Genomic DNA, 141,522 nt, shown 5'->3' on the forward strand with positions numbered 1-141,522 from the left:
ACTTTCTTTTGATTTAAAATGTCGTGATACTGGAGCATCAAAATCTATTTTGCCTTATTTCGCTGATGACACGCATCTAACTGTTGCTGCAAAAACCGGGGAAATGCTTATACAGAATCTTCAGACTGGCATGTTAAACATTGAGAAATTGATGAGGGTTAACAGACTTCAGCTATACCATGCAAGATCCCATTTCGTAATGTATGGGAGAAGTAGCAACTACTACCCTTGGATTGAAAAAATACAGTTAGGTGAAAATATTCTGCCTCGGGAAGTTTCGACAAAGTATCTAGGGGTGATTGTTGATGAGTGCCTGAACTTCAAAGAACACATTTAATCTGTTAGTGGCAAAGTCGCTAGAAATGTTGGGATGATGAGGAAACTGAAGTACTTTTTTCCGAAAGACATTATGAGATTGCTTTATTTTTCTTTTGTTCACCCATACCTTCTATATGGTTGTCTTGTGTGGTCAAGCACGTTTTTAATGCACCTTCGTCCCCTTAGAAGTTTACAAAATAATGCCCTACGTGTTTTAACTGGAGATAATCATAATATGTCTGTTAGACATAGATATAATCAAGTAAATATATTGCAGATGGCTGGATTATTCCGTTTTTATAATGCTCTTTTTATGTTTAAATATACTCACGCGTTATTACCTGAGTGTTTTAGGGAAATGTTTACAAGTGGTGTTAATTTTCATAATTACTCGACTAGAACATCAACACTAGTTCGGCGACCTCAGGTTATTACACAGCGATCTGTTTTTTCCATAAGACATGTTGGCCCTCGGGTATGGGAACCATTAACGCAGGTAATTTCAACAATTGATGAGCTAAATGAATTTCGCAGTAAATTAAAAGGACAGTGTTTGTCTACATATGAGTTTTAATCCTTGCTGGGCGAATTTTCTCTCAAGTGATTGTGACACTTTTTTTGGGAGGGTGACGAGGAGGTAGAATAGAATGAATGATTTTTAGTTTTGTGTCTTCGGTATCCAATTAGGTCGTGAAATTATTAGAAATTAATTTATTTCGTTTATTTTTATTTATTTATTTTCTTATTACTATTTTTTGTACTTTTTTTTGGGGGGGGGGGTATCAGTATGGGGGGTCAGAAAGTTGGATTTAGAGTTTTTTAAAAGTGTATGTTTACACATACAAGTTCAATAAAATTCGGGTTATGTTGTTCATGTGTTGTATTTTTTTTAATAAAACCTTTTTCTCTCTCAAAAATGGGGGCCCTATCTTTTACTCAACACTGGGTTATGTTGAGGTTGCATAAACTTTTCTGAAAGATGTCAAAACAACAAGAGCTACCCTTCTTTCCAAGTAATTGATCTTGAAGAATTCCCTGACTTCAAAAGGCAGCAATAGCACATAAAATGTTGCTTCTGACTAAGTTAGGCTGGTATCGCCAAGCCTTCTCGTTATAGTTTAGATGAAATCGATTCCGATGATCTCCTTCTCCTATGAAAATCAGATCAGATATCGATTTCCAATAAAATATGGCTAGGACTCTTGCTCTTACTTTCCACCAAGCTTCATTTAGATCTGATAACCCTTTCCGGTAAAAGAACTGACGACAAGAGTTCATGGGTTGCGTCGAGCATATAGGGAGATCTCAAAAAGGTACAACTAGGGCACTGGCTCGCACTTTTTTTTTACAGAGTTGGACTGAGATCCGACCAACTTTTCTGGTAGATATTCTAAAGACGTATTTAGGATCCTTCTCCCCCACCCCCACGGATGGTTATGTTCAGACACCCCAAAAGTCCAAATGGGACACTTTCTCTTACTTCCCAAAAAGTTTTATTTATATCTGGCAGCCCTTTTTCGTAATTATTCCAAGAACAAGAATATAAAACTCCTCCCACCTTAAAGAGGTTGGATTTTGTTTTAACCCTAATATATACAACGAGGAAACTTACTTTCTATCATGTTTGGTCGAGATCTTGCAGCCTCTTCTGTTATATGTCCTGGTTACTAGACCTGAACCGTCTTTGTTTCAACCCATCCCCCCCAAAAAAAAATTTAACGTCGGGCTCTCATCCCAAACGGCATATCCAGGACACTATGTCTTATTTCCCAACAAGCTTTACCAAAATTAATAAAAACTTTGCAAGCTTCCGTTTCACCATCCCCATGTTAGTTTCGAACTTCTATCTTTTGCCGTTATCGAGCTACCGACCGCTGATAAAAAAAAGTAGACCTATTAGAAAAAGTTCATCAATATTTACTTTCGCTAAATTGGCGTGTCTTTGAATACTAAAGGATGGGGAATGAACCTTTGATGGGGTTTTAACTCTTGTAATTCCTTCAAACTGCATTTGCATGAATGGACAAGGTTTTAGAATCTGAACAGCGTAAAAACTAGACCGGAAAACTTCGTTATAATAGCTGACAAATTTCAAATACTTCCGCGTTATAGGCTAATAAAAATAGATGACATTTAAATAACAAAATAAAAGTCCTTGTTAGCCTTCTTGAGAAAATGAAGTCATTCAAAATAGAAAAAAAATCGAGAAATTTGAAGGTCAGGCTTGAAAGGTTAGATATTCGCTCACCACCCGTCAAAGCAATCTAGCATGGCGAAAACCCGACACTAAACCGTAGAATAAACTGGTTAAACCCGTCCATAAAATTTTAATAGAATTAGCATAAAAATGATCTTTAGTCCAAATATTCATGCTTAAGCGTGAAAGCAGATCATAACACTAAACCCATTATTTTTTTTTTTTTTACGCTGTTTAATAATTATTTTTCAGTGTGATTGGGAAGAGGAGGGGGTCGAATGGTTCAGAGAAAAAATTGTCCCAGTTTATCCCCTCTCCCCTTGCATGCAGTTTTGAACAATGTCTTTAATGGAATGTACAAACAATGTAAAAATATTATGTATATATATATATATATACATATATATATATATATATATATATATATATATATATATATATATATATATATATATATATATATATATATATATATATATATAATATATATATATATATATATATATATATATATATATATATATATATATATATATATATATATATATATATATTAGTTCAACATTCCCCTAAGCCTGCCCTTGAAGTTTCTACTTAATGCTCTAATCCTTTCCTAAGATGTTGCTTCTGTGCCCTTTTTAAAACGTGCATGCGTGTAATTTGTTTTGATTCAGTTAAAACTCCCCCTAAACATTCTCTGGAAGTTTCATTAAATACCATTAGCCTGACTAAATACAATAATCGTGGTAGTAGCAACAAGTAAATTACTTTGATGCAAGAGATCAAATTCACTATAGTTTTTTTACGACTTTTTGAAGTTTTCTTACACTTCTTCAAACTAGGAGAAAAGTCGAAATTGTTGAAAGGAAAACAGAAATTCGTTTCTGCAATTCTCACGGAAGTTGTGAATACTTTCAAAGGAAGGTTTACGATAGAAAAGTTATTTTTTCTCTAAATAAGTGAGGGAGTTTCTCTTTTCTGTGCCATAATATGACGCATATTTATTACTCCGTTACTCCTTTTTACAAAAGTTCAAAAATAAAAACATACCATTTAAAACGTTAATCATAACAGTAAAATTATTTTTTGATACCATAATCACTTCACTGATAGAATATGTCTTCCTTAAACAAGTTGAGCTATTCCTTACTCTCCTTGGTACTTTTTCTTCTCTCCAAAACACAACCGTCTTCGTACCTAAAATTTAAACCTGGCAAGCTTTAATAAAAAAACAGTGACCCCACTTATGTGGTTTAAACTTTATTTGGAGGTATTTGGTACCTCTTGAGGAAATAATTTTAGACTTGACAATTGTGATTTCTATGCAGATAGTAGATAATAGAACAGGATAAAACATAGATTAATAGAACAGAAGCGATGACAGACTAAAAGGATAGATTAAATTATAGACAATGTTATAGATTTTAGTTACAATATAAGTCTGACTATTATCAGTCCAAACATCTGCGAAGCATATGCTACGTTGTCTGTTCCGCTAAATCCGATTGTCTTGGATCTATCTTGAGTCTTCGACACAATTACCCATTCCCTTTTTACTATTTTCCCTTTTTTATTCACATTATTAATATTTCAATAATTTTTGCTCTTAAATATACTGGTATTCATTTTTTGACGTTTTGTTTTGTAGAAAAAAACGAATGTAACAATTTACAAAGGTATAATTCTAGTACGGCGTGGGGTCTGGCAAGGACGGGCCCTTCACCTTCCATCATTAATTTTTTTATATCGTCTGCTCTTTCTTTTATCCCATCTGTTTGCATTTTAAATTCGCAAAATTTTCTTATCTCGCTTATGCGGACGATTTACTTTCGATCATTCCGAATAAAAATTGGGTTTCTCTGTTTGTTTCAATTGTAGCATCTACACCTTGCATGATTCAACTTTCTCTATTTCTTTTAAATGAGCTTATCTATTTCTTTAAATTCAACTTTTCTATTTCTTTCTCTATTTCTATTTCTTTGAAATTTCTCTATTTTGTAGTAATATTATGACTCCTCTAGTTGACGGATCTTTTTCTATTCCTATCAGTTTCTTCTTATCGGTGGCTGGAAATAAATGTTAGTAAACACTAAAATCTTTTTGGACTCTCGATATCGATGATTACAAGAAGAAAATTCGATTAAGCTATTCCTAAATCGTTCAAATACAAATAAAATGTCTATTACTAAATTATACTCGGTTTTTGGCTCTTTCTTGACTTTATTCCATTGTTCATCAATTTTGTTATTTCATATGATTTCTGGTTTCCTGTTTTTTGCTGCATTTGCTTCCATGGCACAAAAATAAAGACCCCATATCTGTCGACGGACTCTCGGATATTTGTTTAAAGTTTATAGAATCTGCTGGCAAACTACATGTAGCATCTTAACCCCTGAAAAAGTTAAAAACTTGTAATATAAAATTAGCTTTTCTACAAGTTTGACTTTTTTAGCGTTTTTTTTTTCCAAACTAGACTATTAGTTTAACACATAGTTACAACCTGCAGGAAAATTAAGGGGTACAACAAATTGTATTTCTCAACCCAAAGTGTGAACAAGAAAATTCTGAAGGGCCACATTGGAATAAAATCTTCGTCTTAATCCAACGAAAAGTCTTATAGACGAAAATTTGACTTGTAAGGCCCAAATGGCAATTTATAAGACCAATAAAAAACGTCCTTGGGGATTTTTGAGAGAATGTTTTTCTTATGAGACAGACCTCAGACTTTATGACAGGCATAAGGCAGACCTGTAACAAACAGGAAATACAATCGAAAGTGACCAACTTCAAAGAAATATATATATATATATATATATATATATAAATAGAAGACATTATTTACCTTAAAAAAGGGCATGACCGTTAAAGTTTCGATAAAACATCGAAGTGGCAGTATCCTCATGCTGAAATAATATTAAAACACTTCTAAATTTGTCCAAAAGCTGGAACACTTGAGATCTACGAATGTTTTCCCGAAACATGATCTCCTCCAAAGGATGTGCACCATGAAAATACGGAAGTAACCTAAAAATGATGATACATGCCATTATAACTGTAGACAGGAGAAAGTTCCTAGAATAAATAGTTCTAAAAATGGTCACTAAAGCACCTCCATCTTCCAAAAAGTTGAAAAATGGTGATAAAGACAAACTACCAGCAGGGGCCAGATCCCTGCCCTTATAAGAATTTTCGAAAATTCTGCTCTCTGAGCCTATGCTCGGAGATAGGTCTCTTATTATATATGTGTTCCAAAGCGTCAGCCTAAATACAAAAATGTTTGTGTCTTTTCAGAAGGGAGGAACGTCGAGCACTTTTTTGAGTTCGAGTCTTTCCCTTTATCTACCAACGTGAACAAAAGAGTTGAGCACCTTCACCTATAGGGATACACATGCATACAGTTTTTTGATTTGTTATTAACGTTTTTAACTTGGATGAATTACTCAAGAAGATTTACAAATGGGTGATATCCCATATTTATTGCTCCTCCGCCCACGCACGGCTTCTCTGGAATTTGCCTGCTTATTTATTGCTTTTTTTATATTTAAATATTATCTTTTAGTCGTAAAAGAAGATTTGCTGCTTTTTCAATCTTTACACGAAAATTCTGCAATCAAAATTACACTAGTCATAAGAAGAAATGGTTTTTATGATGTATTCTCAATTATGGTGAATTTTAGTGATTTGTATTATTAGTCACCTTTTGGCATTAATATTTCCACACCGATATGTTTTCATTATGATCCCTCTGAACAAGGCCGTATCCATAGTGAGGGGGGGGGAGCAAGGGGCTTGAGCCTTTGAACCCCCTCCCTCAAAATGTTTTTCCGACTCGTAAAACATAACAAAAATGCATATAAAAAATTTTCGATGCGTTCTTTAAAGTTTTTATTGCGACCCGCCGTCGAAGAAAAATTCTGAATGCGCCCTTGTCTCAGAAATATATTTCTTTTTAGACAAGCCTACAGCCGTAGCTTTTGCCAAAAGGACAAGAGACTTATAACATCTAATGTATTAATTTCACATCTATCCATTCACCAAGCCAAAAATATTATATTGGTAAGACCTTTTCTTTGAGAATGATTTAAACTTCCTGAATAAAAGGAAAAATTTCCATTTTCGCAAATTTTGGTAATCTACAGACTTTTAGATTTAAAAAAAACAAAACAAATCAAATTTCAAAAATCTAATTCAGTAAATGGATAAAGCTAAATTTCAGCTATCAAATCAGCAAAATCGTCATCTTGACTTAAAAAAAAATAACATACCAAAACTTGCATAGGTAACATAAACCTTAAGAGTTTGTGTTATATGGTTCATTTTTCCATTTTTTTATTTAGTTGCTCTTTTCGTGATAAATTTCCTTGGATGTAGATAGAGGTGAAATGTCCATTGATTTTCTTTCTTTTTGTTTTTACTTACTGGAGTTATTCGGCCAATTCCATTTCATAGACTTCATTTCTAAGGTGTATTTGAAAACTTGGGTCTTATCATACCAAAAACATATATACAATAAGTGCACTAACTTCCAATCTTCAAGGATGTCTAAGCCGTTTTTATACATACATAAAATGAAAATACGGAAATATATTCATAATAAAACTTTGATTTAATACCAAGACAATTTTATTGTCTTGATGGAAAGTTTTCCTGTAATTTATATATTTCTTTATTTTCAACTATTTACAAACGGCGGGACAGTGTGTCCAAATAAGTGCTAAAGCAGTTCATAGAGATATACCCCCATATCTTAATTCACATGTCCTTTTGCTATTAAAAAAGCTTGCCCATAGTAAAATTTCAGAGAAAGTTTAGGGTAAATAAAGGTAAATTAGGTAATAAGTCAAAAATAAAATTGAAATTAAATAATCAAGAAATACAATATCCATCTTTAGGAGGCTATTTTCAATTTCTCTCCGAAGGGTATTTTAAACCAGTATGGAAATAATAATGGGACACCTCTCCCCCTATCACCCCCTATTTGTAGGCATGATGTGGGATTGAATAGTAAAATAAAGTGTCTTCATAAAATTAATAAAGAAAGAGAGATCTCTCCCCGCCCCCATATCTTAATTCACACACATTTTTTTTTAAAATAGCCTGCCATGAAAACAAATTTGAGGCTGTAAGAAATTTTTCTGAAAATAATCAGAACAGATTACCCATTTTTCATCTGTATCAACTACTTCAAACACTTTACTGGTGGAACGGAAGCAGAAGCGCCAGAAGCTTAAGAAAACAAACGCTATCCGTAGCCTATTATAAATTGATATGCCTATGCTTACACAGTTTGCCTGCTACTTACTTGGCAAACAATTTTAAATCTTCTGGATCTGAAGCACGAGGAACTTTAAGAATCGCTAACCTTTCTACAGAAGAAAGTGAGCTTGGTAATATATTGTCGGCAATTCCACTTGTAGTCAAACTTGAAGCCACCTCATCACTGTCATCTGCAAAAACAAAGGTAAACACAGTTTTTTAGACTATATTCATGCAGTGCAAGAAACACTCTGAACAGAAAATAGGAAAATGCTATGGGAGTTTCACACCAACTGGAGAAATAGCGAGTTAAGAAAGTCGACCAACAGACCATTTTTGTAAACTATTTGGATTAAATTGCTAGCCAATAATGCACTCCCTGATACCATATAGTGGTTATTTCATTTTGTACCGGTTAGGTCATCTCTACTTATACCCTTGACCCTCTGCTTATAGCCAGAAAATATATTCAGGCATCTGGCACCGTGTGCAAAATCACAGTGAGCTCGAACTCTGAAATACAGTACCTGCCTGAAATACACTAGGTACGTACTTTAACTAAGAATAAATAAGATAACAAACATTTTCAGCAAAATTCATGTGTTAAATTGCTAATCTTGCAATTCAATAGTGTGTTTTCGGACACCAAGTACCGGTTATGCCCTTTTGTGACGGTTAGATCATCCTTACTTATACCCTTGGTCCTCTGCCTTATAGTAAGAACATATATTCAGGCACCTGGCACCGTATGCAAACTCACAGTGAGTTCGAACTCTGAAATACAGGACCTGCCTGAAATACAGTGGGCACGTACTTTTAACTAAGAATATATAAAATTAGCAAACATTTTCTGAAAATGTCATGTGTTAAACTGCTAATCAATAATGTATTCGGACACCAAGTACCGGTTAGGCCCTTTTGTGACGGTTAGATCATCTTTACTTATATCCTTCATCCTATGGTTATAGCTACATCATATATTCAGGCACCTGGCAGCGTGTGCAAAATCACAGTGAGTTCGGACTCTGAAATACAGGACCTGCTCGAAATACAGAAGGTACGTACTTTAACTAAGAATATATAAATTACAAAATATTTTCTGCAAAATTCATGTGTTAAATTGCTAATCTTACAAATCATTAGTGTGGTTTCGGACACCATGTACCGGTTATGCCCTTTCGTGATGGTTAGATCATCGTTACTTATATCCTTGATCCTATGGTTATAGCCAGAACATTATGTTCAGGCACTAAACAGCGTGGAAAATCTCATAGCGGAAAGCAAGACCTGCTCTGAAAATAAAACTTTGAAATGCAAGACCTGCCTAAAGGGCAGATGTGAATTTTAACTGAGAATATATTAGACCAACAAATCTTTTTATACAAATTTTGACTTTTCTGCTAATCGAAGAGATTGTCCAGAACTCAATTACCAGCAATGATCATAAATTATTTGTTATTACTTACAGCCTAAAATAGCAGATAACAACAGATTTAGACCCTAAATGCTTATAATACACAAGAGGGGTTAAAATTATAGTCTGTTTTGCACAAGTGCTAATACAAATTATTAGTTTTTTTTTTTAATTTCGGTTGTCAAGGAATATAAATTATAACAAATAATTAATTTTCCTTAAAGATAATCAAATTCAGGAACATATCCCCAAATGTGTTCCCCCACACGGTGAAATTAAGATTTAACGTCGTTGGTTAACACATCCCTTCCAAAAGCCCAGTTGGTCTAATCAGACAACCAAGGCCTATCATGCCAACCTCTTCTACTAGATCTTACCTGCTGACGATGGGTGGTTTACATAACTGGGATCCATGTCCCCCAGAGACTCTGGGGACTATGGCTTTGCTAAGCCCAAAAGAACACACATAAAACGTTTTGAATAATTTAAACAGACTCATTACACAAAAAGTTTGATTGGGTACGATGTAAGGATACAAAAGTACATTGGAACAAAAAAAGGCACGGGACTGAGACTGCTTGCCCTTTAAAAATGGCACTAAAACTTTCAATTTCCAATGAATGAGCCCCTTTTCAAACTTCTACGAGGAAGTTTTCTATACAAAGTGGCCGTTGAAAACATTGAAGCCACAGGATTCTTTCTCAGGTCGCTTACCTGCTTACTTGTGCTTGTTGTGGGAACAGACATAAACGCCTCACCCAGCACCCAGAAGACCCTGCATGGTTGACTTCCATCTATTGTGACCTTTTACCAGGTCTGCGGGAAACTGGATCAGGGAATTTCAAGGATGAGCAATTTTACTCTTTCATCTATTTTTAGGTTACAAAATAATGAGTACCTTACATATTTTGAAAGTTTAGTAAACTTTAGATCTTTGGTCCATGATTTCAACACTCGGTCTTTTGTTGTGATTGGCACCCCACTGGTAGATTCAGTTCGATCCACGCCGATATGTTTTCCCACTGATGGTCCCCACTGATTGCCACTGGTGCCACTGATTGGCACCCCCCTGATTTGATTAGCACCCCACTGGCAGATTCAATTCGATCCGCGCCGATATGTTTTCCCACTGATGGTCCCCACTGATTGCCACTGGTGCCACTGATTGGCACCACACTGATTTGATTGGCACCCCACTGGTAGATTCAATTCGATCCACGCCGATATGTTTTCCCACTGATGGTCCCCACTGATTGCCACTGGTACCACTGATTGGCACCCCACTGATTTGATTGGCACCCCACTGGTAGATTCAATTCGATCCACGCCGATATGTTCATCCCACTGATGGTCCCCACTGATTGTCACTGGTGCCACTGATTGGCACCCCACTGATTTGATTAGCACCCCACTGGCAGATTCAATTCGATCGAAGTTTCCAGTGCTTCATAAAAGGAAGCTGCAACTATCTTGATCAAAATATTAAAAAATATTGTTATTTTTTCTTCGTTATAGATACCGATTAAAAACTTTCTTTTAGTAAGTACAATTTTCGGTTCTTTATTTGCAACTATTATGGTTGTAGCGATAGCCGCAGCCAGTTGAAGAGCTAACCACAGTCCATAATAGCCAGAAATTCAAAAAAACTTTTCTTTCTACTTCCAAATTCTTCTTTAGAAAACTTCCTAAAGGAGCCTGACAAACCATTGAAATCGTCATACTTGAACACCCTTATCAGGTTTACAGTCTCCAATCTAAAAAAAAAAATTGGAAACATCACATTTTTGCTTGGAAAGCAATATGTGTCCCCTCTTTTTTCACCATCGATGACTGTTTTGAACTACTGGCCGTAAAATAATGGAAGAAGGCACATTAGAACGGAAATAAAATATTTAGTGCATCTTCTAAAGTGCCAAAAAAATCAAAATACCCCTTGGACCCTACTTAGGTCTATTCAGGCCTAAAAATCACGACTTTCTATGATTTTGTTTTAGTCTTATCAATATGAAGTTTTTAGAGCAGTAGGCCTACTTCCTTCTTGCCAGTGTTGCCGCGCTGAACCGTGAAAATCCTAAGCAAAACTATTTTTTTTTAATTTGACAAAGCTTTTCGTCTGTAAAGGTCAAGCATTAGCAAATTGTTGATTCCCTAACACAACTACACCTTTAACGAAAAGCTTTTAGTGCAAATATTGTTTAGTGCTATATATTTTTAGCTTTTTTTTTTACTGATTTTTCATCCATGTTTATTTTTTTAAATTCAGCATTCGCTGCTACTAAAAACTTCACAGCTGGCAGTGTAAGTTTCCTCTTAACTAACGAAAAAGTTTTAAAGATTATGAGCAAGCGTTCGATTCAGCTGATAGAAGAGCTTTAGCGAAGGTTCTGTCTTTGTATTATATACCACAAACGTGCATTAAAGTTATTAGTGAATGTACGAGAATAAGATTGCTAAGGTTAAAATGAAGTTAGTAGCTGGTTTCGTATTAAATCAGGAGTTAAGAAGGGTTGCGTCCTATCCTCATTTCTTCGGACCATTTTTATGGACTTTGTCCTAAAAAGCACAGCAAAGGCAATGTGAGATCACGGAATCAATTGGGAATAGATCGAGCCATCTTCAGAAAGGAAAAAGCGTCGAGCCGGACAAACCAAGACATGGATGAGCACTGTCAAGATCGACTTAGAGCCAACTGAAGGTTTCTTTCGTCATGCCTGATTGACTGGAAATAGACAAACCACAGACCCAAGGTCGGACACAGTGGAATTCAACCTTCAGCACCATCCTCGCACCAGGGAGAACTGCCACTCAGCTTGTGTCCTGATTCCGGTGCAACTAAGTAAGTACTAGTGAGAATGCTATATCGCCACGGCGGGTTTTATAAATTTACTTTACATTTATGTCTTTGAGCAAACAACTCTATTCAATAAAATGTTATTATATTCGCTCTCCTCTAAAATAATGAAAATGTAAGACACGCCCATTAGTTTTTAAACAAACAAACAATCTAAATTTTATAACAAAATAAGACGCGTCGTAAATTGGCAAGATAGATGGCATCGCTCAAATACCCATGGTCAAAAGTATAGCTTCTTTGGGCTCGGGAGATTAATCACGGATATTTGAGTAGTCAAGGAATTTAAAAACGTCTAGAGAGTAGTAAGGATCAAACACTTTAATTAAAAAAAAAGCCGTTCCTGGTTTACAAATAATCTGAAAATACTAGAAAATTTGTAAAGGCGTATCGTAATTATGTTTGGTAGAGGGTTATATTAAACCAACAAACACCTGTGGCCATGTTCTTATCTACGTAGATAACACTGAATACCAGAGTAAATTGCCCCATTAGTGCAATAAGAGGAAAAACACGATTTTGAGAAATAAAGAATTTTTTGACAAGTTTCACGCTGAATTGGTTGATCTAGTTTACTCGTTCCATAGGTTTTGAAGTTCTTTCAATGAACCAAGTTCAGAAGGGACACTCTTAAAAGGGGCTTATGCCAGATTTGCCTCTCACTCAATCGTACTATCTGTCTTGGCTTTTTCTAAAATTAGCCAAGGTTTGATGCCCGCAACTACTTGATTTTAATTCAAAACATAGATTCAGATTCAATCGCGGATAAGCGAATTATTGAAAAACATATTTAATGCTTTTCCAGTTCGTTTGGCCTTTTGTTGTTATGTCCTCGTAAAATCGAACTCATTTTTAATTACCTAATTACGGTTCGGAAGAAAGAAAGTCAATATGTAATTTTTTTATTTCCCCCCTCACTGCACAGACAGGGTAATATACATATTCTATAAGGTAATTAAAGTTAACTTTAACCCGAAAAACTTACTAGAAAATCTATCGCTTTCACTCGGAGTCCGTGAATCCGGTCGCAGTTCTAGTGAGTCGAATTTTCTTCTAGCAGTTAGATGATCTTGGGGTATAATTAGAGCTACATATGTGTGAATCTGCATCAAGATCCGCTGCTTAAGTAACCACAAAATCATCTCCAGCATTTCAGACTAAATTGACAAAAATAAGTGTTATAAAATATGATTAAGGTACATACTCCCTTTAAAACAAGCAATTTTGTGACCAACCCGCAGATCTTGGGGTTTAATTAGAGCTACATAGGTGTGATCTGCATTAAGATCCGCTGCTTCAGTAACCATAAAATCATCTCCAGCATTTCAGACTAAATTGACACAAAATAAGTGTTATAAAATATGATCAAGGTATATACTCCCTCTAAAACAAGCAATTTTGTGACCAGCCCGTAGTTTTTCTGACCAACCCGCAGATCTTGGGGTATAATTAGAGCTACATAGGTGTGTTCTGCATCAAGATCCGCTGCTTCAGTGACCACGAAATCATCTCCAGCATTTCAGACTAAATTGACAAAAATAAGTGTTGTAAAATATGATTAAGATTCGTAATCCCTCTAAAACAAGCAATTTTGTGACCAACCCGCAGTTGTAACTTGCACCAAAAGAACAATATACTTATATCATTGGATTCACTAGTCTCAAATCTGTCCATTCAGCGAACGAGAATTATGATATTACAAACACTTTTTCCTGGGGAAGGACCCAAACTTGCTTAAAAATTAGGAAAATTATCCCTTTGAATTTCCAACCATTATTCAACTTATTTTCAATTTGAAAAATAATATACACCAAATTTTGTAAATGTAATTCGGCAGATGGGTAGAGCTGAATCTCAGCGATGGAATGGCAATAAAAATGCTGTTTTTTATTGTTATATCAAAACCGTAGGAAAGCAGAAAAACAACACACTAAAGATTGCATAGGAAACATAAGCTTTAATTTGTCTGACCATCCAAATCGAATAATTTGGACCATCCGTTATTTAGAAATCAGTTATTTAGACCGTCCATCCAAATAATTGAATGACCATCCAAAATCAATACATGTCCCTAAAAAAAGATGATGAGCAGTTACACCTCAAACTTAATCGTAATAAATTTCCAATTATAGGAAAAAGTTCTATCTTTCACTGAATTTCAATTTTATGGAGCATTTTGAATATTCCTGGGCACATCATTCTTTTTCATTGTACAAATCTTATAATAAATCTTTTCTTGTAAAAAATAACAGCTTTGTCTTACCCCTTGTTCAATTAGTTTCCTGAAACAATGCCCTCTAAGGTCTAAACCGTTTGCATTTATGTATGCATGAATTTGTTAAGGGGGGAGGATACTCGGGTATTTTTTTTTTTGGGAAGGGGGGCCAAATTTTTCAAAACCCTAAAAGCGATGTTGACACTAAAACCTATGGCGATATATTGCAAATTAGACTAAAAGTTAATTTTAGCCAAAGCCCCAACCCCGCAGTATAGACATGTGATTAAAATTTAAATAATACATAGTCTGCACAAATACTGTGGGTGAATATTTGATAATAAATCACAACGCGAAAAGCACCTTTTTTTCTATAATCTTTTTCATTAGTTTTGCTGCTGTTTTATTTTGACGAGATTCTACTCATTTTGTTACTCAGGTTCATAAAGCTTAAAAGAATATTTCAACAACAAGGATATCTGTTATTCTCTGTTATTTTAATACTTATTTTTTTTCAAAATCTATAAGAATGTTTCACACAATTTTGTGACAAAAGCAATTTGTACGATCCTACACCTAAAACTTATCAGAGAGCATTAACACTTGCTTATATACACCCCAGATTTTTAAGCACCCTATTTATAAGCACCCCAGAAACTAAAAGCATTTAATTTTCATTAATATTGTATCTGCCAGTGGAACTTAAGGACACCTTAGACGGTCAATCATTTTGATCAAAATCTTCCGTCAATCAATTGATTAAAGCATGATTGACCGTCTAGGAACCGATTGAGTCATTCAATTTTTCTATCGATCACTGTCATAGCTTGACTCAAGCGTCAAACAGGTTCCTAGATGGTCAATCATACTTTAATCAATTGATTGACAGAAGCTTTTGATCAAAATGATTGACCGTCTAGGGTGTCCTTTAAGGTAAGAAGGTTAATCGTCATTTCATACAATTCAAGAACTTGAAGCCAGAGACTGAACCTAAAACTAGAACCTAAGAGAGCTGCTCATTATCACTTTTATTGAGCTTGAATCATTTTTGTTTTTTGTTTTTTTAAGAATAAAAAATTCCTTCCTTCCTTTGTGTCAGTGTCTTTGAATGTGAATAGAAGTATTTTGATTTTGAACTTTCATTTGATACTAAAAAATAAGAAAAGTAAAAAATCTCAACGATCAACAACATAAAATGAAGAAAGTATAAGTTATTTACTTTATCACACGCTTGACGGTCATTATGCCCATTTGATCAGAGTGGAGCAAGTTAAGAAAATTTGCTGCTATTATTGAGAAATTTGTAATGATATCAACAATTTGTAATGAATCAACCATTTGTAGTGATTGTAACCAACAGCTCAAATCGGGTAATGCTCCAATTCATTTTTTATGCAGTCGCTGTGGTGATTTCTGCCGTGCCATTCCAAAAGGTGGTATGTTACATGCATAAATTTTACAGGAGATTTGAAAAACTCTAAAATGTGTTTCCGATTAAATGACTTCAGCCGGGGAAAAGTAGTTGATGCATAGATTTTTCAAAATATAGAGGGGCGAGGATAAAAACTTGTGTTTTTTTCTTCACTTTTTTCAATAGAAATTCCTAGAATTTTGAAAAATCCCTCCCTTCCAAATGAATCACTGCACTTATGTTTAGAAAAACAAATAAGTTAGGACTTAACGGACTGAATCAATAGGTAGAACTTGACTGGATTTAGGGGATGGACTGCGAATCTAATTCTTAAATAAATAAAAGTTCAAATAAGGATCAAATTCAGTTTTACTACTGATGACGGTCACTGCTTATGTGACTGAAATATCTAGTATTTTTTGTGAAATTTTATCACTGCTTTGGAAAATCACTTTCTATTAAAAGGATTTGATCCCTATTTGAACTTTATTTATTTATCGTCATGGAAAGGCAGTGTGGTCTCCGAAATTATCTAAATACAATTATTATTTGACAAGGTCGAAAGTGATCGGAGGGCAACTATCCCCCCCCCACGCCCTTTTTTCCCAAATGCATACGATTCAAATATTGATATACCCATTTTGTTAAAAATAGTTCAAAAATCATATAACAGAAACTCCGCTGTCGACATAAACCCCATGGCCAGGGGGCAGACGTTCTAATTTATGCCCTGGGGGCATATATGGTTCTTATGAAAAGGATGCTCGTACAAATTTCATAGAGGGCTCATTTGATTGGAAATTGAAAGTTCTAGGTCAGTTTTTTATAGTTAACAGATCGGAGGGCAACTAGCCCCCCCCCACGCTCTTTTCCCCCAAAACCCATCCGCTTTAAATTTCGAGATGTCTATTTTGTTAAAAACAGTTCAAAGATCGGATAATAAATACTCCTGTGTCGCCTCAACCCCCCAGGGCCCGGGGGCAGGCGTTGTAAGTAATGCTCTGGGGGTATATATGGTTCTTATGAAAGAGATACTCCTATAAACTTCGGAGAAGGCTCATTTGATTTGAAATTGAAAGTTCTAGTTAATTTTTTAAGAGTCAAAAGAGATTGGAGTGCAATTATCCCCCTCCACGCCCTATTTTCCTCAAACACATCCGATAAGAACTTTGAGAGAGTAATTTCTTTAAAAATGGTTCAAAGATCATACAACGAAAACTCGGGGGTCGACACAATTCTTCAGGGGCCGGGATAGGTGTTGTAAGTTATGCCCGGGGGGCATATGGAGTCAGCGGGAAGGAGTCAGCGGGTCCCGAGCCAGATATCCCATCTTTAACATGGATAAACTATTACCTTGATGAGTTTTCAGCCCCAAAACATGATCTTAACATTTATGTTCAAGAAAAGCTTTCATCCCTCCTCTCTTCAATTCCAGATACAGATTTTATAGTTACCCAATCACAGGTTGCGTCCGCGGTCCGACGGTTGAAAAAGAAGAAGTCGACTGGCATTGACCGTGTATCCGCCCTTCACCTTAGCCATTGCAGCCCAACTTTCATGGGGTACCTAACTCTTCTCTTTCAGATGATCTTCACTACTGGACTCGTACCATCGGCATTCAGTACTGGATCGCTTAGGCCAGCCCTGAAGAAATGAAACAGTACTTCGGAATGTGCTTCGTTCAGACCGATCACAGCAGTACCAAAGCTTTACAAAATCTTCGAACTTTTGGTCATTGATTAAAACCAGGAAAAATGTTGGACTCCTCTTTCCCAGTTTAGGTTTCAGAGGGGTCTTGGTTGCGGCCACGCCATTTCTTCTTAGGCTTCAGTCTTGATTGACGCTGATGAATCAAAAGAGTCCATTGTTATAGGTCTACATGACGTCTGCCGTGCCTATGACTCACTTTTCCATGACCAACTCATTCTGGATATAGGAAAGAGAGGTGTACAGAAGGTCATCGTACTACCCATTAAAGATATTTAAGACCACCTACAGGCTGAACTCCTACTTCCTGGTCATGGTCGATCCCTCACTGAATATACACCAGACGTGATGCTGTCCTACCGAGGGAATCCTGTGGTCCCAGTAAAAAAAGGGTGCTCGACAAGGATCAGTCACATCTCATTGTGCCTTTAATAACTGTATTATTGAACCACAGTCTACTAATGAGACAACATACATAGCTCGTGGCATAGACGTTACAATGATATCTTACGCCGATGACATTCTGAACACTAGCCGCACAGTTGCAGGTACAGAGACCACCTTCTCCACACTACAATCAAATTACAGTCACATTGGCCTTGAATTTAACCCGCAGAAGTTGGCTATTCTTCTGTTCAACTGGCGCCAAGAAGAGGTCTCGTCTCTGAGGCTGGGAGAACTGTCTGTAGCCCCTGTCTCGAAAATTATTTACCTTGGTTTACCAATTGGAAAAGATCTCAAAACTAACCGCTCCCTTCTTATTGATCATCTCAGTAAACGCCTGGCTTTGCTTACAGTAGAGTAGTCGCATCTAAAATTCGTTTCAAACATTTATTTCTTGCTCGACTTTATAACGCAGTATTTCCTTCCCATTTCCTGTATCTAAGCCTGTTTTGAAGAATTTTTCCCGAGCCAGAGAAAAGAAAGGTCAGATCCGCGTTTTTTTAAGTATGGGAAGTTTTTGTTACGGCTCCCGCCGTGGACAAGAAATTCGCGCCTGGTTAAAAATTTTAAAATTGCGGACCCAACGGTAGCTATAATTGAACAAATTAAACGGTACAACGAGAAAGTATCTTCCCACCCTTGGTACCGTTAGCTAATGCAGTAACTCCCTGTCCATTTAATTTTATTTGCATATCTCTTATCATATTTAGTCTTTTTACCGTCTCGTATCATATTTTGACTTGTTGAATGAGTCCATTGATAATGAATTGAAGTTATCAAGTATTTTGCTGTAGGTTAGGTTAGTTGAATTGAAGTTATCAATCATATTGCTTATGTTTCTTCAGTACTTGGGAGTTTAAAATGTAAAATTTCTGACATAACCGCAGTGTAGTGTAAAATTGAGTTTTTGTTTCTCGTCTTTGTAATTTGTTCGATTATGTGTAATGTGTTGTAATTTATTTTTTGTGTGTGTTTTTTTCTCTTTTAGTGATACTCCGTCTTTTGTACCTTTTTTTGACGGGTAATAAATAAATAAATAAATAAAATAAAATAAATATATAGTTTTTATGGAAGGGATGCTCGTATAAACTTCAGAGAGGACTCATTTGATTGGAAATTGAAAGCTCTAGTTCAGTTATTAATAGTCAAAAGACATCAAAGAGCAACTAGCCCCCCCCCAACATCTTTTTTCCCAAAACCCATCCGATTAAAATTTTGAGATAGCCATTTTTTTTTAAATAGTTCAAAGGTCAAATAACAAAAACTCCGCTGTCAACACAACCCCCCTGGGCCTGGGGGACAGGCATTGTTAGTTATGTCCAGGGGGCGTATATGGTTCTTATGAAAGGGATGCTCGTATAAACTTCAGAGAGGGGTCATTTAATTGGAAACTACAAGTTCTAGTTCTCTTTCTTACAGTCAAAAGAGATCGGTGGGCAACTAGCTCCTCCCCCTCCACGCCTTTTCCCACAAACCCATCCGATAAAAATTTGAGGTGACAATTTTGTTAAAAATAGTTCAAACATCAGATATTAAAACTCGGGGATCGACACAACCTCCCAGAGCCCGGGGATAGGTATTGTAAATTATGCCATGGGGGCATATATGGTTCTTATAGAAAAGATGCTCGTATAAACTTCAGAGAGGGCTCATTTGATTGAAGTTCTAGAATGGAAAGTTCTAGTTCACTTTTAAAGAGTCAAAAGAGATCGAAGGGCAATTAGACCCCCCCCCCTGTGTCCTTTTCCCCCCGACTCATCCGATAAAAATCTTTAGACAGCCATTTTGTTAAAAATAGTTCAAACATCACATAATAAGAACTCCAAGGTTGACACAGACCCATTTTTTTTACTTTGATACTAGATGTGATACTTTGATGAACATTTGATGTTGAAAAAAAAGGCTTGATTTTGAAATAAAGAATTTTATAAACTTGAAACTTTTTGCAATCAACACGAAAAAAAATAATTAAAAAAAAAACTTTACGAAGAAGTTTTCAACTAAAAATAGAGACCAATTTAGAGTTAACACCAGCAGAAATAAAAACCTGTCAAAATTCAAACGCAAAACAAGCAGAAACTAAATAAACAGTAATAGCCAAAAAAACACACAAGTAATAATATAAATGATATGAATTGATACTGATATAAATAACAATATATAATATATAAAATGATATAAGTAATATAAAATGAGCTTCAATTTTAACAGGTATTTCAAACAGCTTTCTCAAACAATGTTTCAACTGTAAGAAAATTTTACTTAAAGTAGTTAATAGTGATTCTCTGTCAATTGGTACAAACAAAACTGTCAACAGAATTGTCAATAAAACTATAGCACAAGCTATCTAAATGGCATGAATTCTATTCCTTTTTTCAGACTTGAACATTAAAAATAAAAAAGCAACAGAACACTATAAAAACAAAAATCGCCTATTAGCATTTTTCAATTTCCTACTAAAAATCCGCCAACAGCTTTCTGAAACAATGTTTCAACTGTAAGAAAATTTTACTTAAAGTAGTTAATAGTTTTTGTCTGTCAATTGGTACAAACAAAACAGTCAACAGAATTTTCCAAACAGTTTATTGCAAGGACGTATGTTGCTTTTTCCACCAGTTTTAAAGAATGATGCATAGCTGTTCGTCTCGGAACATTTGACAAGAGTCACGGTTAACTATCAGAGATCTTTTTTCTCCAAATTCTATTTTTTTCAGTTTTCGGTAAAAACAGAGGCCACAAAGTGAAAAGTTGTTAGCTCTTACCTCCTCTTCTTGTGTTTGGAAAGGAGTTCTTTTTTCCCCAATACTCACTGGAAGTGCATACTCACTTAGTACCTTGATAAAAGAGCACCCAGGAAACTCTTCAGAAAACTTTTCAGCTAATCTACCAGACCTACAATTATATTGATAGAAAACACTTATAAATAGTTAGACAAGCAACGCTGGATGGACATTAAGAAAAGTTTCAAGATCGAAGTTAATTAAAATATTATACGATATTACACTAATGAAAACCTAGTCGCTTCAAAAGTTTACTATTCAAGGCTCCCCTCCCAGCATTTTCTACAAACCCTTATTTTTAGTCCCACAAAGTTCTAAGTAACAGCTTTGCCGTCTATACAACTTCTCCAAAATTTAGTTCTTTAAAACATATTCTAAGGTTGATTTATCACATTCAATCAACAAACCTATATTAACCAAAAGTGAACTCGGAGAACAATGAAAAGGGCTTATTAAGAGTAAAAATTAAAATTTCAGGTAGAATATCAGATCTAGAATTACAATAATAGAAAAAAACTTGCAAGAGCAAAGGCTGGGTGTAATTCAGCAACAACCAGGAATGTTACAATGCCTATACCCTCTGAAATATCTAAAAATACGTATTGGCATACTGATAGTCTTATTCTTTAGTTCCAAGACATAGGGATGCAAATCAACAAGTTCAGTTGAATTAAGAAATTCTGTCGTAAATTCAATTTCCCCTTCCTGCTTATCCTTTAAAAGCACTAAAATAAGACGTTCCTTTTTCAATTGTAATTTTGGGAAATATCTACAGCATAATTATGCAACAGCATAATTATCATGTTATTCTTTGGTTTTAAGTCACATTTTCGTTTGTTATTCAATGTGATTTGCTGCCGTTTCTTGTTCGAAGCCTTTTTCTTCAGCTGTTCAGAGTTATTTGTCATCTTGTGTAATTTTGCATGTGTCATATATAATAAATATTAATTCCTCTTCCTGTTTATCAATCACGGACTCGCATACACACCAAAACTAACACGTTTCTTCATTCAATTATAATTTTGCTTTGTCTTCTAACCGCATATTTCGTTGTGCAACATTTCTGTTTGCAATTCAATATGATTTTTACTGTTTTACAGCAAATATTTACAGATTTTATATAAGGAAAAATACACACAAACACACACACACATACACCCGGGAGATTCCGAGCCCTAACTTGGTCCTGAATATTTTGCTGTACTTACTTTCAGAAAATTGAAAGTATCCGAAGAAATTTAGACCTCCAATTAAACTTACGCTTTATTAAATCTTGGAATCTTTGGTCTTTCTAGTTCTGCTGAGTAAAACTACACTTTCAGCGGTTTTAATTGTTTCCGGTTCTCAGTCAAAGTTTTTATTTTCCTTTTAAATCTAATTTTTGCTAAAGCGAAGTTTCTCATTTAATGATTAAAATATCCTTTTCAAAACTTTAAAGCACAAAGGTTAACCGTGGTTCTAATTTATTAAGATTTGCTTCTACCACAAAAGATTAGCATGTAACAAAAAAAGAAAAGAAAAAAAAGAAAGAAAAAGACTTGAAAAGAAATAAAAGTATTTTTCTTTTTTTGCGTCGTTGTTCTGCTATTTTTATTTCATCACAAAAAATTGATAAATCAATTCTGACTGATAAGTGCTCTATTTCTTTCTCCTTATCCCCATCACTTAATATCCCCATCACTTCTTCCGAAATTCATACCGACAGTCAAGGCTGTACCCAAAATTTTTGTTCGGGGGGGGGGGGGGTACAAAAAACTTAAAAAAAAGCATCGAAAGTTTTTTATAGGCCTATGCATTTTCGGTACGTTTTTACAAGTCTGAAAAAAAAATGGGGGGGGGGCCTAGGGAGGACTACAAATGAATAAACTACGAAAAAAAAACGAAAGCTACTTACGCTGAAGACGGAGTAAAAGGCGCTATAACATAGGCGTTTGCATCGCACAAGGGAAATATTGGGGTTCCAAAAGCCCAATAAACTAGATATCCACAAAGCTGAAACGGAAAATAAAAGTTTATAGATGCTTATCCTAATTCAAATACTTTCCATAATCAACTTGAATTGTTTTCTCTGTTTACTCATAAGGACAAAAACTTAAATCCGGAAAGGGTTAAATTCACTTCAATGTAATCAGGGCTGGACAGCAATTGATGGACTATTTGCATAGAAACATTTGATAAAGCCTGATAAAGCCTGATTTGATAAAGCCTGCTGAAATCAAAAACATTTGAATTGAGGCCTGAATATAGAGTGAATGAATGTACGAATTTTAATACTTAGCAATTGTCATACTCAATCTTATCACCTATCAATTTAAAATTGCTATATACCAATAACCGTACAAGGTGGCGAGAACGAGACTACAGAAAATAAAAAAATACAACGAATGAACGAACATTTAAAATTAAAACATATTAAATTGGTCGCAACTGAATCGAATGGTCGACACAATAATGGCAACAGAATAAAACTTTGAGGACAGAAAGACAACATCTACACAAAATTGACCATTGCTTCGTACATATTAATTCGCACCAAAATGCGATGTTTATATGGGCCCCTGCAAGACAGAACCATCTCAAACGCTCTTCTAATTTTCTGTTTTAAACTATTTACTGAACCGTACAAAGTTAAGGTTAAACACAAATGGCAATCAGTGTTGATGCTGCGGTGGCATCTAGATTACTTACTACTGTAAATGCAACAGGTGCTGACTCTTTCTAACGATCGTTAAAAATAACCACCACGCTGTTCCTGGAGGGGAATTCTATGTTTACGATCATATATTCGTTAAAAAAAATAATTAATTTACTCTGTATGTCCCACACACATCTGATCAGATTCAAAATGTCACCCACATAATTAAAAGAAACAAATAAGCCCCTTGGAAAGTAAAATACGTTTTTAGTGAAATCCGGCTTCTGAGGATGTAAAAATGCTAATATAAAGAGGCCGTGATGATAGAGCGCGTTGGCAAATGCCTTTTTACACTGGCAAGGGACATAATAGACAAGCGAAAGTCGGGTATCTACTACCTTTACTCCAACCTTCAACTTAGAATACATGTGTCTAAAAGTGGCAATAGCTGGTTCATCAAAACCTCTCTTAACGGCAGAAACAAGTGGTTGCCCATGGACGCCCAAATCAAAAGCACTGCAGACGTTGTGGTCGGAAAAAGTTTTGACTTTAGCGCTCGTACATAAAAAATAAGACATTAATCTCTGCACGTGGTTGCGGCTAATTTCATAGGCAGTGCAATCGCACTGCCTAAGTAAAGAACGATGTTGGCATCAAGTATTATTATTATTTTATTTCTCCCATGCCCGGGCACTTCGTATCAAAGGTGTTGTCTCAGAAACTTCGAGAAGGCCTCATTCGATTGAACATTGGAATGGCTGGTGCCCTTTTTAATAGTCGAAAGTGATTGGAAAGCAGCTAACACCCCTTCCATGCCCACTATTTCCCGAAACACATCCAATCATAGAAAGCGTTGTCGTAGAAACTTCAAAAAGGGCTCATCTGATTGGAAATTGAAATGGCTAGTGCCCTTTTTAATAGTCGGAAGTGATTGGAAGGCAACTAACACCCCTTCCACCCCCAACATTTATCCACACACATCCAACCAAAATTTTGAGATAGCCATTTTGTTCAAAGTAGTCGAGAGGTCCAGAAATTATATCTAAGAGGATGATAATCCCCCACAGCTCTCAGGGTAAGGGTTGTAAGTTGTGCCCTGGGGGCATATAAGGCGTTTATAGAGAGTGTTGTCTTAGAAACTCAAAAAGGGATCATTCGATTGGAAATTGAAAGGGCTAGTGCCCTTTTCAAAGTCGAAAGTGATTGGAAGGCTTAACATTTTTATAGTAAAGATCGATGTTGGTACAATGTATTATTTCTTATTTTTGGACCAGGGCGCTTCGTATCGAAGGAGTTGTCATAGGAACTTCGAAAAAGGCTCATTCGATTGAAAATAGAAAGGACTAATGCCCTTTTTAATAGTCGAAAGTCATTGGAGGGCAACTAGTCCTCATCCCACGCCCACCCTCCCAATTGCCCATTATGTTTAAAAACTAAATGTTGCCTAAGATTAAATAAAAATTCACTATGTTAATGCTAATTCCCAATAAGGCATCTCAGCAGTATACCAAGAACGACTGAGGGTATAATGTTCAAACTTTCGGAACTACTTCTGCTCTTAAAATTTAACCAAATCAAAATAGCGTAAGTGTATCCAAGCTATCAAAGAAAATAAACAGATTTTTTTTTGCGAATGGTATCAAGTTTTCGATTTCAGGTGAACTAGAGGAGGTATGAAACTAAATTAAACACTACTATTTGTGTCCAAATTTTTAAAAGGGTGTATGTTGTTAAAAATTGTTGAACATTTTTCTCCAACATCCAAATAGCAGGCCAAACTATAAAGTCTTAAAAAACAAAAAGAGTTAAAGAAGTATTTTCTTTTTCCCTAAAAAGATTGTGTCAATATAAAACGAACAGAAATTAATTTTAAAAAAACTTTTTCCACAAAATAAGTTTTTCAAAGAAAAGTAAAGAACTCCATTAAACAAAAAATGAGCAAAAATCAAATCAAATAATCTACCAAGCGTGAAACTACCACAAATCAGCATCGATAAATAAATGAAACCCAAAACGAGCAGAAATTACAATAAATATCCGAGTCAAACCCAAAACGAGCAAAAATTAACATGAGTAGGACTCAAAACCCCTATGCCTTCCCAAGGCCAGAACATAATTTACACTTTGCTGAAAAAAATACAAATGAATGTGCATTCAGTTTAATAAACATATACTGATATTTAGTAATCAAAATGTTAATATTATTTGATTTATTAAAGTTATAAAAGTAAAAACATTTATATTTTTTCAGTAAACATTTATACTTCAGCCAAATAAAACTGATCAGTAGTGAATTCAGACGGTCTTTACCTTTTTTTGACGACAAGAGTAATTATAACCGTAAAAAAAAAAGAAGAAAGTCACTAGACCAGATGTATGCCACAGTGATTATCTACTTCTTTAAAGCCCTTCTTTTTTAGCTTCAGGATAGCCGAACAAACATCCAAAATACTCAGTATGTGCCCAAGTCCCGGTTTAACATATTTGAAACAAAAATTTGAAACAATCAATTTTTTAGTCTTTTATGAAATTTGTCTTTCATAAATTAACACCTTTTGGATGCTTGCGCCTATCGTTGTCACATGATTTTCTAATGTTACATCATGCTTGCATTTCTATGAGAAGCTAAAGTGGAAGTAAAAAAAAGTTACTTTTTGATAAAATAGGGCACTAAATACAAAGTTTTTGTTCTGCCTTCACAGAAATACTTCAGATGTAAACCAACCATAAAAGTTTGTGTTTTCCTGTCTAAGAAATGAAACAATTATATTATTTATTATATTATTTACGTCGCATGAATTTCTAATGTTACATCATTTTTGCATGTCTATGAGGTGTTGAAGGTAGAAGTAAAAAAAAAAACTGGAAACTTAAAATAAATTTCTGACATATATTCCCAAAATTATACAACAAGAAGTACTGTTACTCTCGCGGACCCTTACAAATAATTGGAAAATCGTACTGCTTTTCATGGTGCAAACGGGGAAATGAACATATAAATAGGGGTTATTGCTCCAAGGGGTTATATACTTTTTATAGGTAGAGGGAACTTTTATACTAGATGCTGGGGCTCTAAAATCTGTTTCTGTCTGTTTGATCTAGGCCATTAATAGATAATGTTATTCAAAAATTTTAAACCCTCATTTATCAGATTGGCCAGGGCCATTCTAGGGTCCACTCCTACACCAGGCTTCTTGGTGTGAAAATAGTCCTTTCGTGTTAGCCCGTTTTGAGAGTTCAGAGTTCATGTTTTGTCCGAATTGAAATTGGGAGATTAAAAGTGAGTTATTTCCTCTAACTGTGTCAGATTATTTTTCTTTTCCGAACCCAGGCAGGGTAGGAAAATAGTTTTCAAGAAGTACCCTCATTAATATATCGACAGGAGGGTTCGTTTACCCTCCAAAGAGATAGCTAGAGAGTTATCGGTGGTGACACATGTCAAGGCACCCTTGACCAATAATTTGGCCCTTGAAAAGGCAGTACACGTTTCACACACACACACTGGTTGCAATACGAGTGCGTGAAGAAATTGTAGAACCATTAAACCGCTTGATTGCGTTACTATACTCTAGCGGCACCGTCGGCGGCACTGGTGTGGCGTTAAAGATCAAAGACTGGTAGCAGATAGGCTATCATATCATAGCACTAGATAATTGGGATCTTAACAGCTTGATAAACAAAAAACTACTATGATGTTTCCAAGACACGAATGAAAAACTGAGGTTGATTTTTCAAAGAAAATGGAACAAATAAACAAAAATAATTCTGGCCTTCCAACTATACAATCAACCGACACCTCATCAAAACCCTTAAAGAATTGTACTACCTCAAAAATAACTACACATGCATCAACGTTTGTAGATCTAATAGATTAAGACCCACAAGTTTCAACCTCACCTTGAATTTTAACAAATCTTTCGCCAGAATCAGTCTGGAGTGTGTCCACTGATGAAGATTGTTGCTTGCGCTGTAAACCCTAACACAGGAAGACGTAAGAACCCAACTAAAATTGAGAGACAGGAAAAACTAGTATTCAAGTTGTGCTTTTAAAGCAACTGAGCATAGCCCGACCTCCACAGTGGAAGTGGGGCTCCTTAAATTAATATCTCCAGGAAATGTATCGGAAAAGTAGATGTCCCCCTATAATCTTAACAACAACTATCTAGAACTAGAAATATTTCTGATAGTTCTGTCTTTGTTATGATTAAGGATCGATCCAATGGCTGGAAAAGGAGAAAGAAAGATCCTAAATTCTTATCATCGGGACACCATGCCGAAGAGACATCGAATCTAAAACTACACTTGATTGGAAAGGAAGAGCCAATGTCTTACTTGGGAATATTGGGTATTCGGGCGCAAACCAACCATTGCGTAGGAGTGAAGCTCCTAACCTCTTGGCATTCACTAAAGGAGCCATTGGACCTCGAACAAACTTAGAAGAAAGTATGGTTAAGTGTCCTAGTTGTGCCCTCTGGAGACCGGTATCCATCCCACTCTTTGTGGAGGAGCGTGGTCTGTCCGTCCTTGTCATGACGATATCTACTAGAAGAGGTTGTCAAACAAGGTCAAACTTGTTGGGAAGTAACTAATGTCTTACTTCTGCTACTTCAGGGTTGGACCCGATCTTACCTCTGTGGGAATGGAAGAAAAGGGCTTAATTTCTGTACATCAGAACATTTATCAGAATAGATTTTGGGATTTAAAAAAAAAAAAAAGATTGGCGAAAAACTAAAGTTACTCCCAACGTTGTTTTTGAGCCAAAATCCGATCTGACCTCAATACGTTGTGAAAGTCTCATAAATTTTTGTCATCAGGGTATTTACAAAAGGTTTTTTTTTAAACCAACCTAATATATATATATATATATATATATATATATATATATATATATATATATATATATATATATATATATATATATATATATATATATATATATTTATATTTATATATAAATATATATATATATATATATATATATATATATATATATATATATATATATATATATATATATATATATATATATATATATATATATATATATATATATATATATATATATATATATATATATATATATATATATATATACATAAACCAGAAAATACAAGTTTTAGGGGTGAAATGTAGTTGCATACAACTCGACTGGGACCCTTAGATTGAAACGGTGGGGTTGACTCATGGGTTGTAATTGCCACAGTAGCGACTACTGTATTTGGAAAGAATTTTGAATGATTAAAAGAATGCTGTATATATTTTTGGTTATCTAATTTCTGTGTTATATGGAAAACATTACCAATTTATTCATTTCAAGTTATTAAGAAATTAAAAGTAGTTAAGGGTTTTCTTTATATGTTAGTTAGCATTTGCGTCAGGTCAATAGAGCTCTTAGAAATAGAGCCTTAGAAATTGTCTCCTAAACAATGTTTTCAAGCTCCTATATCCATTCTTTGTCAATTTAAAGGCTTAGAAGTTTGCATAGACGGACATGCTGTGACCATAGTTGCTGTGACCATTTAAGTCGTCTTGGTACTGAAGTTCTAACTAGCCATCGTACAGGCCCTAAGGTTGCTACATTTCTGAATATTCCTCCTACATAAACATCAAAAGAAATATCGTACCTCAAGAACATGATCTAAGGCAACATCAGCGTCAGCAGCTAGACTCTGTATACTTCTTGTAGGGTTAAGAACCCGTATCAGCCTCTTCAAAGCCGGAGAAGAATCTAAAGGCAGCCTTGAAAGTAATTCGTCCCGCTCAATGAGTAAGAGTATGGTGTGGTATGGCATTAAGTTTCTTATGCACTGGTGTAGATCACTTGGCTAAAACAAAAATAAAGTCAAAAACCAAAAATAATGGCAATAGAAAAAAAGACATTTTTTTCTTCTAGAAAATGAAAATAGAAGCATAACATCTAGATTTCTATCTCTTTCTTCCGCTATACAATTTATCAATCTGAGCTTAACTTCAGCACGGCGAGGTAAAGAGTCTCTTAGACTCTTTGTTTCATGACTCGTTCCATTTTAAGTTAGCTTTAATGACTTCCATTTCCTATTTTCCTCTTTGAAGGAGAGTGTTGAATAAACAGCATAAATTTCTGATAATAAGAATTACATAAGCCAGGCTTCATTAAAGGTAGAAAATTTCGTATTTTGAAAAGTCTAAGCTGTTTTGTCTCACGACTGGAGTATCCAGCTAGAACTTTCAGGAATTTTGTTTTATTTGGGGGAGGGGGAGGAGAGGAGTGAAATAGTTTTATCCTGTCCTGACAAAAATATGCTGCTTTTTTTCGTGCATGTCGTCAAACAGATAGGGTCTTCAGGTAGTCCAGAACTCAGGCTGTATCTTCATGGTTTTGACAGGAATCTTCAGTTTCTTGTAAAATCAATTTTGTCCTTAGGAAGTAAATATAATTGATTATACTGTAATGATATTGCCTGTTTCCATCTTTTTATCATTTATGCTAAATTAAAATATTTCAGCCTACCTATTACATTTCCAACTAAAAAATCACCTATTTCAATCCTTGGAGGGCAATACACAGCAGCTTCATTTTAGAATTTCTGGGGGAGGGATAGAATGCAAGATAACAATTTCAGGGATATGCAGGGATGCATATCCCTGCAGAAATGCAGGGATAACAATTTCCTTCGGATGATAACATGGTGGAAAGAAAATATTTCTCCACAATTACCCCTTTCCAGATTCTACTGTTTGTAATTTCAACCCTTAGGAAACGCCCACAGTACCTTCCTCAAATGATATTTTCGAGGGTGTCCCAACTACCCCCCCCCCCAGACAATACAAACTAATTTTGCACTTACCTTTATCGACAAATGTGGGTAGTGCAAACTATAAGCTTTTTGGGGTAAACAGAAACTGACTAGTACCCAACCATTAAGACGAACATGAATTCTTCCTTCAGTCCGTATGCTAGAAATAATAACTTCAGAAAACAAATAATAGACAATAAAAAACTTCAAACAAATAATAGAAAATTTCAGCAATATTCTTCACAACAACATGACCTAATAGGACCATAATATCAATATAAGAAATTCTTCTAAAAGCTAAGATATTTGGAACACCTCAAGGTGGAAAGAATTCAACTTTGTTCAATTATTATGGAATTACATATGGCCACAGAACGCTTCTGATAAACCTTCGAATGGAAAAAGCACGGTGTATGATTGTAAAAAGGAAACAAAATGCTACCTAATTTAGAAATCAAAGTGTCATTTGTCTTTTAATCTATTTCCGAAAACAAGGAGCGCTCGGCTCTATTCTAAATTTAATCTGTTCCCCGACCGGCCTTTGGAGCGTCACCAAAGTCGTGAAGAATCCTACATGCAAAGCTGAAGTGTGGTCAGGGTTGCGACCGTTGGTGATTTACCACCTAATATGGTGAATTTTTCGATAGAGCAAGATTTTAACTTCAGACCATTTGATAAGGATAAAACACACTATCGGAATCAAAGTGAATCAATTTAGAAATCAAAGTGTCATTTATCTTTTAATCTATTTCCGAAAGCAAGGAGCGCTCGGCTTTATTCTAAATTTAATCTGCTCCCCGACCGGCCTTTGGAGCGTCACCAAAGTCGTGAAGAATCCTGCCTGCAAAGTTGAAGTGTGGTCAGGGTTGCGACCGTTGGTGATTTACCACCAAATATGGTGAATTTTGCGAGAGAGCAAGATTTCAACTTTAGACCATTTGATAAGGATAAAACACACTATCGGAAACGACACAACATTTTAGCTGAATCTAAAAATAAGGCCGATTTTAATAGTTAAATTATATCTTTTTGAACCAGAATTTTTATTTTCAGTTTATGGTTTGTTATGGTAAACGAATATTTTTGTTTTCTACTGAGAAAAGTTATTGGATAAAGTTCTAGACATATCTAAATATTAAGATGTTATTGGACACTCAAGATTTGCATACTAAATGTTGAAATGTCAAAATATATAAAAGATAACATTGTAAATGTTTAAATAAATTCAGCCCTGGAAACGCGAAGGGTTCTATTTGAGAAAGATCCGGTGGGGATTAAGCACTAGTTAGAGATATTTCATAAGCTAAATATTAAGCTGGAGGACATAGCTAAGGACGGTTATGTCTGAGGGCTGGCAAAATTTATAATGAGAATGCGAAAACCCCATGTTAGCCCACTTACCACTCCTCCGAATACTTAATTAGTTTTGACCCATGTTAATTTTAACATCTTGAAAGTTAGATGTAATCTTTGGATAGACTGAAAAACATCAAACAAGCCCAGTTTTTAATTTTACTCATCTCAACAAAAAATTCAAAAAGGCAAACTACAAGAAAAAAAGCCTTACTTCTTCATACTGAATTTCTTCAAACGAAAACATATCTTGAAGTGAACCCTGTTAACTTTGCGAGGTACATGAGCTTTTATATAGTAAAATAAATTCAAATCAACTAAAGAAACATTAAGGAAAAACACATTTCTCACCTATCTAGGAAAAAGTTTAAAGTTGACAAATTTCTAATTTGACCCTAATGTAGTTTTACATCTGCTAAGCTTGAGGAAGGATATCAGACTTCAGATTCATCACTTTTTATTTTTATCTCCTTTGGAATTATCTACTGAGGACGGTGAATGAATTAATGGATAGAATGTGTAGCTGTTGAATTTGAATAATTTTGTTAATATTCTAATTGTAAGAGTCCGTTTCAAGATTTTTGATTGCCAGTTGAAATTTTAAAGGCTGTGATTGTCGACCAGATTTTTTCCACTGTCAACTTCAATGGCTCTTCGACCAATCACATACTTGATGCCAGTGTTCGATCTTCTTAGCCAGTGTTCGATGTTATTTCCAATTTTAGCCTTATTTTGTTCATTCTTTTGGATAACAGCTTACCCAGATCTCTAATGATTCTCCGACATTTTAAGTACCACAGCCCACTCGTAAACTTATGTAATGTCGCAGCATTTGATGAATTTTCACATTACTTCTAGACGACGAAGGACATGAGAACAAAAATGCGCTTTGCCCCATGGACTCATCTTGGGTCCATTCATAACTAAAAACCGTGGTCTTCTAAGATTTTTCCCTCGGTTGCTTAAAATTTATAAGTTTTCAGGGTAGTATTACATTATTGTCAATGTTACCAGGTTGAATCGTAAAAATAAATAAGCAAAACTAATCCGTAAATTTTTAGCATTTTTTTCGTCCGTAAAAACTCAAATATAAACAATCTGTCGATTCTCAGAGAAAGCTACGCCTTCAAAAGAAACCTACACCTTTTTAGACTTTTTGCTGCCAAAAGTTTTTACCTTTTTTTTTTGTGGATTCTTCACCCATATATCTTTCCTTTTTGATTGGTCTAGCAACTAATAAGAACTGCATAGCAGCATATAGTGGGCTTTCCCAATCAAACCTGAATTACCCGTTTTCCCTAATTATTTAAAATAAATATGGTTGCATAGGTTTCCACTTATCAGTTCAAACAATTAGTTTTCTTTTTAACTATCATTTGGAGAAACACAAAAGTCATGTCTTGCTTTTCAATTATAAACTGATTCTTCAAAATTTTTATTATCCTCGAGACTTCAACTTAAACCTCCGCTAAAAAGTTTATATCAAGGTCGTTCGTGACCCTCCTTCGTCTCCTCCCTCTCCTCCCCTCCTTCCTTTGTTCATCTCCTCCTCGCCCCTTGAAAATAACATTAGTTCAGTTGACTAAGAAAAAATAACAGTTTTTTTGTTATTTTGTAATAGGAAGTACAAAAGAAGGAAGTTCAAATAGGGAAGGAAGTTGTAATAGGAAGTTCAAAAGAAGTACAGCACCTACATATGTTTTGAAGAATATTATGTTTGGCAGAAAAGGGCCCAGGGACCCTCTTTATAAAGCCCTTCAATTATTCAGATTGAATTACATCATTTGTGAAATATTTCCTCAACTATAATTGATTTTAGACGCCATTACTAAAAAAATAAGGGATGGATGGACACAGAAAAAAGTCCTTGCCTTGATCCTTCAATCATACAGATTGAAAATCTTTGCTTGATTCTGATTTGATAAGGTGTAACATGTCCAGCTTTCCATTAAAATGTATGTATGAGGCCTCTGTTTTACACGACCACCCTGCAGTCTGGGGATCTCACCCCCGGGCTTTACTTGCCTTGTTACCCTCGAAGGTACATTGTTGGAGCTCTTGACAGTTTTGGTTAAAATAGTTATTTTAAAATTTTGATTTTAGGGTATTTGGACCTGTTTGGTGCCCAAGGACTTATCAGAAATTATCAGAAAGCTTACTCAAGTTCGACTGCGGGACATGAAGTTCTATTTCAATAAGATGTATATCAAACTAAAGAAAAATTTTAAGCTATGAATTGATCGAAAGAGAATCCACTTGAGGCTCCAAAAACGAACTACAAAGATTAGTCCCCCGAAGTTTCCCAGGAAATAAGTTTAGAAATAAGAGAAATTAATCTAAAAAAGAATTTATTGAAACCCATATATGGGTCTTAAAATACCAAAATGACTGAAAAAGGTAATAAACTTAACGCACAAAGTAGCTTACCAAAAATTTACAAATTATTTAAATGAGTAATACATCACTTTAAATTTAAATACACCACAAAAGGAAAAACAAAAGGAAAAAAGGAAATCAAAACAAAAAGCAAAACAAAACAAAGCAAAAAAGGAAATCCACAAAAAAGGAAATCACTCAAACTATTCTTGATAATGAACAGTTAGTTAAAATCAATGCTCACCAAAAAAAACAGAACTCCAGAAAAAAATATCGACAAAATATACAATTATTATTCCAATTTAATTTAAATACATTAAATTTAAATGCAATTTAATTCAAATGTAAATACACCACAAAAGGAAAAAAATTAAAGGAATTACTCAAACTATTCTTGACAATGAACTATTCTTGATGAATAAAATTAGAATTTGTATTACAATTTAAATTACTCCAATGCATTAAATTTAATGAAGCTCCACGAAAGTTACTCATAATTCTTATAATCATACAGGGGGGGGGGGAAGACATTCCAAAAAATAGGATTATTTAGATGAAATTGATAGTATCAAATCCAAAATGGCTTAAAGCCCTAGAGTAAGGGAGGTTTCAAGCATCCAAATAAAAAATAAAAATTTCTCAAGAACAAATACTGGTTTTAATTATCCAGGGGATCGTATCGAACCAGTGGGCGTATGATATTGAAAGACTTATTCGAAAAAAAACTAAAATTAGAGTTCAATTTATGCAATAACATAGTTTGCACTGCAACAAAGTGTCAGTTTCCGTCATTTTATTTCAAATTATATTCTATCATTTCTATATAATATAAATATAAATTAATATAATTAATATAACATAATTAATAAAAATATAATTAATATAATATAAATTGTATTCAAATTATATTCTAAACGATATTCTATCATTTTTGGATGTAACAGGGCAAAAACATAATCGAGTAGAAATTCAGGAATAGACAAGGGTTTCAGTACTGTCAAGCAGCTGTTTATACAGCTTTCCAGCTTCAGAAGTCATACTGCCAAGGCGTGACAATTTTGTCCCTAAATATATCTGGACTCCACTGAAAATGAACAGTTTGACCGTTTAGACCGAAATACTAACGCGTATACAACGTTGCACACTTTTGCCCAGCTGTTGAGTGCCGAGACTGTTGAGGTATTGAGGTCGAGCTTTAGCGTAAAGAGGGGTTGGGGATTGGGGACGAGGGGTTGGGGGACGTGACGAGAGGGGTTGGGGACGGCAGCTCATCCAGGCAAAGTTAAGATGGGAGTTATCCTTACGTTTGGATTATACTAAATATGATATATACGTTAAAGTAAATCCGCCCCCCCCCCAAAAAAAAGAAGAAAAAAGAAAGAAAAGAAATATACTAGTCGAGAAAGCTAAAGCATATTTATTCTCCTTTGCGTCAAATAATCAAGTTTTAGCTGGTTTTTGTTTAATATAAATGTTTTCAGTAAACAATAATTCATGGTTATTTTCAGTTTTATATGTTGCTCTATATCTTGATTTGGAAAAAAATTACTTTATTATGTAATGTGATTTTTTTTAGATCAAATGCATGTTTCCGATATTTTTTTATAAGTCGACGTGAAATCCTGCGACCGAAACGAAAACGGACTCTTTCAGAATTTAAGTTCGTGATTATGAAAATTGATTTACAGGTCTGCATGAAGATAGGTACTTTTTTAAATCCCAAGTTGCTTCCAGAAACTCATTTATTGTATGCTATTCTTACTAGTTTCCTAACTTCTTACACTGAAGATTTTTTTTTTCTATCATATATTTCAATAAATTTTTTTCATAAGAACTTACCAGTCAAATACAGTCTTCAGCTCGCGAGACAACTGACATTCGGAAAGCATTCGCTCAAAAGGAGAGCCTTTTGATTCATCTTCATGGTACTAGAAAAAAATCTTCAAGTTAATATTTGTGGGCTTGGGCTCGATACCAAGAGGTCTGATACTTTGGACCCTCCAAACAAACCATAACACCCAGAATAGCAACTATCACAATAATACTTAACGACGAAACACGTGTTTATCTGAACTTGAAAAATTATGATTCCCCATAAAATCCTTGAGAGATGTGTAGAAACCGGAATTAGTAAGGTTTTCTGATCAAAAATCCGAAAAAAATTACTTTCGAAGAAACGAAGGGTAAAAAATGAAGGAATAAAAAGGAATAAGAAGAATAAGAAGGAATAATATAAATATTTTGGCAAAGAGACAGTGACATAAATTCAGGAAAATTTATTTTTATGGGGGGATTTATTTTTCAATGTCTAGGAGGAGGGATATTTTTTTTTAATTTTTCAATGGAAATACCAAAAAAAGCAATTGTCAATGAATTTTTTTTAAAAAAAGAAGTTTTTTCCAAGATCTAGGAATATTAAAAAATATAGGGGGGGGGGGGCTGAGGCTCCCCTTGCCTTTTATAATGAGAGGTGATGTTTACTAAGTTTCTAATATATTATTACGAATAAGTTTTACAAAAATATCGCCAGTATCTCTGTTAAAAGTGAGACCTTTACAGTGTATTTTTTATTTCAACTGCTTTCCTAAGAGATGGAAAGCTTTCCAGAGGCCCAAAAGCTGGTTCAAAATAATCTTTTTTACTTCCAGGCTTTAGATATTCGTCTTTTGACGGTTTGTGTTCATGTTCCTATTTCCCAACTGTTGATGGGTTAATCCAACGATATGATATGATTTATTAACACTAAAAGCCCTACTGGACCATGGTCTTTATGGTACTATAAAAAAACCTTTCAGTTAATATTTGTGGGCTTGGGCTCGATACCAAGAGGTTTGATACTTTGTACCCTCCAAACATACCATAACACCCAGAATAGCAACTTCAAAAATAATAAATGAAAACACCCTTATTATAAACTAAACAAAAATAAAATAAAAAATAAATCTAAAGAAAATGATCTCTATGCTCCATGCCCAGTCCAATAAACCTTCCCAAATTCTTTATCCCCAAAAATTTCTATCTCTTAATATATTACCCATCCCAATATAAAATTTACCACAGGAATAGTGGAGTCTATATACGTAGCTACCAAGAATAGGATCTGTTTTCTCTTTAGCGGATTTGGAAAAAAGGTTTCAATATTTAATTCGTTTGTGAACGTTTCCGTGCTTGACGATGGAACTTTACGGGGAAAATTTGTGAATGTTATCATATTATTGTGACGTGGAGATGCAATATTATATATTTTATTAGTAAAATTCCGCATTTTACAAAAAGAAATGAAAATTGAGAGTGAGAGAGAGCCAGAGAGGAAGAAAGAGATCAGTGGACTATCTGTGGATTGAAATGTAACGTTGATATTTTTAGTATAGAAGCTGAATTAAACAAAAATAAAAAAACAATTTTCCTGGCATACTGACCCCTAGCAACGATCCAAAAGACTCAATTTAGGACATGTATGCTCAACTAGAACGTATAACTGAAGTAAGTATAACACTAGAAGATTTCAATTGTAATATTTTGAATTGTAGTGGTTTTAATTCAGTTATATTGAATTGCACGATTTCAGGTATATACTTCTGCTGAACACGATACAATCAATGATTAGTGAACATTCTACCCCGTTGATTGGTGATTTTTCCATACGAGTTAGTTAGCAGCAGCCATTACGGTGTTGCTATATATCCAAGCATCAACTTATTTGACTTTAATATGCCGGATTGAATGTTTGAATTCTAGCTTCTGTGATAAAAAAAAAGAATCAAACATCTTAGTTCGGGAAATGTAAAGTGAGAATCTCTGAAAATTTCAAGAAAAACTGATTGTAATTTTTGAAATGAACTTTATGATGAAAGAGATGGTACTTAATGAACATAAATACATGAACCCACCCATTCCTGTTTATAAAGAATGTTGTTCATTAAAGCTCAAGAGACCTTTCAAAGCTAACCGAAAAAAAAACCTTGCATTTCAGAAGGCATCATTCAACTGATAAAAGTGAGAAATGCTACGTGCAAAATATATTGCATTATTAATTAAATATTAATTTAAGTTTTAAATTTATTTAATTTAAAACTTAAGTTCCTAAAATTCATTTGATGCTACGTGCATATCCGATAAATATCTAAAGGAGTTTAAAATGCACAGAAACAAAGTGAACATTGAAGGAATAGATTTTACACTAGAGCTTTCAAAGCAAAGGAAGGGGAAAGCAAATTCCGCCTGCTAATTGACTATGTGAACCAAAAGGGAACCAGAAAAACATTATGTCAAAAAATGCTGATGATTTGTGCTTTTTTTATGAGTTTGAAACAGGAACTGTTGTAAGAAAAGAAGTTGAGGACAACAGTGGTATTTATGCTGTTATAATTTATACATCGAGGGCCGAAGAAAACACTACTAATTTGAATTTGAAAAATGTGGTGAAATCGAATCATCCTGGGTCTCAAACTCTCAAGGGATTAACCTAAAGGCTCTGAATCGCGACATTCCTTATATATCGACATTGAATTATATATCATTCCGACATCGCTTGAAACTGGGAAAATCCGTAAGAACTAAAGCAAGCCAAATTTATACCCTTACATAAAGATAGGAACAAAAGGGACCAATCGAACTAGAGACCTATACCGCTTTCGCCCCTGACTTCCAAGCTGTACAAAAAAGTTGTTCACACGAGGCTGGACGACTACTATCGTAGACTTGGAATAATTCACAAACACTTTGGTTATCGTAAGGGTTATTCTACATCAGATACCATCACGTTAAGGATGTGGTAAATAGGGCACTCAGCTTAGGTCTTCTATCTATGATGATTTCCAATGGCCTGAGGAGCTGTTTTGTAACTGTGCTTTTTGGATGTTCTTCCGTACAGACTTAAGGCCATGGGTATTTAGGGGTATCCAACTATAGTGGATTCAGTCTAGCCTACGATGGAGGAGTCTTCCTAATATAAGCAGTAAAGGTATCTAATTGTTTGTGGGGTTCCCCAAGGCTTGTTCCTTGAACTGTTGCTGTACTTGATGTAAGTTGATACATTACGATTCAAGCTACAATACCTTTTTAAGCTCGGGGACTAAGGAAATAGATCATTGACTAATACATCATCGAGTTTTCAACCAATGAATCTAGACATTACTTTTCCAGAGTTTGCCAATTCGTAAATACTGTTTTTAAATTTATCTTTGATGGTAAGTTTATTTTGCAAGTTTTTGAATGCAAGTATCTTGGTTTTAATTTGAATATGAATTTGAATTTAAGCGGAATTTCTTTGTATGTTGACTGGCTTTATTAGTTATTATTTTTCCTCCTACAATTATTTTCCTTGATTGATTGTTCTTGAGGTAGCTGATTATTATTTACTCTTTTTTCGGCGGGTGGGGGGGTGGGGGGGGGGTAATGGGATAGTTGTGGCAGAAAGTTAGTTTACTAGGAAAACATGGATTTATGATTTGGTCGAGCAAATGATGGAGGGGCTGAGATAGAGAAATAGGTTGTTTCAATGCAGGACATTGGTGTGTCCTTCTAGGAAACTAAATTTTTTCGTGTAATATGGTTGATAGGAACTGAAATTAACGGAATTTGAATTGAATGACCTAAATTGAATCAAATATTAGTAAACTAGCCAAAGAGCTCATCGGATAACAAGCATAAGAATGAAAAAAAAAATATCGTGTATGCTATTTTGTGAAGATTTTAGAAATGTCTTACCCCCCCCCCCCAACAAAAAATTAGCTTAAGCCACCCACCTCCCCAAAATAACTTATCTCACGACTTTGTCATCAAAACCACATAAATAAATTTACCGTCAAAGACTCGAATCAATCTCCCAGCCTCGAAAGAAAACAGGGAAAACGTACCAAAACCTCGAATATAATTCTTAACAATTTTAATTGAACTTACTAAATGTTATTATGAAAAACAGTCACTTGGCTTCAGAATTCAAGTTCCCATTGCATAAAGTCATATGATTGTTTTTAGAGATGAAGATTAGTGATTGGCTGGGAGTTAAAGATTTAAACCAATTATTTAGGTAGATTAGTACTAAGTACGCTAATTCATCCACCGTAATTATTATGACAGCATTATTATATTCCAAGGTTTTGCTTTCTTATACAAGAGTATTGATGCTATAAACTATTCTTTTGCTTTGAAGTTTGGGTAGGACTCAAGTAGCAGCACTCGACCCACAGTAGTAGAGTGGCTAGTTAGGGATAACTGTAGTGCTCACAACCGATTCCTCTGTATATCAATGACTCAAATTCAGTCGGATATTTTGGGTCCAAATCGTAAATGTAACTCCTTGCATCTAGTGCTTAAGGAAATGTTTTTTAACTCAAAATAGTCAAAATGTCTGTTCTGGAGAAATGATTCTGACAGGGTCTTTAATTCTGTTGATGTCAGTTCGTTTAAATCATTATTCTGGAATTGGGCGAGCTAGGCGACTGTAAATTTAATTCAGTTGCACCAGCGTCAACAGAGTCAAAACTGCTAGAACATTTGTTGCTTTTGCGACCGTAAAATTTTATTCAGTTGCAGCAGCGTCGACAAAGTCAAAACTGCTGGAGCATACGTTGCTTTTGCGACCGTAAAATTTAATTCAGTTGCACCAGCGTCGACAAAGTAAAAACTGCTAGAACATCTGTTGCTTTTGCGACCGTAAAATTTTATTCAGTTGCAGCAGCGTTGACAAAGTCAAAACTGCAAGAGCAGATGTTGCTTTTGCGACCGTAAAATTTAATTCAGTTGCACCAGCGTCGACAAAGTCAAAACTGCTAGAACATCTGTTGCTTTTGCGACTGTAAAATTTTATTCAGTTGCACCAGCGTCGACAAAGTCAAAACTGTTAGAACATCTGTTGCTTTTGCGACCGTAAAATTTTATTCTGTTGCAGCAGCGTCGACAAAGTCAAAACTGCTTGAACATCTGTTGCTTTAGCGACCGTAAAATTTGATTCGGTTGCAGCAGCGTCGACAAAGTCAAAACTGCTAGGACATCTGTTGCTTTCGCGACCGTAAAATTTGATTCAGTTGCAGCAGCGTCGACAAAGTCAAAACTGCTAGAACTTCTGTTGCTTTTGTGACCGTAAAATTTAATTCAGTTGCACCAGCGTCGACAAAGTCAAAACTGCTAGAGCATATTTTGCTTTTGCGACCGTAAAATTTAATTCTGTTGCACCAGCGTCGACAAAGTCAAAACTGCTAGAACATCTGTTGCTTTCGCGACCGTAAAATTTGATTCAGTTGCAGCAGCGTCGACAAAGTCAAAACTGCTAGAACATCTGTTGCTTTTGCGACCGTAAAATTTTATTCAGTTGCAGCAGCGTCGACAAAGTCAAAACTGCTAGAACATCTGTTGCTTTTGCGACCGTAAAATTTAATTCAGTTGCACCAGCGTCGACAAAGTCAAAACTGCTAGAACATCTGTTGCTTTCGCGACCGTAAAATTTTATTCAGTTGCAGCAGCGTCGACAAAGTCAAAACTGCTAGAACATCTGTTGCTTTTGTGACCGTAAAATTTTATTCAGTTGCACCAGCGTCGACAAAGTCAAAACTGCTAGAATATCTGTTGCTTTTTCGACTTCCACAATAAGAAACAATTATCAATACAGATAACTTACCGTTTGAGTTCTGAGTTCGCACTGAGTACTTACCGTTTTGGGTGAAAATAAATAAAGCATTCCATCATATCATTAATTTGAAATTGCTTTATATTCTATATAAAGCAATATCGTTGTGTCCTTCTGCATTATATGGGAGCCCCTTTTTTGGTTTACAAGACAGCAATTTCTGATCCACTGGGAATATGAATTGAGTCCATCTTTTTCTACAGGAAACGGCGTTCGCCCAGGTGGCGTATTATCTGTTTCCTTTTTTACGGCTTATTATGATAACGTCAATAATAAACTTGCTGCTATGACCTTGGATACCATGTTGGCTCAGTCTGCATAAGCAATTGCAGTTATGCCGATGATCTAGTTATATTGGCTGCGTGTCCTACTACATCGTGGTTACAGCAGTAGCGACAGTCTTGTAAAGGATGAAACTCGACCAATAGTAATTTTCATTAAAAATCTTGATTAAATAATTTAAATTGAAAGTTTTGATGCTTGCCATGATGTTCTGTATAATTTGTCCAAGACTTGTACATGTTTTCGCCCACGACATTCTTTAATACCCCATGATTCTGCCTGTTTGGCTATGCTGAAATAATCTGGCATTCGTGAAAAAGTTCCGTTACCTAGGGTTAATCTTTAATGAGTATTTGCTTGACAATGCTCCAATTCGCCATTCTTTTAGGTCAGTGTACTTATGATAAAATCTACTGCTCTGCTGGCTTTGTAATTGCTTCGCTGAGGTAAAAAACCTCTTTTTTCATGATTACTGCACCAGTATTTTTGGGTTGTCTTTTGTATTCAGACTATACATGGTTTAAGTGAACTTAAAGTAGCTTGCAATGATATCCAACGTTTCTTGCATAAACTGCCTCGTTATGTTACTGTTATATTACGTTATACCACTGGGATGTGTGCTGATTTTTTGTTTGCCAACTTTTAACTGGATACACGTATCTTTTCACTTTTCGTTGAGCGAGCGTCTATTTTCGTCAGATAATGAGCTAGTTGAGGCATTATCGTCTTTTACGCCTTTTACTGCCAATGTACAGAAAGCTGCTCAAACTCAAAGGTTCCAGATCGGCTATTTCTGCTGCATTTTGCTTGTTCTTAATTTTTTGCATTTTTTTTTGTTTATTGAGCTTTTTGATTTACTTTTTATTATTTGGCTGGAATAAAATTATTGAACTGTATTGAATAAAGAAAATAATCTTCAAAAAGAATCCTACTTGTCTATTTACTTTACCTCATCTTGTATTGAAAGCATCCTTTTAGATTGTTTGGTGAGATAATTGCACCTTTTCTCTTCGTATAATATAGCAATTCCAATTCGCTTAGATAGATCGTGATAACAATCGACTATAGAATGATTTGCTGTAGCCTGTAAAATGAAGTATTATTATTTTGAAGGGTCAAAAATAAATTTCACAAAAGGTGCTAAGTTATGGTCATCTACGGCTATCCTAAATTTTGGGTTCAATGTTAGCATTAAAGTTAAAAAAGTTCTTTTCAAATTAAAATAAAGGGCAACATCACAACTCAAAATGAACACGAGTTATACAGTATAAGGTGGGGTCTGGCCCTCCTCAAAACCTATATTGTATACACTTATGTCTCGCTTGTTCAAAGGCAAACTGCTTCCTGTTAAGCACTACTAAAAATTTAGCTTGGTACTTAATTTCGAGCATTGTCTGATATGTTGAAATTTCAACTAAAGTCATTTAAGTGGGCAAATTACGACGCGTGCGTTTCTTCGTAAAAGTGTATCTAAAAGTTAAAGAACTAACTCCACTAAAAGTTGTATCCCCCTCCTATCTGTTTTGACACAGCATCGAAAAAAAAATTATACACCTCTAGAATTTTCCAATAGATATCCAGTGACCTTTCCAGTTGAGCGTATTTCTACTACATATACAGATAAACTATCAAATCGTTTATGTTAATGAACGGTAAGTAAAGAGCAACCCTTGTAAAAAAAAATCAGACTTCTGATAAAGATGTGTCTTGTCAAAGATGCATGATGCAAAAATAGTGAACTTCTTTGCCTATAAAAGGGAAAGACCTTGGGCTTCGCAAGTGAGATCCATTTTAGTCTAAAGTCCTACCTTGGCCAGTAGTCATTTTAAATGGCTGTGGCTGTGGGCGTTTGGAGTGAAAGGAACGGAGATAGGACTGAAGATAGGTAATGTAGCCAAATTAGTAAAGGGACTTTTAAGGCCAGGAAATTCAGAAATTACAGTGTAAAGACCAGGAAATTAATGATAGATGTAAGGGAGAGCTAATTTTGAAGCACATGGGGAAAAAAGAAAACATTTAGGGAGGATAAGACAAGTGAAACATCCTCACTCATGCGCCATATGTGGAGAAGTGGTGAGGACTTGCCTCACCCTTTGTCCCAAATTACTAGATTTAAGACATTTATTTTCAAGTAAGGAGAGGTCAAGTCAGTGATAGTGTTCAGTAATGGTTTGAATGATTTTGGGACTATTAAAACATTACAAAATATATTAAATTTTGAATGCAACATAGAGGAAATTATTTGTACGGAAAAGGAGAGGAACGAGCGCTAAATGATTGTCGAATGTATCAAAGTTTTTCTTTCTATTTTATTTGATTGAGTTGTTGAATTAGAAATTTGAGTGTTTTCCTTTTTGTGTTAACTTAAGGGACGGTAAAGCCAGCTGTATATACATAGTACCAGGAGACCGAGCTTCTCTCGGTCCCTGGTACCCTGCAAGCGGCAGGCTTGTATATGTGATTCGTGCTTCCACTTGTCTTCTAACCCCAGGTTAATTTGAACTTCTTAACCAGATCTTTACCCGATAATTATTTTTGGTCTAATTACGTTTTTACATACTTCAGTAGCAACCAGTCGTGTTCCATTGCACTTACCCTCTGAAATATATAAATTACACATTAGCACATTTATCGTCTAAAAGCTACTGCGTCATTGGCGCTTTACTGAAAACCAATTTTATGACAATTATTGTCTTTTGTGCCTAATATTGAAAACAAACATTACAATTATAGTAACATTTTGAACTGATGAGCTTTCAGCAATTAATATCATTATACATCAAATATTCAGCTTAATTTATTAGCTCTTTTTAAAGTTGTTAAACACGAATATAGTTTCACTACAAACAAGTGTTTCGATACTGCCTCCTTTCCTAACTGTAAATAAAAACCAAAAGCCTACTGCGTCATTGGCGCTTAACTGAAAACGAAGTATATTACAAATATTTTCTCTTCCAGTTCTTACAGCATTGAAAATAAAAATACAATTACAGTAAAATAAATTATTCAACTGATGGATCTTTCAACAATTAATATCATTATACATTAATTATTCAATTTGATATGTTTTTACTTTCTAAGACTGTTCAAGACACATATAGTTTTCAGTAAAGCGCAAATGACGCAGTAGGTTTTAAACTTTTACAGTGAGAGAAGGAGGTCATACCCAAACTCTTGTTTGTAGTGATTTTTGTTCGTTTCAAGCTTGATTTGACTATTCGATTCAAGATTTCACTCGTTTAAGAATTATCGTGTAGTTCTTTAGTTTTAAGTCAGGGAGCGATTCTGGCGTGAATTCAATTCCTCCCTCCTGTTTATGCTTCACAGAATCATAACTTTTATAAGATTTGCATGCTCCTTGGGGGCGATTGATAATCTCAGAATTAATTTTACATTCTTCTTTCTTGAGCGGCGCAAAAATAACGTGTTCCTTTATTCCATTGTAATTTAGATTACTTTGCGAATACTTCGTATTCGATTGATAATGCACATCATATCTTCTAACCACAGATTTCGTTATGCATCATTTTCGTTTGCGATTCGTTGTGATTATTACTCCCGCTAGTCTTTTAATCACAGATTTGGTAGTGCATAATTTTCTTTTATGATTCGTTGTGATCTCGCTATCGCTAGTCTTCTATCCGCAGGATTCGTTGTGCTTACTTTTCGTTCATCATTACCCATGACTTCATTTCTCCATTGAGCTGTTCAGACAGCTCAGACATTCAGACATCATTTTTGATGGAGCTGTTCAGATGTATTCATCATCTTGAACAATTTTGCGTGACGTCATAAATACCAAAAAATATTAGACAAAAATGACTAATTTTTCCACTTTCGTGACTTATCTATATCATCTTCACAAGCCGAAAAATGTTAGTGTGCCAATTTTCAGAAAAAGGTGTTGAGCTGTTTTCAAGAAAAACATATAAAAGTAAGAGTAAATATTGAAAACAAATTTCCAGAAATTTAGAAGAGCTCGAAAAGCCTCGATAATGGCGGTGGATCAAAATCCAAAGTGCACCATTAGAATCACTATGGAATCAAAGACTTATAAGCTTTATAACTAAAGCACTCTTATTAGATCATTTGTCTACCCCTCAGACTGTTTATTTGCGTGACAAAATTGCACATATCAAGTGAGAAAATTTGGTTTTACTTCGTGTCAGAAGAACTTTTGTCTTGTCTTCTTAAATAAATCATGTCGTCGAGTTCTTCAGTTTCATTGCCCAAGTTAAACAAAAGCCTTTTTGTAAAAACTATTTGTGAGTTTTTAAAAAAGCAAAAAATACATTCAAAACAAAGGTTTTCTTACGTAAGTAAAGAGTGAAGTTGAAACTTGAAAGAAAAAAATTATTGCGTCTCCGATTACAAGATATATCTACAAGACTAGCTAAATAAACTGACTCATTATATTTTCCAATATCTGTAGAACTTTAAATCGGGCACTTCCCTGAAAACTGTTATGCTTTGAGGTTTTCTTTTAGAAAGTCATAATTGGTGGATGAATGTTAAAAGTTATCGATCAAATGTTCAATTAGACCATTTATTTGTTTTCTATTAAGAGAATACTCGTTTTTTTTTTTTTTTTTATATATTTTGTGTCTTCAGTAAATGGCTACTTTCTACAATTATAACTGTATTTCAAAAAATTAAAAAAATAATTATTTTATAATTTTACGGGTTTTTTTATATTACAAGCGTAATTGGCGCCACTATAATTTTTGCTCATTTAAAGTTTACACGTGGCTCTTTACTTCCGTAAAAAAACTCTTTTGTCTAAAATTTAACAGTTAAGACTAGCAGCAGGGACCCTCGTCAGATTTAAGAATATTTTTTTTACAAAGTGTTATGCTAGTATACACAAATATCAGCGGAACTATTCTCACCCTTAGGGCAAAAACTATGCTAAACAAGATCATGCCAGACATATTTTTTTCTGGCCTGCATCCAGTAGGTCTTTCACTCGTAGGCAACAGAATGGGATGTCCAACGAACCTAACCTCGCTCACTTTTAGCTCAAATTTCTTCCCGCACAGCTCCGACTTCACAGCACATATATGAGACAAAACCTAGAAATCAAATAACCGAAATTAAAAAGACTATTTTCCAAAATTATAACCCTTGTGTAGTTAAGACAGTTCCATAATTTCTCAAGACGTCAGGTAATGGGCGTGTACTCATTAAGCAGGATTGGAAAAATATTTTGTCATAGGCGACGCGAGGAAAGTTAAAAAGAAAAGCGAAGAAGATTTTTTTTTATTCTAAACATTCCTATTTTTGTTAATTTTTACATTTTTGGAGGGAAAACATACTAAACGGTCTGGGGAAACGGAATGGGGATTTTCCCCCATTCCTGTCCACTCAAATATTTCTGTCAAATAAACTAGAACATCTCGCTTGCTATTGTTCAAATCAGTAAGAGAAGATTTTAACAATGGATTCCATGAGACGAAGAACAGTTCTTCCCACGCAAACTAAGTAGTTTTGTATTTCTATTTACAATGATATTTTAATATTATTTTTTCAAACTAAAAGAAACAAATAATAATTTGTTTCTTTTTTTTGTAAATTAATTCAAAAAATTTTTTCCACAAAAAAAAAGTAAAGAGCTCCATTAAACCAAAAATGAACAAAAACAGAATCAAATAATCTACCAAGCATACGACAACCACAAACCAGTATAAATAAATAAACAAAACCCAAAACGAACAGAAATTAAAATAAATAATAGAGTCAAACTCAAAACGAGCTCTTTCGACTATTAAAAAGGGCACTAGCCCTTTCAATTTTCAATCGAACGAGCCCTTTGTGAATTTTCTACGACAAAGCTCTCTATAAAAACCTTATATGCCCCCCAGGGAATAACTTACAACCCTTGCCCTGAGGATTGTGTAGAGTTTATTATTTTCAAAGACATAATTTCCGGAATTTTCAACTACGTTGAACAAAATGGCAATCTCAAAATTTTGATTGGATGTGTTTGGGGAAATGGTGGGCGTGAAAGGGGGGTTATTTCCCCTCCAATCACTTTCGACTATTATAAAGGGCACTAGCCCTTTCAATTTTCAATCGAATGAGCCCTTTTAAAGTTTTTACGACAAAGCTTTCTATAAAAGCCTTATACGCCCCAAGGGTATAACTTACAATCCTTACCCTGAGGGTTGTGGGGGGAGTGTCATCCTCAAAGATAAAGTTCCGGACCTTTCAACTACGTTGAAAAAAGCCTATGTCAAAATTTGGATTGCGGGTGTTTGTGGAAATGGTGGGCGTGAGAGAAGGATTAGCTGCCCTCCAATCAATTTCGACTATTATAAAAGGCATTAGCCCTTCTTGAAGTATGCCCCTAGGGCATAACTTACAACCCTTGCCTTGAGGACTGCAGGGGGAGTGTCATCCTCAAAGACACAATTTCCGGGCCTTTCAACAACGTTGAACGAAATGGTTATCTCTAAAAATTTTGATTGGATGTGTTTTGGGAAAAGGCGGGCGTGAGAGAGGGGGTTAGTCGGCCTTCAATCATTTCCGACTATAAAAAATGGCACTAGCCCTTACCATTTCCAATCAAATGAGCCCTTTTTGAAGTTTCTATGACAACGCTTTCTATAAAAAAACTTTATATGCCCCCAGGGCATATAAGTGGGGAGAAGGTCATCTTCAAAGACATAATTTCCAGACCTTTTAACTGCATCGAACAAAAAGGCTATCTCAAAATTTTGATTGGATATATTTGGGGAAATGGTGGGCGTGGAAGGGGTGTTAGTTGCCCTCCAATCACTTTCAATTATTAAAAAGGGTATAAGCCCTTCCAATTTATAACTGAATGAGCCCATTTTGTAGTTTCTACGACAACTCCTTCGATACGAAGTGCCCAGGTTAAAAAGATAAATAATACATTTTGCCAACACCATTCTTTACTTATGCAGCACTATTGCGCTGCCTATGATAAATCATAGTTTCATTTGATTTCGAAAACATTAATATCAGCTCAGTGCCTCTCCAACGTATGAAAAATATGGTTTTAATACTTGAAATATCCTAATTCAAACCGTAATTGAAAATTCCCAACAATATTTTTACAATACTCCAATCATAACTAGGAAAACTATAGCTGATTTTAAACCACTATGAGACAAAAAAGGATGGAAACAGATATTTTCAAAGAACAAATTTGTACTTTATGATTATTTAAAGACAAAGGCTGCTACGCCAAAAACATTAAAGATACGAAATGAATGATAAGCAATTGACAAGATATATTCTTGGTTCAAGGTGAAGCATCCTGGAATAAGTATGTCAAATTGTGTTGTCTTTTCACGATCCACAAGCCATTATTCTTTGGGGTAAGGGATTACAGAAGAACAACAACTGAGAAGAAAATCGTTAAACAAGTGAGGTCTGTGAGACCTCACTTCAGGGCAAGATTTTGAACGACGAATTTCCAATAGCAGACCATTTCGGTAAGTATTTTGACAGCATTGAGAAGGATATTCAATTTGAAGGGCCGTCAAACTCCAATATAGATTTTTCGGATCAGGAATTCGCCGACTATAGAGGAAGTGTTTGTGAACTCAAACCCTTGTCGAAAATTTAAGGGAAGATTACACATAAAAGGTTGTATGTTTAACTCACGAATGCTGGTCTTACTAAGTGAAACACAATATGGTTTTAGACAAGGCCATTTGAAGTCACATGTTGTATATCACATTAGTTATGCTGTGAATATGTGCTTCGACCATGATGAAATTCCTCTGACCGTTTTCGTTGATTTCCGAAGGGCTTTGGATATTTGATTTTAAAATTTTAACTAAACGTTTAAAACGCCTTGGTGTGAAGGGCGCTTGCTTGAATTGGTTTAAAAGCTATTTGTGCAGTAGGTCTATTCAGGTTGTTATTAATAGCGTTGTGTCGTCTCCTTTTGAAGCTATTTGCTGTATTCCTCAGGGATCTGTTTTAGGACCACTTTTACCTGTAGCTTACGTTGATACTATGAAATTTTATCTGCCAGATTGTTTCCTTACATCCTTTGCGGATGACACTGCTATGATTGTTCCTGATGGATAAAAGAGGATTTACATACAGAAGCTAATAGGGTTTTGAATTCATTTTATATATTTACAAATTTAAGTCTTTTATCAGTAATTATGGAGAACACATATTTTACTGTATATAGTAAAGTTGGAAGTCCATTAGATATAGATATAAAGTGTTTTTTAATTTAAAACTTTGTCTCAAGTGAAATCAGTACATTAGCTTTGTTTTTCCCTTGATTGCAATTTATCTTGGAAGCAGCACAGTGACCTAGTTGCAGCAAAAGTTGCAAGAGGCTTAGGAGTGAGGAGTACTTAAATTCAAAAACATTTTACCACTTTCAGCCCTTTTAATTTTATAAAATGCAATAGTGCACCTGTACATTTATTATGGTTGTGTCATTTGGTCAAGTAAATTTTATTTGAATTTCATTGGAGAACAAATTTTACAAAAAAAAAACCGTTCGTTTATCGGATAATTATATGGAAAATTAAAACGACATTGTGTCTTGTTTTAAGCGATTAAGAGTGTTTATTTTGAACAGACTCGAGACTAGCAAGCTGTAATTTGCGCCTATCAATTTTGGAATAATGTATGCCCTTCAGTTTTTTAGTCAGTTCCTTCATGTTAATAGTACCCTCCATGCATATGAAACGAGGAATGTAGACAATTTTGTAGTCGAGGATCGAGACGTCGTACGTGCCGGCTTCATAATCCGTTATTTAGCTCTGGATATTTGAAATGGTTTACCAACTTGCATCAGGGAGGCTGAACGCATTGGTATGTTTAAAAAGAAATTGAAGAAGTATTTAAAAAAAAAAAAAGTATAAGGAAATGTAGTGCATTCATTTTTTTTCTTTATTGAAATTGAATCAATTTTTTTTGGAGGGGGGGGGAAATTTAATTTATTGATTTTTTTTTCTTTATTTTGAAAAAGTATGATGAGAGAGAGAATTTTTTGTTTTTAATTCATTCAGTAATTGGATGAGAGTCCAAAGGTTGCAGCCGTCTGATATCAGGCGCATTGTGCCTTCCCTTGGTGGTTGTTTTGTTGAACGTTTATTGTATGAGTTTCATAAATGAAATAGTCAATATCTAATTGTAAATGTTAAATATAATATTGATGAAACTTTATCAATTGATTTTTAAGGGCCTTATTAAAATATTATCGCGCGATTTAGGGATTATCAGCTAATTAGTAAGTTATACTTTATAATTTTTAAAGTAATTTTTTTTGTTTAGATAAATGCCCATTTTGTAAGGTTCGTTACCATGGCTAGGGAATTTCCTTTCAATAATTCATTCTATTCTTTTACTACATTACAACGCCATTAGATGTGTTGGCAGGATAGGGAATCAAGAGCCTCTTAGGTGAGTGAACAGAGAAATTAATATCAATTCGACAGCTTGTTTACGTGATTATTACAAGCTGGTTTCAATGTGTAAATATTTAATGGAGGCTTTCTAAATTACTTTATAGATTGACGATAAAATAAAAGTTCAAAATAGGGATAAAATCATTTTTAATAGACAATGTATAATAAATTTCACAAAAAATACCAGATATTTCGGTCACATATGCAGGGACCGTCATCAGTAGTAAAACTTTTTTAGTCATCAGTTTTACTACTGATGACGGTCACTGCATATGTGACCGAAATATCTGGTATTTTTTATGAAATTTATAATACACTGTCTATTAAAAAGGATTTTATCCCTATTTTGAACTTTTATTTTATCGTCATGGAAAGGCAGTGTGGTCTCCGAAATTATCTACGTTTATAGATTGATTTTATCAGAGAACTGACTTTTATCACCACAATGCTCGGAATAAAACGAGTAAGAATGTTGTCGCCTTCTCAGTTACTTATAGAGCGGCTATTCACAATATATTACTATAGAGTCTAAGAACGGAGGATTTAACCATTATGGTTTAATTTAGGTCCAAGTTACGTATGGAGCTGCTGGATAAGTATACCTTTGAAACAGATTAAAAGAGAAGAAAGCCATATGTTTGGGACAGAGGGGCAATTGCACCATCCCCTAAATCTCCCCTAGATTTTAAAAAACTAATTTTTTGGTATTCTCATTCAAAATTAGATTTTTATAGTATTTTCATTGACAAACAGTAATATTTCCCAGCCCGCTTCTTTTTGAAAAACATAGCCCCCCCCCCCTTCCATGTTTTCGTGACTTAAGTATCTTAAAAGGGATGGGGTTAGCACCTTTAACATTTATTTTCACATTACATTTGATTGTTCTATCTACGGTACAGGTTTTCAAATATTCAAAAATAATCAGGGAAAAGGGGATTTTTTGTTGTTGTTCCGGATTACGAAGTATAATATTTCGTTCGTGTTTGGTTGCTTCTGTAAAAACTGCTACATGTTTTCAAGTTTCAATTATTATTTTTTTTTAGAATAGTTAAACAAATCCCTTTAATAAATTTTTGATTTTGCTTTTTGTTATTTTTCTCTTTTTTTTGGTGTTATTATTGTTTTTACAACAAGCCCGCACAGGCTTAACTTATGGTATGTTGCTGATTCATTTACTAAATAAGTCTTTAATCTACAATAAATCATTAAGCTACTACTACTGGGTTCTTTTTCATGTCCACCGTCCGACAGGCTTCAGTATTAATTGCAAAAATGTTAATATTAGTTGATTTGTCACACAGATCATAGAAAATATATGACACTCGTCGAATATTAAAAACCAGAACCAGAAACGAAACCGAACAACAATATAAAACTAAACAACAGTTTAATAGACACTAAGCTTAAATCATGATGTGGCGAAAAAAAAGTCTGAAACTGACAAATTTCAGTCCAGGGTTGTCAAATTCGCTGTTACGTCTGAAATATCATTTTTATGAATAATTTAGCTGTTGTAAAATTTATCAAGTAAATTAAGTAAAAATTTCTAGCATCTGAAATGAAATCTACGGGTTTCCTTAACATCATTCATTCTTAAAAGGGAATAAAGGCCAGAGATGTGGAGAACAGAATGATCACAAAAAGTAGAATATAGCCTACCAAGAATATAGAATATAGCCTATTATAGTTGATAAGATTAGGGAAATTTTTAGCACAGTTAAGTTGAACTTTATTTTTAACTTCACAGACAATGCAATGTCGTAGGTTGTAAATTCCATTTTTAGCATTATTACCTAACCATCGAACAGAAGTGACAAAAGGCATAGAACCATGACACATCATAATGTCTATTCACAATTAGATTTTACTAATACCGAGATTTAGTAAGCGCCAGTTTATGCCAATCAAGTTTTTCATATAATTTTCTTATTGGCTGAAAAATACCATGAAAAATGATTATTTTTCACCACCTAATTCACGGTATTACTAAAGTCAGAATGTGAATATATAGGAACATCAGACAAAGTCACCGTGTTGAAAACTAACCAATTTTTCAATATTAATATGAATAATCATCTTAGAAAGAGGAGGAAAATTTCGTAAAAAATGGCTGAAAGATTTTTCTTTTTTTTTCAATGAAGAAAAATATCATCTGCACAAGATAAATAAGAAGCATCCGCAAGCCCAATTAAATAATTAGATCTAATCTAATCTAAAATATCAGAAATTCACATTGCATATGTACTGGGTGAGAACATCCCTTCTTGAATCATTCCTCGCAAAACATGGATGAAAGAAGGCCCAAATTTATCAATATGAGAATACAATTCTCATATCATCAGCGATGATAAAAATAATGGAAAGATTTCTTAAAAAGAGAAAAATGCAACTGTTTATTATATATTTATTTTGTAGTATATATGTTACGATGAATGTCCGCAAATTGGTTAATGTCGACATTCACCGATGAATGTCCAAAATACCTTTTTCTTTTCCTTGGATTTAGTCACCGTTGCCAGTCAATTTTTTCAATGTAATGCAAAGTTTGATGATGGGAGTTTAGGTTAGATTATGTTTGGTTAGACGAGGTTAGGTTGGTTTAGGCTAGCTTAAATTAGGTTTTTAACCCATTTCTGATATTTAGAACCAAATTTAACCTAACCTAATCTAACTTAACCTAACTTAGTCTAAACTAAAATAAACTAACCTAACCCTACTTTACCTCTTACCATCACAGGTTGCATAAGACTGAAAAAGCTGACTCACAAAGTTAATTGAATCGAAGCAGAGAAAAAGGAATTTCGAACACTTACCGGTGAATGTCGACATTAACTAGATTTCGGACAGTCAACGTAACATATACACAATAAAACTAACTACAAACCTAAGTTTAACTGAACTGTAATTGCTTAATTGATAATACTGATTAAGTTGCTACAGATAATGTTTCGAAAAAAGAAAAACAACAATAAAAACAGCATGGTTTTATGAATAGGCGATAAGTTGACACAAATATTTACCTTGAGGAGTACATATGTGAAAAGGAAACAATTGAATGGGAAAAAGAAGCTGTTCTGATTTCCAACATTGTTTTGAATTAAATTTGTGTATAGATAAATTGGCAAAATCAGAGAACCTTATTGTTGAGGTTTCAAGCTTCTATCTGCAAAAAATGTGGAATTTTGTATTTTTTGCCAGAAGAAAGATCATGGATGCGTGTTTTTTTTTGTTTTTTTGTTGTTTTTTTTAGTTGTTTTTTCCAAGGGACAATCATATCGACCCAGTGTTCCTATAATATTGTGAAAAGGCTCATTCAAATCGAAGTTAAAAGTTTTAGTGCCCTTTTTAAGTGACCAGAAAGATTGGAGGGCAACTAGGCCTCCTCCCCACCCCTTTTCCCCCAAAATTGGCCAAAGATTTTTTCAGATAGCCTTGGTTTTGGTTTTTTGATTTTGAATCCGATGTAAGTTTTAAATAACAGCTTTGTTTTAGTATGGTTTTATGAATAGGCGATAAGTTAACACAAATATTTACTCCTAAGAAAAAGAGTAGAAAAGTTTTTAAATTATCACACTCTCTTGGTTTTGATTTTGTAGACTATGGAGTCATTTGTTTCAGATGTAGATGTAGATACCACATAAGTTCTTATAAATGATGAGTGCTATGTTCGAGAGCAACATTGCTTGCTTTTAAGGTTGGAAGAGCGGCTAGTAGTTAGCTTGAATGTGGATTATTTTGATGGATTTAGTTCTAAGCAACACAGTACAGGTTGTGGGAGAATATGATACAAAATGCAAAACACTCCTAACCTAGTTAAAGAAGATAATTTGGATATACTAGGTGGTTTTACCCAAAAAGATTTGGGTACTAAAGTACCCAATGGGTAGCTAAAGTAATGGCTAAAAAGCAAAAGTCAAAAGGGGTTCAGAAAAGGGGGTGCTCCTAAAAGTTAAAGAACAGTGCTAATTATTTGCAAGAGGTTTTGTCGAAAAATAACTTGAGGTACCAGTTTGAGAGACTGCATGCCTTATCAAACAAAAAGCTGTTTGATAATTCTTCTTCTTAAATATATATATTCCGCAAAACTGAGGAGTATAAAAAATAAACACATAAAGTTACACCAACAGTTCAACACTTAAAAAAAGGAAACGATTCGTGACCTCCCTCAGACCCCCCCCCCCATAAAAAAAGTTCACAATAGGTATAAAAAAGTAACAGTGAAGAATTCATTAAAAAAAAACATTGAAAAATAAATGAATAATCTTAAATGTTTATTAAATTATGTAAAAAAGAATCCCTTTTGACCTTTGCTATTTTCAAAGGCTCACTAATTTTAAATCTGATGATTACCTCGAGATCAAAGTGTGTTATGTTTAAGGCTATAATGAAAGAAACGTTAGGAAATGATTTAAGCACACTGGGGCTAGGGACCCTGACTAACCTGGTGATAACCATGGCATTAAAAAAAACTTAAACATCACTCAATCGATTTTTTAAACATAAAAATACCATAAAGATATACTAATTTAAATGAAAGCTATTGTTGTTGATTTTCTATAACGCCTCTTGACTGCAAGCATTCTTGCTTCGTATAATTAGTCAATGCTTGAATTTTTTGAATATTTTGCCTAAATTTACTTCGTAGGTAGCTCTGAGGATGACGTCCTGTTAAACCAGAAAGAGATTCCTTTGGAATTAAGCGGTCAACCGCACGGAGAGGAGAATTCATTTGATTGGTTTCTATTTTCCTGTCTCGCTATATCCCTAGTCCCAAAATATGATAAGTTGTCCAAAAGCAGAGATGTGTCCCTCCAAAAAATCCTTCATCCAGGTAGTCAAAATCAATTTCAAATTCAATGGTTTGCCTTGTTCTTGAGGTAGATATAACATTCAAATATTAATCCCTTCCCGGGGAATACAAGTTGTCCCCTGTTTTGAAGTAGGAAATTCGTTCACTAATTTTGGAGACAGTACCCAGTAATCACTTTCAGCATGCACTATACTCATTATATAAACCAATGGCATAAATAAAGAGAGACAAAAGAAATATTTCGCAGGTGTGTTAAAACAGGAAAGAGAAACAGTCGGCTACATTTTATTTTTTTTTTAAGAAAAGGTGAAGAGTATTTTTTTTCTAGGCCGAGCAACTGCTTTTACAGGCTTAGGACCCCCTTCCAGTCGTCTTTAACTTAAAATAAGAATTTAAACTCAAGTCAGTGGCAATGCTGCCAATTGTAGAGGTTTTAATAGGGATATTATATTTTACCAACAGTACCATTGACCAGCACAAGCTGTTCACAGCCAAGTTCCTGCTTTATAAAATCATCTATCCTTTTTAATTCTTCAAGGTAACATTACACTGTCTTTAGCAAAAATTTTTTGAATATTATTTTAACAGTGTTAACGCCTCAAGAAATCAAGTGGGGATTTGGGACCTCTGTGCAGGGCACCAGACGACATTTTTAGGACAAGAAATGAATTATTTTGATCACAGCTATGACCATCTTTCGTTATGAATCTAAGCTGATTTTTTGTTCCTTGTTAAGGTTCAATCAAGTGAACTACTTATTAAACATTTTGTGACACCTCCTACTGGCTTGCTTGACCAAGACTACTTCTCCTACATGTTTTTTTCGTCTTATCTAATACACTAAGTAGATGACGTTGTTTGACTTGCAACAAAAATTGTTTGAAGCCACGTTTTTCAATTATTGCTCTGTAATTCTTACCTTGCTAGAATAATTAGAAAAATCTGTTCCAAGCATTACCATATGCTTCGATATAGCTGTATCTTCAGGAACCAGAAAACTGTAGGGATTCTTTCTCTTCATTTCTGAAATAGTACAGATATTGAACCACAACGAAAAAAATACTTAAGAAAATTGGACATTTCTCAGTTCACTCTTAGAGCACAAATTATCAACCAAAAACTTGCAAATTTAACATTAAATGCAAGACTAATACATCAGCTATTCAGAAGTCGATTTTACCGAGTCGACAAAGCAAATCAAACGATAGAAATTCCGTCATGGAGACAGACTGAGAAAAAACCTCGAGTACACCTATCACAATGATTCGAGAAACCTCCACACCACCTTCCAACCTCAACAAGAAGACATCTTCACAGCATCGAAAGCCAGTAAGTTTTTTACGGAGGAAAGTCATTTTCTGGATCTGTGCCCTGTGGTAAGAAAAGGCGTGATTCTATCCCTCACGTACTGTCTTTACCCCCATTTATTCAGTTTAACAATAAGGTTGGGCCAATTAGCCAAAGAAATAATTTCATAACAACTGCGAAATCGGTAGACGAGTCTTTATTAGACCTTTAGGTCACTGTCAATCCAGTTTTTATCAGCATCACTGGCAGCAATCACTTTTTTCGCTGAAAATTTTGAGAGTTCTCCTGAAGTAGACTATTTATTTTACCGACTTCGACGTTGATATCCGGTTCAAAACGAATGTTCTCAAAGTCATTGTTACCGATTGAGCAACTGAATGCAGACATCGAGTCTTGTGCCAAAGGTTGTTACTTGGTTTGACTCTTCTGGGTGTCTGGATTGCGGAGATAACTTCCCCGAGAATAAAAGACTGGCAGAGTTCTGAGGGAGTTCTAGGAACACGGTTCAAAATAGTTGTCTGCAAGGTTTAAAAAAATCAGGTTTAATTATTAAAATAGTACTGCCCCCCCCCCCCGACGGGTTAGTTTTGCGACAAATCGCTGTAGGTAAAAGAGATTTAAAATCTAAAGCTTATTTATTTGAACTCCCAAGCAATAAAAAGGGTAGGAGAGAAGATATTTTTGGTGTATTTCGTTTACAACAATTCCTTTCTGTTTCTAGCGCTATCGGGATATTAGACAGAAGCGATTATCAAACATAAAAATAACCGCAATATCCCACGATCAGAGCCACTGGATATGCTTAACAGCTTGGATGGCAGATCACCTCAAGAGCAAAGCCTTACACCAGCTCCCCAACGATTCAAGTCACGATCATGACTGTTGATAAAATAGCTCGCGTAGCCTTTAATACTTGCCCATTCTAATGTAGTATCGCCAAGTTGGCTAAAAATTGCGATTGGAGTGTTGGTTTGCTTGATAAAAACTTCATTTCTATCATATTTGCTGCTCAAGGAATTGGCAATACATTGACCAAAGATGAAAAGTTTTGGCCCATTTCCAGGCCTCCTACCCCCACCAACTCCCAGAGGGATTAAAGGGATCGTTCTTTGGGTAAAACTTCATACATGATCTTTTTTGTAAAGGGGAGGGGGAGTGCCTGGAAATGGGACAAATGTTTATCCTTGATGAGTTTGAAACTTACCGTCATAAGTCCTAGAATCAACAGGAACCTAATTTTGCAAAAAAAAAGGAAAACTGTTCGATAGCACCCCAAAAATGGGACTTTTTTACGATCCGCTTGTAATTTAATGCCTTAAGTCCTTAGGCTATGGGGACCTGAATGTCTGAAGAATTATTGACAGATAGACAACACAAAGGGCCAACTCTTTTTTACTTGCTCACTTCTTATAGAAATAGTGACTGTAGAAACTTGGGAGGGGGGCACACATGGAACCTGGTGCCCTCTTTAAGGGCCAAAAGTAATTGGAAGGTGAAGAGATTCCTCCCTGTTTTCCTTCCCTGTTACCCAGCCCTCTGAAGCCCCTGTGACATCGGATCAAAATTTGGGATAGTCACTTTGGTCAGAAACGTCCAAAGGTCAAACTAATGGTTCTAGGCGTTTAGCACCTTCAAGTATACCCCCCCCCCCCCACGAAAAATAGACTTTTCAAAATTTGAGAATTTTAATTGAGTTGTTTTGTTTGTTTTTTCTTTTTTAGTTTAGAAGTGCTAAGGAAAGTGAAAAAGAGGAATTAACATATCATAAGTACCTTAAAATTTAGAAAAAATCTGAAATTAAAATTTTGTTGAAAAGACTTCCAAATGAAGTTCTGCAATTTTTGGTTGTAGCAGGCGCCAAATTAAAAAAGAAGAAGAAGAAAAAATGCAGATGAAAAATCATCAAGATTAAGCTAATAAGATATGGCATCAATATTAAACTCACAATCCACGGTTATTTTTTTTTTTTTAGTAAAGTGCAAATTAAGTTCTGGTTTTTAGAAGGCTTGGGGGTTATCAAATCTACTCCTGTTAATTTTTACTCGTTTTGAGTTTGCTTAAAATATCTACTGTAATTTCTGTTCATTTTTGGTTTCATTTATTCATTAATAGTGATTTGTGTTAGTTTTACTCCTGTAATATTAGAAAAACTAACTCATAGAATTTGTCAAGGCTTTTGTCCGTAAAAACTCAAAACAATAATAATTTGTTGGTTCCCAAAGCCAACTATACTTTCAAAGGAAAGCTAACATTTTTCCACGGAAAAATCTTGCCAGATAATTTTATCCCGACTGAAACGAAATTATTCCCAAAAACTTTCTCCCCGCTGAGAGTTCCCCAGACACCCCCCCCTTCCTGCAGAGAACTCCCCCGCGAAAAATGTCCGTATGTTTCCCAATAACAAACACTATTTGTAAGTAACGGACAAATTACAAAACTTAAAAAGGCCCTTAAACTTCAAAAATGGGATTCTCTGATTTTTTTCTAGGGACCGAGGGAGGGAAATAAATCAAAGGGATGCCAAAACATCCCGCTCTCATTTAGCCATCAGATAAATACAGAATTAGTTCTGAAGGCCAGACGAGGGGAGGGTGAGGTAGAAATTGATACATAATCCCCAGGGCCCTAACCAGGATTTTGTTCGGGGGTGGAGGGGGGGGGGTATTTTTTCTGGGTGGGGGGGTACAAAAGAAACTTTAAAAGTGCATCAAAAATCTAAAATTGATATCTAGTCTCTTATGATTTCTGGGAATAATTCTGGTCTACGCTGTTACTATGAAAATAAAGAGTAAAATTAACCCCAAAATGACACCTCATCTACACCCCCACCTCATGGTCACAAAAAAATTGGAGTTTCTTCACTAGATCAAAAATTGAGAGTTCTACCTCTTTTTTTAAGTCTAAAGGGACAGTATTTTCCAAAGGGGTGTTTTCCATGGGGGGCGGTTATTTCTCAGGGGGAGTAAACTCCACCCACCAAATATATGGACCTTTGCGATCAACATAACCTACACAGCCTTAGGGGCAATGGCCCTAAATTATATAAATTACACCTTTTTCACAGACAGGTTTTAGTAGAAAAGTCCGTCATGTTTAGACTAGAATTTCCGTTCAGCTAGAAGCTCATAGGTATTGTTCGCTTGGCCAAGTTTTCCAAGGGTATAGTTTGGAAACGACAGATGTCACTACGCAAATCTAAAAACGTTATACGCACCCAAGTTCTCAAATTATTATCAGCAATATCTCGTGAATTTCTAGTGGGATCAAGTTGAAACTATCAGGGAGTGCTGGGAAGGGGACAAGTCAATATTGAATTGTGACTTTCGGAAGAAGGTAAAAAATTACATTTTTTACGCTGATCTGCTCTAAAATTTCGGCAAAAATTTTTGCAAATTTAGACATCTCAATTAAAATTTCAACATCAAGAGTATTCCTATCAAAACTAAAAAGTAAAGAAACTTGTTTTCATTGATTCGTAACGTGTTTTTTTTTTAGGAGAGCAAAATAACTCTTTTTAATAATTAATTTTAAAAATTAGACTAATAAAATTAGACTAGTAATTATATTTTTGTTGGTGTTATTATTGATAAAATGACAAATGAAAAAACATATTTCTCAAAATACCAATGCTCGTTTAAGTTCAAATTAGTATATTACTATATTTCTGCTTGTCTTAGTTTTTGATGCGGCTCTTTACTTTTGTTTGGAAACCTTTCTTTTGGAAAGTTTTTCGTAAATTATTTAGGTAAAGTAAGGTAAACGTACGTATTTTGATTCATATGTCTCTATACGATTTTTTTTGTTACATGCTCTTGCTGTTGCATCATGTTGGAATTGGGACTTCCAAAGAGTGTGCTCAGGTGGTTTTTCACAGATGCAAGAAATATTAAGCGCACTCACCAAGGAAGAAGTGGAGGTAGAATTAAACTAAGGACAAAAGTACTAGTACTTATCTCAACTAATAGAAATACTATCAGCCGCGTAGTCCAAAGTGCCTAGTATCAGTGCATTGTTTTTCTGCTCATATGATGCTGCCTTTGCTCACTCCTTGATGTACCGAATCAGTCATTCATTATGACCCATAACAAACCACTCTTTGTCCTATGCACTTTTCAGCTATGCATAAGTTGCCTAACATAACCATATGTAATGCCAGTTGCTTGAACAGCGAATTTGATGAAACTGAAGTTATATCAAACAAGACAACACTCCAATCGCAATAATAAGCAAACTTTGGAATATTACATCAGAACTGGTATGCATTAAAGGTTTCACTTTACTTTAGTAAAGTGAAACTTTTATATTTGCACTTTACTGAAAAAAATACAAATGAATGTGCATTGTCAGTTTAATATACATATACTGATATTTAGCAATCAAAATGTTAATATTATTTGATTTATAAAAGTTATAAAAGTAAAAACATTTATATTTTTTTCGTAAAGTGCAAATTATGTTCTGGCCCTGGGAAGGCATAAGGGTTTTGAGCCCTACTCATGTTAATTTCTGCTCGTTTTGAGTTTGACTCGGTTATTTATTGTAATTTCTGTTAAAACAAATTTTTTTAACTGAAAGCAAGAAGCAACATAAAAACCTAAAACGAACAGAAATTATTATGTATATGAGGGGGGATGCCCCTTCCTAAGCTGTCACTCTTTACGCTAAAGTTTGAATTTCCATCCTGATTCTTTAAGAAAGACTACTCAACAGAAGGACCGTTGAGTTTGAATGAGAAGCATTTTTAAACAACTTGAAGACTTTAGTGTAAGAAGACTTCAGTGTGAGGGTTGGGGAAAGGGACAGCCCCCCTCACATACAGAATAATTCGTGTTTGTTTTAAGTTTTAATGTTGCTCCTTATTTTCAGTTGAAAATATATTTAATAACATCGAGTCAGAGCTTCTCCATTGTAGAATCAGAGTCATTTGGTTTCTGGTGCTTAAAAGAGGGTTTCTGCTGCTCATCACACTAGCTTTTCGGCTAGTAGATAAATAAAATGAAAATATAGAAACACATATAAACAGGTAACACTTTTAATTATATTAATTACTTAAATAAAAAAAATGATACTCATTTTTAATTTTGCATCAAAAAACATTGATCAACAGTAAGACAAATAAACTTGAATTGACAATTGAACATGGAGGAAAACAACAACATAGTAAAAAATCTTGTAAAACCCAGAAAGGTTTTTTTCCAATCTGAAAATTGTTGTTTGCCAAAATGACTAGAAACCAAGGCAGTATCCAGGATTTTTTTTTTTTCGGAGGGGGTTTTACTCATATTTTTTTGCGGGGAGGGGGGTGGAGGGGTTGTACACGAAAAAAAACTTTAAAAAACGCATACAAATTTGTTTATATCCATTTTTGTTACGTTTTTACGAGTCAAAAAACATTTCGGGAGGGGTTCAACCCCCCCGATCCCCCCCGCTGGGTATGGCCTTGCTAGAAACTCTTCTGAATTGAACAACGCTCATCAATACAGCTGAAAATGATGTACCAGTCAAGCTGAATCAATGAAATGCATGGGACTAACTTATGAAAAAATATTCAACAACTATGGAATCTAATAAAATTGAAGGATCATCTTACATAAAACAGCAGACAAAATAGGCAAAAAAAATACAAATAAGCAAATTAAAATAAGAACAGGTTTAGAAAATATATTCTGTAATTAATTCTGCTAAATTTGAATAAAATTATTAAATTAACATAATAATCAAAATTTGGATATATTTCATTGAAAAAGAAAGAAAGCATGCTTACCACTGACACTACTTCGTTGTGTACCACCCATGAACGGGAAACGAAATAACAAACGATCTCCCTTTGTTCCATTTTCAACAAGAATCAGACCGAGGGGCTCAGAGTCCATATAAGAAATACCTATAAACAATTTGACATAGCATAAGAATTAGAACTATGAATAAAAACAGCATTAGTGAAACAATATAAATCTTTAATAAAAGATTAAATGATAACAACTGAAAAAGGATAAATATAACAGTAATTTCAATTGATCTGTGAGGTATTTATCAAGCTTTGAAATAAATTTTTTCAATGTTTATGTAAATAGAGGGAGTACAGTTAATAAATACAAGATATTTTTTTTTGTTTAACTGAAACCAATGATTTTACTAGGGGTAAGAGAGTACACTTGACACCAGGAGCAGGATTTATTGGGGTGATGTTTAGCTAAATACGTTCTTTTGTTTTTTAATCTCTGTGGGCATATGAATGCAGAAAAGCCAGCACAATCTCCCCGTGGGGAGCCCATCCAGTTTTTTTTCACACCTGCACTAAGATTACCTTTTATTGCTCAAATTGGGTATTATTTTTAGATTCTTAAGATACATATTATGTATCTAGTTGGAAAGGCTAAGCTGGGTCTTATGATTGCTGCATTGAGATGAAAAAAAAAAAATTAAACTAACTATTTAAGGATCTTAATTATCTTCCCCAGTTGATATTTTCTGTTCTTCCAAGAACTGTTCTTTTTTTGAATAGCAGATTATTTAGATAATTTTGAAAGATGAAATTTTGAACAATGAAAGATTGTAGTACCTATGATTAGAGGGGATGACATCAATTAATTGCCTCTTCAGAAGGTGATAGAGATTTGCCAATTGTTACTAATGAGGAATTGGAATTCCACAATCATGCATAAACACCAGCTTCCAATGTGTTCCAGAACCTTAGGGTAATTAAGTGCACAGTACATAGAATATCACCCAAAATTATGGCCAAGCTCTACAAGGGTGTTATGTAATCATTATTTGATTTTGGGATGTGTTTTGCCACATCCTTGAACAATGGTGACCAGCAGAAAATAGAATCTGTCTATAAACAGATGACAAAAGCTGTTGATAAATGTAAGAGTACTGGCTATACATCTCAACTGAATAAGCTAAAGCTTCCAAAACTTGTAGACATTAGAGTGGTGATGTCATAGTGACTTACAAGCTTTTTATTGTCAGCTCTTCCTGTCAAAAGCCCTTGCAGCTTGATGAAACCTTCAGGACAGAGTAAGAAGATATCCCAAAACAGAGCATATACCAGAGTCCAAAACCAATTCTTCTCTGATAGAGCTGTAGACTATCAGAACAATCTCACTGAGACAGCTGTTCCTTCCCTCTCTGTAGATGCATTTGAGATTGCTTCTGACAACTTGATCCACCAAACCATGGAAGAATGAATAGGATGCCATTGATTCATTGGCTTCTCATCATCAGTGACCAGCAAATCTATAGGATTATTCCTTATTTTGTTTGGCAAGGTGATTTAAAATACAGAGTGGTACATCTGGACTATTGCTAATGAAAGGAATGGAAGGATAGATATTTACCAATGGAATAATAGGGCTAATGTGATTAATAGAAATGTGCTGCATATTATAAAGTAAGGATAAATACTTATAGGTTGACTCTCAATAAGGAAAAACTATAAAATTTAGGAAATTACCATACAAATTCTAAAACACTTATTTGTATCATTTGCCAAGGGGCTCTTATTTATTTGGCCTATCTGATTTCTGCCCATTAGCATGGTTTTATTGTTACTTTTATATTCAATGGAATACACATTTTTGGTACAATTCTAGTTTAGCTACATTTTGCTATATTGGAAAGGGGTTAGGATAGGAAAATGAAACTTTCAGGAATGGGTTTTCAGACTAAAGCATGTCCTGGGAAGGTATTTTGAAGTACCCATCTCTACTCCTTTCCCTCTAGAGAGCCCTGACCTTTAAAAATCTCTGTGTTATAAAAGTGAACCTTGAAAAATAGACCATCAGCTTAAATGAAGTACAAAAAAACTGGGTAAATATTTACCAAATCATATTATTGAGTTATGACTAACATGAATATACCACTTGATGCCTTTTTTATGCTCTTTACTAATATAATAATCGTTTTTGTTGGAAATGAATTTTAGCCCCCACCCCTATTTATACCAATTCAGGGTATATATTTGCACATAAGGGGGATTGAGGTAATTTTATGGTGAATTTTTACCAAATTATATTATTGACTTACAAATAAAGTGAACATACCACTCAATGCCTTTTTTATGCTCTTTCTAAATATAATAATCATTTTTGTTGGAAATGAATTTTACCCCCACCCTTAGCCCATATATACCAATTCAGGGTATATATTTGCACATTTGGGGGGTGAAATTAAAGTTTAAACTTACCTCCCATTTACAACAGAAATATAAATTGCCCCCCCCCCCCTAATGTGCAAATATATACCCTGAATTGGACAAACAAATAAACTTTCAAATGGGGATAAATCCATTTATTTAGACAGTGAAAAAACAGGTACAAAAGTCCAGATATTTTGGTCACATATACAGCAAACGTCTTCAGTAGAAATATTAAAATAATAAAATTGAAACCAACATATTTATATGCAACAAAATAAATAACTTTTTGGGTCATTCACAAAATAATGAACTTCCAGATTATTCACTGGATTATTTTCAGAGAAAGTTCATTGAAGAAGTTCATTCAAAGTTCTTGATGTAAATTTTCTTCTTTAATCTTGCCCAAATGTAAAACAAATTTCCAATGAAAGTGGTAAAGCCTTCTGTGTCTTCTAATTGCAAACCAAATGTTAAGTTTATAGATGTTAACTGGGTTGGTCTCATTACCTCTACATTCAACATTTGCTGCATATGTGACCAAAATATCTGGACTTTTGTTCTGTTTTTTCACTGTCTAAATAAATAGATTTATCCCTATTTGAAAGTTTATTTGTTTGTCTTAGAACGGCAGTGTGGTCTAAGAAAACAACACCTAATTTAAAGGTGTTATGTCAAAAATACCCTGAATTGGTATATAGGGGTGGGGGTAAAATTCATTTCTGACAAAAATAATTATTATATTTGGAAAGAGCATAAAAAAAGGCATCAAGTGGTATATTCACTTTATTTGAAACTCAATAATATGATTTGGTAAAAATTTACCAATTTTATTTCTGATGTAAATGATAGGTAAGTTTAAACTTTCCCCCACCCCCTAATGTGCAAATATATACCCTGAATTGGTATAGGCTATATAGGGGTGGGGGCTAAAATTCATTTCTGACAAAAATGATTATTATATTCATAGAGAGCATAAAAAAAAGGCATCAAGTGGTATATTCACTTTATTGTAACTCAATAATATGATTTGGTAAATATTTCTGAAAACTGATTTCAGCTTCACAATTTTGTTCAATCCCAATTTAAGAGGTTTTAAAGATCTGCAAATACATTTGCCAAATTTAGAAAAAAAAACATTGATATGGCTTAAAATTATACTCAGATATCAGAAATTGCATTTTGAGAACTAAAAACAGAGAAAAAGAAACCAATAACTGAAAATTATAGTAAATTTTTGTTTTGTCAAAATTTCAATTGGTGTAGACCTGTCAAGTATGCAAATTTCGGTCAATATATACCAAATCAAATTATTGAGTTAGGACTAAAGTGAATACACCATTCGATGCCTTTTTTTATGCTGATTACGAATATAATAAGTATTTCTATCAGAGATGAATTTCAGCCCCCCCCCTATATATGCCAATTCAGGGTTAGGTTAGGTATAGCCTATATAGGGGGGGGGGGCTGAAATTCATTTCTGATAGAAATGCTTATTATATTCGTAATCAGCATAAAAAAAGGCATCGAATGGTGTATTCACTTTATTTGAAACTCAATAATATGATTTGGTATATATTGACCCAAATTTCTAAGACTTAGAAATCAGAAGTTACTTATAGAAGCTTGGAAATACCTTCCCAGAGTATGTTTTTGGCCCTGGAATTGATACAACCTAATCCCTTTTCATGATAGCAAAAAGCAGCTAAACTAGAATTTAACCACCATTGTTAAATAGCCTAGCCTGTCCATATTCACAAAAATTATTACAATAGCACAAGCAAACTCAATACTTCATTTGATATAAAAGAGGTTTCCTTTAGGAATAACCTTAAAAATTTCGATATTTTCATTTCATTTTAACTAAAAATGTTAGAACCTCCCTATTTCATTTCACTCAGTAAAACGAGCACGTATTGTGAATTTAAATGTTTCCTCTTCGGCATCCGTCACACCAGTTACCTGACATTAGATAGCGCACCAAGGGAAGCGAAAATGGGCCATCGGCACATTTTCGCTATATATTTTTTGGGTGGAGTCCGAAATTCAGGAGAAATTAGATCTTGCAGATATGAGTGCATGAAAACACACAAAAAAATTCAGAGAAAACGTTACCAGAAAACGTTGTCTTTCAGAATACTAGATATCAAATTGGTGAGATTCAGACTTCATTGACATATTCCGGCACCAGTTTCCGAAATCTGAAACATTGAAACATTTTTCGACTGATTACATGCACTTTTGTGGTCAATATTCTTTGTTCTCAATCTCTGTCTTGACAAGAAAGATATTTTACTCAGTTCTTTGGTATGTCAGAGAATTAAAAGTGGAAATTAAAGAAAATCTAAAAAAAATACTTGCCATTATCTACGGTGGTATTTTACATTACTTTCTGGCTGATATGCCGAATTATTCCATATCAACAATAGATGTTGTGATTAAAGAACTAAAAAAGAAATAGGTAATCAGTATACTGGTCTTGCAATATGGATAAGTCATACAAAAACATGGAAGTTAAAGGCGCCCTTGACAAAAATAACTAATAGATGGGATTTTCTAATGAAGAACAGAGGAAAAGCATTATGCTTGATTGTCACATCTCTCCAAAATGTCATTTGGGTAATCAACATCAAAGTTTACGTCCTTACACAATGTTTTTATGATATTGTCAATGCAATTCTAAGCTTCAAATCGATGTAAATTCTCAAACTTAGTTATGAGAACAAAATGTTTTGTAGCTTTCCAAATATAAATTAGAACGACCAAGTCAAAGATTAAAAATTAGACAGGCCATTATTAATGCAACCATCTATAAGATTGCAGACCAAAAACAATTTTCTGAGATTTTTTGTCACGAAACAAAAGCCAAAGACACATACATGAGGCAAATTTGTACTTGGCAAGGTCCTTCAACAATTCCGATTGTTATTTTATTTGTGTTTCCCTTTTATTGAGCTTCGAATTAGTTTTGTACATTCTTTAACCAAATATTATAATTATATTCGACTAGTGGTCAAGATGATTTTCAAAGTTAAACAACAAATAAATAAAATATAAATTTAACTTCTAAAAAACAGCAAACCCTCCTTCTATATAGTCCAAAATTTCCTCAAGAGTTTCATTTTTATTGTTTTGTCATTGTTATTGTGAAGGCAAAATGCGCCCACTTTGAGTTACAATGAGCTAAGCATTTCAATGACTGTCGTCACTGCTATTGCAATCAAAATGTACCCACTTTGCGCCAAATTTTTGAAATGCGCGAAATCGGTGCAATGCGCGAATTTGAAAAAAATCAATGCGGACTCACTTCAAAAAAGCATCCAAATGGCACAAATGCGCACCACTTGGCAACACAGGATGCACCAGCTTGAGAGCTCCCTGTACTCCGAGTGAATGAAAATTGAGGTCCAGGAAGATTTTTTTTTGTGTTGAGGCGTAAAAATATTTACAAGTGGAAACCTTTATCAGCTAGATTTTTAACTAAACAACAGTCAGAACTAGTACCCGAAGCCGTGCTACGCCGAAATGACGGCGACGAATGTGTGATTCAGTATCGGCGGCGGCGCGCCGCCAGGCATGCCGAAAATTTTTTGGTGGTGCGCCGCCAATTTTAGACAGGCGGAGCGCCACTGCGTGCCAATTTTCCTGATTAAAAATAATAATAAAAATTCCACTTCACCAAGCACGTTCAACCTCAATTTTAGTAAGGATTTTTAAATGGTTGGCTAAAAACATACAAGAACAATATGACAAAACAGAAATCTGTTGGGCCGTGCGGAAAGTTTTTATGTTCATTGTCGATCATACCAAGTAGAATTCTCATTTTTAGCCACTAGACCTAGGGAAACCTATGTTGTGTTTATGTTTAGCATCGCATTGTTCCTATAAAAACCCGTGTTTAGTCATTTCCTTCTTGTTAATGATTTGGGCTAATGTGTGTATAACTTTCAAAGTTTGAAGTTCAAACGTCTCCTGTTCATCAAATACATACGAAAAGGAAGCGAAAAAAAAACAAAACAAATAACCACATCGAAAAAACACTGTATACAAATCAGATACCATGGCTTAACATCACCAACAATTTTAAATCAGCGGTTACATCACTTCAGTTACAATTGATGTAACAAAAGTGAGTTTGTTCACTCTGCCTGAAGCCATTGATCTTTTTGCAGTCACTACCAGTCCTGTCGTGCTAAAAAGCCGTTTAGCTGGGGCACATGTGGCCGGCACAGCCAGATCCTGACGAGCGTAAACTGCCACTCGCGGGATCTGATACTAGTATTATACCTTGGGGTCCCACAGAATGCCGCAAATGGGCTTCTTCTTTGTTTCTGCTGAAATAAGTTGTTTTATAAGGGAGAACAAACCTGCACCTTCACCATAGGGCTCCTGCGCCCTACACTACAGGAGGAACTAAACTGCACCTTTACCCTCTTTTCTTATCAACACGGAATAACTCTCCGAAATTCTTTTCTGAAAGAAGTGGTCAAGTTATAACGTTTCAAGTCAAAGTTTAAGGCTACTTCAACTTCAATGTGCTCTGCTAACTGTGCAAAAAAAATGTAATTCATTTCTATAGATATGTTTCTATACTAGCTCTAGATAATCTACCAAGCAGGAAACTACCACAAATCAGCATCGATAAATAAATGAAACCCAAAACGAACAAAAATAACAAGAAATAACTGAGTCAATCTCAAAACGAGCAGAAATTAACATAAGTTGGGCTCAAAATCCCTATGCCTTCCCAAAGCCAGAACATAATTTTCACTTTACTGAAAATATATAAATGTTTTTACTTTTATAACTTTAATAAATCAAACAATATTAACATTTTGATTACTAAATATCAGTATATGTATATTAAACGGACAATGCATATTCATTTGTATTTTTGTCAGTAAAGTGCAAATTATATTCTGACCTTGGGAAGGCATAGGGGTTTTGAGCCCAACTTTTGTTAATTTCTGCTCGTTTTGAGTTTGACTCGGTTATTCTTTGTGATTTCTGTTCGTTTAGGGTCTCATTTATTTATTGATGCTGATTTGTGGTGGTTTCACGCTTGGTAGATTATTTGACTTGATTTTTTGTTTAATAGAGTTCTTTACTTTTCTTTGAAAAAACTTATTTTTTGTAAACAGTTTTTTTAATTAATTTCTGTTCATTTTACATTGACATAGTCTTTTCATTTAAAAAGAAAATCATACTTTAAATCTTTTAGTTTTTTTAAGAATTTATAGTTTGGCCTGCTATTTGTATGCTGGAAAACAATTTTCAGCAAAATTTAACAACATAGACCCTTATAAAAATCTGGACACAAATAATAGTGTTTAATTTAGTTTCATACCTCCTCTAGTTGACCTGAAATGGAAAACTTGATAACATTCGCAAAAAAAATGTTTACTTTCTTTGATAGCTTGGATACACTTAAGCTATTTTGATTTGGTCGAATTTTAAGAGCAAAAGAAGCCCTGAAAGTTTGAAAATAATACCTTCAGTCGTTCATAAAATACTGCTGAGATGCCTTGTTGGGAATTAGCATAAACACAGTGCATTTTGATTTAATCTTAAGGCAACATTTACTTTTTAAACATAAAGACAAATGGGTGGGGGGGCGTGGGAGGGGGATTAGTTTCCCTCCAATCACTTTCAACTATTAAAAAGGACATCAGCCCTTTCTATTTTCAATCGAATGAGCCCTTTTCGAGGTTCCTACGACAACTCCTTCGATACGAAGTGCCCTGGTCTAAAAAACAACAAAAACAAAAAAATGATACACTATACCCACATCGATCTCTACTATAAAAATGTCAGGCCTTCCAATAACTTTCGATTATTAAAAAGGGCACTAGGCTTTTCGATTTAAAAACTAATGATCCCTTTTTGAGTTTCTACGACAACGCTTTCTATAAACACCGTATATGCCCCCAAGGCATTAATTAATTACGTTAAACAAAATGGCTATCTCAAAATTTTGATTATATGTGTATCGGGAAATGGTGGGCGTGGAAGGGGTGTTAGTTGCCTTCCAATCATTTTCGAATATTAAAAAGGGCACAAGCCACTTCAGTCTCTAATTGAATGAGCCCTTTTCGAAGTTTTTACGACAACTTCTTCGATATGAAGTGCCCTGGTCTAAAGGAAAAAATAATAAATAATACATTGTGCCAACATCGCTGTTATATACCACCAGGGCATAAATACAAAACCCTTGCCCTAAGGGTTGTGGGGGAGTAACCTCCTCAAAAAACATATTTTCTCTCTGGAAATCAGTTACTCTGAACAAAATGGCTATCTTAAAATTTTGATTGGATGTGTTTGGAGAAACGGTGGGCGTGGAAGGGATGTTAGCTGCCTTCCCATCACTTTCGGCTATTAAAAAGGGCACTAGTTATTCCAATTTCCAATCGAATGAGCCCTTTTTGAAGTTTCTGCGACAACTCTTTCAATACGAATTGCCCAGGTATGGAAAAAAAAAAATAATAATACATTGTGCCAACATTGTTCTTTACTTAAGCAGCTCAATTACGCTGCCTATGACAACATCCTGAATTGCCTTATGCTCCTTTACCTACCTCTTTTCATCCGAAAAATCAAAAAGAAAAATGAACAGAATTTTAAAGTGGAAGGTAAAATTTTTGTTTCAAGAAAAATTTCTTCTTCTCCTTCCTACGAACCGATATACATGGCGAGCCCAAGATGACAGTATTTATTTTTAAGAAACAGATTAGCCGGGATGACGGTTGAAGCCCGGAGGTCAATATCGATAACCAAAAAGAGAGAAAAAACGAAAAAAAAAAACGGCGGCGTATTAGTGACGCCGCCACCGATAGAATCAGCGGCGGCGTCAGCGCGCTGATGCAAGCTCGGTGGCGCGCCGCCGTGTTTTTTTCGGGGGCGTGCCGCCGACTTTTCGGTGCGGCTTCGGGGTCTAGTCAGAACCATTGTTGGATTCACTGTATTTGCAAACATTTCATCCTAAACGTGAATTCCTGCCAGATTTAATTTATTGCCCGAACACATTTTTAGAAAATTTAAACTTCAAATTTATATGCTTTTATGCTCAGAAGTGACTTTAAGGATGCAAAAGTTTCGTGAGATGTCATGTTCTTAGCGATATTTTTCACTTTGCAAAAGAAAATTAAAACCTGCCAACAGCTCCCGAACAATGAGATGAAACTCGATTTGAATTTGAAGCAGAGAATTCTTCTGGTTTTGGCCCCATTCGTTGCGTGAGTGAGGTACCCTCCTTTTTCAGCTATGATTAATAACCTCGCTAAGGAATTTTCTGACGGATGGAAATTTGTGGAAGACCTATCGGTTGCTAAGACCTTCTACAGAAACTTAATAAGCAACCATATAAGTGTCCTTAATGGTATTGCAGATGACGCTGTGTGCTTAGACATGTGAATAAAGCCCCTCGAAATTTCTAATACCGTCAATATGTTACCTAAAAACATCACCTCATTTTTCAACCCTGTCCCTCCAGAAATATCTGTGACCTCCTTTAAATTACTTGGGGCCAACATTTCTTCTAATTCAAAGTGGCATATCCATGTTCAAGATATCGTCCATACAGCTAATGCGTCCATTTCTCTGCTCCAAAATAAATTTAGCATCACCCCTTCCTATTCTTTAAGGATTTATATTTCCTTTGTTCCCCTCTTCCCCTATCTTGAATTTGCTTGCTTACTTCGGCATTATGACATCTCTCGTGAAGAATCAGAAATAAAATCTACAAAAGATTCCTGTGAATATTTTTCAAAGAAGTTAAGGTTCCATACTCGCTCCCTCGAAATAAAAGCCAGGTTGGAAAAATTTAAGCATAGGAGATAGACCCCGAAGCCGCGCCGAAAAGTCGGCGGCGCGCCGCCGAAAAAAAACGGCGGCGCGCCGGTGAGCTTGCATCAGCGCGCTGACGCCGCCGCTGATTCTATCGGCGGCGGCGTCACTAATACGCCGCCGTTTTTTTTTTTTTTTTTGTCTCTTTTTTGGTTATCGATATCGACCTCCAGGCTTCAACCGTCATCCCGGCTAATCTGTTTCTTAAAAATAAATACTGTCATCTTGGGCTCGCCATGTATATCGGTTCATAAGAAGGAGAAGAAGAAATTTTTCTTGAAACAAATATTTTACCTTCCACTTTAAAATTCTGTTCATTTTTCTTTCTGATTTTCGGATGAAAAGAGGTAGGTAAAAGAGCATTAGGCAATTCAGGATGTTGTCATAGGCAGCGCAATCGAGCTGTCTAAGTAAAGAACAATGTTGGCACAATGTATTATTTTTATTTTTTTTCCATACCAGGGCAATTCGTATCGAAGGAGTTATCGCAGAAACTTCAAAAATGACTCATTCGATTGGAAATTGGAAAAACTAGTGCCCTTTTTAATAACCGAAAGTGATTGGAAGGCAGCTAACACCCCTTCCAAGCCCACCGTTTCCCCAAACACATCCAATCAAAATTTTAAGACAGCCATTTTGTTCAGAGTAACTGATTTCCAGAGAGAAAATATGTTTTTTGAGGAGGTTACTCCCCCACAACCCTTAGGGCAAGAGTTTTGTAGTTATGCCCTGGAGGTATATAAGAACGATGTTGGCACAATGTATTATTTATTATTTTTTCCTTTAGACCAGGGCACTTCACATCGAAGAAGTTGTCGTAAAAACTTCGAAAAGGGCTCATTCAATTAGAGATTGGAGTGGCTTGTGCCCTTTTTAATAGTCGAAAATGATTGGAAGGCAACTAACACCCCTTCCACGACCACCATTTCCCGAAACACATACAGTAAGGGTTGTAATTTATGCCTTGGGGACATATACGGTGTTTATAGAAAGCGTTGTCGTAGAAACTCAAAAAGGGATCATTAGTTTGGAAATCGAAAAACCTAGTGCCCTTTTTAATAATCGAAAGTGATTGGAAGGCTTGACATTTTTATAGTAGAGATCGATGTGGGTATAATGTATCATTTTTTTGTTTTTGTTGTTTTTTAGACCAGGGCACTTCGTATCGAAGGAGTTGTCGTAGGAACCTCGAAAAGGGCTCATTCGATTGAAAATTGAAAGGGCTGATGTCCTTTTTAATAGTCGTAAGTGATTGGAGGGAAACTAATCCCCCTCCCACGCGCACCCTCCCATTTGCCTTTATGTTTAAAAAGTAAATGTTGCCTTAAGATTAAATCAAAATGCACTGTGTTTATGCTAATTCCCAATAAGGCATCTCATCAGTATCCCAAGAACGACTGAGGGTGTTATGTTCAAACTTTCAGGGCTTCTTTTGCTCTTAAAATTTGACCAACTCAAAATAGCGTAAGTGTATCCAAGCTATCAAATAAAGTAAACAAATTTTTTTGCAAATGTTATCAAGTTTTCCATTTCAGGTCAACTAGAGGAGGTATGAAACTAAATTAAACACTACTATTTGTGTCCAGATTTTTATAAGGGTATATGTTGTTAAATTTTGCTGAAAATTGTTTTCCAGCATACAAATAGCAGGCTAAACTATAAATTCTTAAAAAAATGAAAAGATTTAAAGTATGATTTTCTTTTTCCCTGAAAAGACTATGTCAATATAAAACGAACAGAAATTAATTAAAAAAAACTGTTTCCAAAAAATAAGTTTTTCAAAGAAAAGTATAGAACTTCATTAAACCAAAAATGAGCAAAATTAAAATCAAATAATTTACCAAGAGTTAAACTACCACAAATCAGCATCGATAAATAAATGAAACCCAAAACGAACAGAAATTACAATAAATAACCGAGTCAAACTAAAAAAAAACCAGAAATTAACATAAGTTGGGCTCAAAACCCATATGCCTTCACAAGGCCAGAACATAATTTGTACTTTACTGACAAAAATACAAATGAATATGCATTGTCAGTTTAATATACATATACTGATATTTAGTAATCAAAATGTTAATATTGTTTGATTTATTAAAGTTATAAAAGTAAAAACATTTATATTTTTTCAGTAAAGTGAAAATTATGTTCTGGCCCTGGGAAGGCATAGGGTTTTTGAGCCAAACTTATGTTAATTTCTGCTCGTTTTGAGTTTGACTCAGTTATTTATTGTTATTTTTTTCGTTTTGGGTTTCATTTATTTATCGATGCTGATTTGCGGTAGTTACATTTTTTTTAGCATCAGATCCCGCGAATGGCAGTTTACGCTCGTCAAGTTCTGGCTGTGCCGGCCACATGTGCCCCAGCTTAACTGCATTTTAGCACGACAGGACTGGTAGTGACTGCAAAAAGATCAATGGCTCCAGGCAGAGTGAACAAATTCACTTTTTGTATAAAATCAGCATCAGTATAAAAAGACAGAGATGATCTCCTTCAAAGTTATGACATGCTATTTATCCAGGAGCATATACTTTCTAGGATGAATATAAACTTCCTGAACATCCTGCTTGCACAATGTCTTTTTAGAGCCAGCAAGGTCTACTGCAGGGCATCCATCTGGAGGCTTGGCAATATATGCTAGGAAGGAACTTTTGGCTAAGCCAACAACTAGTAGCAGTAGTCTGTTGTGCATGTCTGTTGAGGGAATTGAGTTCATCAATATATACATGCCTACTAATTACGTCAATACTGTCTCTCTAACAAAGTTCTCAAAAGCAGCAGATGTCCTAAGACAACATTCGGAGTCTCTTAAGCTTTGTGGGTGTAAGTGGCTTACTGTCAGAGACCTCAACTGTGACCCATATAAGGACCATATTCTATCCAATAATTTTATGAATTGTCTCCCCACCACTTTTAAGATTTGGCCAAAGTCTCTGGACTTTGGCCAAACATACACCCATACTACCCATACATACACCCATACTAGTGGTCATACCTCCAATATTGACCACGTACTTTCATGTACATCCATTTCTAGTCTTCCAGTTACAATTTGCACTGATAATCCGATTAGTGACCATTCCGGACTTTCGTTTCAGATGCAGCCACCACAGAGCACTATTTACTCATGTTCCAGAAAGTGGGTCTACAAGCAAAATTGGGAGAAATGCAATATTCCCCTTTACGTTGCCACAGTTGCTTTGTTCCAAAGTTGCATCAAAGTTCCTTTTCATCTACTCTGCTCTGGCCCTTCCAAAGTCTCCGCCCATGGGCGTAGGGAGGGGGAGGCCGGGCGGGGGGCAGCTGATTTGCGGTAGGTTCCCGCTGGGTAGATTATCTAGAGCTAGTATAGAAATATATCTATAGAAATGAATTACATTTTTTTGCACAGTTAGCAGAGCACACTGAAGTTGAAGTAGCCTTAAACTTTGACTTTAAACGTTATAACTTGACCACTTCTTTCAGAAAAGAATTTCGGAGGGTTATTCCGTGTTGATAAGAAAAGAGGGTAAAGGTGCAGTTTAGTTCTTCCTGTAGTGTAGGGCGCAGGAGCCCTATGGTGAAGGTGCAGGTTTGCTCTCCCTTATAAAACAATTTATTTCAGAAGAAACAAAGAAGAAGCCCACTTGCGGCATTCTGTGGGACCCCAAGGTCCAATACTAGCGTCAGATCCCGCGAATGGCAGTTTACGCTCGTCAAGTTCTGGTTGTGCCGGCCACATGTGCCCCAGCTTAACTGCATTTTAGCACGACAGGACTGATAGTGACTGCAAAAAGATCAATGGCTCCAGGCAGAGTGAACAAACTCACTTTTGTTACATAAATTGTAACTCAAGTGATATAACCACTTATTTAAAATTGTTTGTGTTGTTAAGCCATTGTATCTGATTTGTTTAAAGTTTTTTTTCGATGTTGTTATTTTTTTTTTTTTTCACTTCCTTTTCGTATGTATTTGATGAACAGGAGATGTTTGAACTTCAAACCTTGAAAATTATACACACATTAGCCTAAATCATTAACTAGAAGAAAATGACTGAACACGGGATTTTATAGGAACAATGCGATGTTAAACATAAACACAACATAGATTTCCCTGGGTCTAGTGGCTAAAAATGAGAATTCTACTTGGTCTGATCGACGGTGAACAAACACTTTCCGCACGGCCCAACAAATTCCTGTTTTGTCATACTGTTCTTGTATGTTTTTAGCCAACCATTTAAAAATCCTTACTAAAATCGAGGTTGAACGTGCTTGGTGAAGTGGAATTTTTATTATTATTTTTAATCAGAAAAATCGGCGCGCCGTGGCGCGCCGCCGGTCTAAAATCGGCGGCACGCCGCCAAAAAAATTTCGGCGCGCCTGGCGGCACGCCGCCGCCGATACTGAATCACACATTCGCCACCGTCATTTTGGCATGGCGCGGCTTCGGGGACTAATAGGAGAGTTACGTTGTGCCTCCGTTTTCCAAAAACATCGCAGGCAAAAAATTTGCTTTTATTTTTTTGGTCTGGTATACCATTAATGGAAAAGACCTCAAATGAATGAAAAACATCGGTGAAAGCGTTATTAGTTACTCTACTAAAGCATAGCAATATTAGGTCTCTTATAGTAGCATCAGATCACCTATATGCTAGCGTTTGGTTTCCTTCTTATCCTAAATTGGCAAAAAATCTCACCTTGACTTTCTTTAGACTTGAAATTATCTGCAACAGCAAGAGCATATGTCCAAATTTCAAAAGCTGGGCTCACCAATTTCACTAGTATGAAAATCTTTATGCAATTAAAAAACAAGGACATTAAAAATCAGATAAATATCTATTTTTTGGTAAAAATCCAGGGAAATTCCGATGTCTGATACGGTTTCTTTTTCCCGACAAAAAGGCACCAAAATCCGATTAGTTGCTAGCTTTGGGCCGTCAGGAAAAATGCTACTTTCACATTCACATTGCATATATTCGGCTCATCTAAATTCAATTCATTCTAACAACGCTGTTAGCTTATTTCATATAGATAATTATATATTTATGGAGACTGGAAAGTTTCTCTTCCAGTAACTAGGCTTTCCATTCTTTAAGGTAAACTAGGCTATCTCGAAATTTATGTGAAAAAAGATGTTCATGAGCAAACATATCGTTTTATTGATAGGATATATTGATGAGCTAGGCTATGATATTTATAGTTTTACAAGAATAGGCCTATAACTAGTCTAGACCATAGCCTAACAATTTTTTTTTGCTTTTTTGAATTTATCTCAGCCTTTCCAATGTGCAAATATGAAGCTAGAGGTATATGCCTAGTTAAGTACCTGTATGGAAAGAAACATGTTAAGAAGCAATTCTTACTGCATAGGCTACTAATATGCAGAATAATTTTAGCTAATAGGCTACATTTTGCATACATCCCTGCTATACTTTACCCCACCCCCACCCCCTCTCCCCACTAATATGCACATATATAGCTCAAATTCTGTAATGCTAATGCATTCTGCCACCTATCACTTGTTTTTCAGATTCTTGTTTAGTCACAGTTTATTCAATTTACAGGCATAGCTTAGTGGTTGAAACAAAGAGCCACATTGGGAGAATATATAGGAAATGTGTGATTTGGGCTATATATTTGTATATTTGGGAGGGGGGAGGGTAAAGTATAGTGAGGCTGCATGCTAAATATGTTAGCTAGGCCTACAATTATTCTGCATGGGCTATTATGAAGTAAGAATTGTCTTTTTTTTAACATGTTTCTTTCTCTATACATACTTAAATAGGCACATATCAGCTCAAATTGTATATTCCCCATGGACCATCTATTTCTTGACTTTTGTCAACTTTGCTTCTTTGCTGTTAAATCTATTTGAAGAGAATAGTAGCATATAGGCTAGGAAAATGAGGAGAAATTGTATATTCTAGAAAAAAGGGTAAGACCTCCACTACTTGGCTAGTACCTAATTTTGGACAGATATCCTAATTAAATTATCTTTCTAATGCATAGACAACAGACTTCTAATCTTGGACATAATTTATCTAAGCTAAGCTTAGATAGTTAGGATTGGCTGACTATGATCTTCAAAAGCTTCAGATTTTTTAGCACTTCAATTCAGGCAAAAATTACTCCTATAGTCTAGGTTAGCCAGTTTAAATAGATTGATCTGTATCATAACAATTGTATTAAATTAATTTGTTCAACAGTGGCTCTGTGTGATTTAGATATACTGTACTAACTTTAAGATCCTATTTCTGAAATTGGACAATATTTTCCTAGATTAGGTGTAAGTTTTAAATGTGTGCCAAAGATTAGGCTTCACTATAATCTAGCAGTATATTTGAAATTGCGAGTGAAGAATATGGTTAAAATATTCAAGCCAATCCCATACTGATTAAGAAGATTGGGACCAATCCAATAATAAAACCATCTGCTTTCTAAGTGTGGTATTGTATTATGAATTATTGGTGATTAGCTGTCTGACTACCCTTCATTTGTATATTATGTGAGAGAATGGAGATAATATAAATGAAGTGCTTTTAGGTATGTTAATTTACCTTAAATTGCATTGTCTAGCAAAATAAGGAATAATGCTGTAGAGTCAAGGGTCAGCAATAATGGGGAGACATTGAATCAATTGCATACCACTCTGTCTTCAATCATTTAATGAACCAACCCTTGTCAAAGGCAATTTAAAGGCATCAATAGAAGAAGTAGTGAAAGCAATACTAGGAGTATCTTTTGGAAGTGTGGAAACTGACTTGAACTGCTTTTTCAGATCTTCAGATATATCTCCATGATCAGCTATAGTGATCCAATTAACTGAGAGTTCTGTTACCAAGTATCTACTGGACTTTTGAATTGAGGCATATTTCCAAAACTTCTTTGGATTGGTTTTGGATGCTGATGCTGATGATTCCTCATGCTTGCTTAGAAGATCTCTTGTAAGGGGCCAGACTTTGTTTTGCATTAGTTTAAATTGTCAATAATTCCTAAGACCACATTGTTTTTCTATTTACAGAATTTAAGAGAGAAAAAATGAATATAATTTAAATAAAACAGTGGTTGTTGTGTGATTTTCAGTCTTACACATGAACACTGTTTTCATATTAAGCCAAACTTATTCTGTATTATCCTTTTCAATAGAGGACCAATCTTGGTTAGCTAAATTTTGCTTGACCTAGTTATAATTTGTATACACAGGCTTTCTAAAATTGTCTGTTCATGGGTACAACTATATTCAACAAGTAATGGCTTTATGGTTGCTTCAACCAGAGAGGGTTCTGGTTCTGCACTCTATATTGCTTCCTCATCTTAGCAAATAGGAGATACATGATAGTTGGGCTCTGGCCTCTCTGGTACCTAGTTTGGTAATTGATAGCCTGACATAATAAATGTTCTTGTAGACACTCTAGGAATGGGCCAGTTTGGTCATCATTATCATCTGTAGCAGCATAGCCATTAACTCATGGGACTTGGGGTAGAATCTCCAACAATTACTAGATTAAGGGGAGTATAACTCATCACTGATTATCAGATTAAATCAAGATTTAGAGTTTCTACTTTCACTGGTGACATGACATACAGGACAATTCCTCTTTTTTCAGGATTCAAAAGGTTTTGAAACTATTGCAAATCTGGTGATCTTGATTTGTGCATCAGTAAATGGCACCAAAGCAGTCTTTGGTTTAACTTCAGTGAAAGCAAAGACACTCACTGCAGGCCTAGTTGACATTACAGCTCATATTTCATCTATCTTTGTGGTGATGCAATTCACATTACTGTTAAGCACTAACAGTTCATTTTTATGTTCAGTATGGACATCATTAGTATCACTTAGCTCTGGGATAAATTCGTATATTATGTGTATATATTCAGTTTTTCTGCTTAAGAAGGAAAATGTTTAATTGTAATTAAAAATTTGGAAATCTAGTTGAAGCCCTTAAAGAACAGTATTTTTGTTGAATAAGTTCCTAATAATGTTTTTATTATAGAATTTTGGGTAGGCAGAGAGAGGTAATATTTTTAGTATGCATGAGATTTTGTGGGACTTTTTATTTTGTATGTGGCTGAAGGTTTTGTGACCTTTTCAATTGAGTTCTTTGGTATTTAAATGCTGTCTATTCATATTTTTAAGTACAATAAAACATTATATACAAAGTGGAAATTTTTTTTGGCCATTTATAATTTTGGGGAAAATAAAGCTCCTTGCAGCTCCCTGCTCCTTCTCTCCCAAGATTTTTCCTGGCAAGGCTTATGATGGCCACCTTGTCTTTGAACCTTTGTGGTGGTGTGCATGTAAATTTAATACATTTAGCTGCATAGAAAAAGACAGTCACAATAGGAGGAGTACTATTACCCCTCTCACCCTGTCCCAATAATAAAGATGTAGACAGAAATATTCACAGGAATCAAGAGGAATTAGATATGAATTTCTACCACCTTCCCCAAAATTTAATCTATATTTATATAAAGACTCAGTGGGAACAAAAGTATTTGGGTAATAAAATGTACTATTTGAGGTCCCCTTTTTGTCTTGTTTTTCATCATTTTGTCTTGTTTTTCATCTCTGAGTAAGTAACTCATTTGTCTTCCCTGTTCTTTACAGGCCAATGAGCCTTTGGGGGAAAAATAACATGTATCATTGCATGTGTATTTAATGAAGAATTAGAAGGCCAATGTCAAGTCAGCAAAAATGCCCCCTCCCCCCCCAAAAAAAAGACTTATTTAATTCATTTTGAATGATTAAAGGTGTTGATAATTTGTCTTGTACTGATTTCTATCAGTTTAGCCATTATTGTATAAAATCAGCATCAGTATAAAAAGACAGAGATGATCTCCTTCAAAGTTATGACATGCTATTTATCCAGGAGCATATACTTTCTAGGATGAATATAAACTTCCTGAACATCCTGCTTGCACAATGTCTTTTTAGAGCCAGCAAGGTCTACTGCAGGGCATCCATCTGGAGGCTTGGCAATATATGCTAGGAAGGAACTTTTGGCTAAGCCAACAACTAGTAGCAGTAGTCTGTTGTGCATCTCTGTTGAGGGAATTGAGTTCATCAATATATACATGCCTACTAATTACGTCAATACTGTCTCTCTAACAAAGTTCTCAAAAGCAGCAGATGTCCTAAGACAACATTCGGAGTCTCTTAAGCTTTGTGGGTGTAAGTGGCTTACTGTCAGAGACCTCAACTGTGACCCATATAAGGACCATATTCTATCCAATAATTTTATGAATTGTCTCCCCACCACTTTTAAGATTTGGCCAAAGTCTCTGGACTTTGGCCAAACATACACCCATACTACCCATACATACACCCATACTAGTGGTCATACCTCCAATATTGACCACGTACTTTCATGTACATCCATTTCTAGTCTTCCAGTTACAATTTGCACTGATAATCCGACTAGTGACCATTCCGGACTTTTGTTTGAGATGCAGCCAGCACAGAGCACTATTTACACTTGTTCCAGAAAGTGGGTCTACAAGCAAAATTGGGAGAAATGCAATATTCCCCTTTACATTGCCACAGTTGCTTTTTTCCAAAGTTGCATCAAAGTTCCTTTTCATCTACTCTGCTCTGGCCCTTCCAAAGTCTCCGCCCAGGGGCGTAGGGAGGGGAGGCAGGGAGGGGGCAGCTGCCCCCCCTAGACCTTCAAATTTACATTAGATATGGCTGAAAAAGCAGATGGTTGGAAAAGCAGTTGATAAAAGGTAGATGGTTGAAAAAACTGGAAATAAACAGAAATGTCCAAATATCAGTTCTGATATTTGGACATTCATCAATATGCTGAAAATCATCAATATGCTGAAGCATATTGATGATTTATAATTTTTGGTGATTACTTATTAATAAGGATTTTTTAAGTATGATAGAACTTGCTGGCAATTTAAGGTTTTGTGAACTGCCAATATAACTTTGGCTCCCCCCCATCCTTCATCACAGAAGTGGCTGCCCCCTACCTTAGGCAAGAAGCTACATACGCCCATGCTGACATAACTTCATCTCCCCGTCCATCACACAATCAACTGCCCCCCCTATACAATATACTGCCTATGCCCATGTCTCAGCCATGGTTGATTTTAACTCTTATTACCATCAAGTAATCCATGCTCTGAAAGTTGCCAAAGCAAAAGCAGTTCCTACAAGACAAGCCAAAATTGGGACAGAAAAACTGATGTTGTCTGAATCCACTGAACTCCAGTTGGCAAAACAACATGCACAAACCTGGCTAAACATTTGAATTGCTTGTGGAAGACCACTATGCGGGACTGTATTTGAGCTGAAATGGAGCACAAAACGCAAATATAAAGCTGAAATCAAGAGGTACTGAATTATTGGGCAACAGCTCACTGGAGATAAAAATCGTGGCTAAGCCTAATCAGACCAGACAATCGTCCATCTAGTACTTCTCTGACACTACATAATTGGCACTCTTACTATACTTTGATGTATGGAGATGAGAATCTCATTATAACCAATCAATATGGAACAGAAATTTCCAGCTGGCTTGCACATTTCTCAGGGCAGCATTGCGTTGTTCCCATTTCCCTTGAGAAGACCAAGTTAGCTGCCAGAAAAAAACACCTCAAGCACTTACCTGAATGCTTCTATTTCCATCTTCAGCTTATCTTCCAGATGTGCATCACCAGGGGTTTTGTTCCAAACTCTTTCCTAAAAGGGGTCATTTCATCTGTCACCAAAAAAGGAAAAGATCCAAACAAATGTCAATCTTATAGACCCATAACCGTCTCGCGCATCTTGAGCAAAGTTTTTAAAAATATGATCATCTCTTAGCTTGATATTGGACACTTTGGGGACAATCAGCTTGGATTTCAGAAAGCTCGTGGGTGCCCATAAACTCACTGCCTTCTTGCTAACATACTTATGGACTCGGAAGGAAAAAAAGTTGCCTCTGTATATGTGCACTATTGATATATCGAAAGCATTTGATAGCGTCAATTACATGCAAGCAATGAATGCTCTACTGTACAATGGAGTAAGTTCGAGCATAGTGAGTACTCTGAAATTTTGGTACAAAAATTTGACTTTGTTGGCCAAGTGGAAAGGCAAAATTTCAGATCCTGTAAAAATCAGAAGAGGTGTAAGGCGAGGCAGCGTTCTAAGTCTTCTTATTTTCAAACATGCCATCTCCAAGATTCTGGGCTGTATCTCGCCCTCTCTCCTATTGCATGGCACTGACCTATCTTGCTTGGCATACGCTGATGACATCCTTCTGCTTGGTAGATCCAAAGCAGACTTACAAGAGAACCTGAATTGACTTTTAAGTGATTTTCAATCTATTGGGCTTTCCATCAATATTGATAAGTGCGAATTTTTGTCCTTTAATGCACTGCTAAGTGATTCTGTCACTCTCGGAAATCATGTTGTCCCTATAGTATTGGAGCTGTGATATCTCGGTATAATGATTGAGGAAACAATTATTAAAACTAGACAAGCAATTTTTAAGCAAACAACTAAAGCCTTTAAATGTGCTTATGTGTCTGTAGTGCCGAATCACGGACGCTACTCCAGGAAATCTCTTGCCTCGATTTATTGTTCAGTCTGCTCACTTCACATAACCTACCTTGCTGGTGCATCCCACATGCTGTCAGTGAGAGACACTGAAAACATCAAAAAGGGCTACTATAAATTTGCAAAATTTTTACTGTACATTCCCAAGTGTTATAGGAATTCCCGCCTTGAAAAATATGGTCTTAAGGAGCCATCCAAACAATGGTCTAGCATTCAAAATAATTCAGTACTAAAAGTTAATTTAGTTAGACAAAATTTCTCACCAGCATTTACTTGAGTGTTGTGAATTACACTGAGTGTTGTATCTTTATCTTTTTGAAGCTGGTTTCTTTTCTTTTTCCTTTTTGTAGTGCTCCACTATAATCTATTTTTGTAGATGGTGGGCGAATAAATGTTATTATTATTATTATTATATTCACCCACAAGGCAGAATTAATTAAAACTGTATCAGAAAAGGTTTTGAGTAAGGTTAGACAGGGTTTTCTCGTAAATTGGTCCATCAGATCTTGGAACATATTACCTGACCATGTTGTTTCAAGAAATAATGTTACAGCTTTTTTGACCAATTTGGTTTTAAAATCATTTTATGAAGGGCAGTATATAAAACCCTGATATTTATGGCATTTGTATGATTTGTTTTACTCATTGCCCCCAAAAAGAGTTTAATGAGTTTGTCTCTTTGAGCATTTGGGTGTATTTGCTTATTTTTGTAATGTGTTCAGCCTAAGGAGTTTATTTGTTAATTGTGGTACCAGTCAAAACCCAGGGGTTCAGTTCTTGTCTATTGTCTTTTGTTCATTGTTGCTTATTGTTTTCTTTAGTGTTAATTTGTAACAAGACAAGTCTATGACTTACTCGATTTTTGTTTAAAATAAAATAAATGAATGACTATCTCAGAATTTTCAGTACATAGCAACTTGGTCCTCTTTGGGGCAAAGTTGTAATCTGATGTCATGACATGGCTGAAAAAAAACCACTTTTTTTGCACAACCTTTTATTCACTTAAAAAGTGCACAAGAATTTGTAATTTATATCCTAATTAGCCCTCTCCAAGTCTTTTAGGACTGTCAGTTTGGTCTGACCACTCCTGGTGAAATCAATAACACAAATAAAAATGCATATATCTTGCAGGGAAAAAATGCACAGTCCCATGTTCTTATAGATAGAAGCTTGAAACTTCTACAGAAGTGTACACTGAATCTACTACAGTAATTTTCAGTAAGGTCACATGCATTTTTTTGGCATGTTTCTACCCTGTTTTAAAAATCAATCAATTTTTCTGAAGCTTATAGTTTTTTAATAGGTAGCATTTAACTTATTTAATTTTATATATTTGGAATCATAAGCAGTGCAATCGCGATGCCTAAGTAAAGAACAATGTCGGCACAATGTATCATTTATTTATTTATATATTTTTTTTTCATACCAGGGCACTTAGTATTGAAGGAGTTGTTATAGAAACTTCAAAAAGGGCTCTATTGATTGGAAATTGGAATGGCTAATGCCCTTTTTAATAGTCAAAAGTGATTGGAAGGCAGCTAACACCATTTCCCCAAACACATCCAATCAAAATTTTGAGATAGCCATTTTGTTCAGCATAGTTGATTTCCAGATAGAAATTATGTTTTTGAGGAGGACACCCCCCCACAACCCTCAGGGCAAGGGTTTAAGTTATGCCCTGGGGGCATATAAGAACAATGTTGGCACAATGTATTATTTATTATTTATTTTCCTTTAAACCAGGGCACTTCGTATCAAAGAAGTTGTCATAGAAACTTCTAAAGGACTCATTCAATTGGAAATTCGAGTGGCTTGTGCCCTTTTTATTAGTTGAAAGTGATTGGAAGGCAACTAACATCCCTTCCACGCCCACCATTTCCAGAAACACATCCAATCAAAATTTGGAGATAGCCATTCTGTTCAGCGTGGTTGATTTCCAGATAGAAAATATGTTTTTGGGGAGGACACTCCCCCACAGCCCTCAGGGCAAGGGTTGTAAGTTATGCCCTGGGGGCATATAAGGTTTTTATAGAACGCGTTGTTGTAGAAACTTCAGTAAGGGCTCATTTGGTTGGAAATTGAAATGGCTAGTGCCCTTTTCTATAGTCGAAAGTGATTGGAAGGCAACAAACACCCCTTCCACACCCACCATTTCCCCAAACACATCCAATCAAAATTTTGAGATAGCCATTTTGTTCAACGCAGTTAAAGTTCAGGAGATTATACCTTTGAGCTGGACACTCCCCCCTTAGTCTTCAGGGCTAGGGTTATAAGTTATGCCCTGGGGGCATATAAGTTTTTATTGAAATCTTTATTGTAGAAACTTGAAAAGGGCTTATTCGATTGGAAATTCAAAGGTCTGGTGCCCTTTTTAATAGTCGAAAGTGATTTGAGGGCAACTAACCCCCCCTCTCACGCCAACCACTTCCCCAAATTAATCTAACCAAAGTTCGTATATCCTTTTGTTTAAAATTGTTTACTTTTAAAGAAAATTATGTTTTTGGCGAGTACAGACTCCCACAGGTTCCGAATCAAAAGGTTTAAACTATGCTCTGGAGCATATAAGATTTTTTATAGATAGCGTTGTCGTAGAAACTTCCAAACGGGCTCATTCGATTGTAATTTCAACCAGTTAGTGTTCTTTTTAATAGTCGAAAGTGATTGGAGGGCAACTAACCCCCCCCCCCCCTTCTCACGCCCACCTTTTCCCCAACCACATCCAATCAAAACTTTGAGATAGCCATTTTTTTCAACGTAGGCCTAGTTGAAAGTTTTGGAAATTAGGTCTCTGAGGATGACAACCCTCCCATGGCCCTCTGGGGAGGGCCTTTAGGCTTTGCACTGGGGGCATATAAGGTTTTTATAGAAAGTTGTATGAATTTCAAAAAGGGCTCATTCAATTGGAAATTGAAATGGCTAGCGCCCTTTTTAATAGTCGAAACTGATTGGAAGGCAGCTAACACCCCTTCCACGCCCACCATTTTCTCAAACACATCCAATCAAAATTTTGAGATAGCCATTTTGTTTCACGCAGTTTAAAGTTCCGGAAATTATACCTTTGAGCAAGACACTCCCCCCACAGTCATCAGGGCAAGGGTTGCAAGTTATGCCCTTTGGGCATATACGTTTTTATTGAAATCTTTGTCTTAGAAACTTGAAAAAGAGCTCTTTCGATTGGAAGTTCAAAGGGCGAGTGCCCTTTTTGATAGTCGAAAGTGATTTGAGGGCAACTAACCCCCCTATCACGCCCACCTTTCCCCAAAGACATCCAATCAAAATTTTTAGATAGCCATTTTATTCAACATACGGTAGTTGAAAGTTTTGGAAATTAGGTCTTAAAAGATGACACCCCCCCCCCCAGCCCTCAGGGCAAGGGTTGTAAGTTATGCCCTGGGGGCATGTAACGTTTTTTATAGAAAACAATGTTGTAAAAACATCAAAAAGGGCTCATTCAATTGGAAATTAAAAGGGCTAGTGCCTTTTTAATAGTTGAAAGTAATTGAAGTGCAACTAACCCCCTCACGCCCAGCATTTCCCCAAACACACCCAATCAAAATTTTGAGATATCCATTTTGTTCAATGCAGTTGAAAGTTCTGGGAATTAGGTCTTTTAAGGATGATAACCCCCTCAGAGCCCTCAGTGCAGGGGTTGTAAGTTATGACCTGGGACATATAAGGTTTATATAGAAAGTTGTTGTAGAAATTTCAAAAAGGGCTCATTTGTTTGGATTAAAATTTGGATTAAAATCGAAAGTGAGTGGAGAGTAATTGACCGCCCTTGCCTGCCCACCATTTCCCCAAACACATTCAATCAAAGTTTAGAGATAGTCATTTTGTTCAACGTAGTCGAAAGTTCTGGAAATTATGTATATAAGGATGACAGATCCCTGAGAGCTCCCAGGGCAAAGGTTGTAAACTATGCCCTGGGGGCATATAAGGTTTTTATAGATGGAGTTGTCGTAAAAACTTCAAAAGGGGCTCATTCAATTTGAAATTGAGAGGGCTACTGCTCTTTTTAATAGTCAAAAGCGATTAGAGGGTAACTAACCATCCTCTCATGCCCACCATTCCCCCAAACACATCCAATCAAAATTTTCAGATAGCCATTTTGTTGAAACGTAGTAAAAGTTCTGGAAATTAGGACTTTGAGGATGACAACCCCCCAGCCCTCTGGGCAAGGGTTGTAATTTATGCCCTGGGGGCATATAAGGTTTTTATAGTAAGGGTTGTCGTAGAAATTCAAAAAGGGCTCATTCGATTGGAAATCGAGAGGCCTAGTGCCCTTTTTAATAGTCAAAAGTAATTGGAAGGCTTGGAATTTTTATAGTTAAGATTGATATGGGTATAATGTATAATTTTTTGTTTTGTTGTTGTTGTCTAGACTGGGGCACTTCATATTGAAGGAGTTGTCGTAGGAACTTCGAAAAGGGCTTATTCGATTGAAAATAGAAAGGGCTGATGCCCTTTTAATAGTCGAAAGTGATTGGAGGGCAACTAATCCCCCTCCCTCGCCCACTCTTCCATTTGCCTTTATGTTTAAAAACTAAACGTTGCCTTAAGATTAAATCAAAATACACTATGTTAATGCTAATTCCCAATAAGGCATCTCAGAAGTATCCCAAGAAGGACTGAGGGTATTATGTTCAAACTTTTGGTGCTACTTCTGCTCTTAAAAATTAACCAAGTCAAAATAGCATAAGTGTATCCAAGCTATCAAAGAAAGTAAGCAGATTTTTTTGCGAATGGCATCAAGTTTTCCATTTCAGGTCAACTAGAGGAGGTATGAATTTTCTGAAAATTTTTCTACAGCATACATATAGCAGGCCAAACTATAAAGTCTTAAAAAACGAAAAGATTTCAAGTATAATTTTTTTTCCCTGAAAAGACTATGTAAATGTAAAACGAACAGAAATTAATTAAAAAAACTTTCCACAAAATAAGTTTTTCAAAGAAAAGTAAAGAACTCCATTAAACATAAAATGAACAAAAATAAAATCAAATAATCTACCAACCGTGAAACTACGAATAATCAGATCGATAAATAAATGAAACCCAAAACGAACAGAAATTACAATAAATAACCGAGTCAAACTCAAAACGAGCAGAAATTAACATAAGTTGGGCTCAAAACCCCTATGCCTTCCCAAGGCCAGACCATAATTTGCACTTTACTGAAAAAAAAATACAAATAAATGTGCAATTTCAGTTTAATATTCATATACTGATATTTAGTAATCAAAATGTTAATATTATGTGATTTTTTAAAGTTATAAAAGTAAAAACATTTATATTTTTTCAGTAAAGTGCAAATTTTGTTCTGGCTTTGGGAAGGCATAGGGGTTTCTAGCCCAATTTATGTTAATTTCTACTCGTTTTGAGTTTGACTTTGTTATTTATTGCAATTTCTGTTCGTTTTGGGTTTCATTTATTTATTGATGCTGATTACTGGTAGTTTCATGCTTGGTAAATTATTTGATTTTATTTTTGTTCATTTTTTGTTTAATGGAGTTCTTTACTTTTCTTTGAAAAATTTATTTTGAAAAATTTATTATATATGCATGTATAAAACCCAACTGATCCATTTATTTCTGTATAGCCTACTAATGAATCAGCTTGAAATTTCTTCTTTAAAAATCCTTCCTTCAAGGGGTTTAATAAGAGCATATCTTCTTGCACAGAAGAATTAAGATCATGGCAAACAAGTGCAATCTATGTAGCAAAATATATGATTTCATCCAGTTGTGATGCAATAGAGTGTTTGATGCTGTCATGAAATGTATTTGAACGTTTTCACAAAATAATGTCATTTCTTTGATTCATCTTACAATGCAATGTCCAATATTTAAACACTGTTCACTTCTTTTAGATTATTCAATCCTAATTTGAAAGATATCATATAATTATGGCAGGGTTTTATTACGTTTTCGGCAATTGTGCAAGCCTCTCCTGCTTTTGCTATGCAATAGCTAACTTAGAATGATGTTTTATGAAATTAAATGAAAAAAAACAACAAACAAACACGTCTTCTCTATCATAGGCAGCTTAATCGCGCTGCCTAAGTAAAGAACGATGTTGGCACAATGTATTATTATTATTATTTTTTTTCCATACCAGGGCACTTCGTATAGAAGGAGTTGTCGTAGAAACTTTGAAAAGGACTCGTTCGATTGGAAACTGGAGTGGCTTGTGCCCTATTTAATAGTCGAAAGTGATTGGAAGACAACTAACACTCCTTCCATGCCCACCATTTCCCCAAACACATCCAATAAAAATTTTAAGATAGCTATTTTGTTCAGCTTAGTTGATTTCCAGATAGAAAATATGTTTTTGTGGAGGACACTCCCCCACAACCCTCAGGGCAAGGGTTTTAAGTTATGCCTTGGGGGCATATAAGAACGGTGTTGGTACTATGTATTATTTATTATTTTTTTCCTTTAGACTGGGGCACTTGGTATCAAAGAAGTTGTCGTAGAAACTTGGAAAAGGGCTCATTCAATTGGAAATTGGAACGGCTAGTGACCTTTTTTATAATCAAAAGTGATTAGAAGGCAACTAACGCCCCTTCCGCGTTCACCATATCTCCAAACCCATCCAGTCAACATGTTCACACTGACATTTTGGTCTGTGCAATTCTTTTCAAGATAAGAATTATATTTTTGAGGCGAGCGCTTCCCCATAAGCCCCAGGGCAAGGGGTGTAGTTTATGCCCAGGGGGCATATAAGAACTATGTTTGCACAATGTATTATTTATCATTTTTTTCCTTTAGACCGGGGCACTTTGTATCAAAGAAGTTGTCGTAGAAACTTCGAAAAGGGCTCATTCAATTGGAATGGCTAATGCCCTTTTTAATAGTCGAAAGTGATTGGAAGGCAGCTAACACCCCTTCCACGCCCACAATTTCCCCAAACACATCCAATCAAAATTTTGAGATAGCCATTTTGTTCAGCATAGTTGATTTCCAGATAGAAAATATGTTTTTGAGGAGGACACTCCCCCACAAGCCTCAGGACAAGGGTTTTAAGCTATGTCCTGGGGGCATATAAGAACGATGTTGGCACAATGTATTTTTTTTTTCCTTTAAACCAGGGCACTTCGTATCAAAAAAGTTGTTGTAGAAACTTCGAAAAGGGCTCATTCAATCGGAAATTGGAGTGGCTTGTGCCCTTTTTAATAGTCAAAATTGATTGGAAGGCAACTAACACCCCTTCCACATCCACCATTTCCCCAAACACATCCAATGAAAATTTTGAGATAGCCATTTTGTTCTACGTAGTTGATTTCCTAATAGAAATTATGTTTTTGAGGAGGACACTCCACCCACAGCCCTCAGGGCACAGGTTGTAAGTTATGCCCTGGGGGCATATAAGATTTTATAGAAAGCTTTGTTGCAGAAACTTAAAAAAAGACTCATTTGATTGAAAATTCAAAGGGCTAGTGCCCTTTTTAATAGTCGAAATTGATTGGAGGGTAACTAACCCCTCTCTCACGCCCACTTTTCGCCCAAACACATCCAATCAAAATTTTGAGATAGCCATTTTTGTTCAACGTAGTTGAAAATTCTGGAAATTCGATCTTTGAGAATGACAACCCCCCCACAGCCTTCAGGACAAGGGTTGTAAGTTATGGCTTGGATGCATATAAGGTTTTTATAGAACGTGTTGTTGTAGAAACTTCAAAAAGGGCTCATTAGATTCGAAATTCAAATGGCTAGTGACCTTAATAATAGTTGAAAGTGATTGGAAGGCAACTAACTCCCCTTCGATGACGACCATTTCCCCAAACACATCCAATAAAAATTTTAGATAGCCATTTTGTTCAATGTAGTAGATAGTTCTGGAAATTATATCTTTGAGCAGGACACTCCCCCCACAGTCTTCAGGGCAAGGGTTATAAGTTATGTCCAGGGGGCATATATGGTTCTTCTGGATTTGATTGGGAATTGAAAGTTCTAGTTCAGTTTTCAAGCCTCAAAAGATATAGGAGGGTACCCCCCCCCCCAAACCCTTTTGTCCCAAATGCATCCAATAAAAGTTTTTAGATAATTATTTGTTAAAAATAGGTCTAAGATCATATAAAAAAAAACTCTGGTGTCAACACAACCCCCAGGGCTCGGGGGCAGGCATAGTAAGTTAAGCCTTGGGGGCATATATGGTTCTTATGGAAGGGATGCTCGTATAAACTTCAAAGAGGGCTCGTTTGATTGGAAATTGAAAGTTATAATTCATTTTTGAGAGTCAAAAGAGATTGGAGGGCAACTGGCCCCCCAACCCCTTTTCCCCCAAATGCATCCGATAAAATTTTTAAGATAGTCATTAAGTTAAAAATTGCTCAAAAGTCAGATAACAAAAACTCAGGTGTCAACACAACCCCCCAGGGCCCGGGGACAGGCGTCGTAAGTTATACTTTGGGGCATATATGGTTCTTATGAAAGGGATGCTCGTATAACCTTCAGAGAGGGCTCATTTGATTGGAAATTGAAAGTTCGAGTTCACTTACTTCTCTCGCAAGGTAACCACCAGAAAAATATTGAATATATAGTTCAACCCATAAATCCCTGTCTAGAATTCGATATTATTAATTATCAAAGAAATTGGTGAATGTATTTTGGACTTAATCCAGATTAACGAAATGAAAACTGTGCTAGTTTTGAATCCAGTTTTAAACTTTGTCCCTCGATGCATGACAAAGGGTATTAAGACGGATATGTTTTGATCAGTTTTTTTGTCATGCCAGTATTATGGAAGCCAAAAAACTGCTGTGGACTTACTATGAGGCTGAACTCGGATATGACGAACGATTACGCGAATGCAAAAAAAGACTGTGATAACTTGACGGACATTGCGAAAGCGATATGGCGCTGTGCTAAGGACGGTAAAGAGCTTCCGACTCTCGTTATTCTTGAACCGGGGTCTGTTCCCACGTATGGTGACAAAATCGCAGTCTGTATTATTTCCAAAGTGAACGAAATGACGAGAAAAATGGACAGTGAGCTGCAATAGTTTTCCCACAAGTTAGATGCTCTCAACAATGGTTTGAAAGTTATTGCTGATTCCAAGAATCAGCCTACAGCCTCCTCTTCAGTACCTAAAACGCCAAATGTGGAAAAACAGCTGTTCTCGGTTGTCGTGAAGAATATGCCTCCTGAGTTAGACGATCCAGGAAAGCGTATGGACTTTATAACAAGCTTGGCACCGGGTGATACAACATTAGCGGATGCAGTGCTCAGGCAGAGAAATAAGGAATGGCAACTGTCATTCTATTTGAAGCAGGCAGCAGAAAAAGTCTCGGCTGTCCTCATAAGTACCTATAAAATTGACAATCGACTTGTTAATTCCCAGTTCATTGGTATAGTTAAACGTCTCCCTAGCAACGTGACGGCGGACCTTCTGAAAAGTCTGTCAAAAGACTGTGAAAAAGCAATCAAGTGCGGCAATTCGCAAGCGTTTGAAATGTATTACCCTTCTAAAAGTGCATTGTCCGCTGCCTTACCGAACCCGATTAAAATTGGTTTCGAACTATTCTGTCTAGAAGAATTCTGCTTTTTGCCTCGAAGGTGTTATCAGTGTCATCATGTGGGGCACATAGCAGCGGACTGTATTGAAGCTGAAACTTATAGCCGCTGTGGAGAAATTGGCCACACAAGCTCCCCTGAGAACCATTGTCAGAATCCTACTCGGTGCCTGAATTGCAATTTGACTAGGCACACATATTATTAATATGCCTGTCCTGATAACAGAAAAAAACTTGAAAGATGGATCACGCTCCCAAAATGTGTAGTATTCTGTCTTGGAATATAAATGGGAAAGCACTTGAGAAAACAGTCTTGCTTGATACTATGAGCCTAACAAATGAAGTAATTCATATACAAGAGCACCTGCTTTCCGAGGACAATACTAACCTGCTCAAGTTCACTCCAGTGTTTTATTCGGCCAACTGAACGTGTGAAATCCAGAGGTCGGCCATCTGGTGGTTTAGCTATTTAGGTGAGAAAGTCTCTTCGGGCTGAACTTTTAGCATCAAGTAGACACATCCTCGCTGTTAAAGTTAGCGATGCTGTGATAATAAACGTCTATCTTCCTACTAATTATAGATCTAGCCTCTCGGACAGCAAGTTCACGGCTGCACGTACTCAGCTAAGCCGTTCCGTGAAGGCTCAAATTCCTGGGAATACAAAAGTTCTATTAATATGGGACTTCAACAGTGACCTACTTAATACCGAATCTGAAAGGACTCAAATCGTTATAGGTTTCCTTCCTGATCAGTTTTTTGTCGTTGATAAAGACAAAGCTTATACATTTATCAGTGTTGCCAACACCGTCTCAAATCTTGACCATGTGTTTACGAACTTCCCGGTGAGTGACGAAGTAAAAGTTGCAGCTGATGGTTGATACTCTGACCATTTGCCTTTGTCATTGTCAATAACACTGGACTGTCCAAAATTGTCGGGTCCGTGCAAATCCCGATGGAGAGTATACAGTAACTGAAAACAAGTGTCGAATGATCTCTTTGCGGCTACTTCTAGCGATATCCTGAGTAAAATAAAAGTTCCCTTCCATCTGCTGCAGAGAAATGCGAACTCGTATTGCAGTGAAAGTGAAATACGTCTGCAGTTAAACATGTACTGTACAGAAATATCGCATGCTCTGAGCATCGCGGAGAGTGTAGCAGTTCCTGTGAAGCGTATCCGTAATAGATCGCAGGTGAAAGGGTGGTCTAGAAATCCGGAGCTAGCGGCGGCTTGTGCGTCGGCGAAGCTATGGCTGAAAGTTTGGCATGATAGCGGGAAGCCAAGAAGTGGAATAGTGAACGAGATTCTAATCCACACTAAACGAAAGTTCAATAAAGCGTTAGATACCCACCGTGCAACCCTCAAAGAAAATTTTGTGCAAAAGCTCAGTAAGAATCCGAACCTTATTTGGTCTAAGCCTGAAGAAGCTAAGCCTACGTCTAATATATCTGCTAATCAGTGGAGTGCTTACTTTGATTCCGAGTTAAAAGCGCCTGGTCCAGTTCTGCAGTCTAATTACGAAAATGAGCTGGTTTCTATGCTTACCGATACCTTCGACAATTTCTCAGTGTCACCAGTCTTAGTTGGCCAGGCCATTAAAAAGCTGAAAAAGGTATACTCAAAAAGCTGCGATAGTATTTGTGCTCTACATCTTTCTTTAGGAGGTTATGTTATTTACCGTCACATTGCCATTCTGTTTCAGATGGTTCTGACACAAGGGATAGTCCCGAGTTGCTTTAGTGTGGGTATGGTTATCCCTATATTAAAGAAGGGGAAGCTAGCCGAACAGCCTTAGGTCAGGATGATGTCAGGAGAGCTTTTGACTGTGGGATTCATGCCCACATTTTGTTTGAGCTGTGTAAGCGAGGTGTGCGTTCTTCTATTGTAAGGTCACTACGTGATATGTATAGGAACCTCAGGCTTCGTGTTCGTTTGCAAGATGGTGAGCTTAGTGGGGAGATATCCGTACATAAGGGTATTAAGCAAGGGGCTATAACGTCCCCTACTTTGTATAATAACAGTGTTAATGATGCACAACAGGTTATCTCTCCGAATTATATTTGCAAGCATATTGACTTGTCACTTCTGGGTTTTGCAGATGATCTTTTAAATCTGTCTCGGTTGCTTTCTTCATTAGAAAATAATTTCTCGCGTCTTGAAAAAAGTTATGCTGGTATTGAAAAATGCTACAGTCAGGCTTGGTAGAATTACTGTAACACCCTGTAGTCACATTACGTACCTTGGCCTGCCGATTGGTCGTAATCTTCGAGAGACCCAGTCTTTGCTTATTGAACTTTCTAAAAAAGTGCGCATTGCCTATGCGGGTGCTGTTACTAGCCGTCGCAATTCAAGCCGTAAATATTTGGATCGTCTTTATAATGCAGTAGCTTTGCCTCATGTCTTGTACCTGTCTCCTTTTTGGAAGCTCCTGAGTGCACGGAACAAGAAAGACGTAAGGTCGGTATTTTGCAAGTGCCCGATATCTTCTTCAACTGCCGCCTTTTGTTAGAAACCGCCATATTTTTGCGAAATATGGAATTGCTAAGCCTCTGAGGGCCGTGGAGGAGGTAATTCAGAATTACGTGAAAAAACTAGAGCTTCTGGATCACAAGTGGGTCCACCTTCTCAAATAGTTATGTTATTATGTAGCTCTTTCTGTTTGTATTTGTTTTTCTTGTCAGTTTTGCTTTTTCTTTCTTTTCTTTTTGTGCTCTGTCTTTTTCTGTTGATTGTAATACGGGTTATTAATAAAATTCGTTCATTAATTCATTTTGTTAAAAATAGTTCAAAGGTCGGATGAGAAAAACTCTAGTGTCAATACAACCCCCCAGGGCCCAGAGGAAGGCGTTCTAAGTTATGCCCTAAAGGCATGTATGGTTCTTATGAAAGGGATGCTTGTATAAACTTCATAGCAGGCTCTTTTGATTGGAAATTAAAAGTTCTAGTTCACTTTTTAAGAGTAAAGAGATTTAAGGGCAACTAGTCCCCCTCCCCACGCTCTTTTTTCCCCAAACCCATCCGCTACACATTTTGAGACAGCCAATTTTTTAAAAATCGTACAAAAATTAGAAAACATAAACTCCGGTGTCAATACAACCCCCCAGGGCCCGGGGGCGGGCGTTGTAAGTGTTGTCCAGGGGGTGTATATGGTTCTTATGAAAGGGAAGCTCGTATAAACTTCAGAGAGGGATCATTTGATTGGAAATTGAAAGTTCTAGTTTACTTTTTAAGAGTCAAAAGATATCTGAGGGTAATTTGCCCCCCCCCACACACCCTTTTTTCCCCAAGCCCATCCCATAAAATTTTTAAAATATCCATTTCATTAAAAATGGTTCAAAAGTCAGATACGAAAAACTCCTGTGTCGACGCAACCTCCCCCCAGGGCCCTGAGACAGGCATTATGAGAAATGCTCTGGGGTCATATATAGCTCTTATGGAAGAGATACTCGTATAAACTTCGGAGAGGGCTCATTTGATTGGAAATTGAAAGTTCTTGTTCACTTTTTAAGAGCCAAAAAAGACCGGAGGGCAACTAACCCCCCCCCCCTCCCCCCCTCTACGTCCTAAATGCACCAGATAAAAGTTTCGAGATAGACATTTTGTTAAAAACAGTTCAAAGGTCAGATAAGAAAAACTTCTGTGTCGACGCAACCCCCCAGGGCCCGGGGGCAGGCGTTGTAAGAATTGCTCTGGCGGCGTATATAGTTCTTATGGAAGGTATGCTCGTATAAACTTCGGAGATAGCTCATTTGATTGAAAATTGAAAGTTCTAGTTCACTAGTTCACAAAGAGTCGAAAGATATCGGAAGGCAACTAGCCCCCATCCATGCTCTTTTTTTCTCAAACCCATCGGATAAGAACTTTGAGATAGCCATTTTTTTAAAAAATAGTTCAAAGATCATATAATGAAAACTCCGTGGTCGACACAACCCCTGGGCCCGGAAGCAGGTGTTGTAAGTAATGCTCTGAAGTCGTATATAGTTCTTATGGAAGGGATGATCGTATAAACTTCGGAGACTACTCATATGATTGGAAATTGAAAGTTCTCGTTCACTTTTTAAGAGTCAAAAAAGATCAGAGGGCAACTAGCCTCCCCCTCTCCACGCCCTATTTTCCTCCAATCCATCCGATAAAAACTTTGAGAGAGCCATTTTTTTCCAAATGGTACAAAGATCATATAACGAAAACTCCTGGGTTGACACAATCCTTCAGGGCCAGGGGTAGGCGTTGTAAGTTATGCCTGGGGGATATATACAGCTGTTGTGGAAGGGATGCTTGTATAAACTTCAGAGAGGGTTCATTTGATTGGAAATTGAAAGTTCTAGCTCAGTTTTTAAGAGTTAAAGGAGATCCGAGGGCAAATATCCCCCCACGCCCCTTTTACCGCTAATGTATTCGATAAAAATTTTAAGATGGCCATTTCGTTAGGAATAGTTCAAAGGTCAGATAAAAAAAAACTTCGGTGTCGACACAACCACCCAGGGCGTGGGGGCAGGCGTTGCAAGTATTGCCCTGGGGGCATAAATGGTTCTTATGTAAGGACTGCTCGTATAAACTTCAGAGAGGGCTGATTTGAATGGAAATTGAAAGTTCTAGTTCAATTTTTAAAATTCAAAAGAGATCGGAGGGCCCCTAGCCCCCCCCTCTCCCACGCTCTTTTCCTCCAGAGATTGGAGGACAACTAACCCCTATCGCCCTCCACGCCTTTGGGTTTATCGGATGGATAAACCCATCTGATACAAATTTGAGATAACCATTCTGTTAAAAATAGTTCAAAAATCAGATATTAAAACTTTGGGGTCGACATAACTCTCCAGGGCCCAGGGACAGGCATCGAAGGTTATACTCTGGGGATATATATGGTTCTTATAGAAGGTATGCTCGTATAAACTTCAGAGATAGCTCATTTGATTGAAAATAGAAAGTTCTAGTTCACTTTTAAAGAGTCAAAAGGGACCGAAAGGCAATTAGCCCCCCTACGCTCTTTTTCCCCAAACCTATCCGATAAAAATTTTGAGATAGCCATTTTGTTAAAAGTAGTTCAAACATCAGAAAATAAAAACTCAAAGGTTGCCACAACCCCATTTTTTTACTTTGATATTGTTACTTTTATACTAATTTTGATACTTTGATGAACATTTGATTTTCAAAAATAAGTTTGAATTTGAAATAAAGAATTTTTTAAAACTTGAAACTTTTTGCAATCAAAAACGAACAAAAATTTATTTAAAATAAAACTTTCCGAAAGATAGGTTTTTCAAAGAAAATTAAAGGCAATTTAGACTTAAGCTCAGGAGATACAAATACCAGTTAAAATTCAAATTCAAAATGACCAGAAATTACTATTAAAGAATAAATGGAACCCAAAACGAACAGAAATTAAAAAAACAATCATAGCAAAAAACATACAACAAGTAATAATATAAATGAATAAATAGATCTTAAAGCTAGTAATGCTTAGATTTAATATGAAAATTAAGCTTAAAACGAAAAAAAAATATTTCCCTATTGAAGTATAAATGAAACTTAAAATGAACAGAAATTAAATAAACAATCAATGAAAACAAACATACAATAGATATTAATGTAAATGAATCTTAAAACGAGTGAAACTTAAATTGGATATACAAATCAAGCACGGAACGAACAAAAATCACTACAAACAAGAGTTTGGTATCGCCTCCTTCTCTCACTGTAAAAGTCTAAAATCTACTGCGTCATTGGCGCTTTACTGAAAACTATATGCGTCTTGAAAAGTCTTGGAAAGTATTAACAACATTAAATTGAATATTTGATGTATAATGACATTAATTGTTGAAAGATCCATCAGTTCAAGAATTTATTTCACTGCAATTTTATTTTTATTTTCAATGCTGTAAGAACTGGAAAAGAAAATATTTGTAATAGAATTCGTTTTCAGTTTAGCGCCAATGACGCAGTGGGCTTTTGGTTTTTATTTACAGTTAAGGAAGGGGTCAGTATCCAAACTCTTGTTTGTAGTGAAACTATATTCGTCTTGAACTACTTCAAAAAGAGCTAATAAATTAAATTGAATATTTGATGTATAATGATATTAATTGCTGAAAGTTCATCAGTTTAAAATTTTACTATAATTTTAATGTTTATTTTAAAAATAATTGCAAAAGAAAATATTTGTCACAAAATTGGTTTTCAGTAAAGCGCCAATGATGCAGTAGGTTTTAGACTTTTACAGTGAGAGAAGGAGGCGATATCCAAACTCTTGTTTGTAGTGATTTTTGTTCGTTTCAAGCTTGATTTGCATTGGCAATTTAAGTTTCACTCCTTTTAAGGTTTATTTATTCATTTACATTAATATCTATTGCTTATTTATTTACACTGATTGTTTATTTAATTACTGTTCGTTTTAAGGTTTCATATATACTTAAACAACAAAATATTTTTTTCGTTTTAAGCTTGATTTTTGTATTCAATCTGGTAGCATTACTCGCTTTAAGATCTATTTATTCATTTTTGTTACTACTCGTAGTGTGTTTTTTCTACGATTGTTTTTTTTTAGTTTCTGTTCGTTTTGGGTTTCATTTATTCTATAATAGTAAATTCTGGTCGTTTTGAGTTTGAATTTTAACTTGTATCTGCTGAGCTTAAGTCTAAAATGGCCTTTACTTTTCTTTGAAAAACTTATTTTTCGGAAAGTCTTTTAAATTAATCTCTTAAAAAGGACACTGAGACTTCTGATTTCCAATTGAATACCCCCTATCTGAAGTTCATACGACCGTCCTTTCCGTAAAAACCTTAATTGTTGACAATGGACAACTAATATAACTTATAGCCCTTGCCCTTTATGTCTTAGGGTGGTGGTGTCATTCCCTAAGACATAATTACTGGACCTTTCAAATCTACTCAACAAAGTGGCTATATCAACATTTTGATGGTATGGAAAATGATGGGCGAGAGGGGGGGGGCTGGCTGCCCTCCAGTCATTTTCAACTATTAAAAGGGCACTGGAACTTTCAATTTTCAATCTAATGACCCCCTCTGAAGTTTATGCGACCATTTTTTTCATAAAAACCTTATATGTCCCTGGGGCATAACTTACAATCCTTACCCTTAGGACTATGGAGGGGGGAAGTTAGTCTTCAAAGACATAATTACTGAACCTTTCAATTGCGCTGGATAAAATGGCTATCTTAAAATTTTGATTGGATGTATTTGGGGAAATAATGGGTGTGGAGGGGTAATGTTTGCCCTCCAATCACTTTTCACTAGTAGAAAGGGCAATAGAACCTGCAATTTCCTATCGAATGAGCCCCTTTTGAAGTTACTACAACGGCTCCTTTTTTACAAAGTGCCCTGGTCTAAAGTTAAAAAAAAGTACTGTGCCCACATCGCTCTTTGCTTAGGCAGCGCGGTTGTGCTGCCTATATTCTTTTGACTGTTTTGTTGAACAAATGGCTATCTCAAAATTTCTATCAGATGCAATTTGGCAAAATACGACATGTTTTTCTGTGTTTATGTGTGGGGGGAGGGGAGCTTCCCTTGGATCATCTTAACTTTTATAAAGTGCGCTAGAACTTCTGATTACTAATTCAATGAGCCCCCTCCAAAGTTCATACTACCACCCTTACTATAAAATCTTATGTGCCCCCAGCGCATAACTTACAACCCTTGGCTTGAGGACTGTGGAGGGGTTTTCATCCTCAAATATATAAATTCTGGACCTTTCAACTATGCTGAACAAAATGGTTATATCAAAATTTTGATAGGATGTTTGGGGAAATGATAGGCTTGGGGGGCTGTTTGCCCTCCAATAACTTTCGACTGTTAAAAGGGCACTAGCCCTTTCAATTTCCAATCGAATGAGCCCCTTTACAAGTTTCTTCGACAAGAAAATAAAATACATACATCGCTCTGTACTTAGGAAGCAATCACAGGCTATTGTGATGCCTGTGATTGGAATACGCTGCGTTAATAATCTTGGTACTCGTATTGTCTTTCAATTTACCTTGCTCCTTCACCATGGGATAAGTCTAACATGGGCTCATAGCACAAACACTTTATGTGGATAAAGGTAAAAAATAAATTTAGCCCACTCCCTTTCATCGTTAACTCCTCCACTAGAACAAAATTCAAAATTCTATTGGTCCCCAACACTTAAAATTTTTACTTGGATCCTCCAAGTTGCTCTGCAAACAGCCATTTCAGGTATAATATTTCGATTAACTGGGTACACAAAGTCTCTTTTGATTTATTACTTTGTTAGTTCATCGTGAAAAAATCATTGCCTGATTCTTTTAGACTGACAAGACATCCTCTAGGCCCCCTTCTCCCCAAACCAATTTCTCGTGTCCTCTTGCCTTACCCCCTCTGGGTAAGGAGGGTTATTTTAAAAACTTGGATACACATTATCTTTTTACACAATTTTATAACATAATTTTTTATAGACGGAATTTATTGAAGAAGTGAATAGAATAGCCAAGACGAAATAAGTCCTCATTTTCTAGTAAGACCTATCTGCGAAAAAAGAGGCTATTTGAATAATTTTGGGCCATTGACACTGGGAATGCAGAGGGGTTTTCAACCCTATAGAGATACTTTATAGTCTTTTCAACTATTCCGAAAAAACATGTATTTATAAGTTCTAATCTTTAGCTTAGATGGGAGAAAGGCCCTATTGTTTTCAATCCCAACTGAAGAAGTTTCTCCAAAGCTTTTACAACTATCCCATCCAAACAAAGTTTGAAAAAAGAAGACACAAACAGCAGCCACTTTTCTCTTTACTGATTCAACGGTAGGGCGTTGACTCTTACAAGTCAATTGAATTAAAAGAGAATGATCTTCATTTCTTGAAAACACATGTTTTTCGTCGGTTTGTTGATTTTTATTAGTAGCACTTAAGAAGGTTATGTTGCACCTTTGACATTGAGTGCTCAACATATTACTAATTTGAGCTGAGTGTTTTCAAGGTAAGTTTTTTTCTTTGCATGGCGTTGCTTGCCACATGTCTCCTATGTATTATTGTTTCCTCTGAAAATTTCAAATGGAAAGTTTTAAAGCCCTTTCTAGGAGGGCCAAAAGTGATTGGAGGGCAACCAGTTTCTTATGGTCTTTGCTACTCCTGTGAATCTTGTAACCCCATGGTATCTAATATTACACATAGCCGGTCTGTCCACGATAGTTGAAAGATTGAATGAGTACCACCGAGGACGACATGACCCCTGCGGTCAAGGGGGTATTAGCCCTAAATCATGTAAATTGTTCATTGTTTCCAAATATGTTTCAGTACTGTAGTGAAGAAGGATATTAGTGATCTTGCTTGTCTGATCAACTTGTATCTCTTTGCAATTTTTCACTAACGTTCCAATAATATGGTAACGACAGTGTGCCTGAGTACATCAAAAGACTTTATTTGCACCCGAGTTTTTAAAATTTGTTATCTACAGTGACTCAGAAATAGCCTGACGTATTGAGTAGAAACTTCTAGGGAGTGTTGATTGGACCAAGCGAAGACCAAATTATGACTTGAGGGGATAGGTCAGAGAAAAATTGAAAGACAATACGTGTCTAGGTCATCAAGACCTATAATATCTTGGTGACTAAATCTGAAAAAAATGAATTGAATATTCAAACGACCAGAAATTATCAAAAATAGGAATGGGGCTACTACCGGCTAAAACCCTCTAAAGGTCATAACTTCATTTGTGCTCAACTGAAGATAAAATGCTGTTCAATTAGTTAGTCTTGTATTATTGCAAATTTGAAAAACCTAAAAAGTTTTGAATCTGCATTAAACTAGTGTCATCTAGTGTCATCTAGTGTTACTCTAGTTTCAGGTGTTGTGTTGCTTTTGATATTATGACAAATAAAAACACACAATTTAAAATTCGTTTATGCTCGTTTTGTGGTTTAATATGGTAAACTCTTCTTTACAAAACGTTATTTGATTTTTTATTATTATTAGATTAATCTTGAAAAGCCCACACAATTAGAAATGCGAATAACAATTTTGAAAGTTTGGAAGTTTTACGGAAATGTTTGTAATATTGAAGGAAGAATTGCAGAAGTCTCTGAATTCTAGGCGCTGCTTCTCTTGCGTATGTCCCTAAATAACTATTAATTGGCAAAATGTAAATTTTGCTTATGTATAATTCAGCTATAGAAAAGAATAAGTAGTTATTACAGAAATTCCATCTTTTGTTGACCTATGTAAAAAAAGCTATGCTCTGATAGAAATGCAGTTTATGCAACATATATTTGCAGTATTAGTTCATTGAATCGACTTGTAATACTTTCCTATATTTGCAGAATTCTGAAACAAAACTAGCGCTTTACTGAAAACATAGAACCGACGGAAAAACACTGGGTTTGGAGCAGGAAAGTCCTCAAGTACTCTGCAAAAAATAAAAGATTAGTTTATTCGGCTGTCAATACTCTTTTCCCGGCCATGAATTTCACTGTAATTTTTTTTATTTTTTGAATGTTTGTGTTTACTTTAATTCTCTAAAGAGCTGAAGCAAGTTCAGTTCTTATTTCTTATTTCTTATTTTGCATAAACTGTGAAGCAATACTTTTGTTTGTTTTAAGTTTCAGCTTTGGTCTTTACTTTCATCAAAATAACAATTTTTTCAAATTAATAAATAACATAACTAGGAAGAGGTTATACATCCCAACCCCCCCCCCTTCCTCTCTCTCTCTCTCTCTCTCTCTCTCTCTCTCTCTCTCTCTCTCTCTCTCTCTCTCTCTCTCTCTCTCTCTCTCTCTCTCTCTCTCTTCACATTTCACTCTCAAGAAAAATGCAAAAGCTACTTTTAAAGAATGTAATTTATCTTTTTAGTTCTAGAAATGCAGAATGATCAACTTATTCCAGATTTACTATTGGCAGATGAAAGAAGGTCAAATGACTCTAGAACGCCAAGTTTAAATTTTCAGATTGACTACTTTGCACCAAGAATAGGAAGAAGCGAGCGAAGCTCCCCAGATTCAGAACTCCTTGATGTACCCAATGTCTCTTTCAATAGTATATCATTAACACCAGAAGTCCCATGGTATAAAAGGATATTTGGCGTGAGGAGAACAGATGGAAATTCATGGCTAAGTGGTGGTGAACGCCCTGATGTCCCGCTACTTAGTCCTGTTATGGTGAATTTGTATTCCATTTTCGTCTTTTTTTTTCATTTGATAAGCAGCAAATCATGAAATATGTATACGGTATAGTTTTTTCATCTATACCGTAACATATGCGTTAAATATATTTCGATGTATTGTTTGATTAGTAAAACTAAAATAATACGTTGTTTTTTTGGATATAATATCCTCCAGTTATTCAACGTATATTCCTTAATTTTCCATAAATAAAACAAATTCTGTCAAATTAATCCTGGCTGGTCTTCAAATAGACTACATAAAATTTGATCTTTCTTTAAGGAATCGTTCCGAGGACTATGTATATACGACATTCAAGTACCTCTGTGATTTAGAATAAGTTATGTTCTATGCTGATAGTGGCTGAACAGAGCTATTCAATATGTTTAGATAGTATCCCTGATAATTAAGTGTTATAACCAACAGCTGCAGTATCTCCAGTCCTTAAAAACGGAAAATCGATAATTGGTGTTATAATCAATAGCTGCAGTATCCCCGGTTTTCAAACACTGAAACACGATAATTCAGTGTTATAACCAATAGCTGCAGTATCCCCAGTCCTCACACTCTGAGCCACCAAACACACGGGTGCTCGAACAATAGAGAGGATAACGCAGTAGCAAAGTCTTGATGACAGTGAACTAATTAAATATTTCGGCCATATATTTCAGGGTTGTCCTCGGCAAAAAAGCAGAATAAAGGTAAAATTAAAATTAAAAAGTTTTAATTAGTGAACTAATTAAATATTTTGGCCATATATCTCATAGTCGTCCTCGGCAAAAAAGCAGATTAAAGGGAAGATTCAAATTATGATGAAAGACCAAAAAATTAAATCATCAATAGAACATTCCAAACTTCATTTCTCAGCTCAAGTTCAACTAGGACTCTTAAGCCAAGTAACGTTGTTAGGAGTGTTTTATTTAGGGTTTTAAGTTAAATTTTTGTCGTTTTGTCGTTAACTTAATATTATCTTTTGTTACTTCACAAAAAACGCATAGATACAAAAATGAGCTTTCAAGTGATCCCTTAAACATCTCTCCATGGTGATTCAATACCTCATTAGCAGGGATGTCAAAAAAGAGACATATTACTGCTTCCTATGCCAAGAAGTGGTTTTCATCGTTGCACCAGATAAGGGGGGGGGCTCTATTTCTCCTACATGTGGTTTTCGGCTATAGAGATTTGAATAGTGTAGTTTCGATTTTGATCCAACTCCTTTTTTGTGGGCTTTCTGGCTGTTTTCGAAATTTCTATATATTTGTTTTCGCAATAAACTTTCACCATTAACATTAACGAAATAATAGCTACCATTCCCAAATCAGCTTCAAATGGCAATTCTTCTTCACTTGATAGTTTTTTCTTCAAAATTTCGATTACTATTGGCTACAGTTCGTCTTTTACTAGGCCGAGGCGGACGCCGCAACTATGATTGAATTTTATCTTCATTGCACTTGCTTTTTTTTAGTACGACCATTAGGTTCGTGCCCGAAATATTTCACTAGTTTTGTTATACTTTTCGTTATCTTTAAAATTTCCTCATTGCGTTGGCCTCTTTATTGTTTGAATTTGGAAAGGCAGTGTGGTCTTCTTCGTTGTTTAAGCACACAGATATAAGAAAGTACAGTGAAGAAAATTTTATATTACCAGAATTTTATGAGAGAGTAGAAGAAAGTAGATAATTTCATTATCACATGTATAAAATTGTTAAACTTCAGTTGTGCTGGTTCCTATGTAAAGGCATCACCCTGAGTTTAAGATTACATATTTTTGACCATACAACAAATGGAAAAAATCTCCAGTGAATCTCCTGTTCCTGTCCAAGATTTAGCTGCTCTAGACAGAGGCCAGAAGTTTTAATAAATTCAAGTTTGAAAATAAATAATTCTATGAAAGGTTTCCATGAACATTTTCTTACACCCAAATTAATTATTATGTTTCTTTTTGTTGTCTTTAAGTATATTTGGTAACTGGCTATTTTGTAGTCGCTCCTTTTTTTTCTTAAAATTATATTCTTTTAAAGAAAAAACAGCAACATTTTCGTTGGGATCGCGTGACAGAAAAAAAGAGGGTGACAAAACAGTGCTTATAAAAATATTCTTCTATTTTAGACCCGTTGTTTCTTCAGAAAACGCTGAGTTTGTCCAGCTATTATCAGGACTACATTTAAGAATCTTTGGTCTTCTTTCTGCTTTGATTTGTCTAAAGGAAGGCAAAAAAGTCCAGCGGTATTGGCAATAGATTTACCACAACAGCTTTGTTATGCTTTAATGTCAAAAGCTTTCTCATGTGCACGCACTGTGCCGCATTTTCGCCTTTAGCCTGTACTAGGGCCACAATTTTATTTATATTGTTTTGTTTTTTCCTTTCTTCACTGTCATTTCTCCTTTATGTTAAATTTTTGCTTTTCATTTTTTTTTTCTCTTGTCTTTTTTCCTGTTATTGCTCATTATATAAAAGTTTGCTACTGTGTCTCAGACGAGATATTGTCGATATTACGTATACCTGAAGGAACTTTGTACTTATCAATTTATGTTTTTTATTGATCAGATGAGTAAGCAGTGTTGCCAAAAGTGTTGATTATTCTTGTTTGCTTTGCAAAATAGAATTGATGAAAGTGGTTTTTTTTATGATGCACTGGTTTCTAACAAAGTAACTAATATAATCTGGGTTACATCATTTTTAAGTTAGCTACTCCTTAAAACAGGGAATGAAATGCGTTTCTGTCTTCAGTTAAGTTGTAAAACTCCTTAAGGATCTAGCCTTTTGACTACTTTTATGGAACACTAGGAAGTTTCATACAGAGACGGTTCACTACAGCCGTTGAAGCGCAAAGATACCATGATACTTGTATATTTAAAAAGCATATGCATAGGAATAGGCTAAATCAAATTCTAGAAGCCAAGACAAATATTCAAAGGGCTAACCTGTAATAACCTAAGCTAACTATGGCTAATGAAAAATATGAGTCTTATATTCTTGACCTATATCCTTTTAAAATTCCCCCAGGACTTGCCTATTAAAATTGTGTATTGAAAGGACAGAATCCTCATGTTGTTTGTCAAATATTAACGGAAAACTTTTGATAACCATGTTTAGTTTCTCAGTTACCTGCAATTTATGGTTCTACAATGCTTTCAATTTAAAATAACGGATACGATTTTCAACGGATCAGTAGAAATATTTCAACGCAGCCGTTGAACCGTTGTGACGCAGAAACTTAAAGCAAAAAACAGAGGAAATTTTACGGGTCACGCAAAAACGGCCGTTTTTGCGTGAAATCGCATCAGTGGGAACCCAGGGATGTGCTTTAGAAAACTTCAAGCCTGCAAATGGATTTTTTAGCAAAAGCAATCGAACAGTCCAGTTGCAAATAATTTCAAAAAGATCAAACGATTTTAAACAGTCCTGCATATAGATTGAAAAAAAATTTATTGTGTTTGACCCCTCCCCCACATTTTCTAGGGTCGTATCTGTGTGCCACTATAGAGGGCAAATATTCTTTTTTATTTTTTTTATCAACTGGCATCGGGAGCCGGTTTTGTTTTCTCTTGCACCAAATTTTAAATTTAGTGTTTCTAAATGCTGATTAACGATGATTGCCTAAATCCCTTGGGGTCAGCAAAGACAGAAATCAAATTTGTGGGAACGTCACTCAAATGGCTATCTTTAGGTTATCTAGACAATTGATGGATAAAGTACAACTTCCTCTAAGACATAAAAGGAGACTGTTCAGAAGAGATTTTAGAGAAAAAAAACGTATTAAAATGTGTACGAATCTGTATGTTTAGGTATGAAACGCACTTTCCAAAAATTTTTCAAACCCCCTCCCCCCCCCCCAAAAAAAAAAGTTCTCAGTTCCTTTGTAATGCTCTCGAACCTTTAGATCCATCATTTTATAGTCCCCTATGAGGAAGTTATAATTGGGATAATAGGCCGGAAGTGAACAAGATTTTCTTCCTTAATTCTATCATTGTAGCTGTGAATATGTTTGTTATTCTAACACGTTGCATCTGCGGTTTCTAAATTGGATGTTGCAGCCCCAATCTGTTTGCATCAGCACCTTGTTATTTTATAATCTTAACATGGACAATTTTAACCCCAAGAAGAAAAAAAGAAAGAAAAAAGAATGAATGAAAACATGTCACAAGAAGAAGTGAAAAGCCTCATTCAAGCAGCTGTTAAGGGTTATTTTTCGGAATTTGGCACCCTTGCTGCTACAAAGCTGTTAAAAAAATATTTAAAATGTTAAAAAATGTTATAACATGTTAATAAAAATGTTTAAAAAAATATTGATGTATAACTGCAATTTTTGCGAAAGTACCCAGACCAATGGCTTTCAGAATTCGACATCGGCCACTATTATACAATTTCTTGAAGGCTTTAGACAGATTGCTGAAATGATGAGACTAATAAAATAAAGACGCCATTATATTGTAAATGTTTTCAAACAATACTCTTGTGGAAATGGATTCTGTACCTTGTAGAGCCCTTCCCTCGTTGTTGATAAAAGAGTTCAGGTATATCAATGGATATGGTGTCTGTATGATTATGTGCACTGATACTATAGATATAGAAACAAACATACTTTAAGAAAAATATTGGTAACCTCTGTTGGCAAGAACCGTTTCGGGAGGTCTTAGAGTTCCAATAATGAAATATTTTTTTAAAAAGATATGGATAATGGCGTTTATATTTTATTTTATCATTTATAAGATGATTTTTAAATCCCATTTATTAATGGTTTTGATAGAAGCTACATCAACGGATGGAGATTAAATATCAATTATTTAAGGGTTAAAATTTTACGAAACAAGTTTTCAAACTCTCAACTTTTGTTTTCTTTTTTTGCTATGAAAGAAAAACTGCATGGTGATCTCAACGACGACGACGTCTGTTGTCGCGTCTTAGCTGGTATATTTTAGATGCAGGCAGGAACTTTAGACCAAAAAATCAAATATTCTCTTAAAACTTCGCTCATTCTTCTGCGATTTTTTTTTACTGCACGAAAAACATATGAACGCTCTGAGTATATAGCAGTGTTGTCATATACAAGGGCATTCAAAGAATATACATAATTATTTTTTATTAGGTTTTCTGTTACATTTGATTTTTTTTTATAACAGCTTTTCAACGTAAGCTCCTTTAAAGTCGGTGCACTTGTACAGGCAGTGCTTTCATCCTTTTAGACCGTTTGTGAATAAATGCGGGAAACCCGTTTATGAGCCATGTTTTTGCTGTGTCTTTTCTTCATCAGCGCTATCAAAATATACGTGTCTTAACTATTTGTTGAGTTTTGGGAATAAAAAAAGGTCAGTTGGACCTAGATCTGGACTTTAAGACGAGTGTCGTGGCAATTTTCACCAAGATTCCTTCAAAGTTTCCTTTGTATTGCGTGAAGGATGGGCTGGGAAATTATGTTGATGCAAGAGGATTCCATAATGGAGGTTTTCTGAATATTTTTTATTTAGCTAATTCTTCTCTCAATTTTCTCAAAACTTCTGCATAATATGCTTCTGGGACAGTTTTTCAACTGCCTAAAAAGTCTGTGATACAAATACTTCAAAGTTCTAGGAAAGGCATGCCATTACCTTGCTCACAGAAATCCCAGTTATTTTTTTTAATGACCCTTGTAATAACCGGAGCCCCCTAATAATTAAAAGTTATTTGCTTTTTGCAAGATTATTATCTTGGTAGAAGTGTTTTTGACTGAACATCTTTTTCTTTAAATATGCTGTCAATTTTAATTAAAAATCGGAATTTGTGAAAAAATCTAATGTAGTACAACTACTACAAATAACTTTTCTTTCAGACAGCTCCCTTACTCCTTGAATCCAGTTCAGAAGATAGCCTATGCTTAACTGCACCTGAAACAGACGCATCAACTACCAATAAAAGTAAAGGTATTCGTCAACTAGCCTGTGCTGCAGCTATCTGCCTTGTATTTATGGTAACATATCTTTTTTTTTTATAGAAATTGTCTCGCCTGTAATGGAAGAATGTTTATCAGATATTTTCTTAAATAACTAAGACAATACGAAAGATTCCTTGAGGGTGTATTTGTCCTCCGGCCGTATTTTCAGAGGTATATTATGTTTAAGAGGTAATTACTTGGCAAAAAAAAAAAAAAAAAAAAAAAAAAAAAAAAAAACTTTCGTCCTAATCAAGCAATTGAGACAAATCTCCACTTGAACGAGGTTTTCACCTTACTCATCTATCCAACTACCTAGGACCAAACAGTATAACCGAACCATCAACCAAATAGAAATGTCCAAATCCATGCAAAGTCGTCATCAATAAATGTAAGTTGTTGTAAATTTACAAACAAAACCACCTTAATTCTAGCGAAATATTTCCAAGTAGAACCTTCCATTAGGGCTCATCAGAAGAAATAACACCTGCCTTAACGGGTTTCGAGGCTTTACTTTCTTTACCCGGCACAGTGGATCCTCTACCATAAGATCTATATGGTATCCCTATGTCAGGTAAAACTTGTGAAATGCATGCATACTTGTCAAGCTATTAAAAATTACATACAAATAGTGTTTCAATGTTTCCTCAATAAAATCCTAGAGGTCACTGAGCAAAAACCATTATGGAACAAATTAAGACTGGTCCAGATGTGTCACTTATTGGTATCTGGAACCAATTACAGATTTAAAGATCCTCAAGCTTGTTTGAAAACAGTCTACAAATTCAAAATTCCAAAAAAGAAAAGCGAAAGAGAAATTATATTAAAATATCATTCAGTATTTCTTTACAATTTTTTTGTATATTTACTTAAAAGTTCATGATACATAAAACTAAATTTTTTGAATTGCCAACTAATTTTTTTGGCAGAAAAACCTCTTGAGATCAGTTTTTCGCTCAGCTTTTTACATCAATTTTTAAAATCTGTGTAATTACTGCATATTTTTGCATACCAAAATAATTGGGAATAATAAGCTGAATAAGTAATATTTGAATGTATATTACTTTCAAGGAATGGAAAATTAATTACTTCAAAATTAAAATCATCCGTTTTATTATATATTTTAAAAACTAATTTATTATTAACTGAAATATTAATATTTAAATCTAAGAAATGGTCCGAGTGCCCCATCCCATAGCTAGGCTCCAGAATTAACTCTTGTGGATGGACATTTTTTGAAATCTCAATAAACTCTGCACAATTTATTACTAAGAGATCGTCCAGATATCTTTTATTATTTGAAAGGTTATATTTTACATTGCTTGGGCTATGTTTATTTATCATATATTCGTATTCTAATTGACTTAAAAACAGGTCCGCTATGAATGGACTCGCATTCCCACCCATAGGAATACCAACAGTTTGTTTATATAAATTCCCATTAAATATTATAAAAGTATTAAATAGAACAAATTCCAATAAATCGCATACCACATCCAAGCTATAAAATCTTGAATTAACAGTAATTCTAAAGAAATTCGTCCATCGGGCTGTTTTATTAAAAGAATCAATTTTCAAAAATCCGATATTAGACAAAAGAAAAGATTTCTTTATGACCATTTTAAATTTTTCGAATACTAAATTAAGTGACAAATTTTTATACAGATCATTAAAATCAAATAAATCGACTCTTTTATCTGATATATTTGCCAAAGAATCTATCACTTGTAACGAGTTATTAACACTCCAATATGGGTTAATGTTAGAAAAAATTTTAATTCCGGAGCAATATGCTTTAAATTTATTTCTAATTTCTCCTAAAATTAAAGATAGGTCAGTAGCCGCAATTCTGGTTGGACACCTTGCTGCCCCAGCAATAAACTTGCTGCCCCAGCAATAAAACGTGGTTTTGGTGGATATTTATGAAAGTTTATCGTCCAATATAAGATAGAAAACTTTTTATCATTATCATTTATTTTAATATTGAATTTTTTTCTAAGTTAATTGATCTGTCTATTCAATTAGAGTCTTCTCCTTCGTATCGGCTTTTTCAAATGTATTTGTTGTTTGTAACTCTCTTGATAATATAAGTCAGTAGATTTCGTGACAAATTATTGCAGAATAATTGAAAGCTTTATCAACTGGTACAATTATCAATTCATTCTGTATATTAGCAATTGCTTGTTTCATATTGGCTTTATAAAATATTAAATTTTTCTCAGAATCTGATGGATTAATTCTATACATTCTATTTCTTACACTAGTCAAAATCAAATTTATCCAATTCTGAAATCTGTCTTTAGTAATTTTTTCCTTTTTGTACCATTTATCAATAAATAAATTTAAATCATTCTTTAAACCCCTAAGAATATCTGCTGGCCTTATGTGGTAAGAAAGACGGAACTTAGCACCCATTTTCATTATATTTTTAAGATCACAATGCTTTATAATGGACAAATCCCCCGTTACAAACAGTTCATAATGTTGATTTCTATAAGTTAAAATTTGCCCGCAACTACAACCTTATTTCCAGTCACCCTCCTCGTAAAGTTTTTTAAGAACTATAATATAGTTACAAATGATTTGAACAATCATTTTTTAAAATCTATATTTCGAAAATGTTCTATCTTTATACACCAAATTACATGGAAGGACATTCCTCACTCTCTACTGGTTTAAGATTATCTGTAAACTAGTGTATTCTATTTAAATACAACTAAAAATAATAAAAAAATTTTATCTATTATACTTATTAACAATCTTGTAGGAATTGTTATACTTTTAAAAAAGTTTTGATGTGTATAAAATGAAACTTCCCATTCAATTAATTCATTTTTCTAGCTACATGTTGAATTATTTCCGAAAATTCAGAATACTTTTATAAAATTAATCTTTGATAACTTATTTAAAGTTTTTATTAAAGTAGGCATTCTATTATTCTCCAATATGTGACCTAAATTGATTCAAAATGTATTTAAATCTAAATAATTCTTTTTATTGTTTTTCCTATGTCCTCTTGATTGGTTTTTACGTTTATTATGGGTCTTTCGCTATCATAGATTATTAGTTATCGGATGATTACCAATAATCGGTTGATTATTGGTTATGGGAACTTTCAGGAAATGATTCCAAGCCTACATCATGAAAATTGTTTTAAACATTGGAAACAGCAAAAAATTTATATATTAATTTTTGCTTTTTTACTAAACCTAACTTTTAGAGAATACACATGGGACTGTATTAGCTGGGTGTCAATTAATGTTTTGACCCTAAAACCAAGGCCGCATCCATGGGGTGGGGGCGGGGGTTAGGTGGTTCGAACACAAACCTCGGCAGGTTTTTGAAGTATTTAACACCGCCTCTTTTCCCTCCACAGGGATATGATCTTTGTCTTATAAAACTGAAACTTTCAAAATAAATGAAACTATAGCATAAATGAGGTGAAAGTTTATTGAGGCTCATACCTAAAACAAAAAACCTCGTATGGCTTGATAGCCTTCTCAAATCATTAGAAGTGTGTTTTTAAAACCTATAGTCAAAGAAAAGTGACCGAAATTAAAATTAGCAGTAAGATTCTTTTTGCCGAGGTAAGATAGGTAGCCTATTTTGCCTGTCTTGGAAGTAATATTCTAAGCCTTAAATAAGACCTTAAAATAGCTTTATTGGCATTATTTATGCTCTGGATTCATTCCGTTTAAACAGCTGAGTTGATTAATCATTTAATAAACTTCAATTTAAAAAACATAAAAGAAGTTATGATTTCAATATGGTATTTTAAATCTTAAAATTATATTAGTCATTTTTATAATAAAAATCCTTACTGCTTCTGCCCCCTCCTTCGGCTCTTAGGTGCTCTAAAACAGATCGAATCCCTTCTGTTAGTTCTCAAGGATCTAGATTTTCAATTAGATATCAAATACCGTTATTTTCAAACAAATACAGGATGAAAGGTAGAACTTCCAATTGATTCTTGGCAATTTTAGCGGAAGTTAAGGAAGGAAATATTAAAGATTGTCTTTTGAATTGTGACGAAGGATCATGAAGATTGAAATACTTATATTGACTTTTTTTCTTTTTTTTTGTATCCATGTTTTTTGTCTTTTTCTTTTGTACCCCTAGGTTCTATGCTTAGATCCTGTGTTGCTCGAGCTCAGCACTTATTTATTACTTATATATATTTCTTTTCTTTAACCAAGTTTTTTTCGTTGTCTTCATTATTATGACGAGGTTAATGACTGTTTTTAGATAGTACACCCAAACTCACGAGCTCTGCCCTCCGTTAGGGCTAATGTTTTTTTGTACTAAGAAAATCAGGAAAAATATAATGTCTCTGTTTCAAGGTGCATTTAAAGTTTTAACGATCGATGAAAAGAATTTTAAGGATTCTCACTGCCTAAGGATCTCTCATTTTGAAGTATCTGAAGTGATTTTATATGCGTCCAAAAAGTATTAAGATTAATAATTGAAAAATTATTCAGGGAAGAAGCAATTAAAGAATGGAAGATTGTTTTTAAGATTGAAAAAGGAAAAAAAAATCAGGAGATGCACGAACTAGATATTTTGTGAAGTTTTCATGCTTAAATGATCAATATGGTTTTTTGGAATAGCAAAAGAAAATCAAGAAAAACACCTAAATAACGATATAATAGGTCTCGACCGATTGTATGCTCATCAACTTAAAGTTCTTTATGATTGATTTTCGAAAAGTACTTTTTGAACGACAAAAAATCATAAATTTAGATTTCAAAAATTTTGGTTCAAGATTATTGGAAGCAAACCATAGATTAACAGAAATAATAACAATCATCAATAATAGTAAATATATTATTATTGTTGATGCTGGTGAAGATACTGGGAGATTTCTGGTATCGTTCACTGAGGATGATAACTGATGATTATACTGTGATTTTCAAAAATGGTTAAACAAAGGTGAGGGCTAGCGGGATCTTAGAAAATCAGAGAAAATCACTTTTGATCGATCTAGTCAAGGTGCACTTGAGGCACTCAACGCAGCCAAGCTCTACACGAAGTTTTCTGCCGATAATCAAGAAACTATAGCTGCGTTCGTTTTCGTCGTTCTATGGAAATCAAATCCTCGGTTTTACAATAAAGCCGTTCGTTTTCGCCGTTCTATGAAATGTTTCGCTTATAAGCCGTTCTTTGAAATGCCGTTCTTCGTTCTTAGTACCGTCGTTCTTAGAAAGACGAACTGAGCCTCATACTCCGTTAAAAAACTTTAGTTTTACTTTTGGGCGCCAAGTTTTAAAATAAAAAAAAACATGACAGAAAACAAGTTTATTGATATTTAATTTGTAGATTATGTTGATGGGGTCTTTCATCTAAAAAATGGTAGCGATTTGTTTTTCGTATATGTGCCACAGTTTTGAAATCTTCAGAAAGTTCTGGAAGCATTTTTGGGATAAATTGCTTTCCAAACTTACAAAAATTCCTTAGGGGTCACTTGGAAACATCATGAGAGGAATTTCTAGATATCTTAGATCACAACTAATGCAGGTTTCAATACCCTTAGGAATATGTTCAATTGCTCAAACGTCTTAAGCTTAAAATTTAGAAAGGAAATTCGGCTGATTAAGTGTTAGGCTAAGTGCCACAACTATGAGTATTGTCCATATTATGGAGTAAAAAATATTTTTTTAACATGTGTCCCTATGTGGAGTCCTATCTAGGATTGCACCCCCATTTCAACTAATCTAATGTCTATGCCCATTCATAAGCATTCAAAAGCAAGAGTGCCCATTTGCACTCTATAGAACGGTGCAACAGTCACTCAACAGTCACTCCTCTAGTAACTCTATTGCTTGTTTTACTACATTCACAAGTATATTTTCCATTTTTGTTGTGCCGGTTGACTGAAATTTGATCTGTGACGTTGAAATTTTATCTGGCTAAGGAAAGCTCTTATAAGCCGTTTTGTCAGTTAAAATGAAGTTCTAAGAACGGCGAAATAAAGCTCACTTTAAGAGTAAAACCGAGAAAATCTTTTTAGTACTAAGAACGACGAACAGTGAAAACGAACGCAGCTTATGAGACTGTAAATCTGCATATATATATATATATATATATATATATATATATATATATATATATATATATATATATATATATATATATATATATATATAATGATTTCCATGTATTGTTGTTAGGGGTAACAAGCACAATTTCATGTTTTATTAAGCAGCTATTATTACGCGCAGATACTTCTGCAACCCACAAACCATTCATTGTTTTGATATGTTTTAGTTTTTTTTTACTATTAAGCGTTTTTATGTCATTGCTAACAACAAATGTAGATAGCTTCGTCTGTAAAACTGACAAAATCTAGCCCGCCTTCCCCTCGCCCCCCCAAAAAAAAGATCATAGATGAGGAAGTAATGTCAGCTATGTGCTGTTAACCGTTGATGTATGAGGGGGGGGGGTGTGCTAATCGTCGCTGCTTTCTTCCTCCGCGTAAGACAGGGAAAACTACTCAATGTGTCCAATGAACATAGTCCATAATGTATTTAGTGTAAAAAGTCTTTTGCTAAACTTTGAGGAAATAGATATTTTTTCTTTAGGTTGCCCAGGGAATTGGAGGCTATTTAGCAAACAGTTTGGCCATAATGACAGATGCAGCTCACATGCTATCGGACTTCGCAAGTTTCCTTGTCAGTCTCTTTGCTTTATGGATATCCCAAAGAAGTGCTTCTCGTAGAATGTCATTTGGGTATCATAGAGCTGGTGCGTTCCGTTTCTATTCTCAGGTTTATTTTGCTTATTATTTCTTCCAATGTTAAACAGATTTTACAGTACGTTCGGCTATCTATAAGCATAAAATAAGGTACAAATACAAGTTCAAATAGGAATATGTCTTTTTATTAGAAAATGAAAATAGATACAAAAAAAATCTGGATATTTCGACCACATACACCATTGGTCGTCATCGGCAGATGAACTAAAGCATTACAATTAAAACAAACGTATACTCTAAAAATGAGGAGAGCTGCTGGTGCCTCAGACCACACTCTTTGCTTCAAAGTTGAACTGCTACATAATAATGCCTCGAGAAAAAGAGCTTATTTGGTTTATTTTCTTTTTGAAATAAAGTTTAATTTTCCAAAATAAGTCCACTTTTTATGAAGTGCTTGTATGTTTTGGGACTGTTGATATATCGTAGGCTAGTGTAGCCTCTGATGCTAAGAGGCTGTGTTAATACCATTTTAACTGCTGTTATCACAAAATGGCAGAAAACACCACTTTGCTTGGACGCACCCTCTTTTCCTAATGAAAAAGTTCTCTAAAACCTTCATTTTTCCTTCGAGTTAACCCTCTCCCAATATTGTTGGATCATTTGTTTGACACGATCACCTTTGGGGAAAAAAGAAAGAAAGAAGCAAAAATAATTATACACGTATCTATGATTATCTTTTTGCTGAAAAGTTTTTATATCAGGGCTTGAGACCTCCGCATCTGCGCTCTCTGATATTTAGGAGTTGATTGTTGAATTTTCTTTAAGGTGAGTCCCCCTTTTAGGGATATTTTCCCCTTTTTGGAAAGTCAGACTTATTTCCTAGGGCTATTGACTCTAGTGGGTAACTTTAAATATAATTAATTCAAAGCATCATCACACACAACATACTGTAAAGAATCTCCATAAAAAGCCTAACCTTTTGATGTTGGTATTGTTGTCAAAACCCCTCTTTTATAGGCTCAATCACTATTAACACGAGTTGTTCTTTACTCACAATTTGTTGTCACAAACTGTTTGATGAATTATTTCTTGCAATAAGGAACGATTAAAATTTACAACATATGTTGTTATTTTATTTATATTAATTATATTTATCGTATCGTTATTTCTAATTAATTGCATCTTGACGCTTTGATACCTTTCATGTTCTGGCTTTTCATTTTTATAAAATTAAATTTAATTTTAAGAATATGGCTCTTATATATTTGCTTGTCTGATTTTTAATGCATTCTTAAAGTCTAACCCAAAGCTGTTTTTTCCAAACTTTAAGTTTTTTGTCTAAGCTCTAAGTTTTTTTTGTCCAAGCTTTATTCTATCTAAAACTAAAATCAAAAGTTTCAAAACGCAACTCTGACATGAATAATACTCAGGTGACAGACTTGATTAAGTGAGCTATTGATAAGCATTGAGAGAACCAATTGGTGATAATGCGAGAAAAGATGGCAGCGAGGATCATGGTATCGCTCCATGAAGAATTACTTCTGTGAAATTATTCACTGATATTAAGTAAAATACATAGCCCTGGGAATTCTGCAATCGACATTAAATTAGCTAAGAAAAAAAAATCAGCTGGAATGGTTAGAGAGAAAAGCATTTTCTTTAACCTCTTTTAAAGAAATTTTAACCAGGGCCGGGGAGGAATTTTCGTTGTTGCCGGACTGTTAATTTTGCTACAGTTGACTCCTGCTAACTCGAAATTCACATAACCACGAATTTTCTTCGAATTACGGATAGTTCAACTTATGCATAGTTCGAGTTATAGAGGTCATCCTACATGAACTTTTACTTATAAAGGTAACGAGTTATAAGAGGTAAGCCAAATAAAAATTCGAATTAAACAAGTACAAAATCGCTAAATTTATTCCCTAAAGCCACTAAAAAGTTAAAAATAACTTTATTAGTGTATTACAGATATCAAGACTTGACTTTAAAATGTCAATAATAAATTTAGTTTGCTAGGAAATACACGGTTCTAGGCGTTTACCCCTCGGCGATTCCCTCTGGGAAAATACCTCTCCCCGGAAAATACCTTCCTCCCACGGAAAATGCTCCCTCTGGAAAATACCCACCGTGGAAAATCCCCCCCCCCCGGAAAATACCCCCCTCTGAAAATACCCCCCCCACCCCCGTGGAAATTAAGGCTTTCCAAATTTGAGAATTTTATTTGAGTTTTTTTTTATTTCCGTAGGGGCACGAATTTTGGTATTAAAATTCGAAAACACACCAGTTTTTTCCTTACTTTAGAAATAGATTTGGGCTATAGATTTGCATATTAGGGAGGGGGGGGGGTAAAGTATAGCGGGTCTCCAAACAAAATATGTTAGTTATAATTATTCTGCATAGTACTCGTAGATATAAAGATAAATAAGTGTATTTTAAAGCCAAACTATACGGCCGCGAACATAATAGAATAGGATAAATTAAAGGAACAAATAACATGAAGTTTGATCAACGATCATCATAAAAACACTTAAAATGAAACTCTACCAGATACCTCGCTATTCTTCTGTAATTTTTAGCGGCCATACCTAGAAGGAATTGTTTTTTGACTTCAAACTGTCCAAATATTTTACCCCCCTATGTGCAAATATATAGCCCAAGTTTCCCATCTATTCTGTCACTTTGTCTTTGTCTTGTCTCATGCTAAGATGAAAGAAACTAACGGAGAAACCGGTTTGTTCTCGAGTTTTACACAGCGTAAACTTGAGTGAGAAGCGCATAATACACAAGTACCAAAATTCCTTCCCCTACGGAAATAAAAAAATAAAATTCTCAAATTTGGAAAGCCTTATTTTCTACGGGGGGGGGGGGGGGGGGGTGGTAAACGCCGGCCACTGAAATATACACCTGAACATGAACCGAATCTGATACAAAATATGTTAAACATAATAAATACATATCAAAATCTACACGTTGCAACGCGCATACTGGGGTTTCGACTAACAGTGGTTCGTTGAAAAAACTTCTTATCTACTGCATTTCGCCTTAAAGAGGTAATTTCTGGTCACTTAGACTTACAGTGGTAAAATATAACTGCAAAATTGTTTCGAGTTGCACATGGTTTTTTCTTCGAGCTAGACAGGTTTTTCCAAGGGCATTGAAAATAATTCGAGATATCGAGGATTTCGAGTTATCGATGTTCGACTGTTGTAGAAATAACTTTATTATTTTTGTCTTTCAGAGATCCTTGCAGCTCTATTCAGTGTATTCGTTATTTTTTTTATTGTTTTTCTGTTTCAATGGTCATTGGAGCTTTATTCAGTGTATTCTTTATGTATATATATATATATATATATATATATATATATATATATATATATATATATATATATATATATTATTTATTATTGTTTTGTCTTTCAGAGGTTCTTGGAGCTTTATTCAGTGTATTCGTTATTTGGATAATTACTGGTATTTTGGTGTATTTAGCAGTTGAAAGAATCATAAATTCTGATTACGAGATAGCTGCAGATACTATGATCATTGTGGCTGCAATTGGTGTCATTATGAACCTTGCGTAAGTCCCTTTTTGCCGTTTGTTTGCATGGTTCCGATTTTACATTTGTGGACCATTTTTTTTTTTTCGTTTTTAGAAACGTCCAGAAGCTGACTGATGAGTTGATGATTCAATTCCTGATTATGTAGTTCAAATGTGTTATCAATGGTCAAGCACGTAAACAAAAAGGAGAAAAGTTGTTAAATAATGATGAAAAATAATAAAACGCTTTGGCTGCTATCAATGTTTATGAAATTAATTATCTATCTGCGTGTATGCACTGAATGAACTGCTAAACTATGTTCATTCATATCTTTTATCTAAAAGTTAACAGGGGGTACCACAAGGGTAGCACCATTAGATTCCTTATTTTATACTCTTTTCAAATTTCATATTTGCGTTTCTGACAATGCAGTCCACCCTCACCACTGCTGGTCCCATATATAACTGAAATAATATATAATATAATATTAAATAATAATTTTTCGTTTGGTTTTCATCTTGTCATGTGTTGTATAATGTTTTTTTTCCAGGAGTATTAATATTTTTTTTTCAAAACAATTTTGGAACAATAAAAATTAAATTACTTGTAGTACTGGAACACAAGCACGTTTGTTTAATGTTTCGCAAAATCAACTTCTAACTGAAGGTATGTGCCCTTCTTGTTGCCAGTGTTTTTTTTTAGGACTAATAACTATAAACTTCATAACTATAACTAATAACTAGGACTATAAACTTCATTGCGCGTTCGATGGTGAATGAGACTGGTATTACGCGTTAATCGGCATAATATATTAATAACCAATAATATCCCTCGAATGGTTCGTGAAGTGTCTTTTTTTGACAAGTGCTTGACTGGGAAGACGAAGCTAGTTTTAATTTTGTATCTATTGGCATCTAAAATCAAAAGATATTAATTCGAGATATTTGTCTTTTATTTTATAGCATGCGTTTGATTTGCTTTTTCTTTCTGATGGGAAGAATTTTTATGTATAATATCATTTTGGAACTTTGCTACATAAATTTGTTTGCTTATGCACTTGTTTGCATACCTTTCTAGTTTACTTTATACTTGCTACTACTACTAACAACTCAGTGTAGCACCAAGCTGCCTGAGGCCAGCACAGCTACGCACCCTCGTTTTCTATCCCAATTTATTCAATGCCTCTCTATTTACACCCTCCCAATAAGTTACCATTTCATTTAATGCTTACAATAGTAGATCAAAATAGGTAATAAGATTTATTTTCAGACTAGATGACAACGGAATTTTATTTTGATCAATAATACAAAAGCCCTTAAATTTTGATCAGCGCAGATACTCAAACTTACATCATTATAAATTAAACAGCTTTTAAATCTACCTCTTACGCTTCAGTAAGCCTGTTTTGTATAATTTGGGGTATAAGTTTCTTGAAATGCACACAATAACATTGATAAACAATCACACGTAGACATTAACGAATATACAAAGGCGTTTTCTGGACCAATTTGTAGGTAATATTCGACCTATATCGATTAAAGATAATATTGATTTAAACGATAATATCGATATAAACGATAATATCGACCCATATACCTAACTCTATCGATTGTTCAAAAATTAAATGCAAGATTTTACTAAACTGCCTTGCGGAATGGAAATATTGTTTTTTTTTACATTTTTCCCAAAAACTTCAAATAATTTTGGCAAATCATGAAAAATTAATCGCTATTGTTTCTGGTTGAAAAAGCCCTACGTGATTTACAAACGATCCAAATTACTAGCCAAATAAAACTGAACACGTGTCTTGAATGAACACAGTTAAGGGGGTATCCAGGATTTTTGTTCGGGAGGCGGGGGGTATGCTCATTTTTATTAGATCTCTGCGTGGCAGAAATACATTTCTGGGTGGGGGTGGAGTAAATCTCCCCTACCCTACCTCTCTGGATACGGCCTTGGACACAGTACATGACTTCATTAAAAGGCCTCTTCCTAAAGGTAGAGATATCTTGAAGCACGCTTTCAGTCTTAGAAAGGCAATCAAGGACTCAATCGGCCTTATTTTTATTAATAGAAAAACCGTACCTTAGTTAGAAAGGATTTATTAGGAAAATGCATCTTGTATATCTATGATACTTTACCATCATAGCGATGTATCATAGCATACCATTTTACAGGGATTGCCATTTGAAATTCTAAAGCTCTTCTCCAAAACTCTTTGAAGAGGGATTTTGAATTGACAATCAAGCATTTTGTAGTAGGCATCAAGACATGGCTAATTGTAGAAAAAGCCAAGACAGATAGTCCGAGTGATTTAGAGACAAAACTGGGATAAGCCCTTTTTAAGATTGTATGAAAATGATGTCATTTCATTTGTTGATAGATAATTCTATCTATCATCCGTCCATACGTCATTTCGCGGGCAGAACTAAGGTAGATAGTGATTGAAGTAAGGGATGAAAGATTGGATTGATTTTGGGTTGACGCGTGACGGACTAGGTCCACTGGAATTGAAAGTAGTTTTGTCATTTTTCCACTTGTGTCCAATAGAAAAAAACCTGGCAATGATCTATCAGTTGTAAAATCACCCTGATTATTAAAAAAAATGGAATGTACTTATAGTAAATGAAAAGTAAATGAAATTATTTAAATTATGAAAAGAATATGCGTAACATAAATCTTTTAGTCTTAGTGTGATACATATATATGTATTTCAGCTGTACTTTGATGTTGAGGCCTTGAAAATAACCTGATCTACTTTAAAACTGAACCGAAAATATAAGCAAATTCTATCCTGTAGGAACACTCGATTGCAGTGATAAATCTGTGATCATGATCTTGATCAATACCCCTTCCCGAACTTCGTCTATTATTATCGTCTGATTTTCCTTCAATGGAAAAAAAAAGAAAGTTTGCTTCATTTATTAAATTTTTAAATGAAGATAGTTTTTAAATTCAATTACCTATGTTTCGTTGCATAATTATTTTGAAATTTTTGTGCATGAAGTATAAATAAATAGTTTTATTTGAATAAAAAAAAAAAAAAATTCTGAATAAAAGTTTTTTTGCCATAAAGTGGGTCGCCAAATCGCAAAATCTTGTATTGATTGCTTTGTGAAAAGTTTGGGAAACGCTGGTTTATTAATAAAATTTTATTAATAAAATGGTTTTATTAATAAAATATTAGTAAAGTTTTTTCATAGGTGTTGCCATGAAAATAAAAAAAAAAGACCAAAAAATAAGTATTCCAATAGGCAGAGGTCCTTTTATTAGAAGTGAAAAATAGATATAAAAGTTCTATCTCTATTGGAACTCTTATTTGTTCGTTATAGAAAGGTAGTGTGGTCTCGAAAGAATTCTGACATAAAAAGGAAAGACAATTGCAGGAGAAGAGCAAAGTTAAAAATATTAAAAACACATTAATTAGTTTGATAGTAGTTGAAGAGTCTGAAGAAAGAAAGAATTTGTTCCTTTATTGGAATTGCAGCCAACATGTAACCCAATGTGAAAGTAACCCTGAAGAATTTCACAAAAAAATGATAAAATACGTATCTTAGGTAGTGATTAGTGTGTGTAAATTTCACCACCAAGAGAATTTAGAATAAAACTCAATTTCTTAATTTAGAATGGGTTTCGTCCTCAGTGGCAAATGTGGGATTCTGCTACATCACAACCATAGCCACGGTGGCTCTTCGCATTCACATGCTAGAGTAGATGGTTCTACCAATCTTCCTGATGATACGAACGTAAGGGCAGCTATGATCCATGTTCTTGGTGACCTTATTCAAAGTATTGGAGTACTGATTGCTGCCTATGTCGTTAAGTACGAGGTAAGATTAATGGGCATATACTCATTTCTTTAGCCATTATTGGTTGTAGTACCACCACACCTGTGCAAAGGTTGGGCTAATTCCCCAGTTCTGTGAATTTAATATATGTTTTTAACAATTTAATATTTAATTTAAATACAGTTTACGAGATAATATTTTAATATTTTGAACTAGCTATATTTGGAAAGGGCTAAATAACTAGATTGTAAGCTATTTAATAATTAATTTTTGGTTAATGAGTAATCAGGTCTCCCGGAAAAAATTGTTTAACAACAATTGTTAAAGTGCTACAAAAGCTGTGTGCTCATATTATTTTGTAAATTCCTGCGAAAAACAAGGAAGTTAGAAAACACTGAATACTACGATTTTCTAGAATTTTTCTTCTGTTTATTTCAAACTTATATAAAGTTTACTGAATGGTATCACATTTTCGTCAGTGTTGTCACGTTGAACCATGAAAATAGATATAACAACAAATATTGTTCAATTTGTTGAAGAATAGATATAAAAATTTGTTTGAAAATATATATAACACTTAAATGTTATACAACAATAGTTGAACAACAAATAATATCCCATTTATTCACCCCATTGTGTCAAATTTGTCTTTGAGCAAGCAATATTTTAACTCTTCTTCATTTTTTTCCATTTAAGTTGGTTAGGTCGGAAACGTTATTTCATGACTATGTTCATTTTGTAAGATATAAGTTGGAATTTGTTTTTTTTTTTTGGGGGGGGGGGGGTAAAATCTATTCGGGAACTAAGATATGTCCTCCTAATGTACATTTTTATGCTGAATTTGAAAATTCGAACTGATCCAAAAATGTAATAAAAAAGATTCAAGATTCATTTAATAAAAATAGCTGTCATAGTTATGGCTGACACCGCAACTAAATTACGCTACCCTTACAATTATATATATATATATATATATATATATATATATATATATATATATATATATATATATATATATATATATATATATATATATATATATATATATATATATATATATATATATATATATATATATGTATATGTATATATATATATATATACACTAAGTACGATTAATAACACTAGTAAAAAAAGGAACGAATGAATTGCTGAAACGATTTGTCCTGCAGCGTACTGGTTCCAGCTTACTAAACAAAGTCAAAGGGGTCAAGCTGTTGATTGCTTACATTACCAAGGCAAGAAACTAGTAACTCTAGTATAGCACTAATAAGAACTAAAAACATATGTTTATATTCAAATAATATCTATATTTGACTGATTGAGTAATTATGGTTAAATAGCGAACCATGGTCCGTAGTACCCGATAATTAAAAAATGCGTTTTGAAAAAAATGTCTAATGAAAAATCTTGAAAGTGATTCAGGCATGATAATTATTCTCCTGTTCATGCTTGCCTATACAAAACAAAAGGTAATATAACGAAGAATATTTTTTAGGCATTGAGATTTAGATGATATTAAATAAATATTTCGGCTTTATATCTAAGAGCCCTTTCCTGCAAACTTGTGTTGAAATATGTGAAAGTTAACAAATAAAACCAACAATAATAATCAGTTAGGACTAGTAAATAGTCAGCTAGGACTAGTTACTCGACTACGTCATTTACTTGACTATAACAAGTAAATACGACCTTAAATTGTAGGAAATCAGAAGAAGAAGTTGGAAACTCTCGAAAATGACAGTGGATTGAAATAAAAAGCACACCATTCAAACTGTTATGGTGCAAAACCCATAACTTGAAAACCAGAAAAGTTTATAATTATACTGGATACCCCTGACTTGTTCCCCTTTTTATGTGTAAAAACCGAACGTTTTGCTGTAAAATGAATATTTGGAATAAAATATGGCAGTTGAACAAAAATAGAGAGAGGTTGATTTGAAAAGTGAGAAAAACCTTAATAGCCTCGTGGCGAATTGTGAAATGCAATTTGCTTTACATTGTATGCATAAGTAAATAAATAAAAAGTTTGATAGTAAAATAGCCAAAGCTTTTTTTTAAGAGTAGAATCTGAAAAGGGAAAGAATTGCTTATTTTATTGATACTTTTCAAACATACACTGAAATTAGGGTGTTCTCTTACATGATTGTCTAGCACCAAAGAAAAATAGTGTGAAACCAACATAGTATCAAGAGAGCAGCCAGTTTGCGACTAATAAGTGCATATTAAAACATCTGAAGCAGCTCGTATCAATCACTACCCTGTTTGCTAATTCTCCAGCTCAATTATTTTCTATTTTAAATCAGTTTCCTTGGAAAAGAGTATCTACGGCAACAGTTTTACTAGTTTCTATAAATTGGAGGATGGCTTGGTCATATCTATAATCCATATTTTAAATATATTAGCAGAACTGTTTTGCGTTGTAGTTATCACAGGTGCTGAACCTTCGTTTAGATGAGGTCACCAGCCCTCTTGGATTAATTTGGGTAAGCTCTCCCATTTTCTCACAACCATCAATAATTAAATTTTAATAAAACTTGACAGTTTATATTTATCTCTGGGCCATTTGAGCCATAGTCCATTAGGACATTGGTTAGTAGTCTTTGTTAGTAATCATAATTTATTGAAGTTGGTGTAAAATATTTTTCTCCGTGTCAATGGCTCAACAAAATAATTGAAATACTTCGGTTCTCCTTTGACCAAACTTTTCTTCTTCTTTTTTATTAATTTCCATTAAAATTTTGGGAAGGTTTGACGAAATTCCTAAAAAAATGCGGATCCAGCACTATTTTGAATCCCCAAATCTTCCCTTTAAAAATTCTTCTGGTTCTATAAATACAGTACTTTGAACAACAATATATGCAGTGCTAAACACAGGGTAGCCACCCGGTGAAAAAAAAACCACTAAATTTTTGTTACTTTTTGGTTGATTTAGTGATTTTCTTCAATATTATCTAGTGATTTATATGCTAATTTAGGGTTTTTTTTCTGTTGGCAGTATAAAAATTACTAGAAATAGTGATAAATCACTGGGAGTGGGAACCCTGACTAAATATTAAGTTCTGATTTATGCCTCCGAACAAAAAGAAGGAAGTCGAGATGCACCAAGAAAATATTTGAGCAACCCAGATGAATTTTGACAAACCACTCTAAAATTCTAGAAAAGAAAATAAATTCGCTGATTTTTAAAGTTACAGCTAATTCAACAAAAGTGAATCAGCTCTGGATTCTGTAAGATTTACCTGTAGGATGCCTGTTTAAGGCTCATAAATGGTTTGATCCAGTTTATAGGTTCAACTAAAAAAAAAAAAAAAAAAACAAGTTAGGAAAAGGTTAAATCAGATTTTATTTGCCATACAAACTACACATGAAGTAAAGCCACAAATTTCAATAATGTTCGACTTCGAAATTAATGGCAACCTTGTCACGGTTTTATATATGATTTTTTTTTTACAGTAGAGGTGAAAAATAATGGGTTAGATCTCAGCATTATTTATTAGACATTAATGAAGAGTATTTCCTAGTTGTATCATGTGGGTTTTCCCCTCCGTCTTTCCCCTGTCTTTTTCGGGTAGAAACATTAGAACTAAAATAAAAAAAAAATTATGATTACATTTGCCGAACTTATATTTCCTTGCGCTGCCAGTGGGATTGAACCTGAGAGCCTCCGATAGGAAGGCGCGGTTGCTTCCACTGCACTACACAAGGTAACTGATGACACTATTATAAAGTACCATAATGAAAGGAATAATTACAATTTGCCACCAAAAATAACTCCATGTTATAATTTTGGTCCAAAGCTTCACTTATATGCATGGATGGTAAACAGTACGACAATGTTGTCATCGAAGTAGTTTAGAATGTAAAATTACACATGAAGTAAAACCAAAATTACGATAATGTTCGACTTATAAATTAATGGCACCGTGTCACGGTTTTACATATGATTTTTTTTTTTACAATAGAGGTGAAAAATAATGGGTTAGATCTCAGCATTATCTATTAGACATTAATAAGGAGTATTTCCTAGTTGCTTCATGTGGGCTTCCCCCTCCGTCTTTCCCCTATCTTTTTCGGGTAGAAACATTAAAGATAATTTTGAAAATAGTGATTTAAGTACTAACTTTTAGTTATGGTTACGTACAACTTATTATAGTATTTGAAATTGTAGCACTATACTCCATTACTTTTTTATTATTACCCAAAGCTAAAATAGAGGAAAATTCGACCTTACATTAATTCTCACGATCAAAATATAATGAATACTAAGCTGTCAGTTTGGATTATGATTTTTATTACAGCCAAGTTGGAAAATTGCCGATCCGATTTGTACCTTCGTCTTCTCAGCCTTAGTCTTAATTACAACATACAGTCTTGTTAAAGAGTGTGGTCAGATACTAATGGAGGCTGTTCCTGAGTTATTTCCGGAGGCGGCTATTCGGATGTTTGTCCTTTCTGTTCCTGGAGTCTTGGGGATACATGATTTGAATGTATGGTCCCTTACCCCTGAGAAGACTGTCTTGTCTGTTCATATCACTATTGGTAAGTAGATATTGAATGAGAAATCATTTTGACAACATTAAGAGTAGGATAGGTTTGTTTTATAGTATCGAAAACTTTATGTAAGCTGTAAAAAGGTAACACTTGCGAAAACCGTATCTACTTCTTTTAAGGCTTAGTAGTGATATTTTTTCTATCCTCTTGTTAGTTTTTTTTTTTTTTTTTTTTTTTTTTTTTTTTTTTTGCGGTGTTTAGGACAGGAAATTAAACCTTTTCATATGTCATTTTACTGATGCGACCTTTATCCAAACTAATCTGGCGTGCAAAACTTCCCGATGAGACTACGTCTATCTGCTATTGACGAAATCAAATCAAAGGATTACTTTTACATGGTAAATGCCATCAGGGTCGTGGAATCCGCCGCAACCTTGTAAAGAGCAAACTGTAGCCATTTTACCAAAAATTTAAAATGTGTTAAAAAAAAGTCGGATGAGAAAGAATTGATATTTAAAGCTGATTCAAGGATAATAACTTCGGGTAATTTTATTTACTGGTAAATTTCGGGCAATTTCATTTATTGGTAACTTTATTGGTAAATTTCGGGTAATTTTATTGGTAAAGGTTCATTGCAATTTTGTTGAGGATTTCAAGAAATACTCTGAAACTCCTTGAAAATGGTATTTTTTTTTTCGAAATAAAAATTGCACTGTTGGAATAACAGTACTGGAATATTACAGTCCCCTATCTTGAATATCAAGATAAATCCTTTTTTTTATGTGAAGCACTGATGCGTCCTTTTCTTTTTTTCTTTTTTTCGTCGCTAGTGAAGTACTAAAACATCATAGAGAGGTTTTTAATGACTCACTTGAAAGCTAATTGTTACATCTAAGTGCTTTTTTAAACGAACAAGAGTAAGTATTAAAGTAAAATACTATTTTTGACAAAACTGTATCTTCGCATACAAAGTGATGTAACAAGCGGGTCCCTTGACAAGATGATATCACACACATATCTTTTAAAAGCTGAAGAATAATATATAGAAAGTGGTATGTGATTTGCAGAACATTCGATCTTTGACCCCAATAAACTAAAGCGTTCTAGTGCTTTATATACATTTGAGCACTGCCTTAATTGGCTTATAGCTAGAAAGGGGCTTGTAACTCCGCCCATAGGGCTAGTATTGTTGTAGATTACCCCTGTTACCTACTTGAGACTGGGGATCCTGCCCAAAGAGCTTAAGAGGTCTATGGTGGCGTCTCACTTGGCTCCAGGCTCTTTTAAAAAGGTTGAGGCCCTGGCCCTCCTGATCGTAAGGTGCTTTGGCCGTTACGTATCTTATGAATGCAATTTCTAATAATTTGAAAAATTATTTTTCGAAAAATGAATTTTTAATGATATTTCTACTGAGCAATTTGGAGGGATTTTTTCTTCTATGGATCGAAAATTTATATAATATTGGTTTTCTATATGGTCGAAGCCGCCATCCTGGTCCTGTCATGTGATTACCCCTGAATATACATGTATCTAAATCTATCATTTTATTGTTGAAATTTTTTATGGTATATTTTGCTGTAAACGTTTGTTTCTTTAAATAAGTTTATGTCAAGGTCAATTATTAAAAAGGGTCCTGTGTAGTTACCTCAATGGAAAAAAATAACCTCAAGAATTAATACAGTTTTTTACCTTAATTGAGATTTTACCTTAATTGAGTTGCCCTGCATACATGAAGTTTGAAGTGAGATGCCCTGTATGTAATGAAGTTTTCATGCAGGTCGACGAAAGAAATAAATCGAATTTTCGCGAATCTGCGCGGTCAGCAAAATTTTCTTTCAAAATTTTCTTACGGTTTTAAGTTGTACGCCGTTCATAAATAAAAATTTAATGGTCCTTTCAAAGACAAATTTCCATACAAAAATAGTTTTTTTTTTACTATATAGTAGGCTACGGCACCCAGGTACGGACCATTGTCTTTTAATTGAAGCCAGTGTTGCCTAAAGCTTCTTGTTTTGTATGTCCATTAACCGTTTAGAAATATGATGCCGGCAGACTAGCCCGGTAAAACTTAGCTTCTCCAGAATTAGAAATCCCCCCAAATTGCTCAGTAGAAATATTATTAAAAATTTACTTTTCAAATCTAGGGATTATCGAAAATTTTTACTAAATGTAAAAACTGTTCCCAATACTTAAATTATAGTTCCACATGTTAGTTCTTAAAGCAGTAAAACTAATTAAACTTTACGAGTATTCTAAGATTAATAAAACAACGTCGATTAATTAATTAAAAAAATATTTTCCTAAACAAATATTCTCAAGGAAAATCAAAGAGCCGTATTAAAACCCAAAACGAGTAGGAAAAAAGTCGCATAATAATCCAAACTTAAAACGAACATAAATTGTTTTGAAAGAATAAATGAAACTCGAAAAGGACAGACATTAAAATGAATAATATCGACAAAGAATGATAGCTGGTACCGCTATATACTGACGGATGAAACCTAAAACAAACAGAAACTGAAATGAGTGACCAAGTCGAAATTAAAATGGACAGGAATTACCACAAACAAGAGTGGGACTACCCCTCCCCTAATAGTGCCAAAATGTTTTGGAGGATCAGAGATACACACTTGTTGGCTCCACAACCATACCCTCTAAGAGGAAAAGCATGATGTCTCCCCCCTCCTAACTCTCCATAAATTGCAGCTCCATCACCACAAGTTTCTTCGCTGTGTTACTTATATGTGATTTTGAGATCCCAAATGAAAGGTTTCCTTTGGTTGACCTTTGTTCCTCCCATTAGGTCAAAATTTAAAATCAACTTAATCCCCAACATCTCGTGAATGTTTTGAATCGCTCTCTAGGACAATGTTGATAACCTGGGTATGCATAGTTTCTTATTGTCTACATCTACTTCACAGGGAAAACATTGTAGTCCAACAGGGAATCGACTGCGTATAAAAGTCTCAAACAGATTGGATACCCAAATCTTCATCACCCTAGCCCTTTGCCGACTCCCCTGAAGTCAGGATTTAAGGTCAAGTGTCTTTTTTCCCCCAACACTCACTAAGGGTTTCAGCTTTATCTTCAAAACTGTATCTAGGACATAGCAGATGCATAGTTTTGATCACCTGGCAACACAAATAATCGTATGGTGTACTTCACTACTTGACCGTAAATATATATTGGTCCTGTAGAGGCTTTTGGTGCAAAAACGTCTAGGTGTATTGGCAAAAAAATATTTTTAACTCATATCCAAATTTGAAGTCAACTTGGCCTCTCTCAAGATTTTGGGGATATGCTGTTGTGATAACCTGCCAACGCATATTGTATTTTGTTTTACCTCGCCACTTAACCTTGCATAAAATTAAGTCCCATAGGAGTTTTAATACAAAATATTGTGGTGGATCGGATTTAAAGTTTTTTAGCCTCTTTCCCCTCCGCTACCATAAAATTTTAAACCCCCAGGCATCCTTCCTTAAATCCTTTCCCACCTTACCAGTGCCTCAAAGATTTAATTCAATCCCCAAGTTGTTCGGGACATATTGTAGGTACATTATTTCGATCACCCGGATAAACATTGTGTGTTTTAATTTGTCTCTGCTCCTCCCCCAAGTCAAATTCTAAAGCCTACTTGAACCCCCCCCCCCAACATTAGATGTAAGTCAACTCGTAGGATTGGTTATGACAGAGGTTGGATTGTGTTCCTTTCACTTTTTTATCTTAAAAAGGGCACTAGAACTTTCAGTTAACTAGTCGAATGAGCCCCCCCATCCGAAGTTTGTATAATCACTCCTTCCATACGAAGGGGCCAGGTGAAAAAAAAAAGTTACATTGAAGGCACAAGGCTCTTTATTAGACTGTGTACTTGTAGAGTATCAAAGGCTTAATTAAAACTGTAGTTTAAGCTATTTATTTACTCTCAAACTGTTTGTGGTAACAAGCTGTAAGTAAGTAGCAACTTGGTCCAATAGTAACTGAAACTCAATAAATGGAATTTTGATAGCAATAGATCAAACAGTTCGTGGTAACGAACTGTAAGTAAGGAGCGACCCGGCTCAATGGTAACCGAAACTCTAAAAAACCGGAATTTTGATACCAATAGATACATCAAAAGAATCAGATTTTAATGCTGATTTCAAATATATATCAAGTTTATTTCACCATCAAAAGTTACGCGCCTGAGAAAATTTGGCTGATTTTAGAAAAAAGGGGGAAAGACCCCCTAAAAGTTATAGAACCTTAATGAAAATCACACCATCATATTCAGCGTATAAGAGAACCCAACTTTAGAAGTTTCAAGCACCTATCTACAAAAATGTGGAATTTTGCATTTTTTGCCAGAAGAAAGATCATGGAACTGGGTCGATACGATCATTCTTTCCCCAGGGGTGATTGTATCGACCCAGTGGTCCTAGAATATCGTAGGAGGGCTCATTGGAATGGAAATTAAAAGTTCTAGTGCCCTTTTTAAGTGACCAAAAAATGGAGGGCAACTAGGTCCCCTCCCACACTCATTTTCTTCCCAAAGTCACACGATCAAAATTTTGAGATATCCATTTTGTTCAGCATGGTCGAAAATATGATAACTATGTCATTTAGGATGACTTAATCCCCCGAAGTCCCCGGGAGGAGGGCTGAAAGTTATGAAGTTTACTCAATGTTGACATGTAGTCTTGGTTATTGGGATGTATACAGACGTTTTCAGGGGGATCTTTTCTGGTAGGTGGGGGGGGTAGGGGGTTATATGAAAGGATCTTTCCATGAAGGAAGTTTTCATGGGGGAAAGGACATTGCTATGAAGGGGGCGCCAGATTTCCCATCATTATTAAAGAAAAAGATCAAAAATTAAATTAATACAAAAAGTTTTTCAACTGAAAGTAAGGACCAACATCAAAACTTAAAACGAACAGAAAATATTAAGCATATGATTGGGTTCACCCCCTAGTCAATACCTCGCTCTTTAAGCCAAAGATTTTTTAGTACTTTCATAAGAGCCATTTATTCTAATTAACGGCCTTTGTGATTAAGGGGTCATTTTTAAACAATTGGAACAAAATTCAAACTTTAGCTTAAAGAGCAAGGTATTGACTAGGGGGCAAACCCCCTAATATACGTATTAAAAATCTATGAATATTGAAGTGAGTTACGTAAGTTAATTCGTAAGTTACGTATATTTAGTACTAATAAAAACGTTCGTAAATAAAATCAAACATGTTTCGAGAAAGCCATTTAACAAAATGAAAATAAAAATAATATGCAAATCTTGTTATCATCATTCATTTACGGTTAACCAGAATCGATACCTGTAATAATACAAAAACTTTCAAAAATTAAATAAAAAAAACACAAGTTTTTTTTTAACTGAAAGTAAGGAACGATGTTAAAACTTAAGAAAAACAGAAATTATTCCGTATATGAAAGGGGCTGTCCCTCCTCAACCCCTCACTCTTTACGCTAAAGTTTGACTTTCTCACAACTATTTTTTTTAACAATAAAAACTTTAGCGTAAAGAGCGAGGCGTTGAGGAGAGGACAGCCCCTTTCATATACGGAATAACTTCTGTTCGTTTTAAGTTTTAACGTCGTTCCTTACTTTCAGTTAAAAAAAACTTGTTTTTTTTATTTAATAAATAAAAAGAATGGCTTTATATGCTGACCCATCACAAGCTACGAGCCTGAGAAAATTTTCCGGATTTTTCAAAATGGGGGAAACACCCCCAAAGTTACGGGATCTTAATGAAAATCGCACTTTCAAATTTAGCGTATCAGAGAACCCATCTGTAGTGTTTTCAAGCTCCCATCTGAAAAAATGGGTAATTTTGGAATTTTTGCCAGAAGAAAGATCACGGATGGATTCTTTTTTTTTCAGGGGGGATCGTATTGAAGTAATGGATCTAGAAGATCGAAAGAAGGCTCAATTAGATGGAAATTAAAAGTTATTGTGACCTGTTTAAGTGACCAAAAAAATTGGAGGGCAACTAGCCCCCCTCCCACAACCTTCTCTCCCCAAAGTCTTCCAATAAAAATTTTAATTTCTTCACTGTACTTGAAAAGTCCAATAAATATGCCTTTGGAATTGACTTGACCCCTAAAGCCCCCGGGAAATTGCCTGTAAGTTAGAAAATTTTCTCATTGTTTATATATAATAACCTATTTGTTATTAGGAAGCATACAGACATTTTTCAGGAGAGGAGGAATTTTATATTGGGACAATTTATCGGTGGGGGTCTCCCCCATCGATAAATTTCTGGGGATGGACTTTCCAGGAAAAATTTAATTAGGGGAATTTCTTAGCATTCATGTACGAAATTCGTTTTATTTATCTTACTTTCTCTTTGGTGGCTTTATTTTACATGTGTAGATGTTCTGGGGGAATTATAGGGGAAATTTTCAGTGGGGTTAGAATTCTCTTGAAGATTTTACTTTGGAGAGGAGAGGGGGCATTCTTTAGCAGAAGTTCTCCATGGGGAATTATCACCTGGTGAAATTATTCATGAGTAACGTTCTGCGGGAGAAACTTTCCATTGGTGGGGGAGGGAGGATTTACAGTGAAAATGTTTCACAAATGAAGGATTTCTGGCAGACTGGAGAAAAGGATCAGAAATAAAATAAATAACCCCTCTTTTCTCAAATGAAAGTATGCTAAAAAGAATTTTTTCAGGCATAATCGTCACTTAATTACTTATACTTAGATCCTCCTACGCCTGGGGGCGCAAAGGGCAGCGACGGTTGACCTCCAACTTGGCCTATCTTGTGCTGAAGACCAAAGTTCTTTAAGAGTGGTTCGGAAACTCGTCACCTGTTTCTCCAGGGATCGACCAAGTGTGCTGCATTGTCTTCAACTCCTTCGAATGTTGGGTGGGGTCCAACACCATACATCGTATGGCAGGCATCCTTAGCTCATGCGGGTTAAATGCCCCTAGTATTTCCATTTTCTCATTCTGATCTCGTCGGTCACCAGAGGTTGTTCGGTATCTGCCCTTATCTGGGCATTCTTTATTCTGTCGCTCCAATGTATCGCAAGGATTTTACGCAGGCAATTGTTCTCGAAACCGAGTAGTCTTTTTATCAGCATTCTTTGAAAGGCTCCAAGACTCGCATCCATACAAAAGTACAGAGAGTACATTACTCTAAACAATCGCAATGTCAACTTCTGAGAGTAGTTTCTACATCTCCAAATATTCTTCAGCTGAGAAAATGCTCCACCTGCATACGATATGCGTAGCAATGATTTCTCGATCACAGTTCCCATCTTGGGTCACTCTACTACCGAGGTACTTAAATTCTCTGACCTCTTCTATATCCGTGCCTTCATATCTAATGCCAGCTGTAAAGGTCGTCACAACTCCATTTGAAATACTTTTCGTTTTATCAACATTAATCTTCAGGACCATAGGGGTAGCAGTCGCTGCTACTTCATTCAGATTATGTTGAATGTCCTCTTGGCAGTGAGCCACGAGAGCGATATCGTCAGCGAAATCCCAGTCGAAGAATCGTCAGCAAGATATTATCTGGGGGGAATTCGCAGCGAGGATTGACTTATATAGGGCGATTTCCCTGGGGGGAGGGTGAGGATTTTGTGGTTTAGGAGTTTTTGTGGAGGAGAGTGAAATTTTCCTTCGAGAGGGAGGTGGATTTCCTTGTATTAGTTGAAAAACGATCAGAAATTTAAAAATATAAAACAGTTTTTTCTCAACTGAAAGTTAGGAGCAACGTTATAACTTAAAACGAACAGTAATTATTCCGTGTATGAAGGGAGCTGCTCCCTCCTGAAGATCCTGCTCTTTGCCCTAGACCTTTTGTTCTAATTCTTTTAAGAACGACTCCTGCAACACAAGGGCCGTTTTATTAGAATTAGAAGCTTTTTTAAAATACTAAAACCTTTAAGTATAAAGAGCGGATCATTGAGGAGGGGGTAGTCCCTTTCATTAACGGAATAATTTCTGTTCTTTTAAAGTCTTAACGTTGCTCCTTGTTTTCAGGTAAAAAGACTTTTTCTAATTATTTTATTCAATCAAGAACGGACGGCACTTCGACCTTTTCAGAGGTTCGAAAACTGGCAACATCACACTTATTTATAGTTAAAAAAACAAAACATTTATCACATTTCATTTAGTTGAACTGTTTTAATTGACCTTATTTATCAGTATTTTTGCTATTTTTATATCTATGCCTTTAAAAACGTATAGGAAAAACAATTTAAGTCTTCTGTTCAGTTTTCAGTAAATCACCTTACCTTTTGACAGATTGAGGTGTTGCACCCTAATTTTTGGTAATTTGTGGTCGTTTCAAGTTGGTTTAATGGCTAATGTAATATCTGGTTGTTTTAAAATTAATATATATTCATTCCTAGCTAATTGTCCTTTTTTGGTTTGAATTCGTTATTCACTTCCCGCGGAATTTTTTTTTTTTTTTTTTTTTTCAAATATGGAAAGGGTAGATAACTCCTTAACTTTCCTCAAAGGATTAAAAAAATTATTTTTATTATTCAATTCTCAAGAAAGGTCAGGGATGGGGGGGGGCAGTGAATGAAGCTTTGAATAGGTTAGAATAAAAAAGGAGCTTGCTGCAGTTATGTTGACTTGGGGTGGTTTGATAATGTCAGGCTTGTTCATAACGATAATGGCAGCAGACTTTTTGGCAGGAGCAATTTAATAAAGCCTTCTATCCCCTCGACTAAAGATATTGCAGAAGTCAACAACCTTGAACAAATGATAAAACAGGAAGTTAAGAAACATCTTATGCACTAAACTTGGCAGTGCTGTATAAAGTCTGTTTAACTCACTGATATATAGCTGTCAAATTTTTGTAGAATTTTATTATTTTGCAGATGCAGGGGCAAGTCATGATGAAATTCTATCATCTGTATGTCAAGTCTTGAAAGCAGACTATAAATTGCACCACGTGACAGTACAGATTGAAAGACATGCTATTGAACATTAAGAGTCATCCATCTGAAGTATAGGCTGTGGCTCGAAAGTGTGACTGTAGCCGTGGATGTTATGAAAAAGGAAAGAAGAAACAGTGCCCATCAAGTATATTTTGGAAACCTGATATGCCAATTCCATTAAACTCAGTGCTACAAGTGTTGAAGGGATTGAGAGATTGAATAAAAGGGAATCTCTTATGTTTTAACTGGTGTAATTAAAACCTGCTGGCGCTACTGACAGTCCATGCGTTGTTGAGCAGAACTGGACAAATTCAAAACAAGCTTAATTTAATTTAAATTTGCTGTGTAACCTTTTGAATTTTTATTGAAATCCGAACTAATAGGAAAGCAATCCTAGAAAAAGATGTAAAGATGCCAGAACCAAACTTGAGTTTCTACCTGACTTTCTAGTTGGCCTAGCATTTATAATTAAACTTCATTTCCTGGTACAACGGAATTTTTATCGCCGTATATTCAGTTATTGGACCAATAAAAATATTTGTATTAAGTTATAAATTACGATATTGCTAAATTATAATTTTAAATGATGTCCAAGCCATGATTGGAAATAGGAAAAATTTCACTTTCTCAAGAATGAAATTTGGTGTCTATCTTGAATGGTGTCAAGAGTTAAATTAACTGCCAGTGTTGCCAGAGGAATTTATTCCTGAAATAGAATATAATGTGACCATGGCCTGTGACCATCGTATGTAGCAAAAATTACAAAGAGAGATCAAACGGGGTTTAAGCAAAGTTATGTTGGTCATAGACAGTGTTGCCACTCCTCTGAAGTAAAATTCAGCGTTTTACCGGCAAAAATTTTTTACCAGACGATGAATAGTATTATTTCCAAAAACCACTGTTAATTGCTTTGAGCTATTTACATCTTATTTATATATTTTCATTTTATAGTATTTAATAAGGGAAGGCTGTCTAATAAATTTTCTTAGAGTTGTCTAGGAAATGAAGTTTTGTCTAAGAAATTATTTATAAATTGTGAAACATGACACTCCGGCTGCTCTTTACAGAATTTGTTTCTGATATTTTTGTTTGTTTGTGACTTCCAGGGATCGTTTACTATGATTGTGGATAGTAAACACAACAAAACACCTGAAGGTTCTCAGAAATTTAATTATTAATGGACTTTGATTTCAATTAGTACTCAATTAATAACTGTAATAGTAAGAAATAATTTCAATAAAGACAAAATACACTCAAGTCATCCTGCCTATAATGCTATAGTCAATCCCGCAACATAAGAGAACATACAAAAAAATTGAACATACAAAGAGAACATACATAAGAGAAATATATAAAAAAAAACATTATGCCGTCATCGGTTTTTGCTTAGGCAGCGCTATTGCGCTGCCTATTATAAACTACATTATTTTATACAATGGAGTCCAGTTGACTAACGCGATCTTAAGCGAAATCTGTTTGTCTTTTCTTTGTGAGCATATGCAATACCCAACAGAGAATACAAACATTGAAGAATGATAAAATACCCATTTGTAGATTCTGCCAACGGGGAATCTAAAGTATCTTCGGCTTCTCAGTCCCATTTTTCCAGCAGTTATAATCTATTAATAATCTTCCATTATGTTGAACCAAGAAAAAACAAAATATCAAAACTTTCCTCTCATTAACTCGATGATGAATCGTTAAATCCACAAAATGACCGATACTCTTTTATGGCAATTGACAATGGCATCTTATTGGATATGAAGAGCACTTTGAAGGTTTGCCAGGAAAATTTTTAAAAATCAACTTTCTGTTTTTTTTCTTTTCTTTTGGTTAATTAGTCAACAGTGTCGTAGAATGACCAAAAGTGCTAAGTTAGGTTGGGATGAGGTTAACCCAAATGCCTTCAACTGTTAGTGATTTCATTGGGGATACAAAGAGAACGGGATGGAAGAAGAGAGTTCGTCAGTGTGTTGATCCCACATAACTTGAAGTTGTAATTAGTTTGTCGTACTAGTTATAGCTCTTTACCAGAACCTTGGAAGTTTTTTGAGTGGTACTATTCAATCCTGGCTTAAAATTTATATTGGAAAAGCTCTTTAACTTAATGTTGCCGAATCTGTTGCATAGTAAATGTACTGATTGCATTCACAATCTGCAGCATTCCATAAGTTGCACAAATACGTAATTTATTATTTCGTAAAATACATGGTTATTGAAGGTTTGTCTTTTCATGTGTGTCTTAATGGGAAAGTTTGACTTGGTATGAGCACGCAGTAAATTTTTGTTGTTAATTTAATTTTCTGTAGTAGGCCTTAGAAGTGGCGCTATCTAGCTCAAGTACTTGTGGCAGTTTCTTATTGGCGGAACCTTGCAGTAATTGCAAGGTTTTTAAAATAATGTTAGATTGATTTCTCTGGTGTTTTATTTGTATTTAATCTTGAATAATAATGCTGACGAAAAAGCGATGTTAATTTACCGATGGAATTTTGGATTCTGAAGCCTAAATGTTATTTTCAGGCTTATGTTCATTTATTTATTGTATATTTTACGTTGATGTATCTTTCGATTGAATATCTCCATTTTACTTTGAACATGTCCACATGAGAATACACTATTTATGAGACCTCTACGAATGTGGATTTAAAACGAACGTTTTCGAGTGCCTCCTATAATAGTAATAGTAATTTATTAACACACACAAGGACAATACATTTTACTCACTACCGACCCAAGAACCTGGGGTCAGGTTGTCCTAAGGGTAGGCATATATCAAAATTTCATATTCACAACAGAAATATACAACCTAGGCCTAAAAAAAATAAAATAAAAGAAAAAATCATTCCCCTTCGCACGCAGTTCCTACCACCAATCACAAAAACACCATACTTGTCCTCCAGGTACA

The 141,522-nt window shown here is 35.0% G+C and overlaps 2 protein-coding genes across 8 annotated transcripts; one reads left to right on the forward strand and one right to left on the reverse strand.

The window, feature by feature from the left end:
- Positions 1–3,490: 3,490 nt before the first annotated feature.
- On the reverse strand, positions 3,491–65,025 carry Nprl3 (GATOR complex protein Nprl3). 3 transcript variants are annotated; one of them, XM_089105748.1, is made up of 14 exons: positions 63,730–65,025; positions 62,932–63,051; positions 56,779–56,882; positions 46,532–46,714; positions 42,592–42,726; positions 35,573–35,661; positions 30,056–30,164; positions 28,853–29,053; positions 22,488–22,585; positions 20,576–20,705; positions 13,022–13,193; positions 7,878–7,962; positions 5,358–5,539; positions 3,491–3,712 (listed from the first exon to the last, which is right to left on the reverse strand). In XM_089105748.1, the coding sequence occupies exons 1-13, from the start codon at positions 63,749–63,751 to the stop codon at positions 5,359–5,361; spliced, it is 1,629 nt and encodes a 542-aa protein (XP_088961874.1). In that variant the 5' UTR covers positions 63,752–65,025; the 3' UTR covers positions 3,491–3,712; position 5,358. The 3 variants fall into 3 exon arrangements, with proteins under 3 accessions (XP_088961874.1, XP_088961873.1, XP_088961872.1); XM_089105747.1 differs by having other exon boundaries at positions 3,491–3,725; positions 7,818–7,962; XM_089105746.1 differs by having other exon boundaries at positions 7,818–7,962; positions 63,730–65,023.
- Positions 65,026–78,167: 13,142 nt separating this feature from the next.
- Positions 78,168–141,277, forward strand: LOC148939954 (proton-coupled zinc antiporter SLC30A2-like). Of its 5 annotated transcripts, none has more exons than XM_089105970.1 (8): positions 78,168–78,223; positions 104,998–105,302; positions 111,115–111,252; positions 117,792–117,954; positions 121,328–121,481; positions 125,069–125,273; positions 129,533–129,773; positions 138,558–141,277. In XM_089105970.1, the coding sequence occupies exons 2-8, from the start codon at positions 105,006–105,008 to the stop codon at positions 138,668–138,670; spliced, it is 1,311 nt and encodes a 436-aa protein (XP_088962096.1). In that variant the 5' UTR covers positions 78,168–78,223; positions 104,998–105,005; the 3' UTR covers positions 138,671–141,277. The 5 variants fall into 5 exon arrangements, with proteins under 5 accessions (XP_088962096.1, XP_088962099.1, XP_088962098.1 ...); XM_089105973.1 differs by having other exon boundaries at positions 78,183–78,223; positions 105,004–105,302; XM_089105972.1 differs by lacking the exon at positions 78,168–78,223 and adding an exon at positions 79,960–80,071.
- The last annotated feature ends 245 nt before the right edge of the window (positions 141,278–141,522 follow it).

Source organism: Artemia sp. Qi Xiang Cuo, chromosome 20, assembly GCF_049724085.1.
Source record: "Artemia sp. Qi Xiang Cuo chromosome 20, ASM4972408v1, whole genome shotgun sequence".
NCBI lineage: Eukaryota > Metazoa > Arthropoda > Branchiopoda > Anostraca > Artemiidae > Artemia > Artemia sp. Qi Xiang Cuo.

Excerpts from the sequence above, each read along its gene's own strand:
- Nprl3 (XM_089105747.1), bottom strand. The coding sequence starts at position 63,751 with ATGTCATCCCCTCTAATCATAG. Across the intron at positions 56,883-62,931 it reads ACAACGAAGTAGTGTCAGTG|AAATGAAGAGAAAGAATCCC; the intron begins GTAAGCATGCTT and ends GTACTATTTCAG. Across the intron at positions 29,054-30,055 it reads ACCCACATTTGTCGATAAAG|CCAAGTGATCTACACCAGTG; the intron begins GTAAGTGCAAAA and ends TTTTTGTTTTAG.
- LOC148939954 (XM_089105970.1), top strand. The coding sequence starts at position 105,006 with ATGCAGAATGATCAACTTATTCCAGATTTACTATTGGCAGATGAAAGA. Across the intron at positions 121,482-125,068 it reads GGTGTCATTATGAACCTTGC|AATGGGTTTCGTCCTCAGTG; the intron begins GTAAGTCCCTTT and ends TTCTTAATTTAG. Across the intron at positions 129,774-138,557 it reads GTCTGTTCATATCACTATTG|ATGCAGGGGCAAGTCATGAT; the intron begins GTAAGTAGATAT and ends ATTATTTTGCAG.